At 44.0% G+C, this 144,179-nt stretch overlaps 1 protein-coding gene across 1 annotated transcript; it reads right to left on the minus strand.

The window, feature by feature from the left end:
* Positions 1-48,967: 48,967 nt before the first annotated feature.
* On the minus strand, positions 48,968-104,525 carry LOC136774397 (GATA-binding factor C-like). The gene is made up of 8 exons (XM_066728666.1): positions 103,973-104,525; positions 98,175-98,680; positions 90,623-91,933; positions 87,211-87,352; positions 59,010-59,148; positions 52,613-52,802; positions 52,195-52,397; positions 48,968-51,914 (listed from the first exon to the last, which is right to left on the minus strand). The coding sequence occupies exons 2-8, from the start codon at positions 98,359-98,361 to the stop codon at positions 51,888-51,890; spliced, it is 2,199 nt and encodes a 732-aa protein (XP_066584763.1). The 5' UTR covers positions 98,362-98,680; positions 103,973-104,525; the 3' UTR covers positions 48,968-51,887.
* Between the last annotated feature and the right edge of the window lie 39,654 nt (positions 104,526-144,179).

Below are 144,179 nucleotides of genomic sequence, written 5' to 3' on the forward strand. Positions count from 1 at the left end.
GGATCGTAGGGTCTTGGAAAAGGACGACTCGTTAGTGATAAATGAAAGAGACTACAGAGGGGGTGGTGGCTTTCGGAAGAAGATCGACCGAGACTTCCAGCGAATAAGATGAAAGCATATGAAAGAGGATTAGCGGTCCGGTAGTCGAAGGTGCTTTGAATAAACTGATAAGTGACGTTTCTGAGAAGTTCTCGTATAGCTCGCACAGCATAGGTCCCGACGGAATATCGAAACGGAGCTAGCGAGACAATCGTTCCGTGGAATCTCGCTGGGTGCATGCATGGGACCTGAGACTCTGCCCAGGACCGGCCCATCATTATTCCTACGTCACACACACACACGCTATATATATGTGTGTGTGTGTGCGCGCTGTGCGACGGCGGCCAACAGTCGCTATATACGCGATAAACCTTGCAACGAATCCTTAAGGGGAGATCCACGTCTCATCCTCTCCTCCCCTCCCATCCCGTTAGTATACGCCGTGCAATTATCAGTCGCGTGTGATCGCCCGTTTAAAGTTGCTCTCTTGTTGCCGCGCGAACGGCTCTTGCACACCCCACCCCTCCCCATAATTCAAGCAGTCCCCGAGCGTTATGTTTTCTAGATCGACCGACACCAAAAGCTCCATTGCCCCCTTAACCTGTTGCATCTTCCGGCCATTTTCATCCTATCACGCGTAATGCCCGAATTAAAGAATAAATCATCCACTCTCTGTATATGTGTTAGTATATATATGTATATACTACTACGTGGCTCCCTCAACACCCTTAATAATAATTATCGCCAAGCCAGTAAAGTAATAATAAATCATCGGCGTGTACGCGATTCGTATTGATAATGGTTTGGTTAAAACTGAAAAATTAATCATTATTACTGCACGGGGGCCGCTGCTATAACTGTCGCAACGATGCAAGCTGCGCGAGTTCCACGCAGGAAGTGCAAAATAGGAAGATGACTTTACGGTGACAGGAAGTGAGCAAATTACAGGTTTTCGAATGACCATCTGACACCTAATGAAAGTATACTTGCGAGCGGTAACTTTGAAATACTTTTTATTCGTATAGGAATATATCTATTAGGAAAACCACAAGATTGTGAGAAATTTCGTAAAAAGTCCCATCGACTATTTTAATTAAAGTAATTAGAAAATTGCTATACTTGTATAAATGTAGACTGTTTATGAAAAGCAGTGCGAATAGTCAGAATTCAAGGATTTTTTTATTTATTTATTTGGAAATTGAGGAATAAGATGTTCCATGATGGCTCGTGTTCCAACAATGTGATTCTTCATTTGTATACTAATGAAAAATGGGATAATGTGAAGAGAGTTACCAGGGAAATTAATTTGATTATTAACATTCAATCTACAATCAGTTTTAGGAAGTCAACAAACATGCACAACTGCTTTTCGTTCTACTTAATCAGTTAGTAACCAATGAATTCTGGTTGTATATGCATGCAGGATACTATCAAGCACTGTTAAATATTACGATAATACTTGTTATTCCCACTAACGTATTTATTGGGTCAAAATAAAAATGCAGAAATTCATAAATTCATCAACAGTTAAAGATAAAGTAATTAAATTAATAACCGTTTGTGCATTCAATTATTTTTCCAACTAAAATTATGAATATATATTTATGTAAATTATATTGAACGATCAATTGTATCAATCAGCTTTTATATACATTAATGAAGGTAATTAACCCACTCATCGATGCAAGAAACGTTACTCTGTTCCATCCATTATGCAAATGATCAAATAACTACAAATCATTCATAATATTGTTAAACAAACTTATCGTTAATTTAAAACGTGTCTTTAATCAATACTCTTAATTCCAATAACATAATGTAACATTGTTCCGCAGTGCATTATCCAGGAGAACGGGATCCTTTATGATCAACGACGTTTTAGCCCATTTGCAAAAATCCACTTAGCTTCTTTCTCTTTCTCTATCCGTAAATTCAAAAGCGACCTTTGTATCTCCAATAAAATAGAGGGAAACTGATATGGGCAATCAATTTGCGGGATGACACTTGATCGATTTAGGGTGTTCACAGGTGGAGACAAAGATTCGTTGCGGCGAAGAAGAGGCATGGAACGGTAGGTTAAATAAAAGTCGTAAGTGGAGATGGAGGTAGTGTGTGGCTGAGGCTGTAACACGTGGTGGGTTGGGGGGTTAAGGAAACGGCCGGCAGGCAGATCTATTCCCCCGTTCCCGAAATCCTTTGTATTGTAATAGCAACGTTCGATATTTAAGCGTGCGTCCGCTTGTATTCAAAGCAGCTTTAACTAATTTGAATAAGGAATAAAGTGCCTTTTCGAAGTGATATGGGCGAGAGAGAGAGAGAGAGAGAGAGAGTTTTGTGAGGCCATTGGTGGCGGATGCACCGAGGGCTTTTATCTAATCTTGTCATGCCATGTACGGGGAAAAGAGACAGGCACCTCTTAAAAGTTACTGCTCTCTGCCAGCGACGTTATTATTTAAATAAGCTACAGAGTGTGTCTCCGAGCCGCCTAGCTACTCTCTCTCTCTCTCTCTCTCTCTCTCTCTCTCTCTCTCTCTCTCTCTCTGTCAGCTCAGTCGAAGAGGACACACCGCTCGTAACACCCAAACACACCGGAGAGCACTTTAATTCGCGCGTAACTGTCACTCGTCATTATTCTTCTTCTTCGAATCTCCAAGCGTGTCGATGATGCTATGGCCATTGCACACGAGCATGCCTCTAAAACGCTTTGGCAGAGAGAGAGAGAGAGAGAGAGAGAGACGCATATATGTGCGAATCCAACCACACACATATACCATACCTCCCCCATTCCCCCAATCCTCGCTGCAATCTTCCACGGTGAGATGCGAAAAGTGGAGCGGCGAGAATCCTCTCGGTCTCGGATTATCGCGGCCTATTAACTTTATTAGCATTTTGATGGCTACGCTCCTACTGATTTTACGCCTCAATCCCTCTGTCCTTTTCGTTATCCCCGATGTGTGTTTCTCCTCGGCTGTCTTATAAAATAAACCTTTGCACACGTCTTCCTCCTTCGCGCAAGCCGGGGACCGTTCCATATCTCTCGAATCGGACACCAGCTCGTAATACGGATTAATTATGTCTATAGTTTCCTCCTTCCTCTCTTCTATATTTTTACCCCCTCCCCTTATAAACTACTGTACATGCACGTCCTTTCCAGAGCTCCCCGACGTTTTATCATCGCGCGACGATTTAAAACGCGTTTGTTTCATTAAGAATTCATGCGAACGTGGCATTCCCATCGGGAAAATCGGTAGCTCGACTCTTCGTGTCGTGGGATGCTTGATGGTTTGTTAAAAAAGCCTCTCTAGGGCTGTTCGATGCAGAATTTATTATAAGGGAGAATAAGGGAGTGTGCATATAGGAAATGGAGAGAGAGAGAGAGAGAGAGAGAGAGGTGGCAGTCGATGTGGAACTACGTGCCAATAATACGCGTAGAAAACAATGCAAAAGAAGCGTAATGAAAGGTTTTGCGAGTAACGTGTATAACCGTCGGAGCCTCGAGCTCGACATTGTCTACTTTTGTCTCATTCTACATACCTTATCTCTATATATACACATGCCTCGTTCTTCTTTTAGCGACGATCCGATGAATGCAAAAATCGATCATTTTCCAGCCTCGTTTTTACGCGTAGATGCGAATAGAAATTTATTGAATTTGCACGACTCGCGAATGAAAATGTTCATCCACCCATACAGCACTAAATACCGTCGTTAATTGATAATTTTCATTTCTCATCACTTGCAGAACCTACTCAATTTATCTCGCATAGCATTCTTGAAAAAATGAATCCTAATGTAATCGTTGATACTTTGCTAATAAACACGTAGTTGAGTATCCTGCGATCGCGCGAGCGGTTTGATTTGATTGTAGAAATAAGCGAGGGGGAAGGGTGGTTGGTTTGCCGGTGGAAGGCAGAAATGGTTGGAAAGCCATTCTCTCTGCTATTGTCCAGTGTGCTCTTGAGAGGCTTCGGGCCATTTGGAAACAGGTGAAGAACCGTAATAATATGGAAATGATAGGCGGACGGAGAGAGGCAAGCCGAGCCAGGCCAACCAGAGAGACCGGCCGCCGTCCTCCAATTTTCTGTGTGCCACAACTGGATACATACCTATATATATATATATAGCAACTACAAAGTACCGGCCGTAAAGGCGTTTGTTGATTCTACGACCGCGCGACTGCGGTTTCGCTTTATTAAGGTGTCTCCCCTGCAGTCCAGTCGATGATACTTTGCTTTTGAAATTCCCATTAACAAACACACTGGAAATCTCCACCAAAGACACCTACACTGTATACTCGATAGCCGTGCAAAGCACGTATATACCTATACTCTGCACTGAAATTTAATCCTCGACGACGCATTATCCTTAAGGAACACGAAGGAATAATATCAGAAACGCGTGGCTAAGGTTAAGGTTCGAGGGTGAGAATAAATTAGAGCAAACCTTTTCTCGTTGTTTCTCCAGAGGGTATATAGTATACACTGTTGTGTAAATATATAAGAAGACTGGATTACGTTATGGTGAAAAGATCAAATTTCCTGCAGGACGCGCGCGCCTTTGGAAGGTTGAGAGCGAAGGCAAAGCTCATCGATCATCGCTTGTGCGCGACGGTAGCGCGTGATGTGTAGGGCGTGTACTTTTGTGGGACTTTGAAAAATGCCCTTTGGCCAGCTAATCGGCTAAGGTGGGCACGACGACGTGGCCAGCCAGCAGGGCCGCAGGCTGTCTGGCCTACATCGGAGAGACGAGCGAGCATCGAATGTGCGCGCGCGCGCGCACACACACACACACACACACACGGGGAAACGTGCAATGGCAGGACTGTAGACTCTGGACGGTGAACACGCGATCTGATAAGGCTAGACGTGGCTCTCGTGCCGAAATAAACCGTCGCGCGCTTTACATAATGCGCGCTCCAACGAGGGGTGCGCGAGCCACGCTCGATCCCCACGACCACGACGACGAGTCATCTTGGAGAGAGACGGAGTTTGGTCCTATAGCTAATTCCTTCCTCCACCCGGAGTCCGACCCAACCTGACCCGACGCTCGAAAAATTCGATAACGCACGCAGCAGCGTCGCTCCTCTCCGGAGAGCCGCGTTTTTCCCTTTCGGGCCGATATTCTCTTTTCAATTTTGCCGCGCACCGCACGATCGATACGGCGTGCTTGAGAAAGAGTCCCCGCGAGCGCTATTTTATATAATACACGCGTGTCTGCGCGGTGGTGTGTATGCATCAGTATGAAAAACGTGCAATGTCTTCTGCATTCGTGCGGCGGGCGCTGCTGGGTCGTTGAACGCGTTACATTTCCATTTTCATGCATTTTGCGGGCGTTTCACATGCGTTCGCAGTTTCAATAAGTCATCCGCACCTCCGGTCCCCCTCGTCTGCTTGGAAAAATGGCGAGGGCAAAAAGCGGAAAGTTAGCCGGAGAGCTGCCAGCAATTAACAGATTACGCCAATCTCGATAATCTTGCCAATAATCTCTAGCCACTGTACGCGAAACAATTATTAACGTAATTACGAATATTTATCTTTCACTTGATTTATAAGTCTCTCGTTTTGTGTTCTCCACTTTATATATGCAGTGTACATATATATATATATATATATATATAGTATAAAGTAGCTTCTCATTGCTATGCGTTTTCGGTGGCAATAAGTCAGGCTCGGTGTTGCGCGTTGGTTCCTTTGATCGGGGCGAGGGATAAAAAAGTGAGTGGGGGGGGGGGGGGGATTGATTAAAAATAGAAGAGGGTGTGTCGCATTAACGGGGATGGAATTGGGTGGTAAAGTGGCGCGCTGCCTGTGGATACACCTATACATATGTATAAAGTGTATATACATATATATAAGAGCGATGGCAATAATGGGGACAATGGGAGCTAGAGGGTGGGGTGGGGTGGGGGAAAGTGGAAGAGGAGGAGGAGGAAGAAGAGGTCGAAGGAGTCAGGATGGCGATGGCGATGGCGATGGAGCTAGCCAGGCGAGACTGTCGGTCACGCGAGTGCGCGAGCCGTCCCTGCGTGTTTTGCCTTGAAAAAAGAACAAAACCACTCAACCGACTAGGGACCCGATTTTTTTTTCCTTCTCTCTCTGCCTCCTCTTCTTTTCTTTCTTTTTCACCGAGTACACCGGAAACGTGTCCCATGCGAATGAGTTTTCGCGTGAAAAATATTCGCGCTCCTCACGAATCACTCGCTTCGTTCACAATATATCTTTATCTGCCTGATATTATACTTTTAATTACTTTGGGATTCCCGTCAAATTGCTTTTTCTCATTCTCTGTTTTCTTGCCGAGTCTATAACGTATATACGTGTATACAGCGCGAGACGCGTTTCTCCTACTGTAATATCGAGCGACCATATATATATATACACACACACACACACTTATTATGTATGGAGAAAAGCCAGATTGGAATGGAGTAATAATTGAGGATGAGGAAAAAGGAATAAGAGAGGGTAGGTGGGAGGGGGGGGGGGGTTGTGGTAGAGGCAAAACAGGCAAGAGCAAGAGCAAAAGCAAAAGCAAGAGCAGAAGCATAAGCAGAAGCAGCGACAGCAGCCCGGCAACCGGCGACGCGGAACGCCGGCCACGCGGGAATTATCATAATTTCATAATTAGCTCGTTCCAGGGGTCCTTACCGCCTGTCTCGTAGCAGCAGCTTTTTAAACGCTTCTCGGACACGCTACTCTTCCACCAGTGTTCCACCACCGCCGCCGCAAGTACCTCGACCTCCCTAATCCCTCTCTCTCTCTCTAGAATATATATATATATATATATATACACACGCCAACTTTCCCAATTACACACTCCTCGACCGGTAAACGAAAAAGGAACGATCGGAGAGAAAATGAGTTTTTAGCTATATCTTGTATAGTATATATATATATACACACAGAGTCGTACAGCAGCGAATCTGGATTCTTTTTGCTCGAGTCGTTTATGAGGAAAATCAGCAGAGATTCGGCAAGATTTGACGAACTATGGTATAGTTAGAGTATATATATATATATATATATAGGTATAGAGGCGCGTGCTGCGATAATGAGTATAATCGAATTTGGCCCAAAGGTGTAATCGGAAGTTAGCTTTTGGCAGGTTTGAAACTTATGGTTTCGCGTGGCAGCCTGCGGCGTTCCTATCTGGCAGTGGCGGTTATTATTGGCAAAAGGAGGGTGGCGGCAGCTGATCACCGGAACGGCATTTAAAAAAAAACATATATATATATATATGTGTATAATCGCGCAGTACTAATGTTCGCGTTTTGCCGCTCGTTATGCAAAGGCCCGAGATACGCTCACCGTTCGTTATCCTCCTCTCTTCCTTTTGGACAAAATTCCAGCGAAATAAGATATGGAGGGGGGAGGGGTGCATGCCAAGAGGAACCGACCGTTGATTTTTAAGCGCCACCTGCCACCCAACGAGCGTACACACCGTCTTACATATACATATATATATATAAACGGTTAACGTGTATACATGCCACATATTTCAGCTCCCAACAATTATACACTCGTCGATCGTTCTCCGAGATTTTCCAACCCTCTCTGGTTTTTTATATTTAACTCACGCGTCAGTTTTCCTCCAAGATTACCGATTTATCGATAGATCGGAAAGATCGCTGGTGAAAAATACCCGCGTACGTTTGATTCTCGCTCTGTTTTCGTGGCAACTACGCAAACACGCGTGCGACGAAGAAGGAAAGAAGATAATTTAAAGTTTCTATCGCGGCGTAAATTTCAATGGCGCAAGAATTTATCGGTCCAAGTTTTTGACCGTGCGACGCTCTTTTTACGAGTGGCGCATGGGCAAATTATAGGTGGAGCGGAGAATGCAGCGAGATTCGAGGATCGAGGCCGCGCACACTTTGTAATTTAATGGCGCATTGATTGGTCGGGCCTCATTATGCCCCACTGCTTTTTTGCCTCTGCTGCACAGCAGCCTCTGTGCTCGGTGTGCGTCCGGTCGACCCACACACGCAACTCGGTGACTTTTCTTTCACGCTTCGCTCGCGCACCGATCGAGCGATCTCGATCTTCCTATCGATCGGAGTATATGTATATAGATCGAACCTTTTCCGTCTCTCAAATCATCCTTCGCGCATTCCTTGCTTCGCGTAATAAATATAAGATAAAATAACGCATTGGTACGCGCGGGATATTGCCAAACTGTTTTCAATTACTCCCATGTCAGTAGTTTGCCAGTTTAGTCACGTGGCCAATATATTCGCTGATACAATAATAACACACACTATATATATATATATATATATATATAGAGAGAGAGAGAGAGGGAGAGAGAATGAAAAAATGGACTCTTTAGAAAATTTCACAAGAGTTCCTGCTAAATTCGTAGCTATATAGAGAATAATGGTGAAAGGAGAATAAAGGATTCCGGTGTGTGGTGGTGGTGGTACGAGCAGGTTAGCGCGATAGAAGCTGATGAGGGGGTGAAAAGTGAAAAGTGGAGAGTGGATAGCAAGGGGAGGGGGAGAGAATACAAGTACACTTAGTGTGTGTGGCACATGTAGGATAGAGCAGAGGAAGAGTCGAGCGATTGTGCGACGCGTTGATAATTTTAAAACAAAGCCTGACGGTCCGGGCGCACATTGTGCAAAAATCACGGGACGTAAAAGAGGATAGGGGGAGGGGGTGTTGGGTGGTCTCTCGCGTTGGTTCGAACGACGCGTGGCTGGCACAGCTTTTATCTCCTATTGACGAGATCCGTACTGGCCTCGATCGGCTAATCGAGCGTGTCGCCCGAGAGATTTCTGAAAGCGTCGCGTCGCGTCGCTGCGTCAAAGCGAGCGCAAAAAGCCTGTCGATACGCCCGCGCGCCGCGTTCTCTCCACCACTTTGCCTCTTCTCTCCTCTCTCCTTGCCAATATTTATGCCTGTGATGCCGCTTCCACCGCCTACCCAATATTATCTCCCTCCATCTTCTTCCTCGTCTTTTTCTTTCAATAGAACCGCGCGTAGCACGCGTCCCTTCGACATTAACGATTCTCCCGGAAAATCTGCAAAACTCTCTCTCTCTCTCTCTCTCTCTCTCTCTCTCTCTCTCCTCGTGTTTTTCCTCGCGAATATATATATATATATATATATATATAGGTATACGTCGCCATTATCTCTCACATTGCAAAATTCCTGTCAAGTTCGACACATCCGCATTAGCCAAGGTTGCGTTTAAAAAACTCCAAACCTCGAAACAGTCCTTCTAGTTTGATCGTCAATGGCACATACCGATTTTGCTACGTCGAAACGTCTCGTTGCAATAACGAATCAATTTCATCGAGCTACGATTAGAAACGAGAGTATTGCAATTGATCGTGTGGCAAAGGGGAGCAGAGACTCGAGTATAATAGAATCGGTAGAACAATTTTAGACGAGCGGTTCGTGTCTTTTTGTCTTGCGCGAACTTCTCCTGTAGTTGTGTGTGGGAGAGGGGGGGAGATATATGCGAGTGGAGTTAAGGGTGGGAGGGGTGCAGGCTAGCCGCACACACCGATTTACAGAACGATGCGTTCTGCAACGAAACAGTGCAAATCACAACGCGCGTACAGCGATGCATGTCATAATGAACGCCAGGCGACTTTTTGTTTCGGTCCCGTCGGGCGGAAATATCAGCCATTTTGAATTTTCAATTTTCAACGCTCTAGTAAGCTCCGTCGTGGCCCTCCCCGCCGCTTCTCACACACGCACACACACACACAAGCGCGTGCGAAACAAGCGAATATTGCCCGAAATACACACTCATCTCCCTCGGAATAATCTATATATATATATATATATATATACTACACTATATTTCGGATGCCGGCCGCGCCGGTAGGAAAATCCAGCAGTGCACGATACACGTGCATCGAGCGTCACAGGATTCTCGACTTTTTAACCCCTTCGACTGTAAACCTTTCTCCATCCACTAATCTCCCCCCCCCCCCCCCCCCCTCCTGAATTTCTTTCCTCCTCTTACATTCGCTCCGGAGAAATCCATTTCGCGGCTGGCCGATCACCGCCACTCGCCTCTTCCGATATGCCAACCGGATATCCCTCCGCAAACAAATGATAAACACGCGTCATTTTCAAACCACCCTTTTATTACAGCGAACGACTAATCTCCGCCGCGCTATACTAACCTCGTGGATATCCCGGCATTCTCACCGTTACACACGTGCAAGTCCCTGTGTGTTACAACAAATTCCTCGCACCGATCTCTCTTCAGCATGTAGTTACATGCATTACCGCGAGGAATTATCATCGTCCCGTCCATCGATTGAAATTAAAGCGCTCGATCAACGTGTTCTTCCCGAAAAATGAAATAAGAAAGTCGCCGGGCGTCCGACAATCGGTATACGCGATTATTAGCCAACGATCGAGGCTAATTTTAATCAAAGTATCTTCTTAAAAGTAAAAGCTGTGTCCGCTAAAATATACAAGATCACGGGAAAGATTGTTCCCTCGATGAGCACGATCGCATGTACTATATATATATATATATATATACGCGGGCCGAGGGAAAATTAACGCGCGACCGCGATAAAATCGGCTCGCTCGTTTGTATCTCTGCGGCGCGCATTAATTATGAACGCGCCGCGCCGCGCGCGGTCGATGGCCCGTTAATTTCTCATCGATGCCGATAAATCGGTTCGTCGAGTGGGAAAATTCACAGCTTCGTCCACGCGCGTCCGTCGCCTCTAAAGTCTACAGATTTCCATAACGATTTTCCTCTTCGGAACCACTCGACGATTTTCCACGAATTTACCCGAAAGACCCGCGTTCGTCAATACCAAAATGTTATCAAGATTAATATTGATATAGGAAAGGATCGATTTACGCGATGGGAAAATCGGTACAATGTAATAATCGATCTTTGATTGGTGCAAAAATCGAGAGAGGGAGAGTGAGAAAAAATGAGAAGCTCGAGTGGAATCAATTACTGTCGTCGCTCAATCGGCGATCGGCTGTTTTTCAGCGCGGCGGACGATTTAATAACAGGCTGCGCGATCGGTATCGGAGATGGCGCGCGCGCGCTCTCTTGCCCATCTCCCTCGATCTTGTGCCATTGCAGACATTGCTCTGCTCCGCCGTTACCGTTGCTCGCCCGCAATTATATAGATCGCGATTGACAGTCGCTCGTTATGCGCGATCGGACCAACGCACGCATGCGCGCGCGCGCGTTTATCGCCACGCAGCTGCACCAAGCACTCATCCACAAAGCGCTACATTTTCTACCAGCTTCTACTGTATTTTATGTATACATGAGGTATGTATCACTATATATGCTTACGGCGACAACTGCGCTTTTGCGATACACTTTGAATCCTGCAGCTACATCTACAAAACGTACCATGATTTTTCGGGAAATTTTGCAGACAAAATTGTACTCAACTGCGCGTTATAATTCATAAACAGTCCTGGCTTGTAAAAGGAGCGATATACTTGCACTCTCCAAAAATATTTGAATCCTGCAATTACATGTACAAAGAGTATCAAAATTTTTTGCAAAATTTCGGACTAAATTGTAGTTTGATTGCGCGGTTCATAAACAGTCCCAGTTTGTAAAAGGAGCTATACTCGCACTCTCCAAAAATATTTGACGAAACTTTGCCATCTACATAATATATATCTGTACAAATCTGATTGCATAAATCAGCGTATCGCGTAAAATTGATCAAAGGATTAATACTTTGACTCACTGGATGGTTCGTGCCAGTTATGTATCTGGTGTATAACGGAGAATGAAAGGAGTGTGCTTTGCGTTGTATATCGTCGGTGGATCGAAAGACTGATCGCGCGGGGGGGGAGTTCACTCGAAGGAATTAAGACGTAAAAGCGAAGCGTCTTACAGAGTGTTGCAGCTGAGATGTAGATGAGAACACCGTTAGTCGCATGGAATCTAACCAATGTCTCGGAATGAATGAATGAACGAACGAGTGAATAGGAGCTGAGCTACGACGGCGTTCGCATAGAGAGAGAGAGAGAGAGAGAGAGAGAGAGATGAGAATCCAAGAGAATGCTGATGCATGATGCTTGATCTTAAATATACAGAAATGCCTCAGCCAATGGCACCTGGCAATAAGCAATCGCTCGTGCCAGCCTCCAATGAGCCATCTCGCCATCCGCGCTCTCTCCATTCTTATATAGGTGCACATGGAGCTAAACGTCCCCTATGATTTCCACGTCCACGTCAGTCACAGTTTCCCGATATGCTAGCTCCGCCTCAAAGAGCCTGCATCTCTTCTTACTCTACACAGCTATCTCTCCTCTCTCTCTCTCTCTCTCTCTCTTAACTTTATTACTGCTAGCCCCTCATGATTATTCCATTTTTGCGCTCGTGTCTCTCTTACGTATTACACTATTATGTGTATATAGTTCGGACGTCTTCCGGGGAAATAAGCCTCGAGCAACACAAAAGTATTAATCCCCCCCCCCCCCTCTCTATTCCATTCCGAGAGATTATGCTGCTCTTTTCACAAATTTTCCTCTCTCTCTCTTCAGGCGTGAAATCAATTGAGCGAAGGAGTGACGCGAGGGATCCGCTGAATTTTCGCAGAGTCGTGAGAGAATCGTAGGGATTGTTTTCAGCTCTTTTAGTGCATAAATCTCCGAGGAGTAATCTCGGTCTTGCGAATAGCACGCGAGATGAGAGTGTGTATCGGTGGTGGTGGTAGCTCGTGAGTCAAATTGATTTAGGTGTGAGCGGTCCTCTCTTCCTGAAGAATTAATGGAATTCCGCCATTTTGTAGCGTTGGGTGTGCGTGTGTGTATGTTGTGTGTGGAACGGAATGGAAAGAGGGGAATGTGGTGGGCGTCGCGGTTAAAGAGCTTGGAAGGGGTAGAGGAGGGGGGGGGGGGGTGATTCCGGAACCGGGATCAGGACCAGGAATATAAGAACGGGAATGATGAGGAGGAAGGTACTGAAAAGAGGCGGTGCGGTGGTGCGGCGGTGGTCTTGTCAATTAACGCCACAAAGCTCGTCTTTTCAGACCTACATGTACATACATATATATATATATACGTATTACCTACACAAGCATCGGAGCGTAGCGAAGCCTTATCCAATAGCCTCCCTTTATCATAGAGAGGATATTTCACGTATGACGAGTCACCGTTGAAAAAACTTTCATCAGGAAGCGAATAACGATCCGACTCTGGCTTTTCTTCAAAATGAAAACTTGTTGGTAGCAGGATAATAGAAGGGATGTTTCGCGTGTCTCTGTTTGAAGCATCAAATGGAATAGAGCAAGATCGCTTAAAGCTAAAAGATAGGTAATCTTGATGCTGCAATTGACACAACCGAATCGCTTTCTGAAAAGCTTCGCGAAACTCGGCTTGGGCTTGACGTATTCGCCAATGGGGTTAATCGTGCAAAACGTAAGTGGTGCTTGGAGCATTTTAGCGAAACAATAAAGTTTAAAACAGTCCGCGCACCTATCTACAAGCTCCCCTATCTCGTCGTTCGAATCTCTTTGTGAAAAAGTTGCATCGTACGTGTACGTAGGACCGCGACAGTGGTACACATATACACGCATGTATGTATATATATAGGGACGTACGATATAATTCAACACAGCGAAACTCGGTCAGCAAAAAACCTTTGCCATTCTGCCTCGCAGGCCAATATATATATATATATATATAGTAATCGCGTAATAATAATAATAAGTGTATATATATATATATATATATATATATAGGGACGTGCGATGTAATTCAACACAGCGAAACTCGGGCAGCAAAAAACCTTTGCCATTCTGCCTCGCAGGCCAATATATATATATATATATATATATATATATAGTAATCGCGTAATAATAATGATAATAAGTATATATATAGAGTTTCTCTCACATGACGATCGTGTTTGCCGATCCTCCAGTAATTATTCATCGAGAGCGAACTAATTTCTCCAACGAGCTTTTGATCGGCGACGATAAAAAAGCACGCGAAGGATTTAAATTATTTGGAAAAAAGCAGGAAAATCGCGGTGAGTCTTTCGGCGTCCCAGATAAATCGAGAATTATCTGAAATGGAAGCCGTGAGAAGGCAGATAAACGGATCGCGTGCGGCCTTAGCGTCAATTATCTAGATGATTATCTCTTTGCTTTATCGCTAATTTATCTGAGCAGGCATTAGTTTTTGTTGGGCTATGGCGTGCACTCGCTAGCCTTACCGGGACTAAATTATTCATTTTATGGAACAGTCTTTCTATGTACACACTCTATATATATATATATATATATATAATATGCGTTAAAAGGCGCGCGGATTAGTCCTCGTTACTCGCGCAGTTTTTTCCCTCAAACTCCCATAATTAATTGCGTTAATCGAGGATAAAATTTCTTCGAGTGTCAATCGCTCTTCGATATACTATATATATATATATATATATACATAATAGGAGAGAGAGAGAGAGAGAAAAATAGAGGAGATTCGCAAGTTTTAACTGGATGGCGCGTCCTCGCGAAAGAAATATTTATATCGCTCTTGTGATCCAGCATTGTCGGGAAGATAATTATTCACGTTGTGATAGCGCGAAGGACTGGCGAGCGATGATATCGAACGGAGGCGTCCATTAGCAGCGCGCGAGGGCGAAGAAGCGTATAGGGGAGGCACAGCCAAGCTATATATGCATATATAGCGGTATAGCTAGGTTGGTAGGTAGACGTATCAAGGCTATATCTATTTATCATCAGATAACGGCCGAATTATCTCGAAAACTCGGTTAGATAGGTCGTTGCGTGCCGGCCGCAGTGTCCAGCTCGTACCTGCGCGCGTCTTTCAACCGCCCCCCCCCCCCCACCCCTCCACCTTTTAACTCATCGTCACATTAAGCGCACAAGCATTATTTTAATAAAGTTGACTGTTAAAATAGGCACGCATCCTGGTGCAGCACCTGCTCCTGCTCAAAGTCGATCCTACAATATGCGAATCTTCAGCCAATAAACGTGCTAATCGTTGTATATGTATATACGTGTCCTGTGAGAGAACCAGGACAAACTGGCCGAAATAACCTCGGTGTAATGGCGATCGCGCCGAGACCTTTCGATCAGATTACTTCCATACAACTTAGATTCCTGTAATTATATGATTAGAACAAAAATTTATTTGCTCTACCGTTTCTATTTGTGTAAATAAACACACAGGTACACACACACACACACACACACACACACGTGCACTTGGATGCTCTGGGAAATATTTCACTCTTTTTTATTTCACTCATGAATTATTCTTATTCAAATCTCATTGTGCAGCTCTTATTAAATTATTCGCCAAATCTTGGGAATCTTTTTCCATCATAAGCATCTTTATTTTTTTTTCCTTTAATGCACACAGCAGCTCCGTGAAAGCGTATCTCATTTTTCCGAAGTAAAAATAGGACCGAATTGCGCTCTCGAGTTGGGTGGACCCAATTAGAGGGAATATCATGAAATTCAAACAAACATACATTCTTTATAACTATATGTATAGTATATATATATATACGTATCGCGAGGAAGAAAAAGGGAGAAGCAGCGCAGAACGCCATAATGCCAACTGAGCGTCAAAAATTGGTTAATTTCTCCTTCAGTTAGAAAGTCGCTTTCCTTCGCTCTGTAAAATATCTCGAAATTAAAGAAGCAAATATTGTGTAGGAGCAATTAATTAGCAGTTTTATTAAACGGGGCTTTAATTCCGTCAGCTTTCGTTTAAGCCTGCTTCTTGGGCTTTTCATAAAAGAATGTTCAGCAGAAGGAGATAAAACTGCTGTTATAGGAATAAGCGATTGTAATAACCTCCATAATGGGGTGAGAAGATAAGGGGAAGAGGGGTGAAACGAGGGTGTTGATAGGGCGAAGATTGCAGGGTAATTGTTTTAGGCTTTGCACACAGGTGGAAAAATAAAGTCTGTCCGAATATAATCAGCGTTAAGAACGAGTTTTACCGGGTGTACATCCCTCTTGTTTTTCTCTTTATTATCACACGCAGCGGCGCGCATCATCCCTACACTCGTTCATCCCCATCCTGGTATCTGGTGGAATTACAGCAAGGTAAGCAGCTGTCGCTGTCGATTAGTCGCATTGTCTTTGGCGATGGCCGCGCAGGCCCTCCAGAGTCCCGAGTGCCGACCCTCCTGGACGTGGCGCCCCGCTCTCTTCGGCATCGTTGCAGCCGAAATACTCGAGTTTTTGCCACGCACTATGAGGGAAAAAGAGAATAAGCGGCCGTGTAGGTTTCAGCACAATGGTCAGAGCCGTGATTTAAGGTCTAACCCTAAACTAACTCATGTTTCTGGATCGGTATATACGAGAGAGCCTGGCCTCTTCCCTCTTTGCCTCCCCCCTCGCCGCATTCCATTTCAGCTACCTTCTCTCACCTTTTCCCCCCTCCCCCCTGCCCAGCGGCCGGGCCGTGCACGGCCCTTGTCGCGACAAACCGAAAACGACACCGGCCGAGACAATGGATTTGCACCTTGCGCCAGATTTCTTCTCGCATTCCTCTCGGTTTCACCCTCTTCTCCCGTTTTTCCTTTTTTTTCCACTTTTCCACCCCCGACCCCTCCGTGTGCGTCGCTTCCTTCGCTCGCTCGCTCGCTGGGGGGTACGTGGACCGTAAAAACGCTCACGATAGCCGCTCGAGAGCCGAGCCCGTCGCTTCACGGCCGGACAAACGCAGTGCGCGTGCACTAGTGCACTGTACTATATATATATATATATACATATATATAAGAGCGTCGAAAGGATTCCTCTCTCGCTGTCTCTTTCCTTTTCCGTGCTTTGTTTTTTTTCCTCTACCTCCCTCTTCCTATATTGTCTTCCCGACTCGACCACGAGAAGCCGCAGGATACCTCGGAAAGTTGGCAATTAGCTAATTCCCTCTTTCTCCGAAATGGAAAGGCAGCCAGCTTTCCTCTGCAGAGTAGCCTCGGCTGGTCCTTATACGCAAGATTGCCGCGCGTACCGAGGAAAAGGAGCTTTTGTGTTTTGCTTTTCCCAGAAAAACAGAAATTACAACTTTTTCCGACCAAAGTAATTAATGACGTTTATAGGAGCTAGTTTGATCATGGGACTGCTCGAGCGAATAGATATTCTCGCTATTTTCGGTAAAACGACCTTGGGAGAAGAAAATAATTTGACATTTCGAGTACGCGTGTCGCGGAGGTTGCGCGAGCTGGAATAAACGTGCAAGGCTGCTGCAATAAGGAGGAATGTTTATTCGCGGAAAGAAATGTCGCATTTTAAGGCTAAAGAGCGATCTCGGCTGCGGTGGCGTTCGCGTGTGTAGATTTTTAAGTAGAATGTTAAAAATGAAGGTTCCGTTTGGCGGGTGTAGGGGGGTGAAGGGGGTGGCTGTCGGTACGCGGCTAAAGGTTAGGTGGACGTTATAGCCGAGCGGAGTAACGTAGGCCCTGGCGCGTAATCTGTGCGAGCTTCCGGCGTGGCTCTAACCGATTATATATTCCTGATGCAGAAGGACGAAGTTCGGGAGAATCAGCCGTTTAAACACGAGCCGCTAAGCTTTCACGGGGCTTGTCCACTGACCGAGATCACGCTAACCCCTCGTTAAGTCATAACTTACCCCCTCTGACGTACACGACAACTTTACGTGTAACTCCGCTTTTATACGTACCCGTCGGCTACTACCTTCTTATTTATATCCACCTTGTGCCACACCGATATATTCCAACAGCTCCGATAATTAAATGTCAATTAACCTCTTGTAAAATATTTTCCACAGTCCCGAAACGCCATACATATATATAGTCTCGCACACGCCCAATAATATTAAATCAGAGAATTATCCTGCTGTTATCAAAACACACACACACATATATATATATATATATATATAGAGAGAGAGAGAGAGAGAGAGAGAGGAAACTCGGTGAAAATGTAAAAATAGTCGCGAGGCTCGCTCGAGTAAACGTACAAGCCGCGCGATATTACAGTCTCGACTATGGAGATGAAAAGAAGCAGCGATTATCGAGTCTCGGGAGTAATTAAGCAATTACCGCAGTGGGATAATGCCACGGAGGAGTTTTCGCATGAGCGGCGAGCGCGCGTCTATGGCTCCGGCCTCCTTGCAGAGGACTGTACGTTTTTCAAATATTCATACACCCCCCCTACGCACGAGTAAATACAGCCGAGGAATGCGCTCGCGAGTACTACGCGTGTGTATCCTGTACTGTGCGAGCTAGGAATCTTCCAGGAGGATTATATTAACTGACAAACGCCTGTCAAATCAGCGGATGTGTATGCGCCGTTCACGGCTTATTAAATTCTTGTAAAACTCGTAGTCGAGGTCTCTTCGGTTCTTGTCTGCTCCACTCCCCCCCCCCCCCCCCCCCCTTTACACTGTCCCTAACCACCATTGCCACCGTACATACGTAGATATAGCGCGCTCGCCGCCAATTGGACGATTCTTTATTCGAGCGAGCGTGAAACTCATCACCGTCTCTCTCTCTCTCTCTCTCTCTCTCTCTCTCGGCCATATATGCAAAACGCGGTGCGCTGACGCGCAAAAATCTTGCCGTGCGGTAGTTATGTATATATATATATGTACTAGCTGCGGCAGTGCCTATTGAAATGCGAAATTACATAATTACCGATGCTAATGGCTGCGGTGCTGCCAACTACATCTCTCCGTCTACTCGAAACTTATTCCTTCTATTAGCCGTTATACGATTAATGCAGCTACATTATATCACAGTCGACAGTTTTTTTTTCACGACTCTACAAGTGTTATTATATACATGCACGTTGTTATTATTTCGCATGGTCTTATCGATCGAAATTATATAATATTCGTGTCTGATACACATTTCAATATAACGTATACAGCTCTTTTGGCTTACACGGATTAAACAGATCTGTGTATAACGCTTGTCTGGCGAGTGGAGAAGTACGACTGCAATGTCCCAGGAATTGGCAAGTTTGCGCGCGGCTCCGCCCGCTTATATGCTAATTCCTGACAAGCGTGCGATAACACAGCAACTAATTACGTGAGACTCTTGATACGCTGCGAGCAAAGAATGGAAACTTCTTGCTTTTCTCTCCATCAGCGTCGAAATAACATTGCTTCGATGCGTTCGCGAGAATCCCTTTCCAAAACTTATATCATTTTTTCTTAGACTCTTATCGTTTACTTGTTCCACAATCCCATGCATATAGGAAGCCAGTGTTCGCTAGATATTGGCCCATTCTTGGTTGGCCATTAACCAGCATTGGGGCGAAACTGGCAGCCAATTACTGGCTCATCGCTGGCTCTTTAATGGAATGATAACGCTGGACCAATAACGGCTACCAGCATTGGGCCAATAAAGGCTTCCAGCAATACAATAAATAATTTTTACAATGTTGCAATCAATTATTTTATTTATTTTATTTTCATATTTGTCTACTATAATCATTTAATAACATGTATTAGTTAATTTTACCACATGAAAATTTGTTTCTGAGATCGGACTCGAACCTGCAACCATTGTAATCTAGAGTTCAGCTGCCCGACGACGTTTGGTCCACTCGGCTAATCTATGATTTGTCTAATTTTAATCTTATTTGTCACAAAATGTGCTACAGCACAGAATGCGATTGCAATTGATTGGTGTTTCGAGTCTCATCGCAGAAAAAGAAGTTAATGCGGTAAAATTAACTAGCATATTTTTTTCGATAATTATGATAAAAAATAAATTAATTAATCCAATTTTTTGTGTGGATTATTCGAAATAAAGAAAACACCTGTGTGTGAACATAACAATAAAATTACAAATTCCTATTGATAAAAATAAAGAAATTTGAAATAACGAGAAACATTGTAAACTGCGAATCAATAATTTTAAACCCAGCATTAGCCCAGCATTGTCCCAGCATTGACATTATAACCTCAGGATTGCCAATACTTGGCCAAACAATGGTAAGCCTATTCTTGGTTTAACTAAGTTCGCCAGCGTTTGGGCCATTACTGTAATTCAACAATTGGCTTTCTTACACTTGCCCAATCATTGGCCAAGTTTCGGGAGCCCTGTAGTCTGTTTTACAATATTGCCCCAATCATGGACCAATTGTCAGTAATGGCATTCCCCATGTGGCACAGCGATGAAAACTACATGATATTCGAATTATTGAGAGTCGAATTGAAGCAACGAGAGAATAAAGAGTGCTTTTCGTCATATTTCCAATCTCTGGCTTATCTGCCGCGATAACGTCTCGTTATTTACCGAGACGAATGATAGTAATCGAATCACTGGAGGAATCAGTTTATCGCGCGGGCCGACTCGTCACTTTGAAGATAAAAAGCTGCTCCCCGTCGTTTGTGTTATACAGTAACGATCAGTCATCTCTATATACTTGCAATAATTTACCCAATTTTTCATCAACAGACATTTTCTTAGCAAAATATAGCGATGATGTATATAATAACGAGGAGAAGGTATTCAATTGTGATCTTTTTGCAAAACTATATTGTTTGAAAAAAAGAAGCTTCTCGTTGCTTTACTATATATATATATATATATATAGAGAGAGAGAGAAAGAGAGAGAGAGAGAGAGAGAGTTAAGGGGGTGGAGGAGTTGTTTCTCCTATCGAGAAAAAAATCGAAATTTAGAACCTGCGAGGGGGATGGGATTTAAAGAAGCTGGTGACTGAGCAAACAAAAAGCAAGATGAGGGGGTGCATATTGCAGTTATAAGGGTGGGAGGGGGTGGAGCTAGGTGCTTCGCGTCACGACTCACGAGTTTATGGACGCACCCCCACTCTGGAGATTTCGGTAAATATCGTAATGACTGGAATACTGTCGGAGCGTGCTCCTGAGAGTTAACCGACTCATTTTTCTGTCGACCTGGCCGCTTCCTTATTTTTATACTTTAGGTTTACCCAACGAGCGTTTCAACCTAATTTCCCTATTACCACAATGGAATATCTGCACCCCCCCCCCCTTCTCCTCCGATCTCTCTAGATTTAATATTTAAGGGAAACGCCCCCCCCCCCAATTACCCTACAGCTCCCTACGTGTCAGAAACTCCAGTGCATCCATCTCTCAAGAGCACAAGAATTGCAACAATAAATGTAGGCCCGCATGCGTGATCCGGTCACGGAAGAATCTTTGGTCGAATTCTCGCGCCATATATATATATATATATATATGTACCACCTACATACGATTGGAGGAGCGAACGAGCTAGCGTTCGGCAGTGAGAAACCCGCTCCCTTGCGAGAGAGCAGCCAACGCGAAACATAAACATTATGATTAAAGCAACATAAATACGTGGCATAGGCGCCGAGAGAAAAGAGCAGAGGCTGTACCTCGTGCCCCCCCCCTCCCCCTCTTCCGCACCGTATCGACCTACCATATTAGGACACTGCTACAACGAATTTTAAGCGGAGATGTTGCGCCTTTGGCACAGCGGTCCGATGTACAAACCGCTTTAATATAATATTATTGGCTATTGATAAATTGTCGATAATGATGGGTTGGCCAGGCCTCACCCCAATGAAGGGTTGGGGGGCTGCTCCACCGCCAGGCCTCTATTCCTCCTCCTTTTTTTTTCTTCCAAACACTCTTTGCTTCCTTCCTTCCTTCCTTCCTTTCGTTATTCCTCCAGCTACTCTTATATATATATATATATAACGCAGTCCGCGATCCCTTTTTCCAGAACCGAATCCTAGCGAGGGCTCAGAGGTAAATTCTTCGCGAAACAGTCTCTGGCCTCTTCGCTATCGATTATCCTAGACAACGCGAACGGAGCGTGAAAATGGAAAGAGGGTGTAGGAGGCGGGGGGGGGGGGGGGGGTATCGACGGCCTTATGACCTCGTAGGACCAGCGAAGGGATAAAAATGCGGGGTGGCAGGGTGGTGGGAAGGCGATCGAGCGGCGTAGAATTCCTTGCGCTTACGTTTTCGCACGACTGCAGCAGGATGAGGATGAGAGGCTGCTGGTGAATGCGAAGAAGATCGATGGGCGGTCCCTCGATCTTCGGTGATCGATGGCAGTTCGAGAAGCGTTTGAGAAAAATTAATTAAGAGCTTCAAGCTCGCCGCCGATTATACGCCGTAATCGATTCCTAGGAAACGCGACCGCTTTGATTGATCCATTGTCAGTACTTCCGGTTCTCCATCGATCCTCCGTAAGAGTCTCCTTTCTTATGGTACCCCAGCTTGTAAATATGATATATTTATGACTATATATAGCTTATTACGATTAAAAAATTGTCAACGCGACTCTTTCCAATTGTTCGTTTTTTTAAAGCAGTGTGGTGGCCGAAGATACGATATAGACCCGATTTAGCAATGAAACTCAAGGTGTCCTCTAGACTCAGCGACGCAGCTTAATTCACAAGGTATATATAGCTAATCGAGATCGCGATTGGCGATCGCTCGGATAACGTGCGTCTCGCGCACCGCCAGAGCTAATCTCCGGCAAAAGCCCAGCAAGCACGCTTCCAGTTATAATTTAGCGGTAGTCGGCTCGATCCTATTGGCTATATGTATATACCATCTCCAATCAACCACTTAGCTGGACGATGTATTTACGAGGTGTTCTGTAATTTTCTCCAATTTCAACTGAATCTCATCCTTTCGTTCGCCACTCTCTCCCTTATACTCGTCAAACTTTTTGCATCCTCTCTGGCTGGTAGCACTCATAATACGCGTCGATCTGCTCTGCAAATAACCAATTACGCGCCAAAACTTCTCGACGCATGCTTTTTATTCGCTGGCAATTTGGGAAGAGGATGAAATTAAAATGAGCATTATGTTACAGTATATATATATATATAAAATAAATTAATATCGCGGCGTTGGGTGGAGGAGGACAGCAATGGTATATATATATGTATATTGGCCAGGGAGGTTCGCGTACGGTGTCCACACACATACACACACACACACACACACACACACATATATGCGTGTGGAAAAGGCAGGTAAGAATTTTGTCCCAGGACCATGCAGGGTTCCGCGCGATGGGAGGAAGCAGGCTGCAACGAAGCAACTAACCGGCCGTTGCACCATAATTTCACAGTATTGGCATATTATTATTCTTAATGTGTGTGACGGAAGGATCGAATCTTGTTAAAGGAGGCGGATTTGATCGTTTGGGGAAACGGGAATTTTTTGTCGATGCACGAAGGAGGATAGGAATAAAAGGGATGAGAGGGATAAAAGGGGATAAAAGGGGACCGGACACCCTAGCTCCTTTTGCCGCTGCGCTCCAGCGTTCCAGCGCCGAGCCGCTATACAACGCATATCTACAACGCTTCCCGATAGCCTTCGATCCCGTCCTGGCATCAATCTCTCGCAAGAATTAATCTTATGGGCTGCGCGCGGTTTTCATATTTGGCAATAATTACAGGCCTCCGTCGATACCACCAAACTCCCCCCTCCCCCCCCAAACTCCCTTGCGAGCTGCTCGAGAAGCATCTTTAATACAGTTTCGCACGAATCTAATATTTCTCATATATATAAATTATCGGCAATTAAAAGGGGAAAAAATTAAATGGCGGAGGGAGAGGGTGGGTTGCGCCGCTCGGTCGATCATGAGAAAATAGTGTAGATGGCCAGAAACGAGGAGCGAGGAACGCGTGGCTCGATCTCGAGCTAGCATCCGGCCGCTGAGCTGCTGCTGCAGCTCTACAGCGCAAGCTACTCCCATTCCATCAAACGCTCTTTCCAATTTCTTCTTTTTTCTATACCCGATGACTCTGCACTCGTAGCAAAATTCTCCAGCACCTTCTTTTTTTCCTTTTCCAGATCCGACGATCGATCTTTGCCTCTCTTCTGCTTCCTGCCCATTTCCTGACCCCACTTATACGTTTTCTCCTCAGCTATACAGTGGCTCGCTTCGTCTATATTTCTGTGTATTACGTAAAATGCTACGTATTTATCTCTAGTTTAGTTTTTTTTTTTTAGAAAAGTGGAGGATAATCGGAGCAGGTATAGGGCGAGGAAAGAAGCAAGGACGCGCGCGCGATTTATCGCTCTGGCAGTAGGAATTAGTCCCCAATGGGTAAGCGAGACTGATAAAAAGGTTCGGGAGAGTTTATCGAGTTTGGTTAAAAGTTTTGTACAAGTGGAGCGAAAGGATGTGCGGGAGGATGGGGAGGGGGGGGGCGATGGGTTTTGATACAAGTCGTGGTTGGGGGAGGGAGAGATTTGGAAGAAGGGGGTGGGGGTGTGGTGGGGTGGCTGCCTATTGGCGCTCGAGCGGAACGATATCTTGGTGGTGCAGACATAAATCCTGGCACCGAGCGTATATACGCTGCACGCCCCCACAGCACGCCCCCCATTAACTTTTTAATCTCACCGAGCAACGGAGAGAGCACAGCAGACAAGTGCGCGAGGATCCTTCGGAAATCAGCGACAGGGAGTAGGAGTGGCGAGGGGAGAGGGGGGGGGGGGGCACAAGAATACAAGAGATATATAGTATATACATATATATATATATATAGATGAGAGGAACGAAACAACGTCTGCTCTCGTTCGATTCGGCGGCCATCGAGCGAGCCTCGATACAGCTCGTTCCACACACGTGGCACTCGATCCTCTCGAAAAATTGCCTCTCGCGTCTTTGCGGTACCTACGAAAACCGGAAACGATGATTAACCGTTCCACCGCCCGAGCTTATCCGGTTCCCGTTTCGTGCGAGAGACGTAGAACCGTGCATGGGTCTCGTCATAATTCAAACGATGCTCCTCGGTGGCTCGCCACTCCGTAATCGACCAATAAAGATCGATGAGATCCCGATAGATCATTTCGCTCGGCAAGCAAGATGAATCACTGAATTATTCCACTTCTGCCACGAGCCTCGGCCACTCCGGATACCACAACCTTCAACCTCGCCTCTTTCAACCTCTATAACTACGATCAATAACGTAATATCCTGAGGGATCCGAGTACGGCTAATTAACGATCCAGGATTGATTTATCCGCGATGCGATATGCAACTTTACACGATTATGAGAAAGATCGGGGGTAGGTGCTGGTTCATTGCGTTGGTTCTGTCGACAGATCGATTATTCATAATCGGCTGCATTGATTGGTCCTTTGGGTTCCAAAGTCCAATGCATGGATATTGGGTCTGAGTTCTGAACTCGAAGATCCTTCGAGACCCCCCCCCCCCCCCCCCCCAGCAGGACACGACTTATTTAGCAACATAGCCTCTTCAGGCTCTCCTCTCGCTCTTATCCATCGAATCCGAATTCCGAGCGAAACCAAGAGCTCGCGTGTCATTTGTTCCAAGAAGAATCTTCGCGGACTAATTAAGCACGTGGCCCTCGCGATTCCACTCGCTATATGTATAGAGTATGTACAAGGACCAAGGTGAAATAAGCAGTAGAGATCGATTCTTTAATTCTTACGGAGCGAGACTCATCTTTTTGTCCCACGTTCGCCATAGTCGAGAGTCGATCCCTGGCTGCCGCAGCCCCGCGGGAATCGGGATCTCTTCTCCGAAGGGACGAGTGGCAGGACCGCAGAAAATAAATTCTTTTCGCCACGCTGCGGCCAATCTTGGTCCTATCAGGCATCTAAGGTGCGTCGATTTATACGCCGCTACCAGGCTTTACACGATTCCTCTCTCCTCGTGAAATTCGACGCGGCTGGCAAGACTCTCCCCATCTCTCTCTCTTTCGAGGCTTCCTGTCGGAAAACCGCATTCCAAAATTACGATATTCCAGCGATATCTCGTCGAGTCCTTTATTACGATTCGATCGAACGATGCTCTCTTACCTCATCTTCGTTGCTCAGCATTGTACGTAACCTCCTAATTATATTTCTATTTCTGCGTGTGGTACCCTTGCGGTAATGCACGAGTGGGGTACCGCATCGTGGTAGTCGTAAATGACTCGAGTGAAATATGAAATGTTTTCTCTCTCTCTCTCTCTCTCTCTCTTTCTCTCTTTTACTGTCCCTTTTTTTAATTGCCATCCTTGGGAAAATCTGCTGGTGTATCCTAAAAAAGGAGATTGGTGCGTGGGGCGTGCGGATTCGCGCGGGTGACCATTAAGACAAAACCTGGGCGTGCCATAACTCTCCATAGATTTATAGTAGCCACGCGAGGGCAAGCTGGGCACAAACTGGGCAAGCTGGCCACTCGGGCCTGCACGGGGAAGAGGAAGAAGGAGCCGGCGCGTTATAATCCTTCTGTTATCCTGTCGGTGTTCATTCTTCCGCTGAATGTGCACTGTGTGCACATATATATGTGTGTGTGTGTACACACGTAGATGTACAAACAGAGGCAAGAGAGCCAGGTCCAATGGGACGCGTAGCCGAGGAGAAAATGCGGAGCTACGAGTGTAAAACTACCTTCCCCAACTTGAGCTGCATAAAATATATAAAACGGACTCGGACTATAAATATTGGATTATTTATGGACAACGCTCTTGCCACACACCGAGGATAAATTCAACAAAATGCCCATTTAATTAACACCTTATTTATTGAGATGTCTCTTTGCCACGATACTACCTTTTCGCCGAGGTGGCGTTGATACACTCCTCGTGCTCTTGCGGCCTTTAAATTCAGCCAGACAGAGAGAAAGAGAGGGAGAGGGAGAGGGAGAGAGAGAGAGAGAGAGAGAGAGAGAAAGCAAAAATACCTCCCCTCGATCATCGTTTTTAACGCGAATCAAAGAAATTAAATTCATGTAGGCAAACTGCTTCGACTAGAAATACTAGTTTAGCTGCAATTTGCATAATTACACGCTAGTTAAACTATTTACAAACTAATGATACGTAAGGATTGATAGCTCTGTAATTACAACATTTTTTTACAATTTTACCAATTTCTAAATATAATACACAGTTTAATCAGGTAGCAGAGATTTTTGAATATCGACTGGGTATAAGGCTTCCACTCGCGCATACCTCAGGTGTTTGAAGAACGAAGCTATAGGGAAGAAAATGAAATATACATTGTGTAATTGGTAATAAAAGGAGGCATGGAAAGGAGAGCGCGTATCGGACACAAAAGGAGAGCAAGGGTGTGGAATTGTTAAAAGGCCAACTATAGCAAATTATACAGGAGAGTTTTGCGAGCAAAATGACTACGACGAGACAAAAGAGGTACGTGCAAAGGAGGGGGGGGGGGGGAGGTGAAGGGGTGGGTTGCAAAGTAGTTTTTCTATCGAACCAGTCTCGTCACTATAGGTACTCCAAGCGAGTGAGAACATTCGTACCAACGAATATAAAGTATACGCTCCATTGTGCGCGCGTGCCAATTCCATCGGGATCGAAATTATTCCAGGGAATTCGGGAGGTTCGCCGCGCGGCCTGCACCCAAATGGACACGTGGGTTATGATAATCGACGGTAAACAAAGCAGTTGCGATCAGAACGAGTGGGTATAGCCGGTCGGGGCAGAAAGTGGTTAAAGCGATTATGAGGAAATGGTGTGCAATGCAGTTTGAGTGGTAGGTTTTTAGAGTGGTGATTAGCGAGTCGTTAAGGGCTTTCGAGAATCCTTACGAATGCTGCTTTCATAACTCGGCGCGTAGCCCTCTCTCTCTCTCTCTCTCTCTCTCTCTCTCTCTCGAAGAGACTCTCTGTCCTGGCAACTCGCATCAGGTGTTCTTAAATTCTACTTCCTCGAGATTCAGCTGCTGATCCTTCTTTCTATTCCGCTCTTAACTCCATCCTTCCCCCCCCCCCCCCCTTATACCTCCACACCTTAACAGGCAAACCGTAGAAAGATCAACGGACGAGAAAATAGTTGGTAAACACGAAACATCTCAATCGTTTCTCGTATCTTTTCTATCATTCACTGGCGTCGGTATAATTTTATATTTAATGTCAGGCGTGAGTGATTCTAACCACGCACGCTGCTTGTTTCACCTTTATATATCGCCCTGCTTCCAACGCAACTGTATATACATTGCAGCACTCGACATTTTTGTGCCTTTGCAAAATTATCCTTATGTATATATATATATATACATTTATGAAACTAATCGACATTGCGGAGAATCGAAAGCGGTGAGAACATGAATGAACGGAGAGCAATCTTTCATCGATGTCTCGCGTTTGGCTCCTTTTTTACAGCCATGCATAATATAGAGGGAAAGATTGGCTTGAATCAAGAACAGAGATATGCTTTTCAAATTAGTTCTACCGATCAGGCAGCGTTAAAATGTCGAATGACGGAAAACAGAAAGTGCTGGAATATCGCAATTTGAAAAATGTTTCGTCACACCTGCTTGGCGAAAGGCAGACACACAGTACACACCCTGTGTTCCACTCTTTCTCTGTTCTCGTTGAACGTTCGTCGAACAAATACGCGTTGAATATGCAGATCGAGCTACCGTGTCGCAGTTCCTCCAGCACGTTTCAGTTCCTGCACTCGCCGCTCTTATATATTATAGAAAAAAAACAAAGAAAAATATTTCAATAGAGTGTCAAAATTATCCAGAGATTTTTACAAAGCCGTGATAAATTTAAAGAGAAACGAGGAGTCACAGCAGGGAAGATTCCTGACGAGACAATTTATTTTCATTATCACAGGCCAATCAACTGAAAGCAAAAATGAAACTGGAATAATTTATAGAGAGACGTAATTAAGAAGCATGGCCGAGGTTTGAGCCTCGACAATCAGACTTACCGATGGCAGGAATTTTTGGAGAGTCGCTCGAGACGCTGCGTTCTCGTAAATATCGTGTAATGGCGTCGTTGGTAGTGGTGAAAGAGTGGTGCGTCGAGAATTTCGAGTAGAAGCGAGCGCTGGTAGTGGTAGCTGACGCGTGTACTGTACGAGTGTATAGAATAAGGGAGGACGAGCGAACGTCCAGAAAAGCGAGTGGATTACACCTGCGCAGCTGCCGTGTGTCGGCAGGTGAATCTTGGGTTCACCTGATCGCGCGGAGCGAGTAGCGCCACGTATATGCGCCACTACAGAGGCAAAGGCCACGCGCACTCGCACACCTATACAGGTCGAGAGGCGAAGGCGCGCGTGCGGAGGAAAGTGTCTTCAGGGTGCGGGGCAGGTGATATCAATTGTACGAATTATGGCTGATTGACTTACGAGGCCTCATTTCGCTCGTGTTCGAACCGAAACGATCGTCTACCTCTCTCTCTCTCTCTCTCTCTCTCTCTCTCTTACGAACTCTGTATCAACGGTCGAGCGTTTGTCCTCCATTGGAAAAGCCCCGATCCAAATTCATATGCGTCCCTCTTCTTGGAATTCCACGTACGCGTCTCCTCCGAGAAACACCTGCGAATCCACCAGCCACCTTCTCTCGATCCCTTTCTTCTCATTTATATAGAGAAAAAAAACTAACGACCAATCTCATAAAATATATCGCACGCAAATTGCAAAGGTGTTGGTCGATAAAACTCTCGCGTTTATTTTTTGCACGTGTAAGCAGGTAATCTTTATTGGACTATATATATAGTAGCTAGGTTTGGAGCACGTGATGAGAGTGTGATGGAACGTCCTTAAGATATACATATATATTGTTCGTGGAGTTTGGCGAGTGGTACCCACGAGGTGCCCCTAGTCCCGACTGCAGCAGCGGCTTCCGGTGAGTCCGCGTGATTCGAGGAAACGCTTCCGTTCGGAGCGAAGAGAAAGACGCATTCCCGAGCAAAGGCAATGGACGCTCGGTGCGTAGCGGCGCGCGCGCGAGTCGCGCAGCGTCTGACTCACGGTAAATGAGTTTTTTATCTGACCCGAAGTAAATTAGATTAGAGGAGACATGTACTGGGCGTATCTCGCGCTCGACCCAAACCCTTTCGCTGCATACGCGACTTCCATGCTACGCCACGCTATGTTTCTCCTTCGTTCTGCTCGCTATATTATACACGGCTGCCACACTGCCACGCCACGCCACGCCACGCCACGCTAGCGTCGAGAGAGCTAGCTGCTCCACCACCGTCGGCTCTCTCTCTCTCTCTCTCTCTCTCTCTCTCTCTCCGTGACAGCTTCCTGCACCAAAGAAAAAGAATCGTTCCACGCCATGCCATCCACTCGCTCGCTTCACTACTACATATATAAGCACTGCTTGTACCACCACGCTCGCACTGCCCTCTTTCATATTATTTATAACAACGCTCGAGACTCTTGCCACACGGCAAAAGCACGGCACTGCTGACGCACGTACCCACTCGATACGCGTAAACTGTCGATTAAACGCTCGGCGCTACGACCGCTATTGGAAACGCGCTTCAATCACGATTGCGCGTTTAACGAAAAAAAAAACAAAAACAAACAAAAAGGCGAAGTATGAAAGAAAAATAGGAGAATGCAAATAAAGAGAACAGCAAACTTAATTAAGACTTTGCCTTTCACGAGTATAACGCGGACGCTATAGCCGTTGGTAGAGGCTTGCGGAAATAGGAAAATGCGCCAGCGTTTGTTTGATTATCGAGGAACGCGCGCGCGCGCGCGCATACTGGACTTTTCTTTCTCTTCGTTTTCTTCCCTCGAAAGCGACGATAATTGAATTTCCCGCCATTCGCGATGCGACGCCGAGTGACGTTGAGCTATTCATACATATATACTTTGCCTCTCTCTCTCTCTCTCTCTCTCGTACGAAATAGCTTCCTCTTTTCCAGACTCGAAGCGCGAATCTCTCGAAAGCGCGTTCGCTGCCACTTTTCGTCCTTCTTTTGTCCCTTTTCCTCTCTCGGCTGTTTGTTTTCTCTTTTTCTCATCTCTCTCTCCCTCTCTTCATCTTCCTATACGGTAGGTTTACACGAGAGTCTGGACGTAATGGGACGCACGCGGGCTCTATAATTACAAAGATTGCCCACTATAGGCGCAGGCTAAGCCGAAGAGGAACGTATAGGGAATATGGGGAGCCTCGCTTTCCTGGCTCGCTCCGCGTTCGCATCGCTGGCTGGATAGGATATAGGAGTCGCGTCCCTGCATGGCTTCGGCGCGGTCTGCGGAACCTCCGCTTCTTCTCTTCGCATCCTCTGCTCGCTACGTTCTCGCAAGCAGTGCGCGCTCTAAACAGTCCCGCTCCTGCGAGCAATAAAACCTGGAAAATAAACTATATATATATATACAAGTCTGAATTACCGGATAACGCGTTTTTATTCGTTAATCCAAAATAACCGACTGGTTGGATCCTTCGGTTAATACGCCTAGGCTTTAATGATAGTTTTCGTGCAATTTCATCAAGGTTGCCGATATTCTTTCGCTTCCTGTAGGATCACTCTACTCGTATCCTCTTTATTCTTTTCTTCCGCACATTACTTGCCAACGAGATAACACGGATGGTCCGTCCGGAGAGAGTCTGTTGCGCGATTGGAAAGGAGAGTGTAAAAAAAGAAGAGTAGAAGAGGGAGGGGGTATTTGGCTTATCCTTGACTCGATTCAACCCGAAGAAACTGAGAGAAAAGGCAAAGACGAAGGAAGGAACGATTCTCCGCTGGCGCTGACGTCATGTATTATTTATGGTGGAACGTGTAATACGACAAAAGACAACACAATGCAAAGGACTCGGTCGATCGTTTACAACTCTTGCAACAAGGAGTGTTGTGCTATCGAAGCTCGCTTGCGCGGATAGCTTTAACTTTGCCAACTTGCCTGATGCGCGTGTATTGAGAAAGAACACAGCAGTACCATATTTTTCTCAATGATTCATAGCTCTTCGGGGCCCGTACCTCTTCCTCTTCCTCCTAGCGTCCTATGCGTACCCTGTACACTCGCGCGGACTTACTTTGTAACCTGAAAATCGCTACAGATCCTTAACCGCCTGTTTCGAAGCTGTCGAGCAAATATTATATATATATATATATGCATATAGTGCATACATAATACGTGTGTATCTATATATATATATATATAGATGAAGAGGAGCAGCTGAATCGTTTTATCGCTGAAATTGATTGAAAATTTGGCAAGTACGTTGCTAATCTTTCTACATGCTACAAAATGAATGAATGAAAATTCTTCGTTTTTGCTTGGACGACGCGACGCTGTAATTTTGGAGTAATTATAAGGCGCTTTGTATGGCAAGGTATTTACTCAAATTTGTAGATACTTGCTAAGTAGTAGGGTCGGTAATTCATTGGTTCCGCAGCAGGTGTGCGGTTTACTCCAAAGAGTTCCTCTCGATCCTTTTCGACTCCATTAATTGTTCGTGACCTTGCGCGCATGCTACAATTTATTTTGGTCAATGTCCTCTTGTTATATATGTATAGGTCTTTAATTAATATAAATTAGGAATTTGCAATTAACGTCCGCTCGTAGTAAATTTGCAATTTTTAATTAAGCACGCGCGGTGTTGCTGCCGAACGAGTTTGGATATTACCTAAAATGGGTGAGTTGTTGGCGAACATGTAAAAAGCTTATGGATCCGTGCGAGCGGCTTGGCCATCTTTGGCGGACTCGTTAATCGAGCGAGTATAAAGCGCAAGGTCGGATATGGAGAGTCTCGCTTTCGAGAGAGATCTAGAAGGGGCAGTGGCAGGTGTCAATTGTCTCTCTCTCTCTCTCTCTCTCTCTCTCTCTCTCTCTCTGGAGGCCTACGGCCATGGCCGTCCAATTAATTACAATATCGCGTACAATCCTCCAATAATAATAATATCCTAACTATCGATATCGCTACGTATTTCTCGCTTGTAAATATTTTTCGTATTATATTAATAACTCGATAAAGCTAAAGTTGATTGGATTAATGTTCTTAGATTTGTCATAATTCTCCATGCATATACATATGATAGAAAAAGACCTAATAACGCTGATACAGATATCCTCCGTGTTTTGATGCAGTCGTAGTTGCATTTCTTGAATGTTTCAAGCGTGCAGGGTATTGGGAAGTCGAAAAGAGTGTTTGACACCTGCTAGAAATGGGCGACTGTGATTTCAGAAAATTAGAGAAAAGGTTAAATTCTCGAGTGTTGATCAGTGACTGACAATGCTCGTTTGAGGCAGTCGTGCTTGATGGGGACTTGTATCAGAGTTGAATTCTAACGTATAAAGAGAGGGTCTGTGTGATTCAAGGTAAGAAATATTGCAAAAGCCTCCAATGTAGAACTATATTTAATATTTATATCTATACAATATAGTATTTAAAAATTTGTTGTAGCACTGCGCTTCATTAATGTATATATAAAATTTATCAATCCTATTTTTTTTATCACACTGATGAATTTCGTGCGAAACGTAAAATTTTATCAGTAGCTATATAATCTTATCTTTTGACAATTTTAGTAAACTTACTTTTCTGCATCACGTATATACATGTTACACGCTCTATAGTATTTACTATCTTTTTGTTCAACCGAATGGAGCGAATATTAGAATATAAATAATAAAAAAAACTTGTAGTGCTTAAATTGCAAATTTTAAATACAATAAATAAAACATTTATTTTATTGTCTGTTATGAGCAATATATTCTGATAAAATTAATGTTACTTTTTACGCGTAACTCTGCATTTTAATAAAAAAAAGGTCCCTTTTTCAATCCAGATGATTATGCAATAAACATCCAAACAATTTAAAAAAACAATTACATTTCTTCGACCATAGGTCATTTTGTATGTTGTTTAAATATTATAGTTGTTTCTTTTATAACGTCGACTTAAATAATTAATGTTGCTCATCAGGCATCTTCTTGATTACCCAACAAAAGTTGTTTTGAATGACCTGCACGGTCTCTAAAATGAATAATTTTTATAAAAGTATATATGTATATCAGCAAGACAACGCGGTAAACTCATAAGATCGGTGAAAATGATATAAGAGCAAGTGGAAATTTTAACGCAAAGGTTTCGAAGCTATCGGTTTTCGCGTAGCAAAATTTTACCAATGACTTTTCTTGCTTCATCGTCTCGAAGCACATTTCGGTGGAACTCTCCGTTTAAGTATATGTATATATACAAGAATGGAAGAGACGGGGCGAGAGAGGAAGAAACGCGCGCGCAGCTGTTGTGGTCGAAAGACTGATTACACTGATTAGAAAAGAAATGCGAGGAGTTTGGTGCAAGATATATCGTTTATGAGCAGGTGATAGGTGCGCGTAGCTTAGTCGTATAGCGTCAGCGAGACGTCAAAGTGACAAGCTCCTTCTTCGCATCGTTGAACTTTGCCAACGACCAATTAAGTAAAAAAATATATATTTCCAGTCTGCACCTCCCATGCCACGCGTTGTTGCATCCGCAACATGAATATTAAACCCTTTTTCCCTCATATAAAGGCGAGAAATGCAAATTCCCAAATTTCCGATGGCGCTCGCTCGATAAAGGAAATGCGTCTTATCTTGCGTAAGAAATCGACGGAAGTTATAGCTATAAAGTGTCACAGCGACTGGCATCTTTATTAATTCGTATATACCGGCTGGAAAACGTAAACTCCGCTACGTATTAACGCCGTTCGTTCGGTACAAGTGACTATATATATATATATATATATATATATATAATACAGAGAGAGATCATCTCTTTGAAAAAATATGACGAAGCGAAGGAAATTAGAATTTTAGAATCTCTTGTTTGAAAAGTTCAATGGGTACGCGCCGTAAGGTTTTCAGGATAATATATATATGTATATACATATAGGAGGGATAAGGACGAGAGAAGAGAGGAGATTGGTTATAAGAATGTATAGGAGCGTATGGGGGAGGGGTAGGGGTGGGGTTGCATCCATCGATCGTATTTATGAAGGTGCGCGCATCCGTCGGTCAGGGCGAGACGTTGAGACAGGGAGACAGGTGCATAAAAGAGTTTCAGCCAGTTTCAGCACACACACACACACACACACACACAGGCAACTGCAGAGAGAAACTGCACCCCGTCCTATCCTATACCCATGCGGACGCGCGCGCGCAGGGACCACCGTTGCCACCATTCTTCCATATGTGCGGTATACGTGCATGCATATACACGCATGTAGGGCACGCGTCCTTCTCGCTCGTTACCACCACCACCACCATCGCTGAACGTCGCAGCTGAGCTAATTATCGAAGCTTTGTACGGACAGACGCAACCGCGCCTTCGGCAGAGGGACAATTTAATACGCAACACTAATACATATGTATAGTAATAATGCAGAGATGCGCACGTGCAAGAAGCAAAAATTCAACGATTATGATAATATCGTAACGACAGAAAATTTTTTACAAACTTGCTGAATGGATATGTGTATAAGACGAAGAAATTATTTTAGTCCGAACTCTCGAAGTCATCGCGATTGTTATTTATATCACGTGTATATGTGTATACATAGTGTAATTAATGTGCAGCAATTAAAATCACACATTCTTTGGGGAAGGTAAAAATTTATGTCGAAATTGCAGTATGCTCGTCCCTGTGTAAAATCCGTCGAGATTCCACCGAGTATACAAGAGTTGTATATATATATATGTGTGTGTGTGTGTGAGGTAAAATTTGATAATTAGTTTTTATATGTCGCCTGACATTCCGCTTTAATAAGTTTTGAGAGAAGCTGCGGTAAAACAACACGGGCAAATCCTCGAGGCAGTTCATAAAGTTGTTTGCCAATTAATTAGGCGAAACGCCGCGCCGCCCGTGCCGAAGAAAGAAACTGATTTACGAGTTACGTGCTGGTTAAGTAGCAATTTTTGCGCGAGAAGAGGAAGGAAGGAGGAAATAAGGGTTGCGCGAGGGGAGAGTAGAGGGGGGGGGGGGGAGGGGAGATTGCATCTGGCCACGAGCCCGCGATCCAACGGATCCCTCGAATTATGACCCGCTTCATAATTTCACTGCTATTTCATCCATTTTTTATTCCCTCGACCACTCGTCTTTCCTTCATCGCCATTTCTGACGAGCCACGCGTTGCTCTATCACCCCAAAAGCTCCCCACTTCTCCCCTCAATATTTTTATACACGAAGAAAAATGTTCATTCAGCTCGGAAAATTCACATTCGATCCGAGCGGCTCCAAAGAATATATATATATATATATAGTTATATATATTTTATGTACATATAGGAGAGAGGGGGTAAGAGACATTCGTGCCATTTTATCGCCACTATTTCTTTCTTCTCTCCCGCACTCGCCTTATCTCGTTGGAAATTAATAATCGTCATTCCCACTTCAACTGTAACCAAACCATCCCGTGTCACATCGTCAAGATTAATGGCCGTTAATGAATCTCTCGAACCCCTTCGCACGATGAAATCGAGCCGCAACCGTTTCATTGTTCCACTCACCGATAGACACCGTCGTGTTTTTTCTCAGAGTTTACTTTTCATCGGGATCGCTCAATCATAAAATAATTATATCATTTTCACTGCTAATGACTCCTAACGATGCTTTTTCATCTATTTACTCTGCAGGAAATTCGACGATGAATTAATTCTTGAATTGATTCTCGTCTATATCTATATATAATGTTATTAATTTTTTCGTACAGCCAAGATCGTACGTGTTACACGGAGAGTAGAGAACGAGCCATTGTTGAAGAGCAGTCGTAGTGGTTGCTCGTGCGCATGGTATAGTACATATATATATATATATATATATATGGTTGTATTTCTGGTACTGTTATGGGGTATATATACCATAAGTTCCGAGAGTACATCCGTCGTTAAAGGCGCAGCGATGTGCTGGATGAGCCAGCAGGTTGTTGCACAGGTTGCTGCAGGTTGTACCTTCGCGCAAAACTGACGGAGCGTTTAAAAGGAGCGAAACGAGGTACTCGCTCGACCACAAAATCCCCAAACTCTCCTTCCATCATCTATATCAATATATATATATATATATATATATATATCTACAGGCAGTCCCTCTATCAATTTCAAGAGAGTTTTCCTAAACGATACTCTCTCCCTGGAATTTGCAGCACCCCCCAAGGGGCATTCCTTTCATTCGCAGCTGCTATACTACATAGTATATATATAGAGATATAGCTGATATATAGTTGTAGGAATTCTCGTTGCTCGAAACTTGCAGGCGATTTAGCTTTGTTTTCGCTATAGCTATATAAGAGGCAGGGAGGGAAACATCTTATAAGACAATAGAGTCTGTTTCCGCGCTCACGATCGGCTTGATTTCTGCAAAGGAGTTGCTCGTTTTCTCATGGCGCAGGAATAAGATGGAGATGAAACGAGAGAGAGAGAGAGAGAGAGAGAGAGAGAGAGAGAGAGAGAGAGAGAGGGTGGCGAAGCGAGCTCGAAGCGATATTATTTAACCGTTAAAGTCAGTCCTCGTTAGGTTGAGGCCGATAGAGGCGTGGGTCGTGTCGTCGTATATTAGTTTGGAAACGCCTTCGAGGATCGAGGGGGTGATGGCACGCGAGATTAATAGCCTCGGGGTCAAGTACGACGGTATATACGCGAATTACCTTGAAAACTTATATACGGACGGTGGAGATCGAGACGAGCCAACTCGCGCAGCACCGATGGAAAACTCCTCCAATTTCTGCCACGTTATCATATCGACCAGCTGGATCGATCGAACGAATCCGAGCAGACATTCTCGTCGATCGATCCATCCAGCCACGATCTCGAATTTATCACTCTATCCAACTATATATACATATCCTGCAATCCGGCTTCTTTCTTCCTCGGCCCGCTTGTCGCACGTGGACAATAATTTTTCGTACGTTGTTTTGTATTTCTTGCAAATTTCCACTGCAATATAAGAGACGTGTAATATGATCGAGGAATGATTTAATTATGACAGCTCGTGTCTAGCTCGATCTATTATTATTGGTATATATATATATATATAGTATAGATGATGCAGAGGCTAATGCTACTATATGCTTGTTGTACGTATACTTATATACATACTCGGCTAGTGGCTTATAGAAAGTTACAAGAAATGGCATTATTTCTGTGGATGTAAAAGCAATCTGGCAAGTACTGGCAAATGCGTTATCCGGCCAGTGCGCGGCGCAATAAATATACTTGGCTTATTTATGTTAGTTAGTTACCTGGAATCCGCTGTTTTGTTATTCCGGAATCGGATATTCTTACTTTATGGTTGCAACGCTCATTTACGTATCGGCTCGCATGATCGGCAGCGGTGCACGTATACTTTTACTCGCGCTGACTTCACGCTGACGGAAAATAGCGTGCAACGTTCGGAATACCGTGCTTGCTATTATAGACGCGCGCACACTTTTATTCTTCGCTATATGCTCTAACGCTGTACATATGCATTTCTATAGATATGTGTGTATTCGCGATACAAACCTATAGCAACGTTTCATATACGCGTTGGTAATAGCAAATTATTCACACGTTACTCAATCCATCGATTAAACGAGGGAAGACAATAGATCGTGTACAGTAATACCTTCCATGAATACTCTATGTATATTACATATATATACTTTCTATAGGAATGCATCATCCACATTTTCGTCCCTGTACGAACACTTATACCTATACGTATGTATACGTTTATTTATGTCGCGTATGCAAATGTCAATTCTACATGATTTTCATGTAAGTTTATTACCGCCCCTCTATTAATTACTCGTTTCTGTCCTAGGAAGCACCGTTTCATCGACCATTATTCTTATCGACCGACAAACTCCTAGAATTTTCCATTTTTAACAATTTGTGGGTATAAAGGTCGGTTAAGAATCATCCTACCTCTGTTCCTTAATATTTTAAGCTTGTAGTGGAATATTTTTCAAACCCCTCTGCAAAATTAACATTATTCATATAACAGTTGAATATTTTCTTTGCGTACCATGGTAAATTTCTGCTGTTTTTTGCTTTCCCAAAATTTCTTACGAGTTCATAAATGGTTCGATAGAAAAATATGTCTTCTGTTCAATCATTATCACTTCCCTTAAAATCGTGTGGCTGATGGCAAAGTTAAAGAAAGTAAACGTGTATTTCGAGACAGCACGATAGAATCGTGAAAGTTTGAATGGATGGAGAAACTTGGCACGCCAAATCGTTACAATAAAATGGCATGTGGCTGTAATTAAAGCGACGTAATCCTTGAATAAGTATAGAAGTGGAGGAGATTTCGATGGGTATAAGGAGGAGGGAACAGTTAAAGGCAGTAATGGGTTTCATTGGGATGTTTCGTAGGATTCGGAGCGATTTGGAGGCTGATGGGGGTGGTCGTTGGTTCGAATTCCCCAAGCCTAAGGCGGAAGCGATTAGAAAACGGTTCTTGAGCCGACTGAGATTGCGAGAGCCAGGGACATTGGGTATTGGAACGATACGATGCAGAACGGTCGACGCGACGCACTAAATCCTCGCGCGGGACTCCCCCGACGTGCCACTCGGTTCCTGGACGCGTCACCTTGGACAAATGCCCGGATACCGAGCCTGGAAGTAATACGTCTTGGCACCGCTCGCGTAACGACCTCCAGGAGACACCCCCTGAACGTACTCCCACCCCTATTTGTTTCGTCCTCGCACCATCCCCCCTTCCAATTTTCTCCTCGAGGGACGAGCACCCTCTCATCTCGATTACACACTAGCCTCACCACCCCCCTTCCCTTCTCAAACCTTGAAAATGGAAGAACACTGTCAAAACTTGATATATATATATAGCTACACACACTTTTACAAATCTTCGTCCACCTTTTGCACCATCGATTCGAGTGAGCCTACAGAAAACACCTGTCGATGTCATTGTTGAAACTGCAGTAATAACGTGGCTTTAAAAAGTCCTTCTTTGAAATGGTACACTGCACGTTTCGCTTTTATCGGGTATACCGACGGACGGCCAGACTTGGATTCTGCAAATCCGCACGAAGCTTTCACTCAAAATTCTATAAAGGATTACACTAACGAGGAATCACAGTTGGGTTCGATCGATCGATCGCACACTCCGGAACAATCGAATTTTTGCTGCGTGATGCGATAATTCTCATCCACAATTGAATATACATCATGTATATAGCTACAGGTATACCACACGCGAGTTTAACAGTGTCGAGGATCCCACCGTTGATACGTATATACGAGTCAATGTCGAGTTTATCGATGAGTATATAGGTGAAAACGTGTAATTAAGAATGCTTCGTGTTATTAAGGAGCATTGGTGGCTGAGGGAGGGGGAGGGTGTAAAGAGGGAAATAAGCGAGCAGGCACTCAGCAGCGAGCACCATGGGTGGCATGCTTAGCAGCCCATCTATTTTTCTCGCTGGTTGTTCTTTCGCGCCAGGGGTCCGCGTACGTGGCACGTATATACATATACCTATGGCTCCTTCAAACACCAAACCTATCCGGTTACATTCGATATTCCATCTTGCCATGTGCGATCCCGATTCTTATATCTCTTACCCCTGCACCTCGAGTAAGGTCTGCATTCTTGTTTGCGGAAATTAGAGGAATATATAAGTCATCCGTTTTATCCATCCTCGACGCAAAACACGAATCATCCTTGCCGCTCTCCATTTAGCTGGGCAAACACCCACTTTTCAGGATAAAAGTTTCCTCAACGAGCATGAAATTGAAATGTTCTGGCCATTAAACGAAGAGGAGTTTTAAAGCATTCTAGCCCGATTGCGCAAGGCCAAATAGGTTCCTGCGACGGCTGTGACTCGCCGGAATCAGGAGTGTTCCTTTCCTTTTTGATTAATTGTTCCCTCGACCATCGCTCGTTATATTAAATATATATTCGATCGGCCGGTAACCGCGGTCAATTGGATTTCGACAAAATATAGGGAAAGCGAGGATAAGCGATATTTCCAGGTGCAGTTTATGCTAAATTTATATCTATATCTACTCTCTACCATTATTGTTATTTCTTTTACACGTACATAGGGGGAGAGGACCAGAATAAATTAAGCTTTATTTTGACCAAATGATTGGATTACGCGTCCATCTCTAAACGAAATGGATGTGTACACGTGTAGTTTTCAACAATTTTCGCTCGGGAGGAGAGTCGAGGATTTCGAGTATAGCTGGCACGGTGAGTAAATTAGAGAGAGAGAGAGAGAGAGAGAGAGAGAGTGTGTGGGGGTGGGTGGGAGAAGAAGCAAAGTATATTCTTCGTAGCGCTAGTCATGGCACTCTCATCAATCTTGTTCGATTATTCCGTGATGGGCGAAAAAAAAGCGGGAAGATCAGGGTCGGACGGGGTGGGGGTGAGGGAGAGAGGTAGAGCAAAAAGGGGGCGGGAACGAAACAAAAGTCTCAACTGAAAGATGCCCGCTTGTTATAAATGGTAAGGCGATTTGATTTCTATTAGGCGACGCATTGTTCGCGGAACGCGCGAGAGAACGCGCTCTCTCATACTCTCTCTCTCCCCCCCCCCTCACCCCTTGCGCCAATTCTCTCTTCTCGCCTTGCCTCGCCTCGCTTAGCCTCTTCTTTTTTCACCCTGCTCAATTTTTCAACACCCTCCCTCCCCCCTCTCTCTCCTTGGTAAATCGAGAATTATCAGTATTTAGAAACAATGGACGAAAACACTGCTGCGCTATACTATATATCATATATGTATATATTTACGTAAGGAGTAAATGGTTATTATCTCTGATCGATCGTGCCGTCAAAAAGCTCTTTTTCAAGCGGCGACGTTAAATGCATTTCCTTCGTGGCATCTCGATAAACAATATTTACAGAGCAGCTGACTTTTCGCTGTATATAGTGGCACAAGGCTCGTTTCCACGCCCCCACCACCCACCCCTCCTTACACTCGCAACGAGCAGCACAATATAAATATTAAAATTTCTCCAAAATTCTCCCCCACTCTCGATAAACACTTTTCATTCTTATTTATCTCAAAGAAAAAAATTTCCTCTAATATTTTCCACATAGTTCAACAAATTTAATTCAATAACGTTCGCCCAATCGTCTCACTTTTGGAGGTTTCGCATTGTGCAGCGAGGATATGAATTTTTGCAATTTCTCAGTATGTCAATAAGCATACGTATATATATATATATATATATATATATATTTGCATTTTCCAAATAAGTTTTCTGGTTCGGTCCGTTAAGGCGAGGCGTTGAAGGGAGGTGGACCGGACCATCGCGAACGGTTGGCCGGTGCTCGTCAGCTCGGCGAATAATTTACGCGGAGACTTTATGAGTGTCTAACTATATAGTGGGTAGCCTCTTCTTAGTGCGTAGCCCGTCTTTCCGACGCCTACGTCCTCAGGTTCCGACACGTCTTCATAAACCGAGCGCTAAATTCCATCGCAACTTCCGCCCTAGCCGTAAAATACCTTTCAGCTCTCTGCTCTCAGCTCTGCTTTCAGCTCTGCTTTCTCCCCCTCTTACCCCTCCACGCCACCATTTTTACATACAATTCTCCTAATTAAGCAATTTCACTCATTACAGCGTGGCTAGTCGGGGGCTGGACGTTCGAAAACTTTTTATCGTTTTGCTCGATCGGAGGAAACTCCCTATGTTGTATATATATATGTGTGTTTTTAGCACAAAAGCATCCTTTGAATATTCAGAGGCGTCAAAATTGCAGCAATGGCCGATTGGAGCGAGGAACAACGTAGTTGGAACATTGGTTTTTGGAGGGAACGAAGGGGGGAGGGGTGAAGTTTTATGTACCGCAATAACGCATGCAGGTATAGTATATGTTATTGTGTCGTTGTACGATCAAAAAAATCGAGAGCGAAATGCGGGAAAGAGTCGTGAGAAAGAGGTATAATGGTGTGTATAGAAGAGGAATGGGGGAGGGGGGGGGGGGGGGGTGCTTAAGAAGAAAATGAAGAAGACGAGAAAACGATCCATTAAGCCGCTTGGCATCGGAGTCGAGTGGAGGATGACTGGTGATGGGCTAAATGCATTGCAGCGAGAAATCTTATTTGCAAACGAGGCACCGACGAGATTTCGTGGTCCAGTAGTGAAAACCTTGCAGAGAGAGGGGGGGGGGGGACCTTCAATTGCTTTTAAACTGTCGTCGGTGGGGCCCCGATAATCCGGCCGCGAGCCGGCCTAATCGACAATGCTACGTAGAAACCACTTTTGCCGAATGACGTTGCACGCACAAAAAAGCAAAGGTAGCTGGAAAAAAAGCAGGTGCGCTCGCGCGCGCGCGTTCACCTATGTGTGTGTGTGTGTGAAGGAGCGTTAGTGTTGCCACGGCGAAAAGCGATTTCCTGCATGACGTGACTCGGCCCGACAGTCTTCTTCCTCTCTTTTCCAACTTGGGGAACTCTCAACCCCCCCCCCCCCCCCCTCTCTCTCTCACGCTCTCTTTGGCGCTCGCCAAATGAAAGAGCTCGTCGCGCCATGGATTTTCAGGCTTGATCCTGTTACGCGAACACCGCGCTCGGCCACCGTGCGCGACCCGAGCCCGAACCCAGCCGATTCCTCTCCTCCTGTGCGTCCGGACCCCTTAATCCCTCCATTGTATCCATTTATCTCGAACGTTTTCCCGAATGTCTTCTCTCCCCTCCTCCTCCCCCCCCCACCCCCCTCCTCCTCCCCTCGTTAAATTACATAGCAACGCTCTGATATTTTACAAATTTTTCAATGGCTTCGTTATACTCACGCGGTGCATTTAAAATCCCTTTCTCAAGCCTCTCCGCGCAGTTTGTTCGTTCGAGAGAGAGAGAGAGAGAGAGAGAGAGAGAGAACTGTGATTCAAAGAGAAAATCCTGTAGAAACAGTGCGGAGCGTACAAGGCTAGTATTGTGCGTTAGAATTGATAAAAAATCGAGTTGAGTTGTACGGTGAGGTAAGAAGAAGACGGTGCGCGAGTGGCGTGCGTTGGACCTGCCGATGATGACGGGGGACAATGACCGTGAAGAAAAGCTATTACAATCGTCGAACGATTAGCCTGATCGTTTTTCGAAGACCCCTTGAGGAGAAGCAGGAGGAGGGCATTCACTCGCTTTATGAAGCAACAATGACTGGTCGGTCATCCACGAGCTTTCGAGGCCGCACCTTATACTCGCCTCTTTCTTCTTCACCTCCCCCCCCCCCTCCCCCTCCCCCCCTCGCCATCCTCTTCTTTCGCCACCACTATACACCATTTTGCACTCGATCACCGATAACACCGTACTATATGCTACACTCTGTGAGAAATGTATCTAGAATTGCAACATAAGTGCAATTTGCAACAATGTTTAGTGTGAATCGAAGAAAGGTTTGTATGTAGAAAAATTTGTAAACATTTAAAAAATTGAAAATTCTTATAGTTGGGAGGGCAGAGTGGGGTCAAATCATCCATCTGAAGTAAAATCTATCGCAGTGGCGTTATTCTTGATTTAACATGGCAAAAATGTTAAGTAAGAATCGAAGGCTGTTCATATAACTTTATATTTCTACATGGTGGCCATTATAGGTATTGCAGTTTAAATTTTGCAGTGCTTCTTATCGATGATTCTGTTAAGGTGGTTAAGGGGATCGTTTTACCCCTAATGCATTCTACTGCATCTTTCATCGAACCTTTAAATTTTTCAAAAGCAAATTTTCGATTAATTTAATATAAAATAAAAGTTTAAACTTATTATTACGAGTTATTCGGTTAAACGAATCGAAAAATTGTTTCATATTGTGTTCCTATCAGATTTGAAAATCACTTATGTTATATGAAATGTTGATAAAATATACAATCGTAGCTAACAATTTTCTACGCGTTAAAAATAGATGTTTATATTTCAAAATACACATCATTTAATATATTAAATTATATATTTTGATGTTCATTCATTTTTAAATCAGTAGTGTCAATAGTTTTCATTAAACCATGATCATTTTACCCTGGCCACTCTCCCCTATAAAAGAAATTCTTTGTAAATAAAATATCCAAGATAAATGAACATGTAGCTAGCAAATTTACTACTATTTGCATATGGGTTTATGATTCAATTGTCGTGTGTGTGTGTGTTGTGTGTGTTTTACTTATATCTATATGTAATTTTACTAATACAAAATGTACTTTTACTCAAAAATAATATAAATATTTCAACATTTCGTTGAAATTATCAAAGATTAAAGTAATTTTGCACAAAATTCTCATACCATATACAATGTTTATCCATTTCATTAACCGCTAATCATCTCTGAATTGACACTGGAGCTCGATGTCAGGAGCGGTCGAACAACGATCGTTTACCATACTTTCTTTATGTACGTATGCGTTAAGAGAGCAGACAGAGATATTTGGATATAGATATTTAGGAAGAAGGGTAGTAAACAGAAAGATAACGTTTATTTCAGTCGTTAAATCGTTGCTCGGATTCTCGATGCGCGTGGAACGATCCTGCCGTTAGAAGGACTGAGCAACCTCTTCTCGCATATATGTGTATATATATATATATATATGTAGGGAGGGGAAGGTTCGGTGCGTTGATTGGACGTGGAATTAGATTAGTCGAGAGATGGGATCAGCCGCTGATGCGATTAATTCGAGCGTATAAATCGACGTGCATACAGAGAGAAAGAGAGAGGGATAGCCCTGAAGAAAAGCACGAGGAACACGCCCCGAAAAGAATGAGACGAGTCCATGCAGTGGCGCGAAGCTCCCTGGATCGTAAGCTGAGCAACTTGAGAGGAGGGAATATAAGGGGCCGTGTGTGTGTGTGTGCAGCTATCGATCGCTGCTTCCCGATCTTTGCCCTGAAATATCTGTATATTATATATTATACACAATAATAATAATTTATATATATAGAAACTTGACCAGAGGGAGATATCGATACTCTCATCCCCCCATTTCCAATAAATAACAAAAATATTTACTTTCGCACTATTTTATTTCAATTTCCCTTTCAAGTAATTATATATAGAAAACAAAGTTTCGTTAAAAGAGAAATATATATATACGTTGTCGCGAATTGTGAAAAATCCAGATGACGAGCGATATAGCGCCGAGTCGCTCGTCAGCTTCTCTTCTCGTGCTGCGTGCGAGACTCAATAAAGTCGCGTGCGCCTATTAATAATCGTAGCTCCGATAGGAAATCAGGACCGCTTCACGTGACGGAAGCTCGTTGGAATCCAAGCTGTATTAGTCGTTATTTAATTTTAAAGCATTTCACTTGTTGGGAGGAGCCAGAGACTGATGCGTATAGTATTATATATATATACCGAACGATAAAATACTCGTGTGTCCAAGGGTGAGACGTGACAAGAAGGGGGGGGGGGAGGAGGGGGTAAATTTCGCGATCGATCGTTGATTTATTCCCCGCGGGCTTCCGAGAAGATCCCTTAGTTTCACACTCGACGTGAGTTTGACCCCCGAGCGCCGTTTGACCCTACGCGGTTCCCGGCCACTCTCTCGGCTGCTCGGACTGCATGGTAGCAACGACTCGACTGATGCTGCAAAGCTCTGCTATAAGTCTATCGAGGGAGATGCTTTACCGCTTCGGGATTGATCGTGTATATATATATATATATATATATATATGTAGGCATTCGCGGCAAGATTGGCGTTAGAATCAATGACCGGACGTAAACAGATTCGATAGAGCGTGAGAATCGTCGTAGCTACGACCAATCACCTCCCCCCCCCCCCCCTCTGTTCCCTGTCACATACCCCTAAAATCTCTAATTTGGCTTCTCTCCCTAAAAACAACACTGTGCTGTATAGATGGAGCAGAAGGAAGCAAATAAATCTGATGAAAAGTCAGGTGGTCCACGCGGGATCTCGATCAGAGCCGTCGCTGCGCGAGAGATAAGGATTCTCGCTCGATCGAGAAAAAAAGAAGCAGATTTAACGACGCGACGGAATATGGCGGACGTAGCTATATATATAGCACATAGGGTGAGCGCGATAAAGACCGAATTTCCCGACTCTTGACTTTTGCCAGTAAGAAAAGCAAAGGGGAATTTTCTCGACGAGTGGGTTTTGGTGGATGCCGCTCATCCCAGAAACGGGATTACGCGAAATCCCGGTCACTTTTATAGAGGAGAACGTTGCTATATATCCCGGGCTGTTGGCAATGAAGCCTCGAATCGGAATTGCTGTCCCTTTTTTTCTGACTCAACTGTCTCGGGCTGTCCCATCCCATTCCATCCTGTATATATATCCCGTTGTGGATTGACCTCCGTCCCGTTGTCTGCAGCTGCCTCGACTTAAACTTTAACTTGCTCGTAGTCCTCGCGCGCGCGTCCTCCGCCTCGATCGTCATCCTCGTCGTCGTCCTCGCCTGCACATTTAATTCGCCGTGAAATGAGGAAGAAGGAGAAGAAGTTGCGATGATGCGCTGCTATATACATATGGCTTCCTTCCAGGGCATAACCGATTCCGAGGGATTTGCGCAGAAACAAGGGGTACTACTGGGACAGTACTCGATAACATGGAGACTTCATGACGCTTAGCGACGGCCGGCTCTTCGACATTCTGTATATATACGTGGTATATGGAACTTGAAGAAGAGCCCCTGGATCCGTCGTCATCTTTTCGATCTCCAAGCGGAATTAAACCTTGACGAGCTCGAGTCGTCCTACTATATATACAATTTGGATTTTTCCATCGTATTTGGGGACAATCGAGATGATTTTTAATAATGCTATATATATATATGTTATGTACGAAGTGTGCGTGCGTGACGAAGGTAGAAGCAGAGACCTTGAGAGGATATGGCCTGTAAATTTGGTGTCTCGGTGATGTCGGTAAATCAATAACGATATACATATAAGCTTTAATGTAGGTAAAGTGTTGTGCAGCTCCCTCCTGTTCTTTCTATGTATATATGTATATGTATATGTATATTGAGCTTGGCTCCTAGACTTTACGATTCTATCACGAATACCAACCTCTTCCTCCCGTCCTTCCTTCGAAAAAACACTAAAGTTTGCCATGCAGCCAGCACATAATATAACGAGCAAACTCGATCCAACACGAACAAGCCGAACGTTTGTTTGCTGGAAACTCGATCGTGGCTCCGATTGCGAGTTATTTCGTGGGAGTTTTAACGAGCTTTCGCGTTGTTCGCATAGTTTCTCATTCAAGTTCGTCTAAATTCTGATTAAGTATGAAAGATAAAGCGCTATTCGAGCCCTCGATCGACGTTTCTTCGGGTGCGACAGCCACCTACCGATCGATTCTACATATTTACACTTGTATTTATATTTAATATTAACACAATGTTGCGACCGAGCTTTCTTTCTTCGCTACACAGCTTCTATATATATATATATATATATATATGTATACCTGTACCTGTTGGCTGGATTGTAAAACTGATGGGAAATCTTTAAAGTTGATTTGTATACATACAAGTTTCAAAGAGGATGAGAATGAAAGACCAAAGTTTCTCAGTTAATTGTAATAAAGGAAGGAAGGGACAATAAACGAGCGTGTATGTCTCTCCCACGTAAATCGCCGCATATATATATATATATATATATATATATATATATAAATATATACAGTTATCCGGTTCGGCTCGTTTGTCATATGCATGCATGGACGTGCAAATCGATAATATCGTCAAGCATGAGAATCGGTTAATCGATCAGATCGCGGCACATATAGGCGGTTATCTCCTTCAGCGCGGTGACTATGATTTACACGTAAACACCTTGTATTCTTGATAAGGCTTAATTAAGTAACACCTCTTAATTAATAAGGGGCACTAATCTTCGGCGCGATCGACGATCGTTTTGTTCCCGCGAACCCGCTTCCCCCGCTTTTCCCCCTGTCGCGAGAGAAACGGAAAGTCAGATAGCTATAAGCTGATTGGTTCACTGAATAATAAACTGCTTTACTACCCCTCGTTCACCTCTCTCTCTTTCTCTCTCCTGCAGATTTTACACCCGATTATCCCATCTCTCTCAACGTCGTGATTTAAGGAATAGTGCAAAATGAGCCGCTACAAACCTTTCGAACGTTTACCGATATTTGTCACTCTCTTACCTCGATCTTTATATATACATATATATACCTTCTTATTTTTCACCAATTTGAAGTCATTACCTTCTCCTTATCTCATCTGGGATCAAAGCACGATGGAATCGTTGCTTCGAGTCGATATTCGATCAGCAAATTTTGATTTGTTTTCCTTGATAATCTCTCGCACACATGCATGCACATATATATAGCTTGGATGTCTCTTAACCATATTATTAAAAAGTAAAGTTGCTGGGAAAGAAATGTGATTTGGAGTTGTGTAAATGAAGATGGTAAAGTTTTCAGATAAAACTGCCGAATCCATGGATGATTTATTATTTAATTTATTTTAAGTTAAAACCTTTTTTACAATGATATTTTACAATGTCGCTTTTTACACCACATATCCGTGTCGCGGTTCCAGTCGTTTTACATCAACGACCACTCGACTCGTCTCTTATTAATTGTTCAATCATAGCGTACGTTCCTCGCTTAAAAATCATAATGTTTTTACACGCTACGCGCTACACCCTAATAATACTATTAATATATACCTGCCTCTCCATCTTTTTTTCAAGTTGCGCGTAGGCTGGTTCGCGCGTGCCCTAACCGACGTCACATAGAGACATACATATATATATATATATATATCATCTCGATATCGATCTCTCTCGCCGCAACTCTTTTCTCCAACTTTCGTTCATCTCAATGACTGTTTTCGCGATTTTCGCACAAATTCCGCTGTGATCATCAGTCTTTTGGGAAATCGCACACTCCCTATCGACTCCTCCTTCTTCCTGTCTTTTTTCTTCTTCTTTTCTTCTTTTACATATTAGTCACATTTTTAGTCTCCTCGAGAGTAGTTTCTATTACTTGGAGCCAAGGACGAAATGCAGAGTAGAGGTAACAGGGACGAAAGGTAAGAGGAGGGAGAGAAATACGATATATTCAAAGTCGGATGGGAGCTGGAGAGCTGGAGGGTTGAAAGGTGGTGTCTGTGTGTGTGTGCGCGCGTGTGACGAGAGAAGAGAAGAAAGAGGGAGAGGCGAATAATAGACTTGGACCACGGGCGATCCCTCGCCATACTGGTACAAATCGAGAATAATATTTGCGTCTATCGATAAAACATATCGAGTGATAAACTTCTACAATCGAAAATCACAATGTTGCTTTAACTCAAATCATGTGAGTCTCACAATTAATTATCCAGTAATTATTTCGATTACGCGTAATAGCTTCGTCACGATAATCATTACCATCCTTTACTGTTTATACATACATACATATGCGTATATAACACACACTGCACGCACACACACACATGTGTACACATATATACGTATATTTGCAAATGCATCTGGGCAATCATCGGCTAATTATGCACAATCAATTGAGTCGCTGGGCGTTCGTTTACCGAGAGATAGCTCGTAAATATCTGTCTGTGTGTGTGTGTGTGTGTGTATGTGTATAATAATATACATATATACTATTATTACAATAATAACGATGCGCAATCTCTCAAAGATACAAAATGTACACATTTGACCTAATTTTTCTTCGTCTTCCTATATATTTGTTTCTGTGTTTGGCTCTCGAGCATACAACGCTTCGTATTACAATGTTAATGGACCAGCGCACCTCTTATGCTCGCTCTCTCTCTCTCTCTCTCTCTCTCGTTCACACATACACATACACACACGCACTCCATCGTCATACGTACCGCTGACTAATCAGTTATTAATAAATTACGCTCGCGCGTGGATTTCCCAAGGATTGATTTTAAAAGTGGATATCGATAATTTTACCGGTCGCTGGACTTTCGTCAAAATTTACGAATGTAACTCTATATTTATAATATGTATATTTTGTATGCATACGCTCTACATAGCTAATCGGTACGACACACGAAACGATGTGGAACGATGAGAGAACGATGCTTCGTCACGGCAATTCCTCCTGGATACACACCACACACATATATATATATATATCGTTCGAACGGAAATTGGCGGGAAATCATTGGAATCCAGCAATCCGCGCGTCGTTCGAGTAAACCGGCAGACCCCAGGGACGCGACGCACCGAAAGAAAATCCTTCGATATTCGTGGAGAACTCGCGGATGCAGCGAGAAATTACCGTGCGAAGACGATCGGGAATCCGGTTACCCAGCACCTCTTTTATTACAAATTTTCCCTTAATAAACCATTGAAATTGCACGATATCGCTCAATGCTTCGCAAACACGTAGGAAAAAGCGTAGGAGCGGGCATGTGTGGGGTGGTCGAAAAGGGCAACAAGGGATGACGGTCGATGGGGGGGGGGGGGGGCTAATCAGCACCAAACTCTGATCACGATGCTTTCTTATATTTTCGCTCGTCGCGATAATTCGGGCGAGCTTGAATATACGCTCGCTCCTGTGACGTCATAGCTATCGAGTAGCCTATACAGCTCCATTTTGTTCATCAGCATCTTCGCGAAACGAGCAGCTACTCGTGACCAGAGAACCAGCCTCCGCGTGTTTCTCGATCTTTTCCTTCCTCTTGCCACTTTTCGAGGAAAACGACGTGCGCGTGCGCGATCCCCCCTCTCCCCCTCGTTCTTTCCTCGACTCTCTTTAATCTTTCATTTACATATATTTTTATATTTATATATATATATATATATATTTATCTCTTATATTTGCATATTGTTTATTTACAGAAATAACATAGTTAAGACTCGATACAATAACTGACTTCGTTTGTACTTGGGGCCGGGGTTCGATGACCCTACGTAAACTTTACATATTTACACATGAATTAATTAAAAAGAGGTCGCATTACGTGCATGCTAATAAGACTCGTAGAAAAATGTCCGTTTTCGCGTGCACGCGCGCTTCGACTAGCCCAGTCCAGCGAGCTTATCCTGCTTATCGCGCTCGCTCACTTTTTTCCCCCCTTTTTCATTCGCTCACTCTCTCTCTCTCTCTCTCTCTCCTCGCACATACTCTCGCTTTTCACTCTGTTCTTACCAAACAGCCTCTCTCGCGTCTCTTTTCTCGGCTGGTACGCCGAGGAAGAATGGATGAAAACAGACGTAGCTTCGCGCGCGAGTGTGTGTGTGTGTGTGTGTACGAGTGAATTGGTATAGCGCTACGTCTCATCCTCCTATATCGGTGTACACGCGTGTTGGTGAACGAAGACCTTTAATAAAGTTAGAAGGTAGCGTCGAGCTGCGTCCAGAGTTGCTAATCATTCGCGATTCATGTGTACTCCGATCGCCAACCGGTCTGAAAGCAGAAAAATATTATCGCTCTTTATGGGATTCCTCTGGTTCGTCGGGTCATCCCGGAACCTCCGCGGGAAATTCAAAGTTTTTCCACGGAGGTGGAAAAACCTTTCTCAGACAGTGGGCAACTTATATATATATATATATATATATATACGTTAAATAAATACGGGCAAGTTTACTGGGCGAATGTGCACGAAGGCAAGAAATGGGCTTTTGTCCTTTCGAGTGAATAATGGCGGAATCGAGTGTGTTACTCTATATCCTATATATATACTGACCATTGCGTTCGTCGTGGCGGCTAGTTGCAGGCCCTGAAGACTCGTCATGTGATGGGAATGGGAATGCGAGTGCGAATGCGGATGGATAGCGGGAGGTGCTGGTGGTGCGAATCCCTGGTGAAGTCCGCCAGCCACACCGACGCCGGTGTGATACATGTAGTGTTGCATCGCTGGGTGCATTGTGTGGTGATGCTGCGATGCGCCTGAAACAATCAATTTCCCCTTCGATTAGTTATAGGTCGATGAAAGAATCCTCCCGATGAAATATTCGGAAAGATATTCTTATATATATATATATATAAATACTGAGACATCGTTCTCATTATATTATATACATAAAGAGAGAGAGAGAGAGAGAGAGAGAGAGAGAAAGAGAAGGTTGAATAGTTTGTCGTGTGCTTACATCTTTGAAACTCACCCATCGGTGATCCAAAGCCAGAGTGGAAAGGTTTGTTATCGAGATCGAGGTGGCCGCTGGCTTTTATCATGTCACCCATGACACCGCCGAGACCCAAACAACCACCAGCCTTCTTCTTTTTGCTCTTCGACGAGAGTTTCCGATTCCTCGTCTGTATACCCTCCTTCTTCATCGTCAATGGTCGGTTCACCTGTAACAGTCGTAGCCAATAATTTTTTTTATGTCTTCATTTGGTTATAAAATTAGGGGCATGTATATATGTGACATGGCACAAAGATAGAGGAGAGAGTGGAGAAAGGAGAGAAAATTGGAAAATATAGGGGGCAATAAAATGGGTGCGTATAGCGTAGATTCCGCGGTGTCGGCACGCACAATGCAATTGTGCTTACCCTCAGATTCTCGGTAGTCTCTGCATCGCGTTCGTGCCTCGTAATTAAGGAATTGGCTAGCCCTCTTAAAAGATGGACTCAATTCTAGAAGCCACGTCACCCGCTCTCTCTCTCTCTCTCTCTCTCTCTCTCGTCCTAAGACACTGCATGGCCACGCCAACTCTCGGCCTCTCCAATCCCGAAAGGGATCAACGACCTATCGATAATGTTGCACGATCATCGACATCACGTGAAATCAAAATAGATTTATATACCGTTAGACTACTTTTGCCATACGGTTGGATCAAAAAAATCGTCTAGTTCACATTAGAGAGAGAGAGAGAGAATCGAAGGAAAAAGAAAATGTAGCGCAGCGAAATTAATCGTATCAGAATTGAATCCGTTTTAAAGTGGAACGTTGAATTATGGTGGGTTGTCGAGTTAGGAAAATGAGTAGATATATATATATATGCGAGCGAGGATTATACATACGATGCATCGGTGAGAGTGGAAGAAGAAGGGGGGGGGGGGGAATATCTGAAGTTGGAAGAGCGAGCGGGGGTGAAGTGTATATATACGTATAAGCATTGCTTTTCCTTTGTAGTTGCCGCGACGTGACGCAACTGCCAACTTAAGGAAGAGATTCCCGGTATTGCGTTTTGTGCAGAAAAACAAGAGAGGCGAGGAGAGACGCCGCGCGTACGTATGTATGCTATACATATATATAGCGGAGGTGGGCGCGCGCACATCGTACCATCCCCAACCTCCGACTCCTTGAACGCGTTCGTCGCAGAATCGCCGGCCACCACCCAGGACCAGACGGTCAACGACTCTTTTCGGAATTACGCAATTGGCCGAATTTGCCCGAATTAGTCAACTGACACGGGAGGTCGATAGTACCAAAGGAAACCGACGAGACTCCAACATTTCGAGGCGCCAGTCCTTTACCACGGATCTTCAAACTTATCCCCACTCTTTTCGCTACCAAAAACCTCGCAGTGTCCTTTTATTCTTATCTCGTCAGGAAAAACACGAATTTTCGGAAAAATATCGCGATACGATTCTAATATACAATGTACAGACTCGACTCGTTATCATCGCACGATGGGAATACAATAAATAAACTGGACGTTCGTATCTCGAAATTCTCGATGAGCTTCGAAGAGACACGCGGTTCGTGAGAATTTGTCGAAAGAAGGTTTTGCGTGTGTAAGAGAGAGAGAGAGAGAGAGAGAGAGAGAGAGAGAGAGAGAGAGAGAGAAAAAGGAGAGCACCGCCGGCGAGTCCAGCCGAGTCCATTCGAGGTACCGAAGCTACCGTACGAGCCGCGAGAGAGAAGGCAAGTCTAATGAGGGAAGTCGCGCGCGGCACGTAACGCATATAAGCCCGAAACAGCGAAAGCTCGAATCAATTTGAATACAATACAAGCGGCTTTAATAGGAACCAGTCGCTTAAGTCTGCGACTGTCCGAAAGTGCGAGGTGCAAACAAAAGAAGAGACGCGAGGCTTACTGCGAGAGGGACAGAGCCAGTGAAACAGAAGGGATAGAACGAGAGAGGGGAGATTCGAATGCAGATTGATGTGGTCACACACGATGCAACCGCACACCGCTTGAATACCTGATGCGACGTGTCGAGGAACAGGGGTCAATGAATGAGAGAATGCTTCGATCCTCCTGCACATACGTAGAGGGGGGGGGGGGGTCGTTATAAACATTTCTTCGATATAAATCAAAGATCACTTTTACAAACCATCGGAAGGGATTTGGAGTAGAGAGGGAGGGTAGAGAAAATTTAGATTTAAGATTTTTATCGATTGATCTCGATTTAACCTATGGATGCTGAATTTTGCGAGTGGATCACGCGTGGTCGTAGAGTGACCAGCCAGAGTAGAGATCGAGGAGCTGCGGAATAGGAGGGCTGAAAGATCGATAGGAGCGCGTCGAGATTTATCTGTGGTTTAACGGCGCGAACGTGACGCGTGTGCCGATTGGACGGAAATCGCGAGTGGTGTGTGCGGTGCGTGGTCCCTTATTTTCATCGCTTTCGACAATGAACGGAAGGAAAGCGAGCCTCGTGCTAAACATTCCACTTAATTGAACAAAAATTCCCTCCTCGATCCTCGATCCTTCTTAACCGTAACGATCGAGTCGAATTCGAGGTAAAACGTCGATTCGATCATCGCCTCTAGGATCATCCAAGGAGAATGTAACACTAGGAGCTTCGGCTGCCTGCCATTCGGCCCCGTCCTTCTTCTTCTTCTTCGCCTCCTCCAAGGCCATGCACGGTATACCGTGCATGTGTATCGTAACATAGAGAAAAGCATGGTATCCTTCCCCGAACGGTTCGTAGGACCAACCGGCGACTCGCGAGAATTCGTATATCGAGTTACGGATGACGAGAGAGCGAAAATACCCTGAATTTTGCTGAGGAACTGTGGCTTGCGCACGAAATGAGTCACTGGAATATCTTTCGACTCTTATTATTGAAATTGAAAGATTGTAAAAGGGAAGGAATAAAAAGTAAGAAAGTATCAGGCCGAAGAGCAGGGTTAGAGAGCGAAGGTTGAATCTTTGGATTTGAAGGAGCGATTAGCATATTTGGAACACCCGGTAGCTTGGTGTTCGCTCGGAGAATAATCCATGTATTTTGGGGGGAGCGTGTGTGGGTCTAGAGCTACGATTGCTATCGGCCTGCTCTATCTTAACGATGCCAGATCTGTCGCTCTTCTCCCCCCGCCCCTCCTGCCTTCCGTCTCTTCGACTGCTACCTATCTCCAATCTCTCTCTTCGGAGAGAGAGAGAGGATTTCGAGAACGGAAGCAGCCGCAGGCATTCCCAGCGGGCGACACACCATCATCCACTCTCCCGGAGAATAAGATCGACTTTAACGGCAAATCAAACATTTCCAATGCCTTAATCCCCCTTCGCCCCCCCCCCTATTTCCATAGCAATTCCATCATTTCCTCCTCCTTCCGGATCATTTGCTTAAAAATTCTCTCTCCCCCCCCCCCCTGCACACCAATACCAAAAAAGATGAATTCTGAGGACACTGCACGTATAGGTACATTCCTCGAATGATTTTCGATGAATGTGGCAGGAATGCGATAGGCGACTTATGCCAGAAAAGCTATATATATATATATATAGTGTACCGTATATAGCCATAGGAATTAAAGGAGTCGGAGGACTGTGAAAAGTTTGGACCGCGGACGATGGAGAATTTATTGGTTGCCGCGTGTCTCGTGTCGCGAGTATTTAGCGAGCTTCCCTTCGGCTCGCTTAATTAATGATTACCAGGAAACGTGTCTGGGTTGGCCTTTATGCGCGCACGGTATTACCCAGTGTACCGCGATGGTGGTATTGTACGAGATCCCGTCCTCGTCCTCCACCTCCCAACCCTCCTCGCGTCCATTGGCCAATGACCACATCGGCCATCTTCTTTCACAGATCGAATCCGATAAAACAAAGCGCAGGCTCAACGGGCTCAACCGAACCACGCAAACTATCGAGTATATATATCCCGCCATTCCTGCACCCGTCACCCGTGTGTGCCATCGCGAACAAAAGAAACTCGCGCAGTGCTCCATCACAGAGAGAGAGAGAGAGAGAGAGAGAAATACTTTCCACATATTTATATAAATAATACTCGCATTTTTCTTCACGAAAAGAGCGACCGTATAGAAAAGCATATCCATTAGCGAAGATCCCGAGACTAGATTAACTCCAACGATAATACATCTGGATATATTTGCGAGCGAGGAGAGAAGGGTCGTTTCTGTAAATTGGGGGAATCGCACGGATAGAGAAACGCGCATGCACCAGGAATGAGTTAGTGGTGTAAAACAGTGCGAGGTTTGTTTGGCGGTTCGCTCGGTTAGTATCGGAAGTAGACAGTGAGGCTACTGTAGGAAACGTGACGAATGTCGTACGGCGAGCGCCGCGGCCGGAGAAATCGCGAGCCAATTAGCGCGCACCGCAAATGACTGTGCGCTTCGCTCGGCCGCGCCACCCACCGTACCTCCCTTCGCCCTTTTTTTCCCCTACGAACCAGTGCATTCTCTCATTTCCGCGCCCTCCCCCCTCTGCCATAAGGAACTCTGCTTGATATTTTATCGGGCAGATCTATGATGCGCGTGTGTGCGATGCAGCAGCGCGAGAAGAGATTGCACCAAGTGGGATCGAGGATCTTGATCCGCTGGTAGACGCTTCGATACGGATCTGTCTCCGAGCACTCCCTCCACCTCTCACCCCTGCTGCAGCTGTTGATGTCTCGCTCCGAACTCCCTCATTCCCAAACTCATCCTTTTCCTCAGCTTTCTTCGACCGTTTTCTTCCGACGACCTCCCATTAATGTAGAGTTTAGCGGGATAGTAGTTATACTGCTTACGATTTATATAGTCATAATTGGTGGAAAAACTAATGAAAAGATTTACTCTGTTTTCCCCACTGAGAATTGCTTCTTCTCGCATCCAGTGACCCGTATATGGCGTAAATATTCCAGGATCTTGGAGGTTTTACAGTGCGGTAAACGTTGGTAATTGCGTGGGAAAAGCAACCATTCTTTGTCAGGCTTTTGTCTTTCAAGATCAATGTCATAATCAACGTTGTTATGGAAAAACAAGAATGTTCTTTGAAAGAGAGAACGATACTTTTGCATATTGAGAGCGAGCGAGAAGAGATCGACACACTCTAACAAGTTTCGTGTCTTGTTTTCTCTCAATGGAAGAATTGTCGCAGTAGTTTTGTTTCCGTTTCCGTTGGTCCGATAAATCGAGATTTTTATGTCGGGTATTAGAGTGAAGGAGAAAACAGGGAAAAGGGGGGGGGGGGATGTCGAGTATCAATTTCAGTCTTTCGGAGAATGAGAGCAGAGGGTCCTCGAGGTACAAGAGACAGCGAGAGTTTTTCGTGCGCAAGGAAACTGTTTGCGAAAGAAAGCGGAAGTTGACAAAAGCCCTGTCATTAGTTGTATGGCTGCCTATAATAGAGAAACTATGTAAGAGAGAAGCTTTCTTTTCGAAGGACGGCGCGGAGGCAAAAGGTCGGTTGGTACGGCACAACGCGGCGCCACCTCCGAGTCTTCGTCAAAGATACTCGTGTGTCGCATGAGTTCACTCTTCAACGATAAATATCGAATTGCCATTGTCGGTCCCGATTCTAGTATCACCGCCGTGAAACTCAATTCTCCGCAACCATCCACCTAGCTCCCCTCCCCTTCTAGAAATTTGTCAATTCCCCGCTCACAAGGGGAAGAAACGTTGAGAGCGGAATAAACTATTTTTGGCCGGTTGGAGATTTGCAAAAATTGCCAAAGGCATCGAAGCGTGGCGCGCGGCGTGCCAAGAGGAGATGAGATGCAAGAGAGAGAGAGAGAGAGAGAGAGAGAGAGAGAAGTGGTCATTTATTAAGGTCGCTTCCACCCACGCGGATAGTCTGACGGGATTTCCGTCGCCGCGCGAAACTCCACTGGCTATCAGCAAATTTGCAGCTTTAGCCTACGGATCGGAGTAGGTATACCGTTCGCGTATTATATAGCGATTGTGTTTTGCAGGCCGAGCAGCGAATGTAAATTGATAAATGTCGAGGGGTGGGGTTGCTGGGCCGATATATCGCTGTTGCGTTAAGGAACTCTCTTGTTAATTTGCAGCATTGTGTCTTTGTCGAGTTTTCTAGTACCCTCGTCGACGTGGTTGTTTATTTCGCTCGCACGCAGTGAGTACACTTCCGACGCTTCCTGTGTCACACGCCGTTGAGCACGCTTCACCCCACGCGACCCACGCTCTCTTCTCTCTCTGGTAGCAGCCTACCCCTCTCCCCCTCCCCCTAACTCTACACATGTAACATCGCCCGTACGTCCGGCACCCGAAACCCGTCCTAATTGTTTACACAACAGAAGGAAACACTCCTATGCACTGTATAGCGTATCTACTACATCCTATCGAGGAAACAAGCATTTTCATCCGTATCCTTTCTCAAGAGGCGACTTAGTTTCGAGTAAATCGTGAAAGAAACGAACGAGTGTACTTACGTTGTGCAATTTGTAGTAAAGACCGCAGGCGTTGCATACTGGCTCACCGGCTTGATTTCGCCGCCAAAGCGTCGTTGTTGCAGTTTTGCAGTTGGCGCAGCTGGTACCCGCCCGCCTCGCCGCACTCTGCAGCGACAGTTTTGAAAAAGACAAGCAGAGATATCACACCTGTAACGCTCGATCTACCAAATTACCGCACCACTTTGGGAAAAAAGACCGCAAAGTCAAGCTCGTCGGTTCCCTCAATGATTTATTTCGGTGGTGCGACCGTTTGGTAAAAAATCTTACTCTTATCAGCTTAAATATAGTATAAAATATTGTTTTTTTTTTTTGCTCCTCTGTCTTCCATGCCACTGGAAATGTTTGGGTTTCGTCAATGTCAAAGGTTGAAACTAATTATGAGAAACAGTAGAGTCGGTAGCTTGGTGAATTTACGCGGTGACTCGAATGCGAATCGAGGGGGGAATGAGAGATGGCTTCGATAAATGTGCAGGGTTCAGCGAGAGAATGCACACGTACGCTGAGCAGTTTCTTATTTTTAAAGGGAATGAAAAAAAGGCAAGAGAAGTGTATGAGGGGGGGGGGGGGGGGATAACGCGAAGAAGTGGATGGTGTAGTCGTTGCTTCGATCCGATGCATTCGCACTCGTGGGATCAAGAAGCCAAGCTTGACACGGGTTCGCGTGAAATCGGCCCTCCATAATCCTTATTCCTTCCAAGTAGACTTGGTTCAGTGACGAGGAAGAAGAAAGAAGCCGGTGGGAAAGGAAAATCACTCGGGATAGAGTGAGAGAAGTTTGGGGAGGGGGCGCTGTCCTGCCGTGATCCGAAATAGGCCCGAGTGCACCTGTAGTGTAGATCCCCCCCCCCCCCCCTATATCCATCCTTTTATATATACACACTATATATATGGCATATACCAAATATCTTCGAGCATAATCCCATCCGTATGAATCGAAGAGTGGCAAACACTTAACGAAAAAAGGATCTATTATATAGATCGCGCCAAGTAACCGCGGCTTATTTCGTGTTTCTTCTCTCTCTCTCTCTCTCTCTCTCTCTTGCACTACCATACTACAGTACAGATACAGTGTTTACCTACTTACGAGCACAATGAATTTCAAGAAACTTGTACAATTCAAAGCCACAATTACCTTATTGAACTTTTTCCTGTCAAAGAACCAACGTGTGATACCATAGTAATGTTAATCTTAATTGCGATGAAATGCGTAAGATAAGTAGCTGTTGATAGGGATTATCTGCTACTATATCAAATCAACGAGGAAATTTATGAGTGGGTAATCGATGCTAAGGATTTCTGCCATCTATACGTGTGTGTATGTATATATATATATATATATATATATAGGTAAGAAGCGCAGTATTTTATTTAGTATATTGAAAGCGATATTAATGAGGCGTGTAAAATGCACAAGCATGACATTTATCGCGGCACGATTTACAAATCTGCTGAATATCTAGCAGTCCTATCTGTGATAAACATTGACCTTTGATGAATGATTTCCATGATTCTCTTTCGCTGTCAGTTGCCTCCTTCGATGGTTTCCTCTCATATTACTACTATACATTATATACACGTTTGTCAGACTGTTATGATGCACGCTACAATGAGGAAGTCCAAACATTTCTTCTCTTGCGCCCTCTCTTTTCTCGAAAACTTGGCCATTGACAGTCTATAGAGATGGAGGAGGGACGACGAGAGAGAGACGACTTTAAAAAGTATCCGACGATTTTGTTGCCGCGCTATGTTACCGTGTACCTATGTATATATGTTCGATACAGCAGAGTACGGGCCTCATCCGGAGCAGAGTCTCTGAAGATCCACTTAACCCCCCCCCCCCCCCCCCACCTCCTTCCCAGACCAGCCCTGGCTGGAGATGACATTGCATCCCCGGGACCCCTCGGGACGCATTCCAGTGGGAAGAGGCTATCTATACCTGGAGATGTGCATTGTTGACGAAAAATGGAGACTCGCTCACCTTAATGCCCAAGTTATTGAAGATTCTTTAAGTACCCGTGCGCGCAATCCATAAGCCGCGAGGGACAGAAAATTGCTTCTTTTATCCCCTGGTCTTCTTCTCCCCCCCCCCTCTCCCTTTCCCCCCTTCTCCTGTTATTTCTCTCGAAAGGTGGGTGACTCACGCACACGGAGGATTCGAGCGTGTCCCACGGTGAATCAATTATATATATACAGAGAGAGAGAGGAGAGAAAAAGTGAAAGAACAAGGAGGAAGAATTAATTGAAGTATTGGCAAAATGGAGAATGAGAATTTGCTGAATAGATGGGGAAAAAGGAAGGAGAAAGGAAAAAGCTCGTAAGCTTGAGGGTGAATGTTTACTGGCGAAGGGTCAGGAAGCGCGTTCCACAGTGTGGTTGGGGAAGAAAGGGGGTTAAAGAGTAAGGTATATAAAGGTAGAGGGAGAGGAAGAGGGAGAAGGAGCGTACTCGCGAACACGCGATGGCGGTGGTCGGTGTGTAATCATGCCTTATCTGGCCGATCTTATCAACCCTTGCGCGTAGCAAAAGGGATCTGCAGGGTGCTTGCTTGTTCTCTGGGACCGGCAAAACCCTCGCCTAGAATCAATACGCGGACGAGCCACCTCATCAATATAGCTACTCTTATCTGCTCTAGATCTTTGACACCCACCCCTCTACCACCAATACGACCGACCTCGTCCGTCCCCGAATCTCCCCCCCCCCTATTCCCTCCTTTTTCCTACGTCAATCCAATCACTTTCCCAATGGACAACAAAAAATTAGATTTTCCGATGGAAATCAAGCCGTGATAATTGATAAAGCACGGTAATTAGCGACAATTTGTGCGCCATACGACTGTGAATAATAAGACGAAGCGAGAAAGAGCTAATGACATGCACGCAAAGAGGAGAGGTTTTACGATTGACTGGATAAGCGGAGCAGATTGAACGCATTGCTGGGCGATTGGACGCTAGGGCAATAACGAACCGAACCGTGCAAACTTTGCAAACATCCCCTTCCTGTGGCTCGCGCGTCTCGCTTCTCTTCTCTGCATTAGTGATAATATTACACATACACACACACATACACGAGCGGGATTCAGTTGACATTGCAATACCAAAAATATTACTGTTTCTACCGAGAAGAAAAAGAAAGAAGAAAGAGGTAAACCGGACGCTGGCTGACATCGTTGTTCTTGTAATTGCCATAGCTACGCGGAGGACAATACTTTATCCGTGATGGCTGTGAAACCGGTTGCCGTCTCAAGCCAGACACTGACGGATATGACATTTTTCAAGCTCGCAACATATTCTCTACCTCCGTATACCACCATCCCATTCCACTCTTTAATTTTAACTGATTTCTCCCCTTCCTTTCCCCTCTTTCCCTCTTTTTACACCGCCTCTAAAATATTTTTTATTGACCCTCGTGTGTTTATTGAACTAGGCGAAAACAGGATAAAAACGTAAAGACGTTTTAAGAGGTAAGGGATAGAAGGGGCGAGAGAGAAAAAGAAAGACAGAGAGAGAGAGAGAGAGAGAGAGAGAAGTAGATGAAAAAAAACCAAAGCAATTTCTCGTGGTTTTATTCGCTGTCTCTGGTGAAAGAAACGCAAAGATGTAGAAGCAGAAGAAGAAGAAGAAAAAGTCAGAAGACGCGGTTCGTTTTCACGCATCCCGATCCCAATCCCGATCCTGATTCATTTCAGCTCGATCCATTCGCCGCGACGTGGCTCACCGTTGTCGTCTTCGTCGTCTTCGCCGTCGTCGTGAGGAGGAGAAGAATAAAAGCGGCAGAAGGCCTGTCGTATCACTCTCCAAATTGAAAACTGGATTATTGACTCGAATCTTTGACTGACGTATGGCAGCAAGAATTACGCTGCGTATATAATAGAATCCTTCGAATAGGTGACCTCCAATACACACACACATATATATATATATATATATTTATACTATACAAAACTAGCACATACAATGTAACGGACCGATATACTTGTTAAAAACATAAAAAAGCTTTTGGTTAATCTTTCGATGACGAATGAAAGAAAATACTCTGAATCTTACGACTAGATGATACTGCAAAAAATATATATGATTTAATATAATACGGCTTATTAATTTTTGGCATTCTTAATAATTTTATGCGAAACTGCAACCGTCCTCTTTTGACATATCCGATACGATGTTGTAGCAACGTGCCTTTTACTCTCTTTTCATATAGCAACTTAAAATGTTTGAAGCGACTGAAGAGAAAAAAGAAGAAGGGAGAAAGGCTGTGTTGGGTGTCACTGGTGTGTGCGCTGTTAATGCAATAAACTTGTAACAGGATATAGACGCGAAATGAAAAAAGGAATATCAATATCAAGGCGAAGGAACGCGATTACAGAGAATCAGTCTGACGTAGGCTATTACCTATTATTAATTGGGTCGATACAATGATCGATGGCCTCGCTCTGCAGCTACTATTTCACTTATCCCTTATATTGGCTACTGTAGGGAACACTCGTCGCAATTGTCAATCCAACTAAATTTTAAGGTGTTCATGAATATACAACGGTGAATCGCGATGGGATTTGCAGCAAAAAAAAGTTATTTGGAGCTAGCGTAGCACGTATGGGACTTTCGAATGGACAAACTTGAAATACTTTGCTCCGGCGAGTTGTTCCAGGATATTATAACTGACGGTGGGATCTTTTATTATGCAAATCTAACAGAAATGTTTGGATTTCGAATCGACGATACACCCACGAACCCTCTTTCCTCTCCAGTGCTAACCGTAATAGAGTAATCGAGAAACGATTGTGGCATCGTGTCATTTTATACTTTCTCTCTCTCTCTCTCTAAAACACCCACACAGACACAGATAACGTGCTACTAGTCGAAATAACGAAATCTGCTTGAAATACAAGGACGGCTCGCACATTTCATAATTATTATTCCCTCGTCTCGTACGTGTCAGAAGCGATCGATAATCGCGACGAAGGGCCAATTAAGTATGAAAAATTGTTTCTTGCCACGTACATATATATATAGTACGACCATACGATCCGGTTTTAGGTGAAGCAGCAAGCCTGGGTCAAGTTTATCGTGGCCTATGCTGCTTTTCTCATGTCGCCAGATATTGTTCCCATCAGAGGTTAAGAAAAACTCTGGACAAGCAAAAGTTGCTGAGGATGTTACAGAGGGAGAGAGGAAATATGTTAGAAGAGAATGCCGATCGCGAGCATCGTCGTACAGGCTGTTGCTCCAAACAACCTAATCATCGATTAACCGTTTCTTATTAATTACACAACGTGACTCGCTATAAAATAATAGCTACAGCTGAGCCGTATTGGGTCAAGGGACTCGCTTCGAAGGCAAAAGTAGCCGCGGCGATCCGCAATCGGTATATCATATAGCTATAAGAGGAATAAGGGCTTATTTGCTCTTTGAGATAAAAGTGTGATCGAACGCGGGTATACGTTTGCGTACGCATATCTCAGTATATGCAGGATGCACGGGTGGCGAGGCAGAAGAGAGTTTGGCAGTTTGGCAGAAGAAGAGGAAGAGGGCAAAGGGCGAAGGGCGAAGGACGAAGAGTGATCCCTGTTGTTGGTAGGAACTGCACAGAGAGCAGAAATATACACGTATAGAAAGGACGACTGTTGTTGGCTTGGAAGGGCTTCCGGCTGCCGTCCATTTTACGAAGATGGTCGAATCAAAACTCTCGGCCCGCCCCTCGCGCCTTCTACTCGGAACTCGGAACTCGGAACGCTGACCGGAGTTATTCGCGCGACGTATATATATCGACGTTTCCGTATAGTCGATTGCTGCTGCTGCTTATTTCAGATAGCTTAGCCAGCCATCCAGCCAGGTTGCTCGCTCGCTCGCTTGCTCGCTCGAGCAAACGATCGTTTACGAGGGCGCGCACGATAACGATCTAAACGTATCCTTGACTAAATCGTGACTAGAGGCGATCTTTGCGCGCGCGCGAGTTGGAGAGGGAGGAGGGGGGAAGGGGAGATCCTGCATCGATACAGTGGCCAACATTGTTCTACTCGGGATACAAATTGCTCGCAGCGACCGCTAACCAAAAAGAAACGCCACAAAAGAAGAAGAATCCCTCCTATAGTGATCCAACGCACTGCGAACCTTTTATCGATCCATTAGCAGATTCCCCTGCTCTTCCCGACTCATTTACGTAACAATGATCCAAAGAACATTTTCTCCCCATTTCTTTGCAACGCACGCAACCCTCTGGCAGAAAGATGACGTCGATCCTGATAAGTCAATTGGCAGAAAAAAGTCATCTGCATCAGGAGCAGTGGTAATAGAGCGTCGAGTTGCACATAGGAGTTGACAGGGGGCCACACTGTATCCACAGAGGTACCTTTGACTTGTCCATATACAACACTTGACTAAAAGTTGTCTTATGGACATCTTTTATTCATTCAATTGACTAAAATACATCTAAAAAATGTCTCTAAGTTACTCGATGCTGTATGGGTACCAATAGCTAAGTTTCAAAAAAATATATGTATATAAATATAAATAGAGGAGAGATACACGTACGTATACTATATAGAGTTTAAAGCCGCGTGCAGCGCTACGTGCACCACGTGGCTGCGCATAATGTAGGTTGCGCACTGGTGTTTGGTTGCTCGCTTGTGTGCCTCTGTGACAAGCCGTGGTACCGCATTCCTAACACTAGCACACCGAGCACACCAAGCACACCCGACGCGGACCGCTCTCTCGGTACACGCCAACCACTATAACCACCCTCTCTCTCTCTTACTCTCCCACAATTTAAAGCTTCTCCTTTTGGATCGAGCATTGTTCATTCTTCACCCATTCACCTCCCCCTCCTATTTCTTTCTCCTCCACCTGATATCATACAACCTGGCACGAGCAATCCTTCCAATCACCGACAAATTCGTAGAAAAACCTCGCGCGAAACACCTTTCTACCTTCATCTCCATGAATCCAACTTCCAAGAACAATTTCATTCTTCCTTTCATCAATTGCAATATATATATATGCATACTGGCCCTACAGGTTATTTGCATACCGCGTATAGGAGCTACAACTGATTTTACAGAGCGAATTTAGAATTGATAATAATACACATAAGGATAATTATAATGTTTTGCCGCAAGAAAGAGTTTTCGCGTTTGAATTGAGCTGGTTGGTTGGCTTTTAATAAAGTCCACGCGGCTCACGCCAAGGTCCCTCGTTGGATTTCCAGGAATCGAGGAAAGTAAGGTCGCGGCTCTGCGAGATATCCCGTAGTTCGCGTTAGGCGAGGCAGGCAGGCAGGCAGGCAGGCAGGCAAGCAGCAGGCTGCACAGCCAAGCCAGCCAGGCGGTGCATGCAAGTGAGTGCATCGATGCTGCGCTGCTGTTCTTGTTGGTGTTGGTGTTGGTAGTGGTGGTGCAACGCATATATAACACGTAGGTACGCGGCACGCATGCGGGAGCACCGTTTGCGGGGGCGAGGTGGAAGAGGCTAGAGGAAGAGAGAGAGAGAGAGAGACGAGGACTCAGCTGTATACGCGTTACCTGCACGGGCTACCGAAGGAGCTCGCGCTAGCCAATCTATATGATAAACAGTATAGTTATAAGATCAAGCATCCCTCTCCGATGTATATTTGCATGCCGGCTCGTCCATGTGTCACCCGATCACCTAAAATACATCGTGTCGCGTCTTCCTCCAACAAATTAAATCACTCCTTTCCATTCGCTCTTCCTCGTTCCGTATCTATCGCGATGATGATTCTTCGTAATCTATTCTTCATTGTTAAAAGCGTCAGCCGTATATATATTCGCACGTGAACGCAAGAATAAAATTGAAGGAACGAAGTACGCGAAAAGGGGTTAAAATTAGAACGCGCTCGTTATTGTTTAGCACGATCGAGACGAGACATCGAACGGATGGACCTTGGTCGGATAGGCACCTTTCACTAATCTTCTCTCCTCCTCATTCAACGTGTAATAGATCGACGAAGCAGCAAAGGATTTTCACCGTGTGCCGGAGTATCGCACCGTAGACCGTGCGCTCGCGCACCACACCACACCGCCTAGCGGCCTCTCCCTCTCCCTCTAGCGCAAAGTCAGACCATGGCAACGCGGTGATTGACTCTATCTCGCCTTTCTAAAATCCAACTTTTTGCACCTCCGTAAATCAATTATTTCCAATTTTCCATTACTGAAATAGTGGCTCGAGTAAAACTAGCAGTAATACAACATTTTTCTTTTTTTCCTTGTTATTCTTAGATTGTCAGTCTTTCAAAAGCTATGGCTGATTTGGGCTAATTTCCTTCGGTGCTTGCTTATATGCGGACGAAGTAAGGTATTATGTGTATATATATATATATATATATGTGTGTGTATATATATCGGTGGGAGTAACATGGACACAGTACAGCCGTGAGGACGCGGTGAATTTATTTAAATTGCGAGCAATGTTCCCCTGTGTTCAGCAGCATCTTTTGCCTTGGTGCAATCGAATTGGAAAAAAACGAAGTATAAAACGGTAAGGAGGAGGAGGAAGAAGAAGAAGAAGAGGAGAGCGAACACTGGCATGGCACATAAGCAGGGAGGCAGGCAAGCGTAGCGAGAACCGTTCTCCGCTACTTTATAAACTGGCGAAATGCACGGTGGACTCGATCCTAAAGACTCTCCTGCACCACAACACAGGCCTTTCTTCTTTTTTATAATATATATCCCTTGACCATTTATTTATATCTAGCAGCACCTGTACAAATTGTGGCTTGTACGAAAAAAAAGCGTGAAAAGCAACGTTTTAGAGAGAAGGAATATTAAAAAATCCTGTAAAATCCCGTAACACCCCAGTGGCACCAAGTTCAATGCTATAAAAATAATAGAACATTAAGGAGATACCCAGGAGCCATCAGATGCCAGTTTCCGGCTCAACTTAAGCGACGCGACGTTCAACCACTCGGACCACTCGTAGGTACGCGTACCCTGTAATTGTGTGCCAGGATCTCGGAGAACGCAACCCTCTCCTTTCTTTTGCAACGCATCTCTCCCGATTATTGGACGCGCGCGCTAATCCTCTTACGCTCGCTCAATCTAATTATAATCAAGTGCGAAAACAAAATAACATCTCGCAACTGTAACAGGTATATAATAATCAAGCGCGATTTTATAGTAAATATTTATCGCTGCTTCCACGTTATTATTATTAGCCGAGGCAGTGAGATTGAAGAACGGAAGAAAAAACGTTGCTGCTGATTATTGTGATTATTGTATAAAAGGAGCAAAAGAAGTGGAAGTAAGGGCAGAAGAAGAGGAAGAGGCTGAGAGGGGGTGAGGAGAAGCAGAGGTAGGATAAAATAATGGCAATTGTAATTTAGTGGAGTGGCATGGCAGTTGATTCAGCAAAACGATTACTGCTATAGTTTAAGGTAACGCTGACGACGCCGATTGTCGGCCGACAATTCATTTCGCATTCGGAAGGCCGTACACGTTGAGAATTTATAGGAAAAGAGTTGGATGTATATTGGCCGTTGGGCCCGAGAGCGATCCTATCGGGGGAAGGAGGTGGGGGGCAAAGTCGAGAAGGGCCTTTCCACGCGTCGCTGCCAGCGTAACGTGCTTCCCGCTCGCAACTGCTGGAACGAGAGAGAGAGAGAGGAGAGCAACGGAGCAGTAGCGGGATATAAAGAGTCCGCGTGGAACAACCAGAGAGAGAGAGAGAGAGAGAGAGAGAGAGAGAGAGGGGAAATAGCATACGAAATAAAGTGGCGTATTTACACGGGTAGATCGTAGTACGGTATACACACGTTCCAAGTCACTGTTGTAAATTACTCGACAAACCGCAGGGTGTTATTTAGCTAGATCCTTCTTTCTCTCGCTCGGTACAAGAGAGGGATCGACAATGGTGGGGGGTTGGCACTGGATGAAACAACGCCCAAGTTTTATGGGCCGCGCCATGATTTACGGGACGATAGTTGAAAAGAGTCCCACGGATCAAAAGACGCGTAAATTGCCCACTGCTCCCTCACTGCCAGTTTCTATCTCCTATCCGAGCCAATAACCTAGAAATCTCCTACGACTCTGTCTTTTCTTCTGCACGCGTCATACACACGCACACACACACACACACACACACACAAGATTCTTAAATCTCTCGCTCGAAGCGAAGTAGCATTTGCATGCATATAACGGGACAAAGTTTCGATGGGACTTTGGAGAACTCTACTGAATTGCAATCGTTCTTCCAATCTCTCTTAAAGCGTGCCATTTCTTAAGATTGTTGTTGCTTGGGTTAATCAGGCAAGTGTCTCTCGTGTATATATACACATATATATTCACAAATAGAGGAGAGAGAGAGAGAGAGAGAGAGAGAGAGCAGTTGAATTGAATGCAGCAAGGGAATCGCAGGACGCGCAAGAGTTGTCACGGATTTGAAGAGGTGAGGAGAGGTCACGCGGAGGTCGTTCAGCTCCCTAAACAAGTATAAAGCTTGTTAAGCAAGCAGAAAGCATCGTTATTCGTTAATTACTGCAGTAACAGGAAACCCTTGGCACGATTGGTCGAATCGCCACAATGCTTCAGCGATGCGTCTCGATGTGTCCGTGCATGCATGCGTACCCATATCTCGATATGCATCCCAGTTCTAAACTGCGCACACATCCACTACTGCAATTTCAATCCTACCTCAAGGGCTCTTTATTCCCTATCAAATATTATTACCGTGCGATATCGCCAATCGTCTATCTCTCTCTCTCTCTCTGCATTTACCGCAATTTCGCAATATCGCACCTTCTCACCGATATAATTGTTTAATGCTCAGAGCTAAGAGTCAATTAAAGGGAAAAAAGTTATACGACTATAGGTTACGGCGAGTTGCAATAAATAATTCGTCATAAAATTGTGGAATGCCTGCTATTAATCAATAGGCGTTAATGCATCCGCGAGAGAGTTAATGTAATTTGCAATAAATGTACATATCGCTACGGCACACTCATTATTACTCATTAACCGATCGAGCAGTTGGCTTTGGATCGTTGTTTCACTCCTTTTGCAATAGGATTACAATCGTCCAATGGATAATGCGCGTCTTTATTATAATCGAGTGAAATGTATGCATTATATTATTACGTAACGCAATTATCAGTTAGGATTACGAGGACCTTTTGGGCCGAGAGAGAGAGAAAGAAATATTGATAGATATAGAGGTCGGAAACGCGCTCCCGATTTCGTTTCTTCGAGTGTATTCCCGGTTGGTTTTGCAGGGTCTGGCTGGCTGCTGGTGTATAACGTGTGGGCAGTGAGTTACGAGGTGAGCCCCGGAGGTGCCTCGCTACATGAAAAAGAACGAGAGAACTGTTCGTTGCCTGCCTCACCGTCTGCTGCTCCATCCCCCCCCCCCTTATTTCGTACATCGATCTATAGTTATTAGATGCAAATAAAAACTGTTTCACGCGCTACTCAAAAAAATAAATATACACTACTATCCAACTTTTCTCAACGTTTCGGAGACACGGAAAAATCGTGATTAAGAAGCAGCCCCTTCCTGTCACGTAATTTACAATATAAATGATTCGCTACAGGGAGGAGGAATCTCAAGAGGGTCCGATCCGGTCGATTCTCATAGAAAATTAGAGTCGCTGAGCGATATCTAGCAGCGAGGTGATTATAAAGTGAAATGTCGAGGAAGATAGCGTTGTTGTGGTGTCCCTGCGACGATAGACTACGGCTACCGAGAAAAGGAAGATCAAGATAAGGAACCGAGAAGGATTTTTCGTCATCTCTCGGTCCGTTTCTTAACGCCCGGAAAAGAATTAATATGAGCGGGACGATCATTGGTCGTTGATTCTAGTGCATAGTAGAGGGAAATAAGATAATATAAGGCGAACTGGTTCTCCGGAAGAATTATAGTAGGAATAAGCAGCAGTGTCTGCGTTTACCTTTGAAATATTACACGTAAAAGGTTGGAAGCTTGATCGACGCGGAAGGAAGCGAGGCGAGCACAGAGAATCATCGCCGTGCGTTATTCTAGCAAGTTGGTCCTCCCGGCGATCCACGGAGAACGTGTATATATAATATATATATATAGGTGAGGCTAGGGCAGCTTTTTCGCGAGGATCGCACTGCGAAGCCTCCTGGCATGCTGCACGGTCCTCGTGCGGATCCCTGCACGGTACACGCGGGCATTCGATGCTGAGCGTGTGCCGTTAAATTATAGTTGTTTGCGCGATTAAGCGCTGTTCCGTATTTGCATCTGCCGATTATCATCTCAAAATGTGTTTCGGTGCGCGCGGGGAAGACTGATATCCTCCGCTAAAGCAAATATAGTATATATATATATATATAGGGCTGGACAGCCGGGGTATTATTGCAACTCGCGCAGAGAGACTCCATTTCTTTCCTCGTTAACAAAGCAGAATAGCGTCGAGTTAACCAACGAGTTTTAGAGAAAAGTTTTATCCCGTTCGATGAATTATTGACCGCGCGCGTACTTTGCATGTATATATATATATATATATATATATATATATATATGTACTTTAAAGTCTAGAGAAGACACGTATAGTGTGCGTGTGTTATCCTTGGCCGCAATTTTGCCTATTTCAGGAGAAGAAAACCTGTTTTGACCCGTGGATTATCGACGAGAGTGACCTAATATATAAGCATACATCTTTTATCGCGTTGATCAAGATTGAAACGGTCGTGCGACTGACCAGAGGGAAAAATACATGTTTTAGGTGCGAATAATTTGATTTGCAAGCACCGGCAGCCGTGCGCTGTTAAACGGTGCTAATGAAAGAGTCGGAATGGTTATTATATCGGGTCGTGAAAACGATGAGACGCGAGGTACGAGAGTGAGGGAAGCAAAACGGTCATAAGCGAGCGTGTGCTAATGATCGGGAAAATCGTGGCTTATTGAAAAGCAGCATTAAATTATAGCTGGTTGGACGCGAGTAGCCATCGAGCCAGGTAAGTCTCGGTGAGCGAGACTCGCGGGCGAGTATACCGGTAAAAGAGGAGGGGGGGGGGGGGGGATGCGCGAGCGCAAACGTATAATTGCAATTCGTAGCCCGTAATCCGCAGTTGGATAATATACGATATGATAGGACGCTTGTTCGAAACGCTATTAGCATACGGTTAGTTGGATCGCTGCATCTTATATATATATATATATATATATATATACACGCCTGCACGCACACGAACCAACGATACTCGCGCCACGATATCTATCGACGATGATAGACTCTAATGGCATCATTTTCGCCGCGCTCTCGCACACCCGAACGACGCAACACTCTTCTCTCTCCTCTCGTAATTTTGTCATCGTTCCGGTCATAACTGACCGCTGCACCTTTTCACTCGCTACGATCGTTTCCTCAGCCTCGATCGCTACGAGCAATTCCGATAAGACCGATCAAACGAAAAATCAAACAAATCGAACCACTCTCGCTCTTTGGAACATATATACATATAGATATAGTTATAGATCGATATATAGATACAGAGAAACGAGAAGAGCGCGGAAAGGAGATTAGAAACTCAAAGTTGGCGCGGTACGTCGAGCCGCGATTATCATGCTCGACTCCCGTCAGCCTGTTTCAGGGACGAAATATTTCCATTGGCGCGCGCTGCGGTATTATGCTGCATCAACGCTGCTTGCCTGCATACCCCGTCGTCGTCGTCGTCGTCGTCGCGCGCGCGTTACATTGGCGATACAGTCGATCGAACGTATACAGCGTCGTTTAATCTACATTGAGTATGATTAATTAAACCAACTAAATACACGACTCGCGCTGGCTGAAAAAATCATTATTTATAAGCGTGTGCCAAGCGACTTACATCTTCATTAGCGATTCTTAATGGTGTTTACGTTAGCATAGTAATCGAAAGCACCGATTCAGTTGCAGGATGCCAAATAAATTTTCATAATCATGGCCGCGATCATTATTCATCGAGTTTTTAGGAGAATAACCGCGATGCAGTCTCGAGCGTTTGTTTGTCCGAGTAAAATCGCGTCACTGGTGATGGGAACACGTGACCGTTTCTACTCGAATCGTGGAGAATGGAAAATTTTCATATTTTAATTCTCTTGTTTATAGATTGTTCGATGTTTGTATGATTTTGACAGAGAATACATCTCAATCCTCTCCTGTGTCTTGCACGATATATAGTTTAACGTTGCAGTAACCAACTCGAATTGCGCCAGCCGAGAGGAAAAAAGAGTGCTCGGCTCAAGTGAGATATATTCGTGACTCGATGAAGGAGAGAGGGGGGGGGGCGGGGCAGCTGGAATAAAGGAGGAATAAGGTAAGGTATAACGGTGAAAAGGGCGCGAAAGCAGGCGAACATGGGAGATCGGAGAGATAAAATGCTATTAGTTTTGATATAGTCCGCGTGTGCGCATGGAAATTCATTCGAAAGCTTCCCATCAGCTTCGTTATTATTAGCCGTGGCAAGATTTTTGCCCATATCTTCGTGCATTGCGCGTTAACTCGCCCGTTCGCTCGGCAAAGTCAGTCAGTCAGTCAGTCAGTCAGTCGGTTAAATGTGCTCTAGTGAACTTTTAGTCATGGCCACACCCAAGCCTCTCCATACCAGCGAAGCCTGGACCTCTTTACGCGCACACACACAAATCTACACCCACACCTTGTTGCTGCGTCGCGTCGCGCGAGTCCACTCTAAACAACTTGTACATATATATAGACTGCATTTTCCTCAGATTCCATTTCCTCTGCCCCCTTTGAAATATTTGCATACCAAACCAAATATTAAGCGCGATTACGATCGGTATTCATGAGAATTTTATGAAAATTAGGTAAAAGCGAGTGGAAGATCGAGGAGAATTAAGGAGATGGTACGAAAACATTCACTTTTCAACAATGTAAGATGCTAATAAAGCTGCGTGCGTGCGATGCTGTGTTTTCTTCAATAGCTTTTCACTTTTACTCTTAATAGTCTTTAATATCACGTAACACGTTTGTAATGGGTTGTATCTAATAATTGCGCGAACAAACCGTGAACACAATTATGAAGAAAGCCATGCACGGTTCTCGGCTGAAAAACTTTATTTTCACCCGTTTACTTTCGAACGATCGCTCTTCGCCGACACCTTTATTATATCTTCTTTGCATTACCATCGTCATTATAATATTACGATCATTACCGCCCCTTTAATTTAAACAAAACACACACCGCTCGATTTACTACCGATTTTATTACCCATACCAATGGCATGTAAACCAGATTCAACGATTACTCTATTCCACTCGTTTGGGAAATCAAACCTGAATTAGCATTAAAGATGGTCTCTTCGAGTTTGGGGAACGCGTGCTCCGCTTTTATAATGAGATTCTACGTGTATCGTCAAATTGTACGCGACCGTCGGAAAACATATTAAAGAAATTAAGTGATATATATATATATATATAAAAAAGAGAGGAACGTGTAAAAAACTGTGCGAGAGAGAAGGACTCTAGGTATACAGGCCCTGCTTACATATTCCTGAATTCGCAGGATAGTCGTAGAGGCTACCGGACGTGTTGGCAGAGTAATATAAGACAAGCTCCAAGAGGCAACGATCCAGGTGTACTTCGAGTCCGAGGGCGCGCGTTCGCGTTCGCGCTCGCGCTCGCTCGTCGATCGTGTGGCATTTAAATGCTGTTACAAGAGTGCTCTTGGCATCGTGCTCGTGCCCATGTTGGAGTGCGGAGTGTACACACGCGAGAGGAGGCGTGACGACAGCTCGAGCTAGCAGCGTGCGAGTCACTCGTGATTTTTAGATTTTTCAGCGTGCCGCACGCGCTCGCACGCAAACTTACGTATATATATATATATATATGTATATGTATACGCGTGCGTCCGCGTGGTTGTGCAACGCACTGTCTCTCTCGTCTATTTACGCACGTACGCACGCACGCGCGTTTCTCGTACAATGTGCGCAATGACCGCAGCGCGCGCGTGCGTACGACGGAGAGAGAGAAAGCAATACAGCGCACCACTGAATATATCCTGTTTGACTTATTGGAGCAAGGTGGCCAACTCTTCCACGGATCTAAAGCCACTATCAATGAGATAAGCTTTCTCAAAAGCTAGCCATTCAAAAAAATAAACGAGAAACGTCTAGTTTTAATCGACAAAACTCGTGTGTATCTATATCATCATCATCATTATCATCGCAACATTTATGCATACATGGCAGCATCGCGTCACTTACCTCTCGCTGATTTTATCGGATTCTCAATATCGAATTTAGCGAGGTAATTCTTAATTGCGACAAGTGCCTATTAAGTTTGTTTTTCTATAAAACTGCGCGAATCTTATATCTCGAGTGTAATGCGCGAATGTTCGAAATTCTGTTTCGAGATGTCGAAATCGAGGAAATGTTTAATAACGTTGGCATTTATATATAGGATTGAAAAAGGTTCCACGAACGACGAGAATTTTTCTGTTGTAAATCGACAGGTGTTGACTGCTGTGTCGGGAAAATTTATTTTTTCGTCTTTGATATTAAAGGAAAAAAAGAAAGAAATTGCAGGAGCACGGTGCTCACTATTAAAGATATCAGTGATTGGTCACACGTGGCATTTGGCAGCGCAGTGATTTTTTCGAAACAGCTCGATTGGTCTTAGGTCTCATTATTTTAGAGGCTGTCAGTTTGCCTCCTACGCCACGATCAATTCCTTCCTAGCCGTGACACGCTACATTTTCTCTCACCGTTCCGATAAAAATCTTTCCCGATGTCTTTTCCTGCCACACGGTTATTTCCACTCTATTCCAGCCCCTCTGACAAATTGAAATCGATAAATACTGCTTACAACCTCTACGTGTCCCGCCAAATCTTATCTATCTCAGCAGTTTGAGAATTTTTTATGCCGATAACGCCTATGCCCTATATAGTATAGGCATTGTGTATATATACACGTAGAAAATATAAGGAAAGGTTCTCCAACGACCCTCGCCAGCGGCTACTTTTTTTTTCCAAGAAAATGTCCTACGAGTCAGGCATATATTATATGTGTGTTTCGAGGATCGAGGCTCGTTGCTATTGGAACCTATATACGTCATTTAAAAGCATGGCCAATGACGAATGTTGATTTTCACTCTTGCTCGTCGCGTCGGTTCGAGTCGGGCCGCGTCGGCTCGCGTCGGTTCGCGCGTTGCGGAATAATAGATGCAGCGCGAAGCCGCACATAAGCAATAAAGCCTTTCTATCGCGCATAGACCGTGGCATTATTATTTATTTATAGCGTCATTATGTTGTCTCCATTGTTGTTTGCGCGATCCGAGCGGATGGTAAATGTTCACCGAGACTCTTTATTTCGTCCTCGTGTTTTTCCCTCCTCGATATAATGATCGTTCAACCGCGATTAGGAATGCACGATTGATAAGAGAGTCAAACTTTAATCGGTAGGGAAGAAAACAGATAATAATCATTATAATATTTATTGAGGGGAGGAAAAAGACTTTTCAGCGGAGAGAAATAGCGAGAATAAATATTGCACCTTCACAAGTATATATATAGGAAAGCTCCAGTTACCGCAGTTTCTACCAATCTTCCTGAATGTGGATTCGAGCGAGTTTACTATATATAGATATATATATACACAAGGAGCATCCAGTGGTGCAGCAGTGGCACTAAAGTCCGGAATTGTCGCTTCGAATGCCGCTTGCGTCCTCGTTCGTGCGTTCGTACACTGGTAATAAATATATATATATATATATATATACGTAAGCCGACGGAGATTGCAATAGGTATATATATATATATAGTGGTGGAGAAATTTGTTTGGAGTCGATCCGCAGAGCAATCGAGTTGTTTTTCCATTACGTATATATAGAAATTTAGATGGACGGTTCGAAAATGGATTATATAACTGGTGGGTGATGGTTCGGAAGACGAATCGTTATTTTGGGTGTCGGAAATTCGCGTGGCAACTGGTATACACGCGAAGGTGAAGGGTGTACGGTGAGTCGCTCGCGAGACTAATCACTAATCGCTCGCGAGTAGAAGCCAAGCTCGCACAGTGACGCGTTATCGCTGAAAATTGTCAGAGCGGTCGGCTCGACTCTGCGCCGCTTGTGCTCGTAGATCGCGTGTGCACGCGGCTACCACGATAAATAACGCCAACCGCAACGGCCATTATTTGTCGCTCACCCCGGCCAACCGCACCACGACCATCGAGTCACGGCGAATCCACCCCCACCCCCTCTCTTCTACCTATCACCATTGGAAAAATTCTCACCTCCAATCGTATGTATCCCTCGATCCCTATATATATACGAATGAACAAAAAATAATTCCTTCCTGGCAAGAAACTTTGTTGTGGATTTCTGCCAAACTTTTGCAAAAGTTTCCCTGAAATTGCGCTGCTTCGTATTCGCGGCCAAGCGTATTTAAGAAATCCTTATAGTAGAGAGTATATATATATATATATGTATATTAGTGTGGACGAGAGCGAACAAGACGATATACTCGGAGGATATTGTCAAGCGACATAAAATATCCCTTTCGTAATAAAATACGCGCGCGAATGTTTTGAGAATGCATAATACGATGTATTCGAGCTTGCTAATAAAAATTCCGATGCGAACCCTTTGGCTGTTTCACTTCCCGTGTACTTTTCTCTCGTGCCGACGCGCGACCACTGAGAAGAGAGAGACAGTCCGTGTAGCAACGTGTCTCTCCTTTACATGTACGAGTATAATTCAGTGAGTTATAAAAGCGAGAGAAAATTTGATTATTTCGAGATTCTCGCACTACGAGTTTCTATAATTATTTTTCAAAGGATGAACTATCGTCTAATCCATGTATATATCCTACATTGGCAATTGGCTGTCTCTTCGTTGATTTTCTTAGGCTTCCCCAAGATTCGTCCGTTTCTCTCTCTCTCTCTCTCTCTCTCTCTCTCTCTCTCTCTCTCTCTCTCTCTCTCTCGCGCGCGCGCGCGTTTGGCGTGTCTCGGCAAAAGCAAAGCATGCGCTTGCCGAGCAACACTGGCATTGGCGGATCACGGAGTTTGCGCGGCTTCTCGTCCGTATTGACTTTGCCTCGCCTCTCCCTCTCCCTCTCTCACTCGCGCGCGTCCTCTTCTTCCTCCTTCACCTTGCGCGCCGCTTGACGACTGAGACTGACTAATGCGATTCGACACAGAGACGAACGGGCGCACAAAAGAAGGTGACTCGGGTCTAGAGAGAAAAACGAGATAGAGAGAGAGAGAGAGAGAGAGAGAGAGAGAGGGAGGGGGGGGGGGGGAGAAAAGTCTAAGCAGCCCTATCGACAGCAACTTTGCGAGTGGCATGACTATAGCTTTATTATAAAATTCCAGCAACTCGGTTGAACAAGAAGCTCCATTAAGTAGATGAGGTGAGACAAAGCGACGCGACCAACAAAATCAATCCAAGGAGTAAAAAGTATAGACGCGAGAGAGATGGTTGCCCTTCTTAAAAGGTATTACATTTGACTTTGTATAATTCAAACAATTAGACTCATGAAGCAAAAAAACAGTACTTCTACTACTATGCAATGAATTGGAACAATACGACAAAGCTACGCGTGTCCATAATATATATACAAGTATAGTACGAACAATCTGGAGCACTCTTACCGTGCGACCATTGAAACAGACTCGACTCACGGAGAGTGGCACCTTATACTATATATTTGTATATCTATATACAATTGATTGAAATATGCCTGACGAAATGTACAAGGTTTGTACGAAAAAGCACAGTAGTTAAAAAAGAATTGAGAAAGTTCCGGATCGAACGGGAGCTCGAAAAATGAAAATGAGAAAAAAGCAGGAAACGACGAAGAGGCATCGGCGCGTACGATCGAAGCTATTTATAAGAATAAAGAAGATGTAGTGAGGGGCGCGAGGTGAGGAAGGGGGAGGGTGGAAGCCCCGCACACGCAAGAGCCGAGTGTGTCTCACAATTGATTTTCACGCCAGTTTGATTTATCGGGACGCGCGCGCGCTCGCTCCCTCGCTCGCCACCGTGCGGAGTAGCGCGCGTTTTTCGTGGCCGTAGGGATCGAGCAAGGGACGGCGAGGCAACCTGCGACTCTCCAGCAGCAGCGACCTCCTCCCGCGCTTATTTTCACGATTTATGGACTGGCAGGACGAGATCCTTTCAGATTCAACCTTTAACACTCGGCTTTTTACGGCCGTTCATTGTCACGACTTTTGCGGGAGCACCAGAGGGAAGGGGGGGGGGGGGGAGAGGCCAAACCGTGCGCAGTGGTAATTAGAACGCGCAACGCATGCACCTAATATATATATATAAGAGAGAGCGTACGTGTAGATGCGTCGGGGAGTGGGACAGAGGAGTAATTCGATCTGTTTTAGAGTTTTTGGCGATTGGAGAACGAATAAAGAGAAGGGGAGAGAAGAGGCGAATAATAAAACGTGTGAGGTACGCGTTTGTACATAGAGAAAAGAGGGGAGAGGCGGACTGGAACGTCAAGCAACCCTTGGCTCGACTGACGAACAGATCGGATTGGTTCTTAATTGCTGGAGGGGTCGTTTTCCGGCCACGGGTGGGATACAGAGAGATCCCAGCCAATGATAGCGCGCGCAGCTGCCCTGGGGATCCGCTGCTGCTGCTTGTGCTTCCTAACGTGTCCCTACTACTCCCAACCTTTATATTACTATATATACATACTACAACCAGTAAACCGGTGGCGTTCTCAGAACTGGGAAAAGGATTGCATCCTCTCTCTCTCTCTCTCTCTCTCTCTCTCTCTCTCTCTCTCTCTGTGTGACGAGAGAGCTTTTATAAACTCCGCTTCCATGGCTCTTTGCGCTTCGCGTTACTTGCATTCTCCACTCCATCACTAAAAACTACCCCAACGATAAAGCCATTGAAACTCACCTATACAAACCCGTAAATTTATCTTTCGTGACACGGTAAGCTCTGGAAATTCATTAGGAGAAAATCATCGTTGACAAACTTTGATCCAATGAAATCTTACAATATTCGTGATATTATTCGAGGCACCTGATTATATTACAATGAGAGAAAGAGAGAAAGAATGAATCGAGATATTCATGAACGCAGTGAGAAGAATTTGTTTTTGGGCTTATGTATATGTTAGAAAAAGAGCTAATAACGCTGATAAGCACCCATGCAGCACACTTGACTACAAGTTCTCTTATGGACATCTTTTTGTCATTCAATTGACTAAAATACATCTAAAAGATTTCTTTAAGTAACTGGGTGATGTATGCATTTTTAACGTTTCGATGTCGTTATTTTTCCGAATGTTAGATCTGCGCATAACATTGGAAAGTCGAGCAGTCTTCGACAGGCGCCAAAGATGGGCTGCTGTGATTTCAGCAAAATATAGAAAAAGGTGAAGTTTAAGTTCGCGCTAGTGACTGACAGTGTTCCATTAAGACAATCGTACTTATACCTGGAAACTCTGTTAAAATCAAATTCTAACATATATATATATATATATATAGTACACGTGGTATAGAGGAAGAGAGAGAGTGCGAGCTCCATCATTTATTTATCAGGGGAGTTTAAAACGGCAAAGCGATGGTCGCGCAGGAGCAGCAATAACGCTACTATACGAGTCTCGTTTCGCCGGACGACAAGCGCGGGATTTATTTGGCGAATTTATGCGCGCGCCAACTGGCCACTAGCGCGCCTCTGCCACGCACGCACACGCACACGCAGAGCTCTCCTCCCGCCCACAACAGTCGGAAGCAATTTACAAGTTAATAGGTTACAGCGATTCGTATAAGGTGGCTTCTCTCGCACCTTGGCTCTATATATATATATATATACTCTCGTGCTTTCTCGCTCTCTATCGGAGAAATACTGTGTTACTCGACGGGATTTATTTCGGTAGGACTGTGCACGCCCATCTAATTGGCTCGTATCTTCTTGCCTCGTTCGCGCTATCTGCGAGGAGGATGCCTTATAGGATGCAGCCTGCGTCTCGCCACACTGAGACCTCCTTCTTTCTTCTTCTTCTTCTTCTACTATATGTAATGAAATTGAACGGTGCGAACATTTTTTATTTATAATCTTCGGCCGTGTGATCTCTCCTCTCCATTCGAAAGAGAATGCAATGCATGCAGAGATTTAGGCCTACAAGTGGATTATATTTCATTTGCGAATTTTATATATATAAATACAACTGGCGAATCGTAGATCGCGGGTTTAGAACTCTGGGAGTCGATCGCGCGTGTGTATCAGTCTATATGCTACTCGCTATGACGCTATATCCAGCGAACGTCGTATTGAGAGTGTGAACGGATGTAAATCTCGATTTCATGAGGGGAATTTTCAAGGAAGTTGAAAGATGGATGGAGCAGACCGGCGGCACCGGACAATACGAATCGTATTTGCATCTGGTACATAATTCAGTCACCGTCCCGTGCCAGCGCGCGGCCAATGCCGCCACCGCATAGTGATGGTGTGTATGTATATGTGTGCATGTGTATACCAAGCCGCGCACCAGAGTCAAATGAAAACGCGCGTCCAGCGCAATCCGGACAGAAGCCTCGATTGACTCGAGGCGCACAAATCACCACCACCAACACCAATCTATACTTTTGCGTCTCTCTCTCTCTCTCTCTCTCTCTCTCTCTCTCTCTTTGCCGACACGATACTCGCGTCAAAAATCAAACGAGTCGCGCTAACAGCGATAATTTGTAAAGATAATCAAAGAGACTCGTTACCAGTCGCTTAATTACACACGCTCTCTCCCTCTCTCTCTCTTTCTCTCTCTTTCTGTGAAAATATGAATAACCGGTGTGCGCAGCGTTGTACACGAGCTGGCCGAGTATCCGCGGAGGCTCGCCACTTGCTTAATCGTGCATAATCGATTAATATTAAGTACTCCGCGTTATCGCTCGCCTGTATATATATATATATATATATATATATATCGATCACTCGTGGCTCGTGAGAAAAAGCCGGTGAAAAAGAAGGGGAAAAACTCGTTCTCGATCGTTTATCGTTCCAAACGAGACGATCCTCGTTCTGTATGGTCGATTAGGGAATTTTTGGTTTGTTCCGCGCGAGGGTTTAGCGATTCGAATGCGTTGAGTCAATCTCTATATACCTATATATATATATATATATATATATACGAAGCCTTTAACGCGCCTTGGATACAATGGTCGAGCATGGCACGCGAATGCCAGATAATGCAGCTTTTTCAGCGCGACGCGCCACGCTATACGGGTAACTATTCATTTTCCGGACAGAGAGATCATATATGGATAACCCCCATGAACGTTCTTCCTTCCTTTTCTGTTTTCCGCTCTCTCGTCTCTCTCTCTCTCTCTCTCTACCCCTCTGCCCCTCTTCGAATATCGTCCATGGATTCTGGCTACCCGTAGAGACACTCCACTCCTGTAAGCGATAGCATCGCGCACCGGGACCGAAAGTTCGGTCGTCCATGACCTCCCCCCTCCCTACTATTGCCCAGAGGCTGTGTGATTTTTCAACTCGTAACGCGTATCCCGTGGCGTCGTGCTCGAATTAGTCCAGGAAGCCGCTCTCTTCTCGCTCGATCAAATAAATTTCTCGCCGAGACGTTGGCGATAGAATTCATTTGACGCGTTTACACGTCGTCCGGCCACTAATTTTTACGCCAACCGATCCCTTCCTACGTCCAACTATATCAAATACGTGTCTTTTGTCCTTCTAAGCAAATATACCGTGATGTTTCACGCGCGAAGAGTGGCGGTAACGATCGATGCGATAGCTTCCATGTCCAACCATCAGTGGTACCTCATGGACATACGTGACCTTGCACGACATTGGAGAACGCAAAGACAGCGTTGAATATTTTTCGAACCACCTTAATTCCTACAGGACTTCTTTCTTCTCAATATTCACCAAGGCACTGTCGAATATTTTTCTCCAACGTTATTTCCCCGTACTCGTTCGTCTACCGATTTAAGATTTTCAGTTTTAGGATAAAATACGGAACCTCGTGTGTGCTCGTATGTGTGTGTGTGTTGGAGAGAGTGCGCGTGGCTCGCGTTGTTTGGATCGCGCGTGAACGGTTAACGGAGGACGAAAGAGATGAGAGGAGAGGGGGGAGGAGAAGAGCGTAGGAATGTCCAGGAACGCCTGGAGGACCGTAAGTTGGTTGCAGCAGTGCATGCAATGGCATGGCGTATACGATAAGGATCGGGAGGACGAGAAAAGAAAGGGAAGAGAGCAGGAGAGCGTGTAGGACAGCCGTTAACGAGCGACTCGATCCAAGCAGAAGCTTATAGCTTCTCTCTTCTCCTCCTCCCCTTCCCTTCCCTATACCATTATACAGCTTGCTTACATATATATATATATATATATACCACTACACACTCCACCGTTGCTCTCTCACACAGTGGCTTTACTTTAAAGATTGGCTCAACGTGACGTCGCCAAGAATCACTTTGATCGTGATCCTCATCCTATCCTCTCGGTCGGTCCATCGGCATCCTTTCCTTTTAATGGATAGCAAGCTCTCTCGCGCTCGCGCTCGCGCGCGCACCGCGCATCTGGACCTGTCGATACTTTCCAATTTTAATGATCATCCCTCCTTCAGCTACTACTCTCTCTCTCTCTCTCTCTCTCTCTCTAACCCCCGGTTAAACTCTATATTTATCTTGAATTTAATTGCATACCTCTGCTTCCCTGCACTGACGCGCGCCTTATACCTCAACAAAGTACGTTTATCATCAATTTTATACTTGCCACATGTATATATATAAATTTGGTTCGTTTGGTTATCAACAGGATTTTTAGAGTATACAGTCTTTGCGGTCGCGCGAATGTTTGGACCAATTCTGCTTCTTCGTCTTCTCTTCATATATATATATATATATATATATATATATAGTATGCTTACGAAGGAGGGAGGAGGAGGAGGAGGAGAAATAGAGTAAAAAACGAAATTTCCCAGCTGTTCGAGCGACTTATATCTGGCCGGAAGATCAAACATGGCGGAGGTCGATGGTACGGGGGTTTCAACCCTTGCTATCTGCCCCATCGGAACTCAACTCACCTTGGCAGGATTCGTGAACTGTCAAACGTGTGCCTGTGGATGTGCTACCGACCGGCGGCGACCAACACACACCGCCCTACAACTACAACAGCGTATACATACGTGCACACCAGTGTCTGTAATAAAGGGCTTTGGGGTAGGGGAAAAATTGTGCGATGTAGATTGAGAGCCACAGTGGCAGGGAACGGAAAGAAGAAGCGATGTGGAATACCCGCTGTGTGTGTGTATATATATATATTCATAGAGAAAGGATGTACCACGAGTTTTTTTTTATAGCTACGCACAGTAGGCACACATCATGCCCTCCTGCGTATTTCTGCCAGACGTCCACACACACACACACACACACACAACGGAGACTCGTACCTGGTGGACACTTTTGTTTCCCAGATCGTATCGTATCGTACGTGATCTCTCCTTTTGGGCGACACATCTGTGACCGGACCGTTCGGTTCCCATACTTGTACTAAAAATGCAACATGTTGTGCTAAATGCGCTTGCTTTCAAAACACACGTATATAAATGTATATTATATGCTCGCACGATGTAACGAGCATATCGAATATCGATCCAAAAGCGAGAGTTTTAATAATTTACATAATAGAAATGCATCGGTGAAATTGTTTGCGATAATCGAGAGAATGGTTGCGAGGCTAGACGAGTCGAGAGGATTTTTCAATGAGAAGGGAGGAGGACCATGATGGACAATAATTTCCATCATTACGTTATAGTATATATAGCGACTAGCGAGCGTGGTGAGAGAGAGAGAGAGAGAGAGAGAGAGAGAGAGAGAGAGAGAGAGAGAGTGGCAAAGTGTCGATCGGTGTTCGAAGAAACGCAATCGATCAAGAAGAGGTCGTTCGAGACAACCTATAATATCGAGGGTACGAGGAGGGTGGGAGGGGTGCAGCTCTCGTCCGAATCACTGTATGCATTTTTAATTCGACTCCCACGTGCATGGGTAAAGGTGCTCTCTGGACAAATTGCTTTCATAAACGATACCGAAAAGGCAACCGCAAGAAGAAAATTACAGTCGACGAAAGTGTGACACACGTGCATGGGATGAGCTACGCCCACCACTTTGGGGCCGATACATATTTTATTGCTGCGACGCTCTCAGCCGTTTACGCGCACATGTGCGATATACATATGCATATATATACAAGCATTATCAATCGATAATTTCAAACAACTCTTCTCCTAATTCGTGGCGCTGACTGATGGCTGGGCGGTACCGTTTGTCAACGCGTGAAAATATTTGTCCCTCGTCGCGTAATCGCGCTGCCAAGCGAGTATAAGGGACAGGTAGATAATTTCCTGTAAATTTCGTGGAATCCTCGTGTACGTGTGTGCACGCGTGATTATGAAATAACCCTGACGCTTTTAGAGGGAGTATTCCCGCGCGCGCGGAGATGGAACGGTTAATTGGATAAAGTGGGAGAGGCGGAAGAGAAGAGGGTAAAAAAATAAGGTGGGTAGAGAGAGAGAGAGAGAAAGAGAGAGAGAGAGAGAGAGAGCAGGGGGGAAGTGCTCGATATCGAGTTCCTGCACGGTACATCAGGGACGTAGCCGTTCCGTTTACGTAGGTGCCAGCCGAGACGCCGAAAATAGATCGGATTTACACGATTCTACGAGCTGATCGCACGAAAGCTAGCTGCTCTGGCCACTGTTCGCTCTCCGAGACTGAGGTCTGAGATATCGATCGAGCCACGCTCTCCCTCTCTCTCTCTCTCTCTCTCTCTCTCCAATGCCCATATCCCAAGCCTCCAATCTCCCTTCCGCCATATCGTACCACCTATATAACATTACATTCGTATAATTTATCCATTCCCCCCTCCCCACTATTCTTTCCGTGCGTGGAAAAGAAAAAATAATTTGTCAGCCCGCAAAAGACAATACATCCTCTTTAGATATCTGTACACGACTATTATTAATATATCGATTATGAGCATTTAATAATGTGCGAGAGCCAATAGATAGCCATTTTGCATCGTTTATACACGATACTCGCGTTCGTCGAGACGAGCCGGTTACTAATCAGTTTCTACAGGAAATTAACTTGACCTTGTTTTATCTTGCATTCTGATTGCTGCAACATCTCTATGTATATGTATAATATCGCGAGAGATATAAGTTTGTATATATATATATAGGTATATGCACTGGAGATTAATCAAGTATGTGTAACTCGCTGCACGAAGGAAACGATCAAGGACGTAATTTTACGAATGCGAAATGTAAATCTCTCGATCAATATTTGCATCAACCGTTTGTGCCATACGAAGAGTTTGGAATATTGGTGGGGATGGATGTATGGTAGACTGTGTCAAGTTTCATGAAAAAAAAAAAAAAAAAAAAAAAAGAAAACGATATTAGCGTTTTATCAGAATTGCGCGAATCTTTTCGGATAAACGAATCTTCCATTTAATTATTCGAGAGAGTCCTTTGAAATTGTTTTATTACAACCAAAGTATCGTTCGTTTTGATTGGTATAGGTGTTTCGGAGATTTGGTTTTGTGGTTACGTTAGGATTTTCTAGCAAATCTTTACGTGTTGATACAATAGGTATATATATTTTGCTGTGTACATTATCACTATCATTATAGCGTTAAATTTGTTCTTGTTCTTTGTTCGAAAATGTACGAAGAAGCGTTCGATAATTATTAGTGAATTGTTACACCATTTGTAAATGCCCCCCCCCCCCCCTCCAAGTTACAGGACCACTAGTTCTCCTCCGTACGAGATTCCTAATAGTAGCTGATCAACTATGAAATAAGCAAGACGAATAAATATACTACTACACAAGGTCTGTGGAGTTATTTTTTGCGACAGAAGAAAATACAGCGAAAGCAATAGCCAGCAAAGGGATCAAGCGAAAATATCTAACATGTAGCATCGATTAAAAGTGCTCGCTTATTAGAATATTGTTTATACGTATACACATTTCGTGCAGATTTTTGTCCAAAAGAGAATTGTTTTAACATTCTATATATCCTTTGGCTCGTCTTCGTTAGCCAGGCGATGGGTGAATGGTGGTTCCTACTACTTATTATTCATGAAAGATGCTCATTAGGGGACGAATGTGTCAAGTGGCATGGAATCGAGTCTTGTTTTACCAGTTTGTCAAACGATTGTTGCGCGCGAATTTACATTTGATGTGAACGAAATAATGTATAGGAAGATGGAAGATAGCTTAGGTACTTACCAGGCGTCGTTTGGGCTTGATGAGTGGTCGATTTTGGCCGTTCATCTTGTAGTAAAGACCGCAGGCGTTACAGAGGTAATGACCGGTACCATCCCGTCTCCAAAGTGGCGTCGAGGTAGCTCCGCAATTCACGCATTCTCGACCTTCTACGCCAAGTTGCAATAAATCAATTAGAATCACAGTCCCACATAGATTATTAAACATTCAACAAATACACGAATCAACGAAAAATCACTGCTGCTCACTCTCGATCGCCAAGCCTTCGCGATACCACAATCTCACTTTTGCATCACAAAAGACTTTTAATTCTCTGCGTTGATCACAGATCTGGTAGCATAACTTGGGGGATCGAGCGTGACAGTGGAATAAGCTTTAAGAGACAACGACGAGAGCTTTTCGATGAAGCGGATCATTGCATGGTGTGGTCGCACACACAGATTTATATATCGATGAGAAGATCACCGCTATGAAGAAACATAGAGGATGGAATTGGAAACGTCGAATAGCTCCCGCGTGTCACAGTGATAAAAAGGGAAACCCAAGAAACGAAAAACGAAAAAAAAAAGAAGAGAAGACAGCACAGAAAGTACGTGAGGAATCTCGCATGCAGTTGCAGACATACCATATCAAGCGATTACCAGAGCAAAAGCAGAGTCTCTTTAGGACCGTGGGCGTTTCACTAATTACGAACCGAATGAAATCTTGTTAGTAACGAAGATTGCAATGCTAGACTATTCGAGATAAGACAGAGAGGGGAGGAATTGTGTAATAACGAATGACCATAGTCCCGATCGTTCATTTCTTTCCTTCCTTCCTCTTCCTTTCCCTCGCCTTGCGACCATGGATCAGGGAGACACGGAGGGATGTTACATGGGAAAACATCAGGAATCGGGATTATTTCCTTGGATTTTCTAAGCCCAGATCTTAGCCAGACTTACGTATAAGTCCTGCGTCGTCCTGCGAAGAATACTGAAATCATTAAATTTTCGTCATTCCCCCAAATATCTATTATCGTCCAGTGTACTGCATACACAGATCTGATGATTGCTCGATAGCAGAGATCTCGACCGATTGTTTCTAATTCCTACTTATATCGTCGCTCGTTTGTTTAGCACCTGCGAATACCTATATATATATATATATATATATATACAATGTAGCTGACTCTCCCGGATCTCCAAGGCGAATCCAATTTCCCTTTGCTCGAATCAAAGTGCGGCGACGCTTGAATTTCAAGCCTAATTGGAGGGACGAAGCAGCGGTAAGCTGCTTCATTGCGCCTGAGATAATTCGATTTGGACCTTGTACCGCATCGACAGATTCGAGGGTGCGATAGACGACTCGACCAGCAGCTCTGTGCTTCTTTCCTATATATATATATATTATCGATTTTCCACCAGCAAACCCATTTCCAGATAATAAATTCTCATTTTTCACAGGGTTTCGGTGCGTGCAGCATTGTCCTCGGATAAGAACCAGTGAAATTTCGCGATTTTCACGATTTACACGCAGAGGTGCGCGCGCCCTCGTCCTCCAATTATCGACCCATCCCGGCCACCGAGCGACTCTAACACCAACGGACGAAAGGTTCCTCCTGCAACTATAGCTCGATTTCTGCAATAATCGCAACTCCGCTAGGAACGATGACATTCGACGAATAAGGACTTCGGGACACTCGTGTCTGCCGCGAAGGATCCTTTACAAATGTGTATCTAATATCAATTAGAAGCAAACCGTGCGATGTTTGCGTCTAATTAATAAGAGAGTCGATGGGATTCTCGTGCTGCATACCATTTGTTCCTCTGGAGAGCATATACCACGGCTGATGGGTTACGATTCTATCATTTCAGGTCGAACGAGTCTGCGTTCCATGAAAAATTGCATTCCTCCATGAGGCATCTCTGCGCGTATAGGGGACCGTTTATCCCCTCTGCCCCATTGGCTGTTCGCCATTTCAAGCGTTCCACGAGCGAATCAATGTCCAGTTCCAATAAGAACAACACTCGTGCAACTCGATCCGCGACTCTCCAGCAAATGGAATGTTCGTCCAGGTCCAGCCAAGGAGTTCTCTATCTTCGGCTGCTTTTCAATGCTTCCAAGTACATCAGCTTCCGCTCGCGAGTTTAATGATTTTTCAGGAGAGGTCATGACGCGCCAGAGTTTGCCGTACACGCACGTTCCTGGAGGTACGGTGGTGTAAGTGCGGCTGTCGTAAGTCGATTTAATTAGCGGGCTTCCACGGCGCGAAGTCGGCCCATTGTTCCTGGAATTAGGATTTTTACCACGCCGTCAGGGAGACTGGCTATTATTACCGCAATCACCGTATCCGGCAGTTTTCAACCGTTTCGTTCTCCTTCCTCTTCTTCCTCCTCCTCCTCCTCCTCCTCCTCCTCCTCTTCATCTTTTACTCCTTTCACAGGTGGCATACTAGCAAGCATTCCAAAACAAAGACCATTCCGTCCGAGCCACTCCTCGCGAGGCAATGCCACGGATCACAAACACACCTACATATATATATATATATATATATATATACGCGCGCGCAACCTGCGTCTTCCCTCAAGATTTTAACCTATCGAAATCAAACGACACTTCTCTACTCGACGTTATCGTTATACTCGTACTACGCTGAAAAGAATTATTCTCGTGTCATAATATATACATATATATATATATATATATATATATATATTTAGTATTTATCGCATCGATATACACACATAGCCCCCGTGAGGTCCAAAAATATTTGCGGTGATAAAAATAAAACGCAGCAGTAGCCACACCACATTGAAAAAAAAAATGTGTGCTCTTGTGTATGCCATATCGTGTGTACCACTTTAAAATCAGGTGATGTGCTACGCGCTCCTTTACTTCGTGGGTGCCACTCAAAAAACATTGGTGAGGCAAAATACAAAAATCACAGTGACTGCGTTGGGTTGTTCGCTCGTTCGTTCGCGTTATTCACGCAACAATCTCGCTTCTCCTTCTTTCGACTACTCGCCCGTTTGTCTTTGATAGGAACGTTTCATCGATCCTGTTTCGAACGACCGTCGCCGAAAGCCGATCAGGGAGCGTCGCGTAAAACAATGAAATTGGATTAAATGCGATGAGAGAGGATTTGGGAGAGGTTTTTGAGAAACACAGTGATGTAAAAAAAAAAGAAACCCAAGTGAAAGAAAACGTAAGCAGAATTAGTAAAAGAGAAACCAAAAGCGGAGAGAGGTGGGGACTGTTGGGAGGAAGGAAAAAAAACTAAAGTTGATGTAAAAAACCAAGTAACTCCCATAATGGACAGCAAAGAGGAGAACCAAAGAATACAAGAGAAAGAGCGAAGATGTGGAAATGATGGATCCGAGGTAGGAGAAAGAGAGAGAGAGAGAGAGAGAGAGAGAGAGAGAAAAGTGTGTGCCGCTTACCGGCGGAAGTTCTGGATTTGTTCCTGGGCTTTTGTTGCTGTTGCTGCTGAGAACCGGGCGAGGTTGGAGTGTTCCCGTGGGAGGCGACGTGAGCGCCGAGGAGTTTCGCGTCGGGGCTTAAGCCAGGAAGGCCGGTGGTATTGGCAGACGCGGCATGATGGCCGAAAAGACCGTTATGAGGATTGTGAGAGGCGGAGGTAGCGGCGCTGGCCGCGGAAGCTTGGTGAAGGTGATGGTGGTGATGGGGGTGATGGGGGGTCGTGGGATACTGGAGGTGTTGGTACATATTGTAGGCGGTGGTCGCGGGATCGTATTGGGAGGTGGCGTGGTGGTTGTTGGCCGCTGCGGCCGCGGCGGCGGCGGCTGCGGCTGCCGCAGCAGCGGCGGCGTAGCTGTCCCTGCAGCTGGGCGAGCTACCACCGCCCCCGGTGCTACCACTGCCGCCCCCGCCAGCACCTCCGTTGCTGCCACCACCACCGCCACCACCTCCGTTCCCCTGATAGTCCTGTTGCTGCTGCCGTTGCTGCTGCTGCTGTTGCTGCTGCTGTTGCTGCGTGGCGCTCGTTTGCTGGTTGCCCGAAACACCGCCCGACTGGCTATTACCTTCGCGCTGCTTTACTTGAGAGGATCCGTTGCCGCCGTTGTTGCTACCGTTGTTACTTCCGGTGGCGCCAACGTTGCTCGAGCCGTTGTGCTGCTGCTGCTGTTGTTGTTGTTGCTGCTGCTGCTGCTGCTGCTGATGGTGATGGTGCGGCGGCGATGGGGCGCCGTGATGATTGCCGAGAATCACCGCGGGTTTCACGTCGCAGGAGCTCGAGCCGAGGGCGTCCTGATGGTGCATGAACGCTCCCATTACCGCCGCGTGGGCCACCGCCGCTTGGTACTCGCTGCTCCCGCCCCCGAGGCCGGACAGAGGGTTCCCGCTCGAGTTGTTGTTGTTGGCCGCGGTGTTGCTGTTGTTGTTGCTGCTCGACGTCGTGCTGGCGGTTATGCTGTCCGGCGTGGCGTCCTTCGGCGGCGTCGGGGGAAAGGAGAAAAGATGATGACCGCCGGCACCGGAACCTCCGCCTCCAGCGTGACTCGTCAAGCTGCCACTGGTCGGCGGTAGGGACGAGCCCAGAGGACTCTGCGGCTTCTCGTCACCGGTCACACTGCCTCCCGTCGACGCTGTCGTCGTGGGAAATGCCCAGGGCGTCTTTGACGTGTCCGGCCCGTTACCGGACAGCCACGGATGCAGCACGGAACTGTGAAAGTGTGGTCTGCACACTTGGCTCACTGGACTGCTCGTCACTCCGCTCCCGGACATCCTTGCTGCAAAAACCCAACGATAGACACATGGTTACAAGGATTTACTTTCTTTTCTTTCTCTCGTCATTTCCCTAGCTTTCGCGAAACCCACGGTACCGCGCGCGAGCAATTTTCCGCAACGGAATAACAACTACATGTATGCAATATATATGTGTGTGTATATATAGTGGAATCAAGGTAGACGCTCGTGCACGGACAAAGCTAGCTGGCCAGAAAGGACGATCGATATATCGAGTGGTTGGTTGGTTCTTCCCAGACCAACTCTGCTCTGCCGACTACTTCACGGCATACGCTGATAACGAGAAACTGTTCTGCCAAACTCCACCCTTTCTGCGAACCGCCTCCGTGCCCCTGCGCCACCCCCGCACTCAAAAACAACTTCCGCCTTCCTCGAGACCCCGCACCCTGCACCTCGCCCCAACCAAAACTCTCGACCTTCCTCCTTCGACAGTCTCTGTACTATTTATATATATATATATATATATATATATATATATACACGTAAAGGTACGTAACGCGCGTTTCGTCAATTACAATTACAATGGAAAAACACTAGAAACACCCATGCAACTATATGTTTATCCTCGCGAAGGAAGTTTTGCTGTCAAAGGAAACACGCGAAACAGATTATAATTGATATCCGGCTAACTAATTACTACTCGCACGATGCCAGGAGGCGGGGCGCGAGGGGGTGGAGAAGAGACGACAAATGAATGAAAATTTGGCATCTCTTTTTAGCATTTGGAGACTGCCGACACCTGCCGACACATCCAAGGAATATGGTAAGCTTCCCTTCCTCCTCCGAAGGAACTTTATTACACCAAAGAATATATTTTTTCATTGCGTGCAATAGTCAGCAATACACAGTATCAAACACCTACTGCATTTTTCACGATACAACGCAGAGAGCAATATATAGCGATCTATAAATCAGAGCATTACGATCGCGCTATTTAACACGAAACAGGGTGCAGCATATCCCACCCTGCGCATGAGACGTACATGTGCGACAAACACACTCCGCGTAATAACACACACATATATATATATAGCGAAGGCAAAGCGATCCGAAGCCGAAAATCGTCGCTGCCATCGCAGAGTCCCAGACACGGGCCTTGCACACAATTCTTTCTCGTTGCAGAGTTCGATTCCCAAGGTGCTCGGATTGCGAGCAAACGGGTCTTATCGCGAACAAGGCGCCGCTTTTCCGTTGGTCGCTCAAACTACTTTTTATCAGGTGTCGCTCGACAAAAATCAACTTGTCCTACAAGCTCGAAGAAAGCTGACAATAAGACTCAATTTCTCTTTCCTTTCTCCGCCTCTGCTGGATCGCATGCGGAGCTTTTCGACGAAACGCGTACCACCGCTTAAAGTCGAATGTCCAATTACACTTTTAACCAATTCTACCACCGAGCTCAATATTTATATTTATATACACGGCACTTTGGAAGATTGCACCGATGATAGAGGATTCCCTTGTACCTTGCGCAGGTTATTGCTGACGATTGAGACGATTAAGTCTGCTAAGCCCGTTGCTGGAATCAAGTGATATTCGTGCAATGTGGCTGGATGGTATATATAGCTGGGAGCGGTATAGTTGCGGTTGATCAGTGGCTTCGAAAACGTGGCTGGACGCACCCCGAGGCATGAATATTCATGAAAGTCCATAGAAATAGTTATAGGTATATCGGGCGAGAGGGAAGTAGGTATGGAAGGCGCGGAACGTATCGGCGACGCCTCAGCCTCGCCGTCGCGTCGCATATATATTAATCTTAACGTCGACGCACGCCTATTCCCTTTTTTTCCTTTTCTCTCATTAATGCCAACTACCAAAACGTTATTTTTCCTGCTAACGAAGAGATATGGTACCAATGAGCTGCACACTGAAATTTACTTGAATACTTTCTCCGTTTTATATTTCGACTTTTCCTTCTCGTACAATAGACACGTTCCTTCGTATCGTACAGCTATATAAGTAACTAAGCGCGATTATACACCGAAGAGAAGTGCAAATATGCTAATTTTCTCGATGCACGAGACAAAAAGTGGTCGGTTCACCTGGCTGGCAATCCTGACCTTCGTTGTTCCATCCGAGTTACCGAACTTTCCACTACTCATATTTTACCACGCTTTTTTTTCCACCGTTCAGAAATAAATCCAATAAACGCCGAGTCTCGCTGTTGCCTCAACATTAACAATTATCAAGCACTTTTAACCATTTTTTTAACGCGCGTCTCCTCTGCTCCAGACGTTCGATGCACGATTAATGAAGAACTCTGCTATATATATATATATATATCACGCAATACTACACACAGCATAAATAAACTCGCACGGTGAAGAAATTACAATGAAAAAAAACTTGACTATCCGCTTAATAAGGTTTTCAGCGCGCTAGACTGTTTTAATGCGACTTATTAAGCAACCGTTGCTAATTGAATTGCTTGTTCGCTCCGACGCATTGTAGGCTTTCAAAATTCAGAACGCACCTGTTACAAGGTATAGACGTGTCGCATCCACGCACGGCTGTGCAGAGAAAGAGAAAGAAAGTTGCTCGAAAGGAGCGAATAAGAATGAAGGCGTAGTTTGAATCGGAGGACTAGATTTCTTTGAAACCATTTCAATTCTTTTGATCCAGTTTTTCGCTGGATGCTACTTTGCACCGATCCTTATCGCTGCGTAATAACTTGATAGAGAAGCTAGGGTGAATAAGAGACTTATCGCGTAAAGATGTTTGTATAGGAGAGCCGTAGAATTCAGTTGGCAAAATGGATATTACAGAGGGTAGCTAGGTAACATTCTAAGTGGACGCGCGAATGAAAGAGTTTATTTACCTGTGTGTGTGTGTGTGTGTGTGTGTGTGTGTGAGAACGAAAAGATACAACATACACAAACCAAGGGTCGTATCTCGATTCGGTCAGTAATCCACATCAAAGAAACTACTCCGGATAATTAAGCGTTGGGAGGTGATACCATAGTGCTTCTCTCTTTTATGCGAGGCGTCGACAACGTCAACCTCAAAGAATCCAAAGGATTCAAAGCAAACCGCGCTCGTTTTGTGAAAAGGACCTTAGTTTAGCGTCATTGCGCCCATAGCCCTAACTAATACATCTGTGTACCAGACGTATGTATACAAAGAATCAGAGCGAGCCTCGATTTCTCTATTCGTTTCACGCTACCAGAGAGCAAAGCTTTTTCCCTTATTTCTTCGGGTCATCTTTTATTTCACCCCTCCCCCACCCCAATTTCCCTCCTTCCTGATTTTCTATGATTCTATCAGCAAACACCAGCAGCACGTGGACGAGCAAACGGAAATGAGATAAGCTATATATATATACACGATTGAAAAAGATCCAGCTCCCCGCAGCTTTAATCTCCATCGCATTTTCCCCATTAAATATTATACTATGTATAGAGATGACCTGCTCTATAACATCATTAATAATATAGCATATTTGCATGATTAATCAGATTGAGTGAAAATAATTAGAGGTATACGTTGTTGGTAGGTGTCTGAAGCGTTCTGCTCGTCTGGCACGGACAGCTTCGTACTTTTCCAAGACTTTTCTAGACGAGTTTCTAAAGCAACCACGAATTAACGCGCGTTTACCGCTCAATTGTTATTCCCCCTCGTCTACTTGCACTTTCCAGTGCATTGTCCTGCAACGGCAAAAACTGCCTCGGAATCTGCGCGCACGTTCCTCCACGATTAACCAATTAAAGCACGCCCTCGACGTTCGAGGATTTAAAAAGTCTCTGCATTGTTGCTCGATATTCACTCTTACACTACACTATATATATGTATAGGTATATCTAAAAGATTAAAGATGCAGGGAGGAAGTGGTCGGACCGCAACGGACAAGCCGCGCGATTCGGTTCGAAGGACGGAAAGAGGCCAAAAGGCCCTTTTTAATTCCCGCCCTATAATAAAATCCGGACCGTGCTCGAAATTCCAAAGGAAAATAACGTCTCATTTTGGCAACTGCCCCCAGCAGCTTTCTCCTAATAATATGCAATTTCACCTCGCGTGCTTCTCCCGCTCGAAGCATCCTCCATCCCTCTCTCTCTCTCTCTCTCTCTCTCAAGTTGAATTTTTGCTCGGTGCATACATGCTGCAATTTCTCGAGGGGGTTTTTGATTTTTGAAAGTGTCGCGATGAGAGTGAAAAATTATTAGCAACTTTTGAGGGATGATGCACCTAGGAAGCTATAGGAGGGGGGAGGGTAAAGGAGGAGTCTGTGGTATACGCGTAACATATATATATATATATATATATATATGTATATAACTGCGAGTAGAAATGCTTGGTTGTGTAAAAGGATGAAAAAGGGGATCGAGGGAGAAAAGCTTGAGAGAGGAAAAAGGGGAAGCGCGTGGAAGAGAAGCTCCGCCTTTGGCTGGCGTGTGCATTTGCGCAAGATGGCGTCGGTTGGCCGATGTGCACGTTTTGCAGTGGACATACGTGCTGCCGCGCCGCATCGCGCCGCGCGCCCGTCGCTCTCTTCGGCGTACGGACGGGACAGGAGTCGTGCTCCTGCTCGAGCCTCGAGGACTCGCTTATAGTTAGTAGCCGCCGGGAATGGGATAGACCATCTCTCTCTCTCTCTCTCTCTCTCTCTCTCTCTCTCTTCGCATATACTTGGCTACTCTTCTCAGGGCTCATCTTTTTCCTCATCTCTCGTTAACGGTGTGCGTGACATGAAAGAGAGAGAGAGAGAGAGAGAGAGGGAGAGGTGGACCGGTAATTGATAGGATGTAGGAGACACGCGCGCGAGAGAGATAAGTTAGCGGATCATCTTCCGCGTATTTTCCAATAACGCATGCAGCTATTTTCAAGAGAGACACGGTAAGAGTACAGAGTTGGAAGGACCGAATGCCTCTCGCACACCTACCACTTCACCTCGCTTCTCCACAACCTTGCCACTTAAGCCTCTTTTACTATATCCACCACCCCAAACATCGTTTTCCCAAAACACAAACATGAGGAGGCTTTGCACCGTTTTGCAAAAGTCGTCCTTCACAACCGGAAATATATCTGGCAACTCCTCGGAGAAGCACGAGTAGAAAAAAAAAAGAGAAATGGAAAAAGGGTTAGGCGAGGCGAGATTTGATTTCGACGAGTAAGAATGTTTTTTCGAGCCTCGAGATCTAACAGAGACTTTGGTATGATACATGAACGTCGGCACGAATCAGGGATATCGCGTTGCTCTGCTTCGAGATCTGACCGACTGGATCAAGTTTCAATGCTCCTCGCGTACTTTTTGGCCTCTTTCAATTCCACAAACTCCCTCCCCCTCTCCCCCATCCCTCTTCCCCCCTCATTCACCTTTCGCCTCGCATGCTTTGCTTAGAGTCCCATGCTCCAATCTCTTTTAATCCTCGCCCGTAAGATTCCAAGAGTTTCCTCTGTAACAGCTGCCGAAAAACCAATTAACGCAATGACGTTGCTCGAGAAGAAGCATCCCAATTAAACGGAAATCCATTTTCCATTAAATTCGGTCACCCCACGGGGTAGTTTCTATATACATTAATCTTTGCCGATCTTCGTAATTCCATAACAGCTAGAATATTACACATTTCAGCTCGACTCTTTCCAAGGCGTTATGCAAATAATTCATATCTTCTACAGAGATACGAAGATAAAGAGAATATAACATTCACGGTAGAAGCAATTTTAATTTTTACACCCTGTGTATAGTCTCACCACTTTGAACCGAATGGAGAATCAGATGAAACAAGCAGTAGTAGTAGAATGGAAAGAGTGACAAAAGAAATGATTAATCCATGTAGGTATACAGAGTGTAACAGTAATGATGTTTTTAATTTTAACCACATATTCTTGAGGATAAACTAAGTAGAAAATAGAGAGAGAGAGAGAGTGTGTGTGTGTGTGTGTGTATCATATACTATTACATCAGTAAAAGCATAATTGCTGAGATAAATCAATTTTAAACCAATAAATCAGGACTTGGATTCAAGGAAAAATAACTTTCCCGTTACTTTCGTTGACACTTTTCTTTCGTTGAACAAAAGAATCTCGTACTTCTCCACCATTCCGTATTACCACACGCACACATGTGAAACTATACCAATTATAAATATTACCCTCCAACGTCCTACATTTCTGATCCAAGCGCTGTATGAAATTTATTTTCTGCCCATTTTTAAAAGGATCCTCGAAAGGGCCAATCAAATTGAAATTTCTGGGCAACTATGTATATAAATATAGGTTGATGGTACTCACTGTGAGCGTAGTGCGCCGCGGCGGCTGCGGGGTGGTGAGCCGTGGGACCGGCGTGGGGGTAGTAACCCCTATAGTCGGCGGGGTTGCCGACTACCCCGGCGACACCGGCCCCCCCCGAAGGCGGATCCAGCGACGTCCTCGGTGGTTCGTACCACCTTGGCGCGCTCGACTCGCTGCTCATGTCCATAGTGTCCAAAATCTTCGTGCCGTTTTATTAACTCTCTAGTTTATTCGAAAACCTCAGCTCCCTCCTCTTTTTCTCCGTAATTAGCCGGAGCGGCGGAGAGCCTCGAGTTTGGGGAAGAAGCGAGGGAGAAAGAGGGGGAGAGAGGGAGAGTAGCAGGAAAGGAAAAAATTAGGAACCCTGCCAAAAATGCTCCTCGACGAGAAGCAGCATTCTCGTTGACGAGATCATAGGTGCTTCTTCTTCTTCTTGTCCCTTTTTTCCTTCCCTCTTTCCCCTTTCGCGAAGAAACCGCACGGCTGGATCGTACCACACTGGCCCTCTGTAACGAATGGTGAAAAAACATTAGAGATCATTAGTCAATTCAGTGATAATAGTTAGTGGTCGGTTACTGCTATTGGAGAGGTAAGGATCCATAGGTTTGTATATATACGTAAAGGAGAGAAGCGAGCAAAGATTCTCTCGTTTTTCAGGGATTTCTCGGATGACGCTCGTTAATGCTCGTGCTTGATACGTAACTCGATACCAATACTAAATAGGTATAATGAAGAACTTTGCAAGAGTCGGTTTGACAAGGGAGCAGCGGAGCAGAGTGGTCGGTGCTCGTCCGTCGAGTATAAACGCCGAACGCATAACGCCGCCCTCCTCAATATTCCCTCCATAGGTCTCCGTTCGTTGGTGTCTTTACAAGTTTTCCATGTCGCGTAAATAACGGCGCCATTATACAGGCGCAGACACGCGCGAGTAAATTAATAGAGAGGAGCGAGGAGCACGAAGCGCCTCAATGATTCCCCGATCGCCGTCCAGCCAACTGCATAATGTGCCTGCTGTTTTAACTTAGCAGCAAAAACGCCAAAGGGCCCGAGAGACCGAGTGCAACGTTCCTCGCAACGATATTACGCTCGCTTCTCTGCATCATGGCCGTTACACCCACCACTTTACCCTCCTACGATGCAATTCAGACCATTTTCATCCTCGTCCCAGTCCACGGCCTAACTTTTTATCCCTGCGCTCTCCTTCATCTTCTTCTTATTCCATTTATTTAAAAAAACTGTGCAACCACCACCATCTCTTACTTTCGAAAACTCTACCACCCACCCCCCCCCCTCAAACTCCTGCACAAGTTTCATCTCGACGACAAACTTGTCACATTCAGAGTCCGAGTATAAAGAGTAATAACCTACGGAGAGAGAGGCAGGCCTCGATATGCACGACTCCCAACCAACCTTCAACACCATCAACGGGGGCAGGAATAATCAAAACAGGGACCAGTTTTACCCACGAGAAACAAGCTTCTAACTATACTACCGAGTTTCTTGTCGAAAAAATATTATTCCTCTCTGGGAGACCCCTGCTCCTCTTTAATCATCATCCGTCGATTGGAAATTAAATGGGTATATCGTACCGTTGACTTCTCTTATGTAGTAACGGAGATTATAGTGTCTTTCTGAACAATCGAGTGTAAAACTTTGGAGAAATTAAGGCAGATTCTTGCGAAGCACATGCAAATTTCACAAATAATTATATATTTAAAGAAAAGAAAAACCATTTTTTCCCCAACTACGAGGCACTTCAACGAACAGCAAAATAAAATACTCGAAAACAATAGATGATAAGATATTATTATATATATGAAAGCACCGAGAGATAAGATTAATATCGTGGAATGCCCCACGCACAATTAATTCTGATTATCGGCCCTGAAAAAGGTTTCGTTTATCTCATTATTTTTGCTATTCGCGCAACTTTTGGAGAATTCAGTGAAATAATTAATTAGAGAAAATTCTCATTCAGCACTTACACTTTTATTACGAAGATACGTTACAAGCTTCGATAGACCAGCTGTACGTTCGTTAAATGTGAATGATGAAACAGAAAATTCGAAATAAATACTAATAGAAAATAGAAATAAGCTTTAAAGGACCACATAGATGTCTGGAAGCTAATTGGCAAAAACGGATTGTAATCGATCAAATGCTTACGTCCAAATTTGAACAGATCAATCAAGCATTATCAAGCGCCCATGATCTAAGGCCACGAGATTACCCCTAGTCAGTTAATCATTGCAGATGGAGGAGAGATAACAACTTTTTTCTCTCACAAAAATAAGAATATTTTAGCAAGCATTTACCGAGTCGAAATTTTGTCGAAAACTGGCGAAAACAATTTCTGGAGAAGCGCGATCGTTCAATACACGTTTCACCGCTTGTGATCCCAACTGTATAATATACATACACACGAAAACTCACATATATATATATATATATATATATATATATATATAATTTCTTATAAGATTTTGTGAGGCATTTAACGTTTGTCGCAGCCGCGGCCATAAAATATGTTAATTTAATGGAGATAACAAGCGTACAAGCAATAACCGTGATTATAGAATTGCTGCTAAAATATATTAGCGCAGTTTGTAATATCGACAAACACACATAGGTGCATGTACTTCTATCCCGAGTGTTTCATAAATCTTTTAATCTAGATACCAATATGATAAATGAAAAACAGTATCTTTTAGGTTATACACCCGTGCATCTATCTTGCATATATATATATATATATATATAAAATATAGAAAGATGCTGTACAAGGCATTAATGGAAAAGTTTGTGCCGAGGTTTGTGCCATAAAATAATGAAGATCGCACTGTTAGCAGGCAAGCATGAAACTCCACCGATTCTTGCAAATCTTTTGACTTTAATCCCACGTGATCTACCTACAAGCGTTACATAATCCTGTTTATATCCTTATACACACATAGCCACTTGACGAAACTCCATCGGTGATCAGTGGCCGATCACGTAAAGCTTCTAATCTTATCGAATTTCGTTAACCTCGCCTTCCTTCCATGCACAAAGCAAAACCCAATGATTCTTCCAACCAAATGCAAACGCGTCAACCAAACATCACTTAGCCCTATGCACGGAGGAAAAGCTTCGAATTTATCACACGCACATGTGTGTATATACTAGTGGTAAAACCAGAATATATGGAAGGAACGAGTGTAATAAAACGAGAATCTGCTTATTCCTGAGAAAACTGTACGAATGAACGAGTTTAAATGACTGAAATGAAAGCGTTGACCACGGATTTCTTCTGAAAAACGCATAGACGACTGTCGTAAGGACAGATTAACCGTCAGTACCGCGTCACTCTCGACAGAAAAGTGCTTTTAAGATGATTCTGGTTTCTTGGGAGCCTTTGGCACAGGATACGCGACGACTAAAAAAATTAATACATGACGATAAAGCGATAATGGCTCATTTCCTTGCACGTGGTTGAAACAACAGAAAGAAAAAAGAAATGAATGGATTGTGTGTTTGTTTTTCGCACTGTCAGACCTTTTAATTTAGAATTGGAAAAGTAAAATTTCCAAACTCCTGTGCCAAACTATTCATGTATGTTTGATCCTACGAACAGGACAAATATGGCAGTGCTTTCCGGTGTGGAGCAGTAATAGAAAAAAAGAATCGATGGAAATTGCGATTTGGAAGAGAATCCAAAGTTGATCCGCGGAACATGTACGGATGATATTCTTGGAATATTCGGGCCTAAGCCGAAGGTCGAAAGGACATTAGCCGGCGTAGTCGCTTACGAAAGACGATTCGAGTCTCTGACACTACTGGTTATCGTCTCTCGAATATAATATCTAACTGGAATATCCGGCGACACAACCTCGCTCGCGCTCTCAAGGACAAGAGCTCTGGATGAATTTCATAGGCGCAAGCGCCAATTCTCGCACCAAAAATCCAAAAATCAAATCTATTCCTATCGTTCCTTTCTACTTCCTCCTCTTATATCACCATTGTCTACTAATTTTCCAGCAGACTATCTGGTCCATTACTGCGAAAACTGTACCACGAAGGTGCCATTCGATGGAATAAAAAGATTCAGCGAATGACGAGTCTACAGGAATTTTAAAAATCACCGGAAAGCTTTGTAATCTTCGAGTGAGAAGTAATCGTCGATTGTGATAGCAGAACAGAGAGAGGAACAAAGCACTCGTAAATCTTTTCATTCGTAACTAGAAAACTGCAAAACCAATCAATCTAATCGGTATAATCGAACGTTGAACTTTAGACGCGTCTATTAGGAGATATTGTTACTTGAAGATCGATAAGGAATAGTTACATGAATACACAAACTCGGTATATTTCGTTAGAGTATCCGAGATAACAATGATAATTTTGAAAAATTCTTTGGACACGTTGACAATTAATTAAATCGTATCTTTAACGTGGGTTTTCATAGTGGTGAAAAACGTTGCCTATTTTTCTACCGCGCTCCTCCTTTACAATAAGTACACAAGGGTGCTTATCAGAACCGTATCATTCGATAGCGTCAAGAAATCTATCTTATATCGATTTAACTTTCGAAATAACTTGTACGCGTGTACGGTGGTAGGTTTTCCGAAGGTATTCACTACTGGAAGAACCAGAGTCTTGCGGATAAACAATAAAGAAGAGCAGTAAAAAATTTAGATGTGAAACGCGTAGTGTGAAAAATCTTCCTAAAATGTTCCAGCGTGTCAAGTAGAATCCAATGACGTTTCAGGAACGTTCCGGACGTTACCCGTTTGGATAGCACTCGAAGTTACCGAGGGGACATCCTAAGTACGTTCACTGGACCCTTGGATATTCTCTCTATGTTCTCACTACGTCCTAGGGACATACTCGGGATATATCGTATACATATATGTATGCCATGCGGACACCGCGCACATAACCGATAAAAATTCTGCGTATTGCAATATCGCCCATGTTCTTTTAATCGAAACCGTCGAAAAACTGTCCACCAGCCTCATTTCTCCGTATATAATAATCGAGAACAAAGTAACCAGTAAAAGTTTCTAAAGGCCCGATAACAATTTCACAGTAGTACAAACAAGTGTAACGATAGATGCAAGATTTGTCAATATTATGATGATAATCATGGACGGATCAGCCAACTAATATCTTAGCGTGAAAGATAAAAAGTAGTGTTTTTTTTTTTTGTCAAAGGAAAGACTTGTTTTGGAAGCAAAGAGTTCTCGGTAAAGCGAGTCCAACGAGCGGACGACCGTGATCGAGGTGCGAGGGCCCCGAACAGCCCGAACTGTGTCCGAACTACCTGTGTGCCGAGTGCCGTCGGCATCCACGCGCAATTGTTTTCCCCTCGACTCTATTCTCCGATGTTCTTTCTCGTTGATTCAGCCTCAAGAGAAATTCCTCGCGTAGCCATTTGGAAAATTGCCAAAATCCCAAAATCAAGAAAAAGGGAGGACATGTGGTATTACATATATATCAATATGATAATTAATTGATAACCTTACCGGGAATAATCGTGAAAATCTTAATGGAAATCGAGTATAATAATTTATCAGTTTGAGATGGATGAACAGGGCACGCACCGTTGAGCTGACAATCGTTAAAAGTCAAGAGGGACGATGATGAAAACTGAGAGTTTTGCGGGACGCGTTTCGCGCGCGGTGGCCGGTGGCCCGAGCGAAATCTCCGATTGACACTCGCGAACACGATTGACACACAAGAGAGCCGCTATGAATAAAGTGGCAAGGACTGAGAAAAGGAAGGAGATAATCTAACACGGTCAGCGATCCTATCCTTACCTTATCTCGAGCGACAATCCCAGCGATAAAACGGCGACGAGTAGTTCCAACGTGGTTAGGGTACAGGGAGGGATTATCACTATGTTAGCACCAAGACACTGCACTGTTCACACACACGACACATCGTGGAGGTTCCAAGAGTTCCTCGCGCCAGCTAGAGAGAGAGAGATAGAGGAGAGCAGCCACCGAATATACCATACGAATATTATTCTTGTATTCTCTTGTTACAGATATATCGTAGACTCCTCCTCCGCGCCGATATCGATCTCACCTCGATGAAACGGCGAGAAACCGACGAGATGCGTTGTTTGGTCCCAATCTTCTCCTCCAACAGTTGGATCTCACCAAGAATAACCGGCGGCGCATTTATCGATGCTTTGCTCGGTCTTCTTCATATCGCACGATTATCGTGGAACGTTGGTTGAATCGAAATGGCCGAGCAGCGAGAACGCGCTTGAAAGCGTGCTATTTCGTAAAAAGAGATTGAGAATTCGCGGTTTGGTTTGCTGTTTGTGAAACGCGCGCGCGCGCAGACACGACTCGATGCGTCTATCGTGGCACCCGGCGCGAAACTAAGAAGCATGAAAACACGAGCCCGCAAAGCCCCCACGTTCCCTCTGCTTCGCGGACCCTCGTCTCTCTTCGGTCAAACTCGACTTTCCCTCGACACGCCCACGTCGCCCACCGATCCGGTCCAGCCCCCTACCGGGCGTTTACTCTGCGAAACCCTGCTCCTATACCTCCAGACCTCCTCTCCACTCCACTCGCTCTCTCTCTCTATTCCAATTCCACCGCTACTGCTGCCGCCGCCACATTAATGCACGGCCTCTCCCCCCCCCCCCCCCCCCCCACCTCCCACTAACCATCCTGTCAACGCACTATACCCACCGAGAAAACTCCCCTCTCCCTCTCCCCACCAAACGCCAATCTTATTAGCAAAACCAACACCTCCACTGTACGTCGTAATTCCTTCAATGTTTTTCCCTCGATTCTACGATCAATGTTCTCCATTTCAAAGATACATATATATGCTCTCGCAGGACTCCCAGCGCAAAATGCCAATTGCTTCACAGAGGGATAAAACGAAATCCCTCATTTGCCACCTCGGTATAATTATAATAAAATAAAATTTAGCGCAATATTCTCGATAGCTCTTGGTTCAGATTACTAAATACATGTAGTCGTACGAAGCGGAACAAAAAGTAAAACAAGTTGATTAGCGCTGGCGTTTATTCTCGAGTAATTAACGACGTATCCGGGGACGATTAAAGGGCTGGCATAAGGGAGAGCAAGGGTGAATTCCTACGGAGTGGAGAATCCAAAATGGGTTTATCTGGCTGAATCTGAGGGACTGGAGGGTATGCGGCATTCTTCGCGAGGGAGACGTATCGTCGAGTGTAAAATTATCCGAGTACAAGATAGATAAAAGTGGAGTATGCAGGGTAGTACTCTGCGCTTGTTATCGCCAGCAACAAAGGGCATGAAATTTGTGTGTGTGTATGTGTGTCGGGAGAGGCATTCTCTACTTGTATATAAAGTATAGTATAGAGAGGGGGGGGGGGTGGCCCGTGCGAGAGTCACTGTAGATGTGCCCGTGACAGAGAGAGAGAGAGAGAGAGAGAGAGCATCATGATCGGACGTAGCCGAATTTAGATCGGATCGAGGTAAACGAGAGGCCCGCGTGCCACGTGCCCACCTCACCAAGATCACTGTCCAGATATATTAGATACTTGGGTACACACATACACAGTGGAGGGATTTGCTCGCGCGAATGCAGCAGGCGTCGAGTTAACGCGCGCTGCAGGCATCTGTGTTTGTGCGCGCGAACACACACCGTGCCGATCTTGATGTCGCGAGAGGAGGCCTATCTAGATGAGATAGGCCGATTAAGATATATACGCCTCTCGAAAGCCGATGTCTCTGAAATCTGAGTGAGGAAGGGGAGGCGCGCAGCTATACAGGAATGAATGGCAACGAAATAGCTCTCTCAGCCAGCAGTCAGTGTCTCATCAGTCCGAGAGAGAACTTACAGGTTGCCCCAGGTCAAGTCTCTACAGCTATTATATATATATATATATATACCATTCGATATTAGAAGCTCCTCCCTCCATGACTTTTCCAATCAGACACGCATCTCTCTACACCGACCAACAATTTAGATGACAATCGTCTCTTCTTTTCTTTTTTACTGTCCCCTCTTCTAATAATCGTGTCACACCGTACCACAATTTTATCTCGCACGCTTCGACTTTAATCCTTAAGCATTTAATGCTCTCGCATCGATATGCATCTTTGATACAGATTTTTCACTCCGTGAAATCATTCTTAGTCCTTTAACGCGTTGAGCTCGACGCTGATACAGTTTTTTTAGTGGACAGCGAGCGAGCAATTGGGGACATTCAAGCTGGTTGTAATAAATGAAATCTATTTACTTTGTTGCCACTTCCCTTCCGGAGTGGGGCAGTGGTGTAGTCACAGTGTGCACACGTATATATATATATATATATATATATATAGAAAGAGCAAAGAGATGATCGGTTAGAATTGAACCATGCCCATGGCAGGCCTGTTCCGATAAATAACCTACCCTTGCACACAAGGATGAAGTTACCCATACAGTACACTTGACTAAAAGCTCTCTTATTCACATCTGTTTTAGTCACCCAATTGACTAAAATAAGTCTAAAAGATGTCTTTAAGTCACTTGATGCTCTATAGGTAGTAACCACCGAAAATAATCGTTATCACAATTGTCAACAAACTTTGACATTTAAGTGTAAGTAGATAAGTCATTTTATCGCTAGCGCGCCGTACATGGTTAGACAAACGCCATACAAATGCACCCGATGCGCCCAATACAATAAGTTGAATAAAATAGAAAAAAACAGGAAATAAGGAAGAGATCCATACGCGTTAAAATGTGTAGACGCCAATAGAAATTATATTAAAAATTAAAGAAACACAATTTTCATTGTGCACTCGCTATTTACCTGTCGTTCCTCAGGGACCAATATCATGCAGGCTCAACCTATCAATGTATCGATTCTGTTTCAATTGTAATTCAAGATTGCGGAGTGCGATTGAAGAGAATATTGGCAATTAGTTGAAAGTATGATTTGGTCGATTATCGCTTGGATGAAGTAGAGAAAGCAGGGAGGAAAACAAAGTGGTTAGAGGAATAGTTGACGAGACGTGCAGGGCAGTGGCAGTGAGGCTCGAGGCTCGGGCCTCGGGCTCGGATGCGAACGAGGAGGAGAGGTAAGAAAGAGAGAGGGAGCCGAGCGAGAGAGGTTATGGTTTGGTACGGCAGCGAGGGAAGGGGTAAAGTAGAATGGGTAGGGGGTTATACGAGAGGAGGAGTAAGAGAGAGCGACAGCGTTGCCGGGTTGTCGGGTGGCTGGAGTATACCGACAGAGTACAACCGAACAATCTGTAGAAGCTTGTCCTGGACGAGAGAAGTCCGTAGATCAGCCAATCAGATAGGCATACCCCCTCTCGTCCATTGTCACAAAATGGCGGCCCTAAATCAGCCTGACTCCGCCTATCGCTGCCCCCCTCTTCCACCCCTCCAGCGCCTCTAGCGGCGCTCGTGAAAAACTCCGCCTATCGATTCATTTTTACCGCTCTTGCTTCTCCTCTTTCTTTCTCCTCTACCTCCTACTCCCACCCACTATATCCCCTCATCCCCGCGCTCTCCGCGCCTCATCTTCCCAGTTTTCCACTTGCTCGATTCTCTCTTCTTCATTCCCGCAAACCATTCGTCGTTGTTGCCTCATTCGACCATGCACGGTATACAACAAACATAGATAATTAATGATGCACGCATGTCACTTTATACTAATTTCTTGCAAAGTTTCTCAATAATATAATTATAAAAATGATTTGTCGATAGGGAATTTTGAAATTTTTCTCATTCTTATCGCCAGCCACTTTGTTTGGAGAAGTAGGGGGAGAGGGAGGGGGTGCGTGTGTATATATAATGCCGATGTTTCACGGAGATATTTTTCTATCCCAAATGCTGATTTTTACCCGGAATATCGGCATAGACAATACGGGGGGGGGGGATTAGAGGGGGAGAGGGAGAAGGGTAGAAGCGGCGATAAATTACTTTGGTACGTGAGTTTCGGAGGGCTGCTGGAAATATCGCTGCCTCCGACTCTGGCCAATTTATTATCCTCCGCGAAAATACGACTGGTGGGTGCGGAGCAACCAATAGAGTAGGGTCGTCGATCGTTTTTCTTTTCACAAGTGGAGCAGCGTGATTTTGAACTTGCGGTTACTTATTATCTTTTATGCATGAATCCCGAGAAAGCAAGTCGGATCCCTTCTCAAAAGCAAATAATAATATTTCCGCATGAAAATAATCGACGCGTGTGAAACGTCGCAAAACTGTAGAATCGATTCGAGAATATCGAGGGAGATTCGAAGAGGCTCGTGATCTTTTTTCTTGACCAATGGCAAAGCTGCCAACTGATAAGGGCCGCCAGCTTAGCGTGGTCCAGGATAAAGGAGAACGACTTTTGGAAAAGTAAGAGGACCGTATAGGTGGTGGTGGTTGGGGTAGTGGTCGGAAGTGGGCGGCGCAAGGGTGGTAAGGCGAACATCAAAAATATACCAAGAGGTTAAAGGAGGAAAGGAATTGGGTTGGGGTATTAGAGTCGGCTCTTGCAGCGATTCCCCAGGGTCTCTTTTCAGATAAAGCTCTTTCTTTTGTTTGGCTCCGGCAAACGCGATCTTCTTTCCCAAAGTCAAATTCTCGCCGATAATAACTTTTACTTCCTATGTATAGTTCTTTCCCCCTCTTCTTCCCCCTATCGTTTTTATTTTATAATATCCTGTGCTGCGTTTCCCAAAGTCGTTGATATTTTTACTAAAAATATCGCGGGGAGAGATCTTATTAAAGCGAGGCTCAAAAGTGCACGATGAAAATAGATCTCATAAATTCAATACAGTCGTGTTAATTGGATTTACGAGTGCTGAATTCTATCCGTCATATACGTTCTGATAGAAAAGGGGTGGATTGCTCTGGCGGCGATTCATGGGCAAATAATAACTCGTGTGCCGTACTGAGTAGTATTTTATGCTCGCAAGCAGTTTTGGTTAATAATTCTGGAAGGCGAAGAATAAAGCGTGGGGGCGCGCAAGCAAGGTGGTTTTATTACACGCTGACGCGTGTCAAGAGCGTGTTTCCTCGGCTCCTTTGACGAGCGGACAAGGAAGAAAAGAAGAGGAGCCGAGAGAAAGGTGCGGCAATAACCGATGCTGAGGAGGAAAGGTGGAAAAAGGGTCGCGCGCTCCCATCATCGGTCTCTCTGTTATTATCTTAATGCACCGACATTCGAGATGCGCTCTCATTACGTTACAGCCTTAGTCGATATATATACCATTCTGCTTCCGCCACAATCTCGCCTCTGCCCAAACAGTAGCTCCCCTGCACTCAGCCGACCAACAATCACCTACCACTTAGCGAGTTGCCCACATCTTTTTAGATAAACAAATATCGGCTATGTATTATATATATGCCAATATATATCATTTCCATTTTTATTATGATTTAATGGGTCAAAAGATGCAAATATAATTTACGCAAAAGAGTTGCTGTGCTATATATATTATTTTTGAAGAGTGTCCTCGAGGTCCTTGGAAGCGTTACAAAAGAACAAGAGGGGGGTTAAAGTGCATCGCGAGAGTAAAAGACACGGAAGATGATCGATGAAAGAGGAATTTTTGAAGAGGTAAATAGAAGAGGGGGGCATGGAAGGGCACGCCACAATGAAAATTTTCGTGTCTCGCGCGTCCCAATGCGAGACGACGACATATTCTCTGTGTGACAATTGTCGAGAGTAAAGACGCGAATGCGCGTCGTCGAGTGCAACAATGCCGTGGTTCGCGAACCTGCTTCTCCAATGGACCAAAACACAAGCCCCACGCACAATACCAATAGTGTGGTACTACCTCCCTCTCCCCCTCCTCCCTACATCTCATCTCTCACTCCCTCCCTCTCTCCCTCTTCTCCCTTTTAGGCCAGCAGAGACACAAAGCCAGGCCAGTGCGCAGTTATCTTGATGAACCCTAAGTACTACAAGACCTATTTTGGGGAGAGATAGGTCGATTGGAGGAAGCAGGATGGAGGATCGAGGATCGAGAACGGTAGACGGAGAAGGGACTTATTCCACCATCCAGCTCGGAAAAGAGATCTTTCACGGTTGTCGATGCTACCTTGATAAGAGAAATCCCGATGGACGGACCAACGGCATTCTTCCCTCTTACTCTTTTACTACCTCATTTCCCCCGAATTTCTCTCGGAGGGCATAAGTGCCTCGAGGACCCATGCTCTCCATGTATACCCAGAGCTCTCTTATTATTATACTTTGCACTATACCACTCCTCCCCCACAATACCCCTCTTATACTTTGAACGCCTACTCGCGTGTTCAACAACTGTGAAAGCCACCTCGCAGTACTCCCCCCCTCCCCCCCCCCCCCTAGCCACATCTCTTTCTCACCCAAACAAAGCGCGCGCTTCTTGTAAACGACGCGAAATCTGTCGCGTGACAGTCTCTCTCACAACACGAACCTCTGCAAAACCTTCTTCTTCCGACCCCCTCTCCCTCACACACTTCTTACGATCCAAGTAGCACGCATAGTGGCAGAAACCTTTCCGAAACATTTCAATGTGTCAAATTGAGTCCTCCGGAACGTTCTAGGAACATAAATGACACCTACGTGCGTGCTGTTATATTTGTATGAAAGTCCCTGAACGTCTGGTAGAGTAGGGTTCGTATCAAGAGACGCGGTAGTGTCTCGATGGCAAGTACATGCCGCCAAGCGCTACCGTGTAACATTTACAGCAAGTTTGACCGTCTTAACCTAAAACTACATTTTGATGACATTTCATAATACGTATATAATTTGACATCATTTGACTCTAGTCTCATTTGAATACGTTTTAAAATAGCTTTCAAATGAGACCATAAAGGTAAGAAACAGCTAAACCATGCATTCTCGAAATTTCATTCTTTGTTTTTCCGTTATATATATATATATATAAAGAAACAATTTCTACTTCAATTCTTCTTCAATTTTTCGCGGATTTCTTCGCCCAGAAGTTGGTTACTATATAGAGGAGACCGGAGTCAATTGTAACACGTTTCGATTGTAACATTCGAATTTTTGGCTCCGTCAGTTAATGAAATTTAAAATCGTTTAGTACCTTTCTTCGATACCACAAGACGCTGTAGTTGCAATAGTTTAGGGCCACCAAAGCTAAGCCACTGTTTGCAGAAATGAGAAAATCAGTTTTCTGCATTCTTTTGTAAATATTTCACTTGCTCTTCAACTTTGAATTGCTCGGATACTATTGTGTAAATATTAAAATTCAATACATGATTGAAATCGTCATTTATTTGAGTACATTTTTCAATGTCAAGTGATTTTAAAATATAACATTATGTTGACGAAGTTTTATGACGCACTATTTTGAAGCGTGTGGTGTCAATTATGACAAGTAAACTGCTGTGGATTGTGTCATGCTAATTGAATAGGAAAATCATAGACGTTTTTATCGCGCCAAAAATAACCCATTACATACGTGTCTTATTGTGTTACTATTTTTATTTTTCGAAATTTTCTTTTGCTGCTATAAAAAGATGTACTTGCCTAACAATTGGATTTCACTACTTTTTTTAATTGAAATACTTTATTTTACAATATTATTTACGCTAAATGATTTATGTACTTGCTATCTTTCTTTACAGACGAAGTTTGTTTTTTGTCGGATCTATATACTACTATACACTGCTTCTGTATTTCAGATCGACTTTCTTGGCTTTTTCTAGGCTGCCGAGAATTATTTTAGCCGCTCAGAAAAAGCGAGTCTTTATTATACAGATTTATTGAAAATTGGCGACAAGGTGTCTCGGGTAATAAATCATTAATAATAGACTTGATGGAATTAATTTAGGACTCCGGTGCCCCGGTAATTATCTTCAGGTAATGGACGAACAATCGAAGGTAGCAAGTTGCCGTATTATTATAATACCATAAACAGTGGCGACAGATTTTCTTAGTACCCGATACGGCGTGTCTACTCAGTTATATATATATATATATATACACACCAAGTTCGAGCAGGAAGCGTCATTCGACCAAGCCTAAAGTCATCTGACGTACAAACGAAGAATTACACGTTTAATATGGGTTTATCGAACAAATCCATGAGTTAGTTTATACAAATTTCTCAAGTAAGGTTGTGCGTGCGGTTTAATCTTCCAATGTATACTCGTGACGAATTGTCCTCTGTCCGAGTGAGAGAAAGAGAAACTTGAATCTCGGTATGACGGAGAGTTTAGTGCTGGTCGTGTAGACTGGGTTGGAGACGTCACGCGTTAGTGGCTCAACGATTGGACACGCTGATATTTTTGTATCTCGGTAAGTGTCTTCTGTCTTCCACCGTCTTTCGGCAAGCCTCTCGATGACGCTGTTTCTTTTACCATAAAACAAGCCCGACTGCCGCAGCCGTTACGGATTTCTCTTCTCTTCTATTACTCTTCTCTTGCCTGTGCCAACCTGCGAGTACACTCAACATCGTGTACAGTGATCATTGGTACATCTGCGTGACCAAAGTCAGAGGGTTCAGGTGAGTCAACGAGGTTTAAAAGTGAAAGATACAATATGGAAGAAATTAAAGAACGATGTTGTTTGGAATAGAAAAATTCGTGTTACTTGGTGCGATGATGAAAGAGAATATATAGGCATATAGGGGGAGCAGTGTATGGTATCGAAGAATGATCATCCCTATAAACGGCTACTGTTATCTGTTGTAGCCAGTGTCCGGTGCGATAAGGTATATGCGTGGTTTTACAGCATGTCAGGGCGTGTCTACGATATATCCGGCCAGCTTTTTCCTCGTTTGTTAGAAATTGAAGTTTATCGATGCCCTGTTGTCCATTCCCCTTATCTTTCCGGAGTCATGTTTTCCGTTTTCTTTTTAGTTCTCGGTGTTACACCTACCCCCCGCCCCCCTCCCCCCTCATTCCTTCCATCTATCCCTTCGGTCAAACCTATATAGTCGAAAGAGACCAACGGACTACTTTGTTCCATCGTCATCTTTATACTCGCATTTAACTCGATCTTTAACCACGCGTAAACCGATTAGGGCATCGAGATAAAAATCGCTTGTGAAAATGATAAATTATTTCTTCCGCAGCATTTCACTGATAATCCTGCACCTTAGCAACAAAACGCGAAGTGGCCAGTGTTTCGTTCCATCAGACTTGTTTTCCCCTATATATCGCCTACTCGAAATATTTGTCTTTCTTCCTTGATAATGTCTCAGTGTCCATATCTGGGGGAAATTATTTTTCATAGTTTTTTAAACAATCAATGTTTAAGGAAGGTTATAATTGAGCTACAATGAACGTATTGTTGTGAGAAAATGTTATTGAGGGAGGTTCTGGAATGGCTGGACGCGCATTGTTAAGAAGGCGCCACTCCCATTGGAGTAACCGTCCTCTCCAACTAGCCTAGACACACTTTAAACACCTTTTTACCTTTCTTACTCTTTCCACACTCTTTTGCCCATTTTCATGGCTATTTCCCTCCTTTCCCCTCGTCACCTTTCCTTTCTTCTCCCATGCAGGAGCCGCTAAGCTTTAACCGTGGCTTCAACTGCTTCGTTTTATACCGTAAAACGTCTTTTAACACTCAATACCCACTCACAATGGATCCCCCAAGTTACTCCATTAAATACATATAGCTTAAGAAATCAAATAGCCCATAAAAAGCTTTGCAATAATTTCCTAAAGTATATATAGCTATATATATATATATACACGGAGAAAACCGGAAATAAATCTTTATAAATATCCAACCATTCATTATGCACGATTGCTCCTTTCACAATAATATATAATTTTTGCAACATTTCCTTTTATCTTCGTTCCATTTCCATAGAACCGATCCTACATTTTCCTTTGTTCCATGGCGTTAATCGTTGAAGGGAAAGAAAGGAGGAATTTCTCAGTAGAGTGTTATGATTAATGAAGCTGTATAATATATACATATATAAATGACTGCATTCGTTAAGTGATGAGAGGGCTTGTAGGGGGGGGGGGGGGGGGTAAAATTGCTCGAGTTTGAGGAAGAAGAGCTGCTCCGAGGGCAATGGTTCGGGGAGAAAGAGAGCGAGTAAGCGAGCCACCTGTGATAGCGTATAGCGTCTATCCGAAGGGGCGATTTATTTGCACGCTCAGTGGCCGATTTGCTCCGGAGATTCTTGGAATCCCGGAAGACGTCTTCGGCACGTAAGAGCTTATATCAGGTATGCTGCAGGGTCCACTGGCAGGGCTTTCTTTCCTCCTTTCTTTCTTTCCTTCCTTCTCCTATTTCTCCCTGCGGCATTCTTATTCCCCACGCGACGCTATACTCCAAAATGTCGCAATGTCTTATGTGTCCAACTCCCATTGTCGTCTTAACGATGGTCAGGGGAGTGAGAGAAGAGGCTTTCAGGATGGAAAAGGTGGATGCGGAGGTTTGGCAGGACCTCGACGGTTCCTGTGGGATTCCACTCAGGGAGAGAGGAGATGCATGCCTATCTCTCTCTCTCTCTCTCTCTCTCTCTCTGTATATATATATACACCTTCCAGTCGGCGCGAATGCCATAGCTTTATGGTCACCGGCCGTGGCTGAGATTTATGGACGGTGCGTTGCGAGTGCAGTAAAATGTAAAAAGCACGCCGTGAGCTTAAGCCAGCCTCCCCTACACCCAACGCACAAGAGACCCGATGGGCCCGAGTCTCGTAGCCCGCGCGCAGCATTACATGTCACCACCATCATACACTATATGTATGTATAGCTCTTTCATTACAACTTTTGATTCGACGAAATTACTCAAACACAATTATAAACTGTATCACATTATTCTTTTGATTATTTGTACTTTCTTCGAGTTTCACGCTTAAGTCGTTTAATTGAGTGTCATCGACTCAAATTTTCTATATAACATCTACTTTTGCATTTTTTTTCTTTTTTTAGGGAAAATTGACGAAGCATGGATTGGAAAGGAAACAATGTCCGAAGCGAGTCATCCAGTCAATGGTTATATATATAGCTGAGCTAGATGATTTTCTTGAGGTCGGCAACACGAGGGCTGTATTCTCATAATTGATTTGCAGGGAGTATCGATTTCAGTGGTCGTAAATAACGATCCACCCTCCATGCGGGACGTCCTTGTGACTCCAAGTGGTTCGTATTCTTCCGAGGGATTAGGGTAGCGTAAGGTAAACTGTCCGGTTTTATGGCACGGTAAACCTGGATGGTGTGCAGGATATCGCGTGCTTTCATCTTTTCTCTTTTTTCTCCCTCGATCGTGTCTCTCTCTCTCAAAACTCTTATAATAATCTATCGAAATTTTTTTGCCTTTTTTTACATAACATTGTATTTTTACCCTATACCCCAATAACGATTGATCAAACGAGCATGTTATAATTAGGTTTTTCGTTCGTTGCTTCAATGATCGACTCGGAAAAAGATTCGGGGACCGTTAGTTTTTCCAGAATTGGCAGTGAAAGAGAAAAAGAAGCTGCCAGGATGATGTTGCAAAATTCCTTTGGGTATTGAAGGTTCGCGGTTAACTAGAAGGTGGAAGAGGAGGAGGACGAGTCTCTCGTGGTCCCGAGAAGTCCAAGAACGTTTCGCTCACTCCCACTTTTGGAAAACGAGGCACGCCCTTCTCGTTATCGAGCACGAGCGTCTTGTCCAAGAATGCTTTATGACCTTCTAATGCACACCCTTCGTCCCTTTTCAATGAATACCTGATAATCTCTTCATTCCTTTTCGAACAAGTATGAAAATATTTAAGCCACGCGCTCCAAATGTCTCCAACACTGTACAATAATTCAAGACAGATGTCAAAATATATATCAACTCAAAGACCAATGAGACGAAAACACTAGAAGAAATATATATATAGAATATCGAAAGAAAAATTCAGGAACGATCGACAATTTGTTCGAGCTCCTTTAAACACACACACACACACACACACACACACAAACATTTAGAGAGTTTGGCAGGAGGTAAAAACAAGGGGATAAAAACTGATAATTTGAGCGTTGACGTAAATCAAAACGCTGCAGCAGTGGAGCTAGCGTTTAACTTGGGATAAATAACGTACAATTAGAAGACGATTGCGAAGAGGCAGTTGCCTTTAACGAGCGATGCGATCGAAAAGAATCTCGCGAGTTAATGATAGAAATTAGAGGGGCTTCCGGTATTGACGAGTAATAAGCGATGGGGAGTCATTCTTCCGGAATGTGCTACCAGATAATTTTGTGAGTTGGCCATAGTAGCCTATATATATACGAAGCAATTTCGAGTTTCGAGTTTCAACGCCTCAACGATGAACGACGGTTGGAATAATTAAGGAGGAGGCTTCGTGCCACATCGCAACAATTCAAAAAAAAAAAAAATCGAGAATAAAATACAGAAGAAAAAAACTATCAGTATAAGTGGTTAATTTCTTGATATTTTGCAGGCGAATCAATAAAGAATCGAGTTACCATTGACTTAGCAATTTTTGTCGGCTTGCCGTTGCACGGATGGAAATTGTCGAAAGAGCTAGCGAGTGGAGAAGGCGAGCGAAAGATGCTGATAGGGCAGATCGCAGCCATTCTTAAACTCGCCACAGTCGCCACTCGTGATCGGAGCAGCTGTAGCAAAAAGAAAAAGAAAAAATTACTCGAGTTTCGCCTAACGCTTTTCTACAACAGCCGCAGAAAGGGAGCGCTTACTTTGACGCTTTCTCATTGTTCGTGTCACGAGTCGAGAAGAAAAAGAACAAAGGAAGAACTCGCGCCCTCGCGCGCCTATCACTCGTTCCTCAGCATCTTCAAACTCTCGTCGATGCGATCCTGTATGCACATGCATGGGATTGCATCTATTTTTTCCTCGTCTCTCGCGCCTCCATACATTTACCAAGCTTATATATATATATATATATATATATATAAATTATTTAAGATTAATGGACGAAGGAGTATACATAACGCAGAAGAGACGAAGGAAGACGACAAGGACGATGATGATGATGACGACGATGAAAGAAGATAAAGGAGGAAATAGAATATAGAGGTGATCGATAGGTTGCGCTGTAAATGCACTATGGCGTAACAGTTGTTGGCAAGAGACGGTACAAGCGAGGCGCTATCTCTGCCCATAAAGCGACGCTTGAAATTAATTCTGACTTGACGTACGGCGCCTCATAATATTGTCGCATAACTCTCCGTTAGAATCGAGCTTATCTCGACGATAGTGCGTGGCGTTTCAATTAGCCGCGGACCAGTTCCAAAATCTTATCCCTCGACTGGGCTGATGCACCGCTGCATAATGCTGCTACCCGTCATAAATACTTCCTTTCGTTGTGTAATCTGCAATGACAATTATGTGTGTATATATAGGAGGAGGGAGGAGCATCCTGATGAATTATTTTCAAGTATTTTCGCTGCAAAAGATCAATTGATACGCCTCGTGCGTTAAATCCGCACCCCGTATCTTTCTGTCGATTAATAAACAATTACATATATATATAGCATACATGCAGTGCAGCAATAGGGAATATAAACTTATATAATACGGCCGTTATTAAGCGATTGCAGGACATTACGGAAGATTAAGATGCAAATTTCCGCATCGTCCACATTCAGCGCAGGTTAGGCTGATTTGTCGCTTTATTAGATCTTAGTTAGGGACAATTCAATCGTCGTTATATTGCAGGCTGCAGCGTGCTGCGTTGCATGGCACGAGGCAGCAGCAACCGGTCAGATTTGCTATTTGCGTAAATTAGACGACACCCCCCCCCCCATCTCTCTTTGCTACCACCTACCTCCCTCTTTCCCCACTCTGCTAATAGTGCAGCTACAGTACACATGCGTATATATTCCCAATGCATTCTCCAATCTTCCCTCCGAACATTCCAACGGCACGTGCACGGTAATTGCTCGATAATTTGTCTTTGCGTTAATTCACCTGCTAATTAAGTAGAAATAAGCCAGCTTTTCCATGCACGTATCGTTGTACTTTCTTTTCCTCGTCGTCGGTATACGTACGAGGATTTGCGAGACAATTTTAATGACGATATATAGTAAAATGACTCAACACTTACACCTGCGCTTGCGAGTAATAAATAACTTTGGAGGAATGAATGGTACGGCACTATCAGCAGCTGTTGGATGCAGTACTGCTTGTATATGATAGTGTGGACAATTACAAGGTGGTTAAGATTCGAGCTATAGTTGTTTCATTGTTGCGCCTAGGCATTAAGGGTATATTTCAGTGGCCTTTACTGGGGGACTTCCCGCTGAGGCCAATTGGTCGCATCGAACATTGCTCTGGCCATCTGTTTGCTCGCGCAAGTGCATCGGCTGAAACTATATGCGCAATCGCTATATATATATATATATATATATATATATATTTGTTTGCCAGGACACACATTCGCTCGCTCATTGCCAATACAGATGTCCCCGCGGCTTATGCTTTAGCAATACCTATAATAAAATCTACACCAGCTCCACCTTTATGATATATATATATATATGGTGTTGATGTTTTAGTTGTTTTAATTAAAAGTTTATCAAACACTTTCTTAATTTACCATCTGTCATTTTTGATTAATCTAACAATTTCAATTAATCTTTAATACAAGGGAACAATTAACGCGGTTACCTTTTCAAACACTGCACCATACTTCCTCAAATATAAATCTCAGTTCCACCATTTGAACTTGTGGCAAATGTGACATACCCTGGCCAAGTGTTGACGTTAAAATAATTTTATGAGTTCCCTCGGGAGAAGATAGTTTAGCCATCTGCCAAGCGGCTCGAGCGATTAATGCGATTTTGTACGAAGCTGAAACTCTGCGAAAGATAAGACAACGATCGATTCAACGTGTGTATGTGTGTGCGCGTATGTGTGTTTGCGTCAACCATTCAATTGGAAAAGTTGCATGTACTTCCCGTCGGATAACTATGATTTTTCATGCAAAGTGTCGGTGCGTGAATTTTGCAGGATGATCAAGAGGAAAAGAGTGAAGCAAACGTCGAGTAAGAGAGAGAAGGAGTTACAAATTTGTTGGAATAGAAAATAGGAGATGGAAGAAAGGGTAGAAATAGGATCGGATGGATCGGTCTCAGCTAATTTTTCCCTGATTTCGCTAAATATCTCGTATAGGGGGTCGTGGCTAGCGATTATTTTCCAATGAGTTAGCTCGCTTCGGATATACATGTATATGTATATATAAGAGAAGAAGAGAAGAAGTATGCGAGTGGCAAGGGGAAGGAGGAAAAGGGGGAAGGGGGAGAAGGAGAGCAGAGCTAGGGGTCACGGCGCGCGGTGGCGGTTTTCCGGGGGTGGTAAAGCTGGATGGGGGGAGAGGGGGGGGGGGGGTGGGGTGCCACCGGCACGGCGGCGGTTCTGGAAGCGCTCGCGCACACGACTGACACTATCGCGGCCATAAATACTGGGGAGCAGCCTCTGACGTCACCCGCCGAGGGTCCGATATTATACTTTATCTCGAAACTAATTCCCCGCGACCAGATTTATTGCAAGAAAGGGTGAAAAAAAAGTACCCCTGCCGTCAGCCACCCACCCAAGCCCAGAGGTCCCTTACTTTCCTATCCGAGCCACCTGACTTATCTCTCTAATGTAAAAGTACCGGTCTCTCCCGCCATACTCCCCCTCCTCCCCCCACCTCTTCCCACCACCACTATAATACACACAGAGAATCGCACTTTTTCCCATGTCGAGAGTAGAGCGGCCTTCCAACTCTTTGCCTTTGCAATCTTTAACGCGACAGATATCGAAAAACGATTTAGCGCCAGTCAAGAAAACTGCTCGCGCGGGCAAGCGCATAATTTTATGTCGTTTCGACAGTGCAACCGGTATACCTTTTATTATATATATATATATATATATATGCATTTGTATAATGAAACGCGCGTTAGGCTGATATGCCAATTTTATATCAACTCTCGAGGTTCTCTTTATCTTATTGTTTAAAGCATTCTCTCTTGCGTGGAGGTTACGTTATAACTACCTGCAAAGAAATATAATCTGCAAGTTTTCATGGATATTATAGACATGAATTGTTTATACAATGTTAGAATTGATGATTTACTGTTTTAACGACTTACGTATAGACGAAGATTAGTTTATTAAGTGTTTGTGAATTTGTCTTCGCTAAAATTACCGCATATATTTTATTGAATTGTATAAATTAGAAGTATTCGTACATGAATCCATATATCAAGTTTTATTGATAACAAATTAGAAAAAGTGTATTGCTCATTGTTCAAACAGCGAGACACCGAGTCAAACTAATTCATATATATATATATATATATATGTGGAATTATTTGATTAGTTGTACTTTTAATGAAAAACAAATAGAAATCTGTTGTATAATAAACATTTACTTTCTGAATATATCAATGCTATTAACAAATAATAAGCAAGGATTTATAAATGGCTATCAAACACGCAATTAATGCATCTGTAAAATAATTTATTAGATATTACGATACACATGTTTCATGGGCTCATCTACAATTTATGTATCGCACTCATTTTTCATCGCAATAAAATTCACTGCGTGCCAAATACTCAGTTTCTTTTTCCGGCTCAGAATTTGGCGAACGTTTGACAGATCGAAAGGTAGAAGTCACTCGTTATAAGGTTAACCAACAATCTCCCCCCCCCCCCCTCCCTCCTCTTAACAAGACAGTAGCTATCGCATATAAAAAAAATAACGTTAAAGATACAAGTAATTCATCAAAAGTTAACGAGTAAAATTGTTAATAATTAAACATATTTTTGAAACATATCGCACGAGAACATATAAAACTATATCAGAAAACTGATAATTTATGATTGTTCTGAATAAAAATAGTCACTTATCGTAGATTTTTTAAAATAAATTACACTCAATCTCGTATAGATAACTGGCGATTACCATAGAAACCATTTCTATAATACACGGTTCTAATAAGAAAAAATATAAATACGCGATCGTATATTTTATAGTGCATAATAGTGCAATTATAAGCAATTAGTCAACTAACCTCATAAATTAACTAGCACCGGACTCCCTTAATGATCGTGGTTACACGATTTGCAAGGGGTTCAAGCAATTTTGTTATTTTTCAAACGCCTCGAACACGCACCTACAATCTTATTTTCCTCGCGTCAAAAATATTTCCCGCTAAACAACCCAATCTCGTGCTACCACTTTTCACATACGTCTGTAGCAAAATACCAATTTTCGATGAGGAAACATCTGCTCTGTGTCTCTTTTAAAAATCAAAAACAAATTCATTAATCAAGCATATATAGTACACTCGAAAGAAAAGTGTCTTTTAACAAACTTGAATAATTCCAGCAACATTTCTAGAAGAAAGAAAGGAACTGGACTGGTGGAAAATCACCGGGACATTGCGAAGCGTCCGTCGATGAAACCGACTGAATCGAGCCAAATATGCAACAAGGATATTTCTATAGATGTCGTAGCTGTTCTTTCCGATTGAGAGAGGGGAGGGGGGGGGGGGGGTGGGGTGGGTGAGAAGTAAAAGCGACTTTTGAATGGAGATCGAAGGAGGAAGAAGCGAACAATGCGTCTGCGGTAGGAAAAAGGTTGAAAGAGTGTAGAGTTGGCAGCGTGGTCCAATAAGTTGCAGAATCGAGTAGAAAAGAGAGCCGATTGGAGAGTATATACGTGCGCTGGTGGAGGTTTCCACGATAACGATGGTGCGTCTGTGTAGAGTGTTCGAGGGGGAGAGCAGAGACAGTGGCAAAAAAGTGAGTCGCGTTTAAAATTTTTCCAGGGTGGTTTCCTTTTTTTTCGTGGCATGCAGTGGCGGCGGACGCGAGTGACAAGCCCGTGCACAATCGGGCGCTTGGTGGAGTGGGGCTCGCGTCGCGTAGCTCTCCCACACACACCTATGTACCATCCACGTATATGTATAAGCGATGCGAGCGCGCGCACGCGAGCTCCGGTAGATGGCATTTCGCATTGACAACGCTTGCCGTGGCATTTTCCAAGCCAGCATCCCTCTCCGAGTCAAGCTAAAAAGCAAGCCACCACCCAGCCCTCCGGGCCCGGCTCGCGCGCAGCCCGTATCTCTGCAAGGAATATAAAACATGGCTCGTGCGTGAGACCGCGACACACCACCACCACCGCTGTATATAGATACGTGTGCGTGTTATAGCTATATAGGACACTGGCTACCACAACCCGACGCGACGCAAAGTGTCCTCCCCCTGGTGAAAACACAAGAAAAAAAGTGCTCTGCACTTTTAACCAAACGTTCCGATGTGTGCCCGAGGCCATTGGCTGGCTGCGACGTTCACGCACATGCACACCACAACGTAGCTGTATCTATCCTCCTCTCCCCCACCCACGCGTCTACGTATATACACTATCGTGCACGGTGCATCGCTCCCTTTAATTTAAAAAATAATTAAAGCGCAAAATTAAACCAGTCTCTATCACCACACTCCTTCGCGTTTCTCTTTCTCTTATTCTCTCGCTCTTTTCCGTTTTCGCTTAACTATATATAGTGCAACTATTGCTGTTGTGTGTATCGCGTGGGATCCAAGGGGAGACCACGACCAACTCGACACACGGTGAGACAACCTCACGGATGTAGGATTTTCTCTCTCTCTCTCTCTCTCTCTCTCTCTCTCTCTCTCTCTCGGTTCTTCCGCCGTTCTGTGGCCAAGCGTTCTCTACTTTTTCTGCATAGAGTTTACTTTTGTTCGTATGCATTTATATATACGCCACTCTATCCAAGTATTCACAGAGTTCTTTCTACAGTAGAACGCATGTACTCACCGAATCATCCCTGTAATTCGAGATAATTGCAAGTAGACCACGTCGCGCGTTGTACGGATAACTATATAGTGTTATGCATTACCTTTCGCTTTGCGTATATATATATATATATATATATTGTTGTGCTTAATTTTTTCGCCGTAGCTACGTAAGTATTGCGTATATCGTTGGAGATTTCATCCGTCTCAACTATAAATTGCATATATACCTATATGTATGAAAGTAGAGAGAGAGAGAGAGAGATGAAATAAAAATACATTACCTAATTATAAAAAGACAGTGATACTAATGGCTCTTGATGTAAAAACGACTCGCAGGAAAATCCCCTTTGAGGAGTAATCCAAAGAGTTTTATTTTTTCTCCTGCATCTTTTGCCATAAAGATCGAGGAAAGAAAGGACGGGAGAAAGAAAGGAGGAGGGAGGGGGGAGACGAACGACGGGCTTTGGAGGATGGCCCAGGCAAAGTGGTGAGACAAGGAGTAAAAAAAGAGGAAGGGACAAATAGGATGGAATTGGCGAGCTACTAGAAATGCCAGTTTAGCGCTGCTCTACATAGCGACGTTATCTGGTGGCAGGATCGCGAGTAGATCCCGTCGGAATCTCGGCAGGCAGGCAGGGCCCAGGTTCTGCACCTATAGCTAGGATCGAGGACACCTTTTCGGGTGAAAATAGGTACGTTGTCTCTGGAGCTATTGTTCCCCCGGATAACAAGCCCGAGACTCTCTCTCTCTCTCTCTCTCTCTCGAGTGGCGAGGGGGATGGAGTAAGAAACGAGCGTCCTTATTTTTGCCGCGCGTAAAACTAAAGGGTGCTTCCTAATACCAAACTACATTGCATATAATAGGTGGCACGACGCGATCTCATGACTGATCCCTCGCTTAAGAGTTTACTCCTCCGAGTGAGCGAGACCTCCCGTCGCTAATCTCCCGGAACAAAAAGAGTTGGCGCCAATATAACCGAGAGCCGCGCAATGCCAGAGTTCTCTTGCCAACTGGACCAACGATTTTCATCGCTCCAAGCTCTGTAAACACGAGTGGCTTTAATTCCCTCGTATGTATACGCCAGTTTCCTCTAAATTCCATCACTTTTTTCTCGTATATTTCTTCCTGAATTCGCATCGTCCATTCGAACCACGCAGTTGTTACCGGTAGTTTCTCTGGTGACTTAGCAGTTATTGAGTTTATTATTTTAAAAGATAGAGAGTGAAGCAATGGAGTATAAGAGAGGAGGAAGCGAGACAAAGTGGAAATATGATGAATTCGGCGATCGTTGAGAAGATGCTCCGACGTAAATGCGCCGCTTGCGTCTATATAATTATTCCTCCGGTGTATACATCGGAGGATACACATATCTTTATAAGGAAAGGTTTGCCATACCGCGACTTTAGTATCCAGCCAAGTATCTTTATGGCTTATTGCAGCGCTTTGGGCAATTTCGTGATCGGGAAAGAAGCAAAAGGGGCACATCGCCATGGAGGAACAAGGTGGAACGATCCGACAGAGTGAAAGCGCCTCTCTATAGCTGCCAGATCTCCTCTTTTTTCATCATCAATTATCAACAGCTTCAGCTTTGGTCCTAGGCTTTTACTTCGAGGGCATCGGCTCTCTTCTTATACTCTACGTATATATATATATATATATACATACACGGACGAGGTCTGTGCCATGGATAACAAAAACTCTCCTGAAGTTTCTCACGATCAACGTATCCAATGCAAGTCGTCGTTTTCAACCTACGAATCCGTCTTTCCTGTTTTCTTATACCGCAAGTGATGTGCAGAAAATGCAAGAGTTGGGTCTATTTTCACCGGTCACATTCTATCGCAAAAAGATTTTAAGCAATTTTCCTAAATATAGCAGCTCTTTTTACTTTTTTCTAGAATATTTGATGAAGAGATAGAAGATTCGTATAACTCTTGCAAAAATGGTCGACTCCATTTTAGAATAATTAATGTCATTGCGACGCAATCTTACACTTTAATTCCGCTGTTGGTTTTGGAATTTGTCGAGAAGCGCGGGGTATCGGACGAAGATGGAAGGGTTGGGGGTTGAACAAGACTCGAGAAGTGCGCGCGTATGAATGTGTTTACGTGTGTGTGAGAGAGAGGACGGTGGACCAAGTTCAACAATGGCCTCATTCAAGCTTCGTACACACGGGCGCATTATTGAATCGAGTCCATGCTAGGGGGCTGAATGCTATCTATATTATCCGAGCAAGGGGTTGGCCGCGCACGCTGTTTGGCGTAGATCGAGATTATCTCGCGTATCTGAAGCGCGCGAGAGGCTCGTCGTGCCGTGCCGCGTCATGCCGTGTCGTGTCGTGTCGTGTCGTGCCGAAAAGCAAAGTGCTTGTCCGGGAGCGAAGGGCTCCAGATTACCTCGAGATACGTTTCTATGCGTGCATGTCTAACCTCCAAATCTAATGTGACGTCTGTGTCACGTACCTTTCCTTCATCTGCTAATCCCCCCCCCCCCTCCTTTCCCTTCATCACACACACACACACACACTTTCCATGTACCAAATTATTTATTTGCCCGCACGCACCACTTCAACCCCTTGACGTCTCTCTTCCACTCACGCGATGCTGCAGTAACGCATTCGATTATTACCTGAAAATTTACTTCATCCTTATCGTTATCACAGAGGAACGAAGGAGACGTTCGTAGACCTTGGTTGCGTTAGTGGAAAACCCCTGAGAATGGTCAAAGAGCTCTCACTAATGTAATCTACGTTAAGCTGTAATCTTCTTTTTGTCTCGAGTCGCAGGAGCGGACGGGTGATCGTTAATCGGGGTCAAATCCGACCGAACGACTCATTACCGAAAAGTAGAGCGGATTTTCCAAACCGGAAGAGGCTTTCGGAAAAAATAAAGATTTGTCGGGGAAACACCTGACTACCTAGACGGGGAGTCTATTTTATGCTTTAGCCCGAGCTTCTCCGATGAATTACACTAACGACTAGTAATTATTGGCAAATCAGGAAATGCCTTTGGCCATTGGAGATGACTCAGGAAGAGGTTTAGTCTTCTTCTTCTTCTTCTTCTCCCCGCCTCATTACAGTCCTCCTATATTCTTGCACATAATTAACATTACAAGGGTTCCCAAGGAATATTTTCACAAATTGCAATATTTTCCCGTAGCTCCCATAAATTTACACCCGAACATCAGCGGAGTTTATATCGGTTGGCAAATAGCACGATAATGAGAGCTAATGTTTTAGCAAATTAGCAAAAAGGTATCGTGGCAAATAATGACTTTGAGGAGTTTATCTAAATTTTGGAGAGTCGTTGATTTGTTTTATGGTTGTGCGAGGAGACGAGTTGCGGACGAAGAGTGACTCTCGCTCCGTGATTTACAAGGGTCGGCTTTGCGTTGGAGAAGGACGCTACCGTTAGCCACGTAATAGGCTGGCGTCGCGACGTCTGGAGACCCGAGCCGAGCCGAGTCGAGCCGAGCCGAAGCAAGCTTGGGCCAGTCTGGGGCCCGATTAGTTCCTTCCCCCCCCCCCCCCTACACCGGTGCCTTCCCTCGGCGCGTCTCGTCTGCTTTCACAGTTCAGTCCTCGCCAGACCAGACTGTCTCCTCGAAGGGTCACCTCCAAATTCGGTGGTCCCGCGAGTGGCGCCGTCTACATCCCCCCCCCCCCCCTTGCACATGTATACAGAACTGTCTCTCCTTCGATCGCTCTCTTCCAATTTTCATACGCTATGCACCCTTGTTAAATTTCTAATAATTTGTGTGTGATTGAACGCTTTATACCTTTCTCTCTTTACCCCGCCTCCCTACATTTATAATTGCATATAGCAAACTTTCTAAATTTTACTTTTACTATTCCCTACTCACTTCGTATACCCTATTTATTTATTCGTTGCTCGATATTATATTAAGAGATGACGAAAAAACAACAGCTGCCATTACTGGCAGATTCATCCAAGAAGCACGCAGGAGAACTCTGTATAGAGGCTTTCATGAAAATGCGCGTAACGACCTTTTAAGTGGGCTTAATAATAAAAGCTGGGAGGCAGTTAAAGCTTTCTCAGAAGGCTCGCCGTCGACGCGTGCATAACGAGACTGTATCCGAGAAAATATCAAGAAGCGCCCTTTATTTCTTTCTTAACGCGCAATTGACAGCAAGTCGAGCGGAAATAGCGTTACACCACGTCGAGGTAGGATATCAAGAGCATTAATACAAGCTCTGTTCGATCGTTATTTCTTGCCGAGTATTTCGATCGTTATCACACGCTTACGTCTCTCGAATCTCCAACGCGACTCTTTCCTACATATATATATGGGTGCAATGTCCAATGATAAAAATGGCGCGCACCACCAAACGGATTCTTGCAATGATGCACGGAGGAATACAGGGACAGATCAAATGGAACAATAACGAAGCAGCGATAGAGGAACTTTGCATATAGTGGCACGTTGCTTCGCATAACGTTAAATGGCAAAGCGAATGAAAATTGACAAGGTTCTCGCACGCTTGCGTCGCTTCCAGAGAACGAGGATCGGGTTTCGGCGTGCGGACGCATAAAGGAGAGCTATGTACTCTTATGGGGCAACGTTGGTCGGCCCCCACATATCGAAATTAAGGCGTCGTATGTACGTGTGGTTCGAGCCGGCCAACGGGACAAACCGCCACTCTAAGCGTGTATTAGGCAGCAGTGCCATCGAGGCTGATGCCACGCCACGCCACGCCACGCACGGGGCCATGGGGGTGCACGCTGCACCGTTACCACCGCAGACCGCTACTGCCGCACTGACACGCAGAGAGGCCAAAGGGCGCGTGTGTGTGTGTGTGCTCGCTCGCGTTCGCTCGGGGATGCAGATGAGATATTATCAGTAGAGCAATCGTCGGATCTGAAAGCAGGACAATGCCGGGTGTTCTCCTCTGTTCTCTCTTACTGCGGGAACACTCAAACATCGCGCGACAATGGCGCAGAATAGGCGACTCGGGCGACAGCTGCCTGACGTTCTTTACCGCGCGCGCGGCCACGGCCACGAGCACGGCCTCCCTGCAAACTCACCTTTCGACCAATCGTTTCGATAAAAACATCCATCGAGGATCCTCCGCCAAATATCATCGAGGTATAAGTATGTGTATCACCGATGCTTCGGAAAAGTACAACCATTTTTTTCAACTGCCTCCAGCCACTCGAGATGTAAAACAAGTATATATATATATATATATATATATATGAAATAGTGTAATGATGATTTTATTGGGTAAAGAGACATTTTCCATAGGTATGCGGAAGCTGCTGGTGAAAAAGTCTGTAGAAAAAGCTGCGTCTCCCCTGGGGTGAACCGTGAGCTGGCTGACCCCGCTGGATGCTCATAAAAACCGAAAATCTGCAGATCGGTGATGGGCGATAAGTGAAAATACAGCTGCGGTAGTTTGCGGTGGGCCGCGTGCTTCGAGAATTGAGAATCGGTAGATGCCGAGTAGCGATTACGGGGAGAGGACATATTTTGACTGGAACAGCCGTAATTTGGCGGCCATTGTGTTACCAGCATTGTAAAGGAGGAGGCTCCGAAGAAAAGCTGCGGAGAAGGCGAAAACGACACGAGAGCTTCTATGAATTCCTGCCACATCCAGATTCCTCCAAAAATTTGTTAGCGGTCACGATTATTGTTCCCTCTTCTTGTAGGTTATGGGGGGGGGGGGGGCTCTCGCACTCCTCGCTCGCGCGTACACTTTTCTATTTTCTTCCTTCTCCAGTATATATATATATATATATATAGATATACAATGTTATGCCCTCGCATCCTTCCAAAAACGGCACAAGTATTTCTACGACCAACAGATTGACTCGGTCGCACAGTCCTAAGTCGTGCCCGCGGCTCTCCACTGCGGTCAATCACAACAACGCGGCGCCCCCTTCCCCCACTACCATATACAACACAATCGCGACTCGTTTGTTCCGTCCATCGTCAACCTTTCAACGATATTTTATATTCCTGTCCCACGAGTTTTCCCATACAGTCCATTATTATTGGCGTGAAAAACTGCAATTTATACGTCTGAAGAGAGAATAATCTGTAAATCTCTTGGCCCTGTCAGTGTGTTTATTAAAATATAAAACCAAGCGATGCTTCTTTGCTATGTGTATGTATGTATATACATAATGAAGCAATTCTTGCCGGTTTTATTTATTCTCCAGTGACACGGTTTTTATATTGAAAAATGTAACCGGATAATCCGCATGACGCAGCTCCGAGTGTTCGAAAAAAAGGTAGTTGATAGTGGGAGGGAAGCTTATAAGCTTGTTGGAGATTCATCCTAGTTTGGAGGGGGTGGTGTAGTAGTTCAATAGTGGGGCCCCCGTAGGAGGTCGTGCAACATCGTGGGGGGCTTTGGCCTAGTGTTCGTGGTATCAATCTCGGCACCTGGTTATGGCCACTAGAGACAACCTCTTTTGTCAACGGAAGTAACGAGGAGCCCAACGTATCGCGTTACAAAATCCTTATTTAATACTCTTAAGGGCTTAATGGAATACCATTTCCTCGATCATCGATCATGCTGCGTTTGTACGAATCGAAAGTGCGAAAAATCATTCTCTTCCTGTGCATAATTCAACGAGTAAGAGGGTCAATTCTAAGAATATATATTATGTCTCTGTAGAAATAGATTCACAGAGAGCATGCAGCTATATATATATATAGAAATTGCGAGATATATCGCTCGATGGTATAAAGTTGCCTCGAGATTCTGCACTGTTCTCCAGTATATATATATATATATATATGTATATGTACTGGGGAGAGCGATTAATAATAATTTTTCGAGGATGTTGGGATAGCGTGCGGTGATGAGACTCAACGTAGACAGCGTGCTTGCGGTTCTCGTGAGAACTTGGGGGAGGTATCGATACCGGGTCTCGTGAGTTCCCGGTCAAGATGATCGACCACCTTCACGGTTGGGCCAACTTTAGTTAGTTAAGTCATTCGTTAGGAGCGTCACGATATTGTACCGTGTCGCCGTGGAGTATCGGTGTCAGTGACAAACGAGCGTTCCCGTCGCAAGCGACCCTTGTCACACGAGCTGCTTTTTCCAAATGGAAGCATGAATGACCTGCTCGATTTTGGGAATGGAATGGAATGTTTTAATAGGCAACAATCACCCCTGCAGGGATCATTCATGAAACACAGAGAGGACGTGACACGATATTCGCGATCGGTAGACTAGATAATAATTAAAATTATGTCCTTGGTCTCTCATCGTTACGGTCGAGATTCCTTTTTCTTCCACCGAAAACAAAGACGCTCCTCGAGAAATCTATATAGTGTTTAGGAGGTTTCACAGTTTCCTATGTGATAATTAGAAACCTCTCTCTCTCTCTCTCTCTCTCTATATATATATATATATATATATATATGCAAATATGCCCTAGCTTTTATCAATATCATATTTTTCAAGACTTTATTTTTTTTTCTTTTTCATCATAGAGTGTGTGTATGTTAATGTAGGGGCATTGCACGAAAGCGTTGTGCGCGAAAGAGGAGAGGAGGATAGTGCCTGCCTGGTATATAGTTGCGAAGGGTGGGAAGCTTAAGGTCGCAAGAGGAGATGGTTTCTCTCCGAGAAGAGCCAGCCAGCCAGCACCATCCTCTCTTCGTTTCCTCGTCTATGCAGATACGTCGAAAGATACGTTTCAACTCCCCTGGTCTAGCCCCTACAGATAGAACCGATATTATTCACCTAGCCTCCTCACTAATTCCATTCATTCTTCCAACACACACCGCGCCAGGAAACCAAGGTGTATATACTCTTAGCCTCCGGAAGTTTTCCTCCTCCCCCTCCTCCTCCCCCTCCTCTGTTTTCCCTACCAATAACCTTACTCTAACCATTTTTTTCCTAACCCTCTCCACCAGTCTCTTTCCATTCTTCGCTTCTATCCCTTTATATTACAATATTATACACTATATATATATATATATATATATACCGTTATACCTGCAGCTAGAAAGTAAAAATTGTCCTCTATAATTGTTCGTGCAATCGAGTCTCCGCGTGCACGCATGCAGAAGCTGCGGTAATTTCCTGCGATCGACTCCTGCTCTCTTCCCTCGATTCGAGCGAAGAATTAAACGATGGCAGATGTGCAACTACGCGAATTACACGCTGACAAAGTCGCACAGGAATCGCCACGGGTGTTTCGTCCTGCGTCACTCACCATTTACCAGTTAACCCTCGTTACGGGCTTTTCTTAATGGAGATCGTTCAACCCCTCGCATTACGCGTCTATAATTTACACGAGAGATACCACAAACTTTATGGTGTACATCGACTAGCTGCTATATACTCTTCTTCTTTCTTATCTCTGGTTTGAAACAATTTAAATTGGAATTAAATATATAATATAGTTAGGTTACTCGCCTAAAGTCGAGTCACTGTCTCGTGGTGTTAAAAGAAAAGAATTTTGCTGGCATAAAAGTTGGTGAAAAATGTTCTATACTGTACAGTTGGCTGGTGCGTTTAATTACTCGATGCAATAACGAACTGATTCGTTGAGAAAAATCTACGAGGAAAAAGCGGTAGGCAAGAAGGCTGATAATATATAGGGGGAGAGAGAGAGAGAGAGAGAGAGCTTGGATAATCGTCCCACTGCTCGCTACGTCACGATCATCTCAAATCTTCTCTCAGCCTAAAGCAGGAGAATGAAAAGGAACGCGTCGCTAATGCACACGGATTTCGAGAGTAAAGTGCTGGGCGTTTACCTTTCTATACATTCTTCTTTGTCCAATTCTGTACAGGGTGCATCGGCAATGATGTTTTTAATTTTAACCACATAGAATTGAGGATAAACTAAGTGGAAAAGTCCTATACTACAATATCCGTAAAAACATTATTGCTGAGATAAATAAATTTTAAAGCGATAAATAAGGGCTTTAATTCAATGGAAAAATTACTTTACTCTCACTTTCGTTGATAGTTCTCTTTCGAAAAACAAAAGAAGTTCGTACTTCTCCACCGTTCCGCATTGTTGTACATGCACACACACACGCAACTACGCCTATTATTAATATTACTTCGCAATGTGTCTTATTCTCCTTTCTGATCCTACTGCTGTGTGAAATTTATTTTCTGCCTAATTTTAAGGAAATCTTCAAAAGCACCTATTAAATTGAAAATTCTGGACAATGATACTGTTTTATTTGTAGATTAATTTTGAAACCGTTTCATCTTGAGAAAAACATTTATATTAGCAAAGCAAACACAACGCTGTGTTATGATTGTTCAATTCTGTTAATTCGAGACCAATCATGACGCGTCTTAATTTTAAGCAGCCCTATCGTAGTGCTAATCTGTCTAAACAGGTTTAATGCTGAATTTTTTGCTAAATTTAGAATGCTGATTGCTGATTGATCACAAAAATGCAGATAATCAATGAGCAATCGCTATTTTAAATCCAAAGTAGCTCCAGTCTTAAAATCATCCATACCGGAAGTGTTCGTTACGCAGCTCACTTAGCGATCGCACCTGATTGGCGCAGCCATTTCTCCAACCAATCAGATTCGATTGTGTCACTTCCGGATAAGCACGTTGCTTATCATCACCCGTCACACAGTCTATTTTCCGAATTTCCACGTGGTGGTTGTCTGTGAATCACGCGCGCCGGCCTTTTTTTCGCCCTAATCACTGACAACCGATTGATTATTTGGCATTAAAAATAATTCATTACTTTATATCAATGACGTACGTGCAGTTTCATTATAGTAATTATTTAATTTTAACCCACGGACAAAATACTTCAAACACTAAACAAATTTTTCTTATAACAATAATGAACAAGGTGAGTTAATAAAATAGATACATTCATTCGTTTAGCGAATGGTTTAGTACGTAATGAACTATTCGTTATGATATGAATGATTTTATTTGTTATATTAACAAAATTGATCCATTGTTGTAACGAAAAATTGTTCATTGATTGAGAATATTTTTCTTAGTAGGGTTTAAATAAATTAATGTAACAATGAAATGCATAAGTCGATTGAAATAAAAGTATTTACGAATGAAATAATTCGTGTAAAGAATGACAGTGCGCGACTCGAGTGTTGTGAGACAGTGCAGTGTTTTGATGCATGCAGCGATCAAGGGCAACAGCCTCAAGGACTCTCATAGCCTGTAAGTAACTTTATTTTTCCTTTAAAGCCAAAATAAACTTCAAAACAGAATCAAAAAGATTACAATTTAATAACATAGAATTATTTTGTTTGTGTTACAGTGAGCGACCTCACTTTGGGGTGTAAGTGCGCGAATCGAACGTCAGCGTCGCGGAGTGAAAATCTTTAAACTTGCCTTTCGTAGTGGCATTTTTAAACTTTTGCGTCGCGTAGTGCAATTTTTAAGCCTCCGTTTTTCGCAATAAAGTTTTTAATCTTCCACGTCGCGTCATATAAATTTACAATTAAATTATCGCGAGTGCCATCATCGTCATCATATTCTGCAGGCTGCAAATGGATCGTCATTGGATTTTCGCCGAATCAGTGAGTCCCAGGGGTAAAACTGTGGATTTTGTTTTCTTAACCTAAGAATGACCGAGAGAACATACCGATAGACTCCAATCGGTCCTTCTTCGGTTAAAACCATTTCTTCATTTTTTCTTATGTTTTCAGATTCTTCTTTACGTTATAATTTTTTGCGTGCGTGTGTTTATTTCAGGTTTAGATTTCCGATATAGGTAGGCCCCCCTAGCTTTGCGTTTCAGGTAGACATTATAGCTTTCGATGTTAGGCAGGCTTTCTCTTCAGGTTCTTCTTTGTGCGTTATATTATATTTTGGGTGCCTGTGTTTTCTTTTTCAGGCTCATCATTGCGTTACTATATTTTGCGTACGTGTGTATATCTTTTCAGGTTTAGCTTTCCGATATAGGTAGGCTTTTTAACGCTGCATACTATAGGCAGGCGTTATAGCTGTTGGTGATAGGTAGGCTTTCTTTTTCAGGTTCCTTTTATCCAAATTTTGTTACCCTTCCCCTCCTTTCCCGGGCATAAGATCAAACATATGCTCGGGACCAGAGTTACGCGCAACGAGTTTTGTTCGTTTTTGCTTTTTCCTTTTTAAATATACAAATTATTTTTGTATATTAAAGATAGATTAAAATTAGAATAAAGCAAAAACGAACAAACATAGCCTCTGCTCTGTTCAAGACAATTGCAATACCCTTCGCGAGATGCCCCTGACTTTGCAAAAAGCAATGGATCTAAAGGAAAGAAGGTACCTCGAAACATTTACCTTCCTCTAAAAATATTAATATCTTTGTCATTCTTCTATAAGAATTTTCAATATAACAATAGTTTGATCCTGAAGAATTTCACCATGCTAATAATTAAAAATCGGCGTAGTTCCGTGCATGTTCGTATACGGCAATACAGAACGGTGAAGAAGTACGAGCTTCTTTTGTTTTTTGAAAGGGAACTTTCAACGAAAGTGAGAATAAAGTAATTTTTCCATTGAATCAAAGCCCTGATTTATCTCTTTCAAACTGATTTATCTCGGCTATGATGGTTTTACAGATGTGATAGTATAGGACTTTTTTACTTAGTTTAGCCTCAAGAATATGTGGTTAAAATTAAAAACATCATTGCTGTTACACACTGTACATCCCCCCTCCCTTGCCCTCTTTCATTCGCACTAGTGTAATAATGAACAAGTACGTAATACATAAAGGAAAGAAATATTGAGAGATGAGATATAATAGCTCTTGATACCTTTAATTATTAAAACTAAGGCTCGTAGTAGCTTTAGCAAGAAAATGAAATTGGTGTCGTGGAAAGAGGAGGACGATAAGCAAAGTCGGTAGCTAATATATGGAAAATTAATTTTAGCAGCGTGATGGATTGGATATAGGCGAATCGCGTGGAAAGTCGTCTAAAATAATATCATATCAGGCATAATGGCCATTAGCCAGGCATATCTAATTGGTCGACTTATCGAATAACTGTGCGAAAGCCGAAGTAAATCTAAAACATATTCGGTGGTTAAACGAAGCGGAAGGTATATGTATAGTCGATTTAGCATCACCCTTGGGCAAGGGGGTGCATGTGCGGAGGACCCTCCTGCTCCGTTCGAGCCACCAACATCCCCTTTCGACTCTCCAGCGCCAATGAAACCCCTAGTTTAGTCGCATCGAACGCCAACAGTTATTATTTATGTGCTGCCTGTGCTCGTCCTAATCATTAAGCACACAACCATCTATGAATATATATGTATACGCGTGTATATATAAATAGGTATTCACGCGCGCTTTCCCACCATTTCCAACATATCACTCGTTTCGTTTCACTCGAACATAGCGAGTTTACGTATTTTGTTTTACAAACCATTTACAATATATATTTTATTTATCATGGAAACATTTAAAAATGTATATCTTAAACATATGCTATCATCGAGCAATCTTTCTTTTAAACCATACCTATGGAACACTTTCGATTGAAACTGATCCTATGATACTACGCGAGAAATATTCATTATACTAATTACACAAACAAAAATATTAGCTTTTAATAACGTAGCGCTTGAGGTAAGCTCTACCTGGAAAACTGTTATAAGAATTTATGAGAAATTTCAAAGGATAAGGTTGTAGGGGAGTCTTGGTCCAATCGATGTTTTTTTAGCGATGTAGATACGGGCACGAAGCCAGCCGACACTCTCCCCATCGAATCGGTATAAGAATACTGCTTCGTAGAGATAAGAGTTATCTTTTGAGCCCCGATACGATAGAGCCCTTGGGTACACTGTGCCGCGCTCCCACACAAACACATGCGCGCCAACTTCCTCAGCATTACTCTACTTCATAAACTTTCTTCGTATTTTCTTGATGTGTTTTTGCAGGCGCGCGCAAAATCACAAATACGCCCATTTGACCGTTCCTCTATGTATCTATTATATATATATATATATATATATATATAGTATATGTATGTATATCTAAAGGATGTAGGGTGGCTTTTCTAAAGCGAGGGTGTTATGCCAGCCATTGTTAGCCATGATGCATCGACTCGTAAATATTGTATCGAGACTTAAAGTAGCTTCGCATTAGATGATAAACCTTCTTTTCGTCGAAATATTTCCAGATTCCTCGCAATCGCCGTAGGATAGAAATTCTTATACAGTAAATCTATCAAACTGCTTTTTAAATAAATATTTATTACTCCTTCAACGATTATTTTCTATTTGTCTTTTTTTCTGTAGAATTTTTAAATGTCAAATCAATACACTTTAAGAGTAGCAACACGGAGAAAAATAAATTTTATTGTATAGCAAAATTTACGAATTTTTAATACAAAATGTATTACATTTGTCATGTAATAATTAGTATTTTTAAAAACTCTTATATCTAAATAGTACATAATATCCATAAATTTATCGTAAAATATTCTGTACTTTGAATAATAACTAATACCACATCCAATTTTTACACTTATTCTTCTATTCTTAAAGAATAAAAACTACTATATTTTCATAATAATATTTTTGCAACATGACAGTACCAAGTGCTATAAAATAGCAAATATTCCTATATCGTACATGATTTTCTACTGAATTATTAATTATGTATAGAGTACTACACTACATAGTATATTAATATTTACTATATAAATATAATGTTTACAACTCTACTTTATAATAATCAATGCTATTTATTTTTGTCTGTGTAAGTAGGAGCACACGATTATTGCATTAGTTTAATTGTCTTTGGGAGACTATTTCGAGTGGATTGTGTATGGAATGGGATGATGGATATAGAAACTAAATGGAAAAATAAAGGAAGCAAGAATAAATAGTAAGAGAAAGAAGAATGTCATTATTATAACCGCGGCGATTGGCAACGAAAGAATCTCTGACAAAGAATGAAAACGTTTCAAGTGGAATGATTAAACGTCCAGCTGTCAATTGATCTTCCTTTTATTTTTTCTCATTGAAGAATATATAATCCGAACATTTCAATAATATCATTGGAATAAAAACTTTTCTTCATTCTACAAGTAGACCATTGCGGGGGATATTATTCTCTCTTACACACACACACACACACAAATCCGTAGCTCTCGCTCAAACTGTGCTGAACTAAATTATTTAAAACAATTGTTCTACTGGAAATTTCGTAGCTTTTGTCGAGGGAAGTAAATAAAGTTTGTGCGATACGAGCGAGGGAGACAAGAACGAGTGGCAAAAAGAAATAAAGTAATGATTATATGCACTCGTATAATGGCTAAAAGATTCCTTTTTTCTCTTTTCTTTTCCAAGAAAACCTCGACACCGACATCACCCGACTAAATGGTCGGTTAGTCTAGCATTTCGTTTACAGCGGGGACCTTTCTAGATTTGTCTCGCGATGCTTTTTCACTTTTCCTTTTCTACCCTCCCCCCCCCCCCTCCCCCTCCACTCACATACATCCCGTTTCCCTCGTTTCAACCCACGTTTTGACGTTTTTCGACATATTTTGACGCATCGCCTTCTTTCAAAGAAAATAAAGTTGGCCCGACACCTCCAAAACGTTTTCCACCTGCTGATAAAATCGCGATATGGAATTCTAAATATTTCACTAATAATTCGCACAGACATTTGCGAGAGCTTGTCAACTTATTCTTCGCAGTGAATTTTTAAACAAGTCACTGCAATAAGAAATGGTTAAGTGTCCACACTGCTCCCATTCAGAAGGATAAAATTAGTAAAGTAAATTACCCAATTGGAATGGATTATAGCCACTGATTGATTTGTGAGTAGCTTACCTGTAGCACTATATATATATATATATATACATATAGAGGAGAAAAGATGAATAGTATGGTAATGCATTTGGTTTTGAAAGAAAGCAGATCAGGAATGGAGCAGCGTCATTGCAGTGCTTATCGCGTTGATCGAGGGATCGATTGCCTTTGGATTTTTTCGATCCCTCGTATCTGCGCGCCAGTCGGTCAGCTCCTTTTTGGTTGACGCTTTGGAAACGGGGCGAATAAGCCAACGGGGTTAGCATAAGTCAAGCGACCGAGCTATTGGAAGTCAAAGCCCAAACTTAGCAGAGGAAAGGGTCTGGTCAGTTAACTATATATATATATATATATATACCGTGTATAATAATACATACTATAGCGATTCATGCAGCAAAGTCTATGGACACACCTTTCTTTATCATCATCCTCCTCCTCTTCTTTTCTCTCTGTATCTTATTCTTATGGAACACTGCGCCACAAGAAGCTTTCCATTCTTCCACGCCTTTCTTCCTCCTTCTCACTCTGGAACATTTTCATATAGACGGCGTGTCAGAAATCACTTAGGACTCCGGCTCACCAACAATGACACGCGTTCCTCATCTATACTCCGATATCTTGCGATTGGACGCATCTCGTCCGGCTTTTTCTACATCGACTTACACACAGGTAGTTCCGAGACATATATGTACGTATATTATTCGTGCATGTATATCGAGCCAACCATAGGGGCGTCTCTCCGCTGTGTATCAGTATTTCTGTGTGTGCTAATATACGCGTGCATGTAGCTCTGCCAGTTTGCATTTTCAAAGTTTGTCGGTTAGCGAACAACACTGACGGTCACCACAATGAAGAGACTAATCGTGTCCCGAGAGTGGGATACACGTGTAAGTGTATATAGAAATGTACAGAGTTTCCTTTGCGTGCATCGATCGATTAGTATCGATGTACGAGAGAGAGAGAGAGAGAGAGAGAGAGAGAGAGGTCTCCCTCCCCCCCCCTCCCTCCAGGGACCTATGCTGCATTGTCCAGCTGACGAACATTATGCTCCTGTGGCTTCTCTTTGGTCAAAAACGCTCCTTCTTTCATTCCGCAACATTTTTCATTCCATCCCTTCTTTCTCTTTGCAATTACACTCCTCGTATTATTATAAATACTCTTGGCATAATTTTGCAGAGAATACTTAAAAACAAATGGACACTCATAATTTTGAAAATACTGAAAAACTCGTTGGAGTGAGTAAAGAGCGATCCCTCCACACAGGAACAGTATATATATAGGCATTCTCCAATGACATTTCGAAAAGTTTGACTTCTGCGGACAGAGGGATAATTTTTCACGTGTGGCAGAAGAGAGTTGGAGAAGTAGAAAGATATAGAGTGAAAAGAGCCCCATGCATCCATGATGGTGGGAGTCGTATTATAAAAGAAGGCCTGCAGCGCGAGACAGCAGGTCCTTCTATGGAAATGATGCGCGTGTCCTGTAGCGGTGGTCAGGATGGTCCGGATGGTCGGTCCCAGAGGGGTTGGAAAGGTAAAAGTGTATAGGGTCGAGACTAGAAGTCAGGGAAGGGAGGGACTGCGTGCAAGCGTGACAGCATCAGGTTACGCTGTTTTGTACACAGATTCGCTATGGCCAATAGAATGCCTATTTGCTAGCCCGAACTAACCACTCTTCCCATAGGCCACTGCCAATAAAATTATTCAAGGTACGACATTATGATACAGCGCCGACTATTACGTTCCACTCTTTGGTCCTCTTCTTTTAATCTCTCCTACATATAATGCTTTAGCAGTTAGGCACATGCAGCCATATATATATATATATATATATATAGATTTACGCGATATCAACACGCGTGCAATCGGCCTGTTTCAATTAGCCATTTCTTTATACATATATATATATACATGTATACACACCCCGCGAGAATGGTAACGACGACACGGACGATCGAGAATCGAGGAGGCGTGTGAACCCTCCACACCGCAGTCTCCACGAATCTCGAACGGTTCCTATCTTGTTCCGATCGTAAAACCTGTCCATCCTCCTTCCCATAGCTGCTCCTGCTACTCGATCGATCACGATTCCTCACCCCCCGCTCCTCTTTTACCCAATACCATTTCTTCTTCGACATATACCAGAAGGAGCGAGGTGAACCCACCCACCCGTGTACCCTCCTCCACTGATGAAAACAATGAATCGACATAATATTTTGGTAAACCAGCTCGTAAATGAACAGCCACGTATGAAAGGTACGATAATAACACGTGCGGAGGTTATCGATGCATGGTTATGAAAAGTGGTAAAAATGTAAGTTTGTAGGGTGTGTGCTTGGATTTTACGAAACAAAATTACGTGGAGATGTCACTTCTTGAAGAATGAGGACTGCAGTTTCTGTGTATAATGGGTACAATATGGAAAGAATGCGTGCAAAAGGTGAAGAAGAATTACGCGTTCGAGTCGGTGAGCGAGTAAAGATTTTCGAGCCCCTGCTGTCAAAATTCCAAAAGACTCTATCGGTTTGGCAGTAGTGGACGCACGGATGCATGACTGCACGGCACTGGCAGGTTCCCCCCAAAAACCATGGGTGGGCCAACCTGTCCATGGGAACCCGCGGCGAATACCAACACCCCGTCGCTATAGGCGCACCTTACGAATCTGGCGACGTTCAATTTTCCCTCTCTCTCTCTCTCTCTCTCTCTCTCCAGCTCTCTCCCATTTCCCAGTTAACCCTTGCTTTTCCAACGTCTATAAACTGCAACGTTTCACCCTTAACCGCCACGTTTATCATTGATTTTACGGCTTTATACCCCAAAGTACGATACGTGATCGTAACAAGGTCTTAACGCATGCTCGGAGGAGCTAGATCCTGGAAAAAGGAAGAGAGAGAGAGAGAGAGAGAGAGAGAGAGAGAGAGAGAGAGAGATTTTTGCCTCGCGTCCGATATAATAAGAAGAAAGAGATCAAGCACATAAGATAGTATTTGTAAATATAAATACAGTGAGTTTGGTCGAAATGCCAGAAGAATTTCCAAGAAGAGCGAGAAGTGACCGAGTGGTTGCATGGTGTAGCAGATATACAAGGGGACACGCTGACCAATTAATGACCGAGAGTCTCCGTAATCCGAGCATTTGGTCCGCCAACGACTTTTCATCCCCCGACATAATTCGATCTGCGCCGGGCGGCTTTAGTCGAGGGGTTAGGCGAACAGCTAAGCGAGGGTGTCAGGACCGCCCCTTGAGAGCGTTTTAACCCTGGCCCGAAACGCCGCCATCGTCCCTCTACTAAAGGCATCAGCCACTTATCTGGCACGCGCATCAGATTGCGTTCCTTATCGCAAAACTGCACTACTTTCACTAGGATCTCTCGCACCCTACCTACCTCTCCAGCGGACACGGACATTTCCAAAGCATAAACCGTACCAATCTTCCTCTTATTCTTCTTCTCTACCACCCCACACCCCATTTCTTCTCTTTTTTACTTTCTTTCTTTCCTTTTTTTCAACACCTATTTAAACTTTGCTCTCCATCCACTAGAGATGAGATAGAGATATCATATACCTTTTTTTTAACACTCGATTAAAATATGTCTCCTCCAAGACGATCCTCGGAGACTCTGTATATATATATATATATATATATATATATATATATATATATATATATATGTTTCTTCTGAAAGTCTCGCTTCTCGCAACGTGTCACAATATAAATAATAAACGAGAGAAGGAATATAACACGAAGGTTTCCATGTGTCAACGTCTTATTCTTCCGGCGTTCTATGGTGCAACTGAATGAAAGGTTCGGGACACTGTGCTTTATACTCCGAGTCTATTATACGTAGTTTCAGTACTTTAAAATCATGATAAATAGCTTATCGCTACGTCCAAATCTTTTTCCATAGCTTTCAATAGAAAATACTCGGCTCCGGTTAAACACGAGATCGAATCCTACCTTCTTGATAAAAACCACGTAAATTTTATTTGTACACCCTAGGTACTATACAACTTTGCTGATTCTCGTGTCTATATAACATCAATCTTTAAACTTTTTCTTCGCAGAGTTGATTGGTCATGCAGTCACGAAAACTTTGAAGGTGAAATTAAAACGCGAGTGAGCTGACGAGAGCGAGACTATTTTGGTCGAGACATGTATATAATGGATCGTGATTCGAAGCTCGGCTCAGGTGTAAGGTTATATTTTCTTGAGGGAAAAAACATAGGGAAAAAAGCAGCATTCACTAGTCGAACCACGCGTCAACGAGGTGGCCCCAAGTTACGGTCTTTATGGCAGGTTCTTCTGAAAATTGCCGGAAAATTATGCAGATTCTTTTCCATTTCAGAGATGACTACCGATGTAAAATACGTCTCTATATATATACTCACCTCGGAGTTTTCCTTGAAACGCGTGGCAGGTAATAAAATATCTCAGGTCGACGGGGCCGTCCAACTTGGAGAGAGGTGTACAAATTTTCCAAGGAAATTCCTTCAAGGAACGTGTATATATATATATATATATATATATATATATAGGGGACCGAAATCAATTGTAACAAAATAAGTTTCCTTTTTTTCCGAGATTCTTTCGTGCTAATGTTAAAAAACTCAAATACATGGTGACACTTACTGCATATATGTAGGAGGCAAATTTGTTTTTATTTAGGTAATATTTTAATTATACTCAATACGCAAACGACTAATATGCTTCTTGTAAAATTGATTCATGTTCCTCTCAAAGGGAAGCAGAAACAGTACATGTACGTGATTCAGCTTTGAACAGCTAGTGTATCAGTAATTCCCATGGAATTATGGATATAAATGTAGTTGAAGATGATTCGGTAAGCTAATCATGTTATCTAAAGGATTACATATACATTAAGAAATTAAATTTATTTGTAAATTCATAAAATAACAAAGATTAACCGTTTTATCTAAGTAAAACTCATTTTATACAAAATAATTTTAATTTTTGCAACATTTGATTATTTATAATTTATCAGCACGATATCTATACTTGTTTCAATACGCAATGAATTATCGTTGATGCAATATAAGCATTTACCATTTTCCTATTCAATTAGCATATTACAATCGAAACCAGTTTACTTGTTACTATTGACACCAAGCGTTCCAAAATATTACGCAGTAAAACTTCGTCAACATAATGTTACATTTAAAAATCGCTTGACATTCAAAAGTTTATTCAAATAAATGACGATTTCACTCATGTTTCGAATTTTAACATTTATACAATGGTAACTAAGCAGTTCAAAGTTAAAGAGCAAGTGAAATATTTACAAAAGAGTGCAGAAAACTGATCTTCTCATTTCTACAAACAGTGGCTTAGCTTTGGTGGCCCTTAACTATTGCGACTACAGAATCTTGTAGTATTGTAGAAGAGTACAGAACGATTTTAAATTTCATTAACGGATGGAGCTACAAATTTGAATGTTACAAGTGGACATTTGTTACAATTGATTCTAGTCTCCCTTATATATATACATGTATATATCTGTATTTGTGGTATTAGACAAAATTTTATATATATATATATATATATATATATATAATTCCGGCTAGCATTTTAAATCTATTTCCCTTGGCGGATAAAGCATTGTATTAGCATAAACGGGTGTGTGCCAGGGCTTTTTATTATGGCATCTAGATCCGAGTGGTTCCAGGAAGGGCAGCTCGCTGGTCATGTAATACCTGGAAGCGAGTGACGATGATCAATGAAATAGACCTTGGAGGCGCGTTGGTGGATGCGTCCGGGACTCTCGCAGATATAAAAGCCGGCGGATCGCGAAATCGTTGAGTTTGCTTCGCATAATTGATAGACCGAGAGCTCGCCATAATACCGGATAATTTGTCCAGCTACCTGAACACAATCAGACTTATTGCCGCGAACGGATGCATCGCATCTGTTATCTTTTATGCCTCGCGCCGTCCCTTCTTCTTCTCCTTCTTCTTCTTCTTCTTTCGGGTGTGCAGGCTTTAGGTCGACTGCTCGTATATTAGTGCTTCGGCGAATACACCTATACACTCAGCATCCACACATCAGACTCTGGAAAAGTCTCTTGTTACCCGACGATATCAATTCTGCCTATTGAAAGATGCTACCCCTGAAAAATAAACGAACAAATCTTCTTTTGGAGTTACATTAGTATATATATACTTATAGGTGTGCCAGTGTTCGCCATGATTTCTCGTTTTGAAGAAAATTTGAGAGAGTCTGGTATATTTTGGACGAAAAACAAGAAAACTTTCGACAATTTCTATTTTAACTATCGCTGCAGGGGTCTGGTTATGCGGGAGCAGGAAGGGAAGGGATGGAGGGTTGACTATAAGGCAGGACGCAATAATGTTGCCATCCGTCAGAGACGCTAGCGTCTCATTCCCTTGCTGTATCGTGCGCGTGTGGGCTGCACACGAATGCAAAAGAGGCAGTTTAATGCGCGTCCAAGGAAGCAGGATGCAGGACTCGGATATGTAGGACTTGTGTCGTTCGGGTGGTCCGGAGCGAGGGGACATCACGCTGAGAGAGACGAGAACTTCCTAATTGAAACGTTTTCTTTCATTTATTATTCCCAAAGCTG

The sequence above is a fragment of the Prorops nasuta genome, unplaced genomic scaffold, assembly GCF_024137725.1.
Source record: "Prorops nasuta isolate Cenicafe-Biocafe unplaced genomic scaffold, Cenicafe_Pnas_1.2 PNAS00006, whole genome shotgun sequence".
Lineage (NCBI taxonomy): Eukaryota > Metazoa > Arthropoda > Insecta > Hymenoptera > Bethylidae > Prorops > Prorops nasuta.

What these genes read in the sequence shown, in the direction of transcription:
- LOC136774397 (XM_066728666.1), bottom strand. Translation starts at nt 98,361, where the DNA reads ATGGACATGAGCAGCGAGTCGAGCGCGCCAAGGTGGTACGAACCACCG. An exon ending in CAAATCCAGAACTTCCGCCG is followed by an intron (nt 87,353 to 90,622) that starts GTAAGCGGCACA and finishes AACTTGGCGTAG; the next exon opens with AAGGTCGAGAATGCGTGAAT. An exon ending in TTTACTACAAATTGCACAAC is followed by an intron (nt 52,803 to 59,009) that starts GTAAGTACACTC and finishes CGACTGTTACAG; the next exon opens with GTGAACCGACCATTGACGAT.